Source organism: Acanthaster planci, linkage group LG01 (genome assembly GCF_054643075.1).
Source record: "Acanthaster planci isolate LZ-2023a linkage group LG01, COTS_SCS, whole genome shotgun sequence".
Taxonomy (NCBI): domain Eukaryota; kingdom Metazoa; phylum Echinodermata; class Asteroidea; order Valvatida; family Acanthasteridae; genus Acanthaster; species Acanthaster planci.
In genome coordinates, this window is record NC_141777.1 from 38,302,779 (window position 1) to 38,426,256 (window position 123,478).

Consider the following 123,478-nt stretch of genomic DNA (forward strand, 5'->3'; position numbering starts at 1 on the left):
CACCCGGCTATGACAACCCTTGAACCCTTTCCCGCATAGAAGTAGGGCAATTCAGTCGATCAGCATAATAATCTGCAGACGGAGTTCTCTAGACTAGCCTGTTTTACTGACAGTAATGACGCTAAGGGTCGTAAATGGTAGAACTAGCTTTCCAATCCCGGTAGCTCTAGCATCTTCACAGTGATATGAATCTTGCAAAGAAAGAGGAAAAGCTTAACTGTGGTATACATATATTTTTGTATTACGGAAGCTTGATTTTCAAAACAGAAAAAGGGTCCCGAAATGAAAACTTGCTGCAAAGAGGTTCACACACCATGCTTGCACTTTACTATTGATTGTGGGTTCCCCCATACAATCTACCTCAGTGAAGCCACGAAATATATAGTGTTTTCACAATGACCAGATTATTTTACCGCGCTTCTATACGTGAGAATAATGATCGTTGAAAGTTCGCTCTCCTTGACGATACCCTTGAATCTTGTTTAATGGAGATCATACACTTTCCGACAAGGCATTGCATTAGATTCTATATTTTGATTACGTGATCATTGGAATCAACGCACGGGTGATAAGGTGTCATTGGACCTTGTATTCGAGAGAAAATTTACAGCTTGAACTCTATCTTATCGGGTGCCGTCACAGTTCGACAGAGGCGTATCCAGATGGGGTGGGGGCAGCAGCATAGAAACGGTACAACATTTATCACCTTTTTTGTGGGGGGGGGATTCTTTCATAGTAAAAAAAAAATCAGTTTTGCCCCCGACTCAAGATTTAGATACACCCCTGGTGCCGTTGCTTTTTATTGTATAAGTAGTCATGTGTTAAGATATAAATCGGAACTCGACCAATAATGTCACTCATCTTGAAATGAAGTCCCACCAATGGATGTTGACTGAAGGTAGGGACAAAACCAAACTACCGAACGACTTGTCTACGTGAGGCGCGGCCCTCCTTTGCATGACACCTAGAACAGCGCCCTCTGTATTATATTGCAGTCAACTTCTGGACTAAATAATAAGCATTTCAATGAACACGTTGATTGATTATTCCACTGCCAATGCCACCCCCGCCCCTAAACAGAGAGAGTAAAAAGACAGAAAGGTGACCTTTTTCTTCTTCTGCCATAAGTATGTAAGAAACACCAAAATGTAGCCTCAAGCTTTAGGAAGACCAAAGAAAACAGATTAAACAAACATGTAGCGTTCGAAACCTTCCTCTATTTCTAGGGAATTTGTTTTCCCAAATTTGTTTTAAGCACAAAATATGTATTTTTTTGAAACTAAATAGTGCTGCATTACGAGAAGTTGAATTCCTAAGGATTCTTCAACTCCCTGGACTGGTTATAGACGCAAATTAAAACTTAAATCCAAGATCGGTTGCAGTTATTCATTCAATTCAATCAAACACCCCAAAAGCCACCGCACATTACCATTTGCTTGGAGTTTTATTAACACTTCGCTCAAATATTACAGGCAACCTTCTTATCTGCCCAAAATAGGATTCTGGGAACATACCACACGCCTACAAACGCAGTCCTCTTTATAAAAGTTCAGTTGTGATGAATGATGCAAGCAACGTCGGCACCTGTATCTCTGACAGACACCTGCGTGCATTTAAAGAAGTGTATCTGCGACCATATCTAATCAACTGAGGGACAGTTCAAATTGGATTCCTCCTCGTTGAATGCGTGATTTATCAAATCGGCAGCATATTAAAACAAGGCGTTGGTGTGTTCTGATTCACACACTACGATGTGAGACCGGGCATCGATCATCGTTAGAATGACTCACTTTAGATTCAGTGAAGAAGTACACGTCGCCCTTAAAGGCCTCACTTCCAATTTTCATAAATCGTGAACATGATATTTTGTGGGTTTTCTCCAGCAGAGTCACACTGGGGTTTTACCCTTTAAAACAGGTCGGTAGAGAAACATATGATGGTGACAGTATTTAAGATTATGATTTTCCGCTTGTAAGTACACATCATATTCGCTTCTCTATGTTGCAAACTGGACAATCTGACAAATTAAAATGCCTTTAAACCATACCATTAAGGCACGATAATAAGTACATGTACATGTATATAAGGCATTTACTTATGCATAGTTACTTACAATATTATTTACACTAAGTACGTGTATACTTAGAGGCATATACTTTGACAGGTCATTTTATCCGCATTTCTAAGAAGAAACGTAGGAAATTACTTGAAAATACACGCCGTTCAGTTGAATAAATTCTTTGGGCGTATTAATGAACGTACGAGTTGACCCCGCTATGACCACGGCTCAATATCACGGGGGTCTTTAGCCAGAGAAGACTTCTTAGCAGATTATTTTACAGAGCAAATATGTGTAGAGAACCAGTCCCAAGTCCTATATGTTGCTTTGGCTGGTAGTCTGTGTTTACTTTGCTGGAATAAACCTATAACAATAACTTCACGCTTTGTTTAAATGTGCGCTTTCTTATGGCGTTAAGGTGTTAGACACGACTCAAATAGGAAAGTGCACGTGAAAACAAAGTATGACGTCATTAGGGCTTTATGTCTCTTGGCGCTTCTACTTAGCCTGCTCTTTGGTAAATCAAGGCTGGGTACAGGATAATACGAGATGCGGAATGAAAATTAGAATGTCTCTAAACGCTTGACTTTCAGTGGCAAAATTTCAGTCACTTGACGGCTGACATTTGTGGTGATGAAAGGACGAGGCATTTTCGACACACAAGACATGTATCTTAATCAAGATTTCAAAGGCCTACATTATAGTTATTTTGTAGGAGAGCTGTATAGGACTCGTGTAAAAAGTCTGGAACTTGGGCGACAGGTGCCCAGACAACAGCCCTTAGCATCCGACTCAAATTAAGACGACATAGCATCAATTGAATCGGATGGAGTTTTATATTTCCTGTATCCAGTATGCATGTGCAAAACAAGTATTGGTTAGCAGCAATTTTGGCGATAGTGGGTGAACAATGTCATGCATGTTCCAGCAAAAGTTAAGCGAGACCAGCTCACTGAAACTTGTACGTAACACCATGTTCACGGACTATGTTTGGCTAGAAGTACTATTCATAAGAGCTTGGCGACAATTACTGCTAAAAGTTATCTAACCATGGTGACTGTCAATCGCAGTTCCATTTAACTGGGCCATAGGTTGCATAACACCACAGGCGAACCCAGGTCTTGGGTCTCGGCCAACATGTGATTCCTTTTCTGAAGACGGTTCTTCAAAAAGCGTACTCTAACCCAATGAAAGTTGGTAGTATACCGTTTCTGAAATACCCGTGAGTTCAATAAAACAACACGAGCAACATGTCTCCATGGGGATACTCCACTGCACAACATATAGGGAAATGCTGAAGAAAACTTAACAAAGGAATTATTTCAAGACCAAACCATAATAAACATCGTAATGTAGGCAAAATTCTTTATCAGAAAAAGAAAGATGAGGTTAGTCACAACTAACTCTACGATGAGTCCAAACACGGCACTAAAGTGAATATAAATGCGATTTCCTGACGTCAGATCGAATGTTGAACTTTTAAGTGCTCAAGCGAATTTTGCTGCAAATTTTTGACGTCAAAATCGCTTTGTGTTCTCGTGAATTATGAACTCGCCTTCAAAAAGTGAATTCTGAAACAACGGTTGCTTTTTGTAACACATCAACCCAATCTATACATTGATTGAGGTAACTACATGTATACCAATGACGTCATCTGCTAATAAAGGAGCCACCAAAATACGTTGGCCTGGTAATCACATAATAAACCTGTAATTTGAACATGTGGTAGAAACTAACTTATACACATTGATAGCGATATCCATTATTATCAATATTTCCATTATAAGGTCTCTTTAATATAGGCCTACCTTTAATAGTAAATTAAAATATTTAAGTAAATATCTAAAAATAGCTATCATGAAGGAAGATTTTATAAATCTGTAGCCATTCCGACTTCGTATCAAAAAGAGGAAAAGTTTTGGTTTGCACCAAATATACGAAATTCAGTATACATATAGTTTTGAGTAAAGCATCCAAGTATCAGTTATGTAAAGATTGCTACTTACGCCACATCAGTATCCGACTTCGTAACGGTCCGGAGAAAAGCAAGCAGTTTACCCTTAAGTGGGGACATGGGATTTCTTAGGCTGTCCCACGAACAAACCAGCAGCAATATATATACTGGACTGCAGAATGTGTCTTAGTAATGCAATCTCTCTTATCAGTTGTATATCACTTCTCAACACAACAAAAAATAACCACGTTATGGACGGACAGATAAATGTTTTCATCCTCTTTCAAAGCTAGAAACCATCCCCTACGCAAATATGATGTAATGAATATTGTACAATTTTGTTAAACACATTAATAAAATCCATACATTAAGTAAGCAGTTTTGACAAAGTCTGTGGACTTTTTCACAAACTGCGCTTACAATTTTTGTCTCAACGAAGACGAATGTTGATAATGAAGTCAGAATGGATACGGATAAGTTTTCAACAATTATTCAAGTGCATGATTGATACGGAACAACCTCAAGGGAAATCGCCATGCCTTTATAAAGGCCTCTGTCTTGTCCGTGTAAGATGTACGTACGTATCCATCTCATCAGGTACTTGGTCAAGCGCGCTTACCACACTAGCCTGCCGAGCGCTACACCACCATTCCCTGAGATCTGTAGTCTTGGCCCAAGACGTCAGTTATCGATAGTTGTTTTATTTCTGTTTGAAGAGCGCCCTCGCAAAACTAGTTTTTACTTACTCACTAGTGCGAGCTGGCGCATAGTCAATTATGAGTGGTGGGGCGCACTATGCACAGTGTCCGCTATCAAGCACTAACGTCTTGAAACCAAGACTATGAGATCTGTAGCTGCTTGCTGTTTTAAGGTTGGCACAAACAAAACCAATCTCTCGCTGTGATTCATCATGCAGCGAGTAGGTAGACAGCTATAGTCAAAACTGCACCATTACAAAAATCATGAGTATTAAGACTCTGGATTACAGAAAACTAATTTTTATAATAGTAAAATCATTTGAAATCGTAAATATATTTATAAAATATAATACACGTGAGTTGATTTTCTGAACTGTCTTCAAAACCGTTCTTATATATCCCATATACAAAGGCCAGTTTACGAATAAGAAATAACCCGTTTGCATAGCTTATTTACATTACATATGCCAAAAAATTCCACCTTTAAAAAGATTAGCAAAATTAGCAATACTCGTTGATGGTTTCTTTCTCCTTTCAAATACACTTTCTCTTTGCATGTCTCATAACAGAGTAAACAAAGTACTTCTGTGTGTTAGCTTTCGACACTAATTGATCTCTGTTGATATAACTTGAGGAATGTTTATTTTTAAGAAGAGGCAACTGTGTACCATTCAACAAATTTTGAACAATGCTCACACGAGACCCGTTCATCTAAACAATCACCTGGGATTTTAACTCTTTTGACTGAATTCTCTACATTCCACTTTGTGAAACATCTGAGTATGATTCACTCTTGAAAAATAGCTGGCATCAATGTATTTCTCATGTCTGTAAACTCAGACAAAGTATCAAGACATACTTTTACCCACATGTTCAAATGACGAATTGTATCGAGAAAAATGTCTCGTACATGTCTTCAGGCACTGATGTACTGATAAAGTTAGACTGAGGGAGAAAAGAGAGCTAACTTTGCTTGGCTATGTACCATCACCAGAATAGCCTAAATTATTTCTTAACAGAACGTTGCCGTTTTCGTGGTCTCGCCTCGAGTCGGACTTCCCCATATCAATGACTATTCCCTCCTGCATATCACTCCACGAGAGGCTACGCCTCAGGACGCCGCTCTGCGATGACGTAATAATAATTGAGTTCCCAGTCTTCTTTATGCTAGTCTTCACGTTAGACTCAACTGAGCTCGTATTCGTCTGCGTGCTGGCGTCTTTTAGACACCTTCCAAACTCGTCAATGGAGATAGTAAACGTCTCTCCAGACTCACTATCGCATCTACCGTACTTTGCTGTCCGTAGGTTAACCGTCACCCGGTTCTCTTTGTCTTGTTTCTCTTTCTCGAAGCTGGCATTTCGACGTTTGCTGAGCACCCTCCTTGCCACGCCCCTCGTTACTGATTGCATGCGCGATGCATTCTTCCTTTGGTAATGCTGGGTCACCTTGAAAGTCAGCGTCAGTACAGCTAAACCTAAGATCAGATACAGCACCAGACCAATTTTATACAGTGTCCGCGTCACTGCATGAAGGTTGGTTCCGTTGCCTGCAACGTAATCTCCAAACCCTATGGTGCTGAGGGATATAAAAGTATAATAGTGTGCCACGCCCCACGACCATCCCTCCACAAAGTGGATGACGGTAGAGGGCAGCAGAATGATTACAAGATATAAGAGCAGTGCAAGGCTGGTGTACACAGCGACCTTCTGGGCAGTGGCGAACTTTAGGAAGGCCACCGTCTTATCGAACTTGTCGGTGAAACTCTTCCAATGACGCTCTGAGCACTGACCGAATACAGCTAGAAACCAGCCCGTCAGGGGTATGCCGAAGAAAGCAAAGACTACGCAGAATGCCATCCCTTCGCTGGTACGCGGCGACATGTTGCCATAACCTGTAACGAAAGGAAAACAGAATGAGGCACAACAATGTCTTAATGCAAACCAGTACAATTTCACGAAGCCATCTCATGAAAGAGATTCCTACTCCTGTACGTTTGCAGTATACACTACTTGAATGTAAAAATGGATAAAGTAAGGCCACACTGGCGAGAAACTTAGAATATGATGGTGAAGGGAAACAGGGGTGAACTTTTTCAATGAACATCATTGCCACACTCTCAGACGCCCGCTTTTTCTTTACCAGTATCAATATTCCTAAAGTGCTCAATGAGACAGACTCTTTCAAAGATACGTTATTTTAGGCCTACAATTTCCCAAGATCACAAACACCAAATGAAACGTTTATTCCCTTCCCATTATACAAGTCTACATGGTTTCAGGCTCTGTTGATGATTATTTCCGATGTCCCTCCCGTGTTACATACGACAGTAAATGAGCTGTAAATAGACCTTTTTGCAAGTCACAACATCATTTCCCAGAGGGTATTATTTCACTACTGCAAATTCAAAGCCCGGCAGGTGTAAGGTATAGTAAAAGAAACAACAACCACGTAGTGGCTCGACATTTGCATTTTTTTTTACAGAGCCTGGTGAAAAATTTCACCTTTCTTAAAATACACTATTGAGATCGTAGGGCGACTGAAAGATAATGAATAAAGCAAAGTCGCTCGTTTGACATTTACGATTTTCTTGCATAACACCTTGTGTTTCTATATAGAGGGCTACACAATCAAGAGTTGTCATCAGAGATCGATCATAAAAATGAGGAATATGAAGACAAGTGTACTGTAGGGGACCTTCGTAATGGCAAAAACCAATACAGCAGCTCTAGCTGATTTCACTGGAATATCTGGAATAATGGTAGGTATTTTCGGAACACTGTACATTTTTGTAGCCAAGAACCTATTCTAACCCCAAATCCAAAACTAATGCGGATTTTGAAGAATTTCAAGACTTCCTACTAAAATGCATGCAGTACATGTCTCTCAAAAAAGAGAAACAATTTAAAGAACCACACATGCCATCCTGATTGCATAATTACAGACATACATCAATATCGTGAACAGCGACCTCTTTATAGAGTCATATGGCGTCATTCCCCCTCCCTCGCTTTTCAATTTCCATGGTCGGGAAACTCATACCCCCACCTTTCCCCACCCCACCCCCCAATTATCAGCACAAATTTACGTCACTGACTGTGATCTCTATACGACAGTTATCCATGTACCATTGTTAGCTTTTCTGAAAAATTGCCTCTCAAACTGTTTCTGTCGTTACCATACAGGCCTCTTTATTAAAGGAGGGTAGCACGCTCGGATTCGTGTAGTAAATCCATGAGCCCATGTCGCAGGTGTTACGGAGACAAAAACCTCAAAACAACAAACCAAACTATAGGACTACAAACTCTCACAAAGCAATTAAGATAAAACAAAACGAACAAAAGTAATAAAATGGAGCGAAATGCTACCGTATACTAATCATCGAAATACAGACTAGATGTTATGAAGTTGTCTAAACGCCAACTTTTGAAATGCATCAGTTGTTATTTTTTGACCAATATAGTCCTTGTCGCAACGTGAAAAACAAGCCACAGACAGAGGAACAACAACAAGGCACAGCTGACCAAGTCTGAACAGCTGAACATACACTGAAGCTGCATCCGAATCACTTGGCTGCGGCTTGAAATCACACACGACTCAATGAGAACCGGCTACAGCCACTACTATAGTAGTAGTCTAGCCGCAACCAAGTAATTCGGACACGTCCTAACATTCAGATTCAAGAAGAATCAATGAATACGTCGAATCAACAGTACATGTATCTCTCTCCATGGGCATCGACTACTTCTAAAAAGCACTGGGCGATGGCCAAAGCAATAACATGAAAAGGTTACCCTATCTTTTCCTGTCGAAAATTTATGTAAAAGGGTGACCTCCCTTTTTCCCCACAACGAAAGGTATTCAAAAGTAAGCCCAATTCCCAATGTCTGTTTCCCCCAAATTACCAAGTTTTCCCTCCCCAGGGAAAATATCTCTAAAATGTACGCAGCTGGGGACTGCTTTTAATTCTGCCTGGTTCAAGAATTGAACAAATACACATGTAACTACAAATTTCAATGCGATGCCACGTAAAAGACCATAAGTGACAATTCGACATGACAGAAATCTACAAAGACAAAAATGTAAATTGTAAACTGTGGGTATACCGAAGGTTACAGGCTCCAATCCAGTATATTTCTTTGTTCAAGCATGCGTTTCACCAATTTGCGGGTCGGGACCGACTCATTTTCTCTGAATGGTTTGCTTACTGGAATGGAAGAAAACGACGGGGTTTGCAACATTTCCCTTCCTTTGTTTCCCAGGCTATCCCGATTGGGGGGGGGGGTCTTGCCATGTGTCAGCGAAGCCTTTTTGATTAAAAGCTGTCATGACTCTGTTTTATCGTAAACATACTTGTCTTCAACAACAAAATAGACGGTATGCTCAATCTCGTTTAATTTCAGTGTATATACATGTAGACGTGTCCGCCAAAAAGAATAACCAGCCGTTACAAGCCACTAACCTGTTGGCGAGGCACGTGATACGCGCGTGTTACATTCCTCTCCGACCAATGTGTCGTGACCACAGACATGACCACCTCCTTCGCGCGTATAACTGTGATTTTGAAAAGTAGTCGGCAAATAGTGGGCTAAACGATGGATGTCAGCGCGTTCAGTGCTGCACTTAGATCGCAAGTATACATGTATGTTAAGGCCTACATGTGCTCTAAAAATACGTTCCCTTTTTACTTTTTTGGTACTGCTATCTCTTATTTTCATACGTCGCATCTACATTGTTTTGAATCTGCACAGGCCAGAGAAAGTAATCAGGGGATTTTTTTCACAATCGAAAACAATTTCATAGAATTTTATGGCTGGAATTCTTCCACTGTGCTCAAATTCCCTATACCAAGACTGAATTTGTCTATGCTTTTGGATTTAGTCGGGTGCCGTCTCGGCTACGGTACCCCGCAGTTGTTTTGAATGGGAGCTGCCTGTCTATACTGGCCAATGCGCGCCCATGCGTACGCTCAAGTTAAGACATGCGCATGAGTTTAATGACCCCACAGGAGGCACCGTTCCAAGTTCCAAAATGACGCACTGCTCCAGTTCCTTAGGCTACGTCAGATGACGCTTACCGCGCAGGATGCAGGAAAGCGTCATCCGATGTACAGCGTAAGGAACTGGAGCAGCGCGTCATTGTCGAACCTGGAACGGTGCCTCCAGGGGGAATGAACGTGGATTTGTCTGTGTTCATTCAGAACTGAATCTGCTTGCCCTAAAGAAGGTACTCAGTTACCGAAAGCTCGGCAATCATATATTTCAGAGCACTGATTTGATATTATATTCTTGTCGATATTCTGATCACGGTGCTACGCAGCCCTTCCATATTTCACAAATTTAACCTTCTTTGGGCAGGAGGTTTCTACCGAGGCCAAAGACAGGAAAGGGTGTTGGTCGAAAAGACGCAATTTGCTGGCTCATTTCTGGGTAATGAGATTGCCAAAGCGAGCGGGAATAACTGATGACGGCCTGCCGACACCTGCGTCAAAAAACAGCTAAGCTTCGTTATTTGGAATGCCAAGTACGCTTACACCTAGAAATTAATAAACTAATGAAAACACTTATTACGTGCGTGTAAGCTTGTTATTCGGCGTAAATGGGATGCAGATTATGACGCTTTTAACTCAGATTACAACAGACAGTAACTCTCGGCTGCAAATTGGTCTCCACGGTTGCAACTCTCCCGTCCGTCATTGTCCGCAACATCTCGTACAATTATTTTCTTTCTATTGGTAAATGCACGACAAACGCTACTGACAACCAGCAATGCAACCGTGTCCAAGTGTTTGTTCCCAAATGGTCGACTGCATAGTAATAGTGTACCATCCATCGTTTGGGTGACTTTTGTCAAGAAAGGTAATCACTTGTAGTCAGTGTTTGAACTTGCCTCTTTCAGGGTTAAGATTCACTTAACGCATCGGTACAGCCTGCTCTTTCTTAAGGTGGTTAGGTGCAAAACATAACAAGGAAACTTGTGAATATGGTCACGAGATCCAGAAATCTCGTGCGATCACGTTCCCAAAATACAGTGTATTCGCGGAGCTATAAAGTCATCAGATTAGTTATTCAGCGCCCATCTTAATGGTTTTGAAAATGCAAATGATATGCACAATGAAAAACGGTCCTTTTACCTTTACGAATAATGCGTTTCCTTCCTGAATCCAGGTTTTCTCAACAGGAAAACAACAAAGTTCACCACGTTGGAAAAGTGTATTACCTACATATCAGGAATGGTTTAGCTTAAAAAAATTACTTCGAAATATCTTGAGCATCTGTCTTCCTAAAATGGATAACAGACCATGGCAAACGAGCCAAAAGTCCAACTGAGACCGGAAAAGTGATTTCAAGTTCCAGTTCATCATCTAAGAATTGGCGTCTAAGGGCCAACTGAACGAGGACAGGAGATCGGCAACCATAGCCCCCAAATAATTGAAACAGGTGTCAACACATTTGACATAATTTCATAGTTGAATTTTTATCAAGCTGATAAAAGAAAAGCCAATGTTAACCAAAAGAAGAGTTGGCTGGTTCCCCACACAGTGGCATTAATTGTAAGCAGATTTAATCAGAGGATCCAGTCTAAGACAAAACAGAATAGAAAGAAAAATAAAAACACGCAATGCTACGCCAAATATAAAGGCACCTCAGCGGGTCGCCCATTACCCGGTTTTGACATTTAAACAATTATGGGCCTGTGTGTCACCATGACAACAGCGGGAGGAAGACCACGAACGTAGAAGCAATGCACCGAAACATGACCGCCTTTACCCATTACTTGTCGTTTGTAATCACGTCCGACGGTGTAAATGTTTTCCTTTTTTTTTTAGAAACAAACGTATAGGTAATGTGATTTTCACATGAATAAAGAGAGGTATGCGTGAAAGTATTAAAACCCACTAGACAGTTTCTAAATCCACGAAAATTAACGCAAATGAAAAAATATATATAATCCCCTTCATGTTAACAGTTATATTAAAAGTCTTCTTTGACTTTTACCTTTGAAGATATCACATTAATTTTTTTACGGTACTTTATTGTAATTTCAATAGAATCCCTTTCGTATAGTCACTGAATGCTGGTGAAGTTTACTTATTTTTGCAGTTATTTCACAATGTATTATTTCAGTTATATTGCCCTTAAAGGGAAAATTACAAATTTTATACGAAGTGCTTCAAGCAAGCACCATAACGAAACATTAATATTTTATTTTTTTGGTAAACATAACAAACTGCTGCATAGGCTTATTTATATAATTCTGTTTTCACATTTATTCCCGGCGTTTGTCCAGCGATCAAAGAACGTCGCCTCCATTCTATCTTTTCAACCTGCCTCAACCCTCCAGGATCACTATTGCGGATATATAGTCTGCTCTGCTTAATGATTAATTTGTTATCGAGCATTTCATTGAAAGAGGGCGGCGATTCATTTATTCATTCATACATAAACCATTATTAGTGTCATTATAGCTAAGAACTTGCAAAGTCTGTTATTTCATATACATTGGACGCGGTGTACATGTTCATGTTTCAGGTTGAAATGACGTTGGCGTGCTGAGAAAAAAAATTGGGGCGATGTATTTCTCATCTGTACGTGCACATAGTTTTTTCAAGTAGACATGAAAACAGACGACTTTTACTGGTCCTGCGCAATTTTACCATATTCAATAATTTTTGATCTCTGCGAAATTGAGCAGTCTAAATTTCGCGGGAAATGTCGGTCCTATAATGTTCATATTGATTGACAACATCAACAAAATAGTCTGGTGCTCTTACAGCATTGATTCTTTTTTCGTTTTCATTATGTTGTCGTCACTCGCTTATATGTGCTACATGAATGTCCTTTGACTTTTCAAATCAATCAAATTTAAACATTTTAAACACGATTCTCAAAGAAAGTTCACCCATACCCCTCGATTATGGCTTTTTGGGGATAGCTAACAAGGCATGTAATTGTATGAAACATATTCAAGACGTCCAACGATGAGCTAACAAGGAAATAAATATCCACATCAGCCGTGCACGTATACTTTCTAGGTATACTTTTAACTTAAACCTTAGGCCACGTTCATATCGTTCAATTTAGCCAAGAGCCTCTAGCGCAATAATTAGATTCGACAGCCAACAAGTGGCTTGGATATCAAGGAACGAAACCAGAAAATACCGATGAGTGGATTCTAAATCAAATAGCACGCCCTCTAGCAATCTACATTGACCTTTTGATATTACTATACAATTTGTACCATCTCCCCATGCAGCATCTATATACGAATCATACTAGCTGAAACGCGGTATTTCCGTCTTGCAGCAATAATGTGGTCGTCCGGAGACATGTTGCAGTCTGCAGTGCACAATTTTCAATCTCAAGACTTACTTCCGTCGTTAAACACAGGAGGTTTTTAGCTGAGGAAACGAGACGGACTTTACTCCCTACCTGAGAGCTTTCGGGGCTTGCTTAAACAAAATAAACGCAGAATGGGTTTGCTCAGCTTCGGCGATTGGCAGCTCATCAGCAGCACTCGAGATTAAATTGATTCACTCACGCTTAAGAATCAAATATATAGACTATTGGCTATAGATTAGCAAAAACTAAAAGATGAGAAATATTTAACAAAATAAAAATAATTGAATAAATGAACAGATAGAGGAAAATAACAACAAACAAAAACAACCAAACAAGAGATCAAACAAACAAAAGAGAACTAAACTTCTTCCCTGAAATTCAAAACGAAACAAGGATCCTCACCAAAAAAAAAAGCCACAACATTCATCAAAGGCACTCTGTGACTGGATTTTCCTATGTAGGATCTTGGTTTGGTGTTTGGTTGATGTTTATAGTATGTCTGAAGTGTCAATTTGTTTGTGGTAATGAATTCATGTTGAAAGGCAAGCGGTGCTTGTAGAGGTGTTTATAGTTGGAGTACAAAAGGAGTAGATGTACTCCCTTTCATTAGCGTGGGTTTTGGAACAGTTGCTCCATTTCATATCAATGTTAACTTCGTAGCTCGTTTTATCAGATGCACCTGTAACATTTTTCCCCTAAATAAAACAGTCTTGAGGCATTTGCAGCAAGCCAGCAAGATTTTCCCCTCTTTTTCCTTTAGACAAAGCCTTGGATTTGAGACAGGAAATGGGGCTACATTGTGCCTAAAACAGCTTTATTTCTGGCGTTTTCACAATGCTCAATTATTACTGCTAATCTATTGGCATCCGACTGTAATCCTCTCCGTTCCCGAAATATAGCAAATTGCACTCTGATTATTCACAATATTACACATGCATCGCAATCCTCCGGGATTAGAGACGAGGAAAGGGGCACGGTCAAGCTAGACAGATTGACGCTTCTGGTATTAGACCCAAGGAGAGGATTTGTTTCACTCTATCGCTGGACCTATCGGGAATACATTCGACGTGGCTAATTTAGAAAGTCTTGGACCCCAACGTCAATTATGTGTTCAATGGAGGAGAGGAAAAACGAAGGGGACAATCTGAGCGATGAAGCACAGACTTGTGCAGTTTCTGGGGACGATGTATCCCAGTCTCACATCCTCCGCTTTCAACATGATTTTACATACGCCCTACGGGATTAGGGTTAAAAAATTAAAAGGCTTAAAAATTTTCAAGAGGGCAAGAAATATTGTTCGTCTCTTAATCTTGCTAAATCGCGGCTGGATACTCCTAGAGAAGCCTTTATAGTGAGTATGATGTACAATTATTGTGTGTGTTATTGCAACTGTTTTACGTATATGGTTTAATCATCAACAATCTATCGGTAGGTATAAGATTGAATATTTGGATATTTGATCGAATACGTTTGCAACGCGTTGACCAATCACAACGCGAGAAATCAGTTGACCCTTTCCAAACGCGCATTGGGTCGACATCACTGTTGTGATTGGTCAACGCTTTGCAAACTCTTGGAGGCGCACTATTGTGAATCGCCCGTATTGAAGGTCGAATATTCGAATATTGAATTATTCGAATTAACTCAACCCTACTACATGTACGGACAGCGGATGAAGTCACTAGCTGTTAATAATTGCAAGCCGAAGCCAAAGTTTTCATGCGGCCCCTGTGACCCCTTCATATCTTAAAGGTTAGCCGTTCAATTCAGCGATAAGCGAAGAACCATGGATAACGTGTACACATTGGCTATGTTTCACTATACGACGCCTGTCACATGTGAAACTCGCAGAGAACATCGATAACACTACGAGCAAACGTACAGTTTGTCTTACGAAGGAAAACAAAGCAGGGATAAACTGAACACAACGTTATGCACCCTAAAGCGACTTGCTCCCTCAACAGAGTCCTCCATTTATACTGATCGCTCAGAAATCTCTCCGCAGACCTGCTGTGTGGATGCTAATTACCACTGGATTGTCTGGGTGCAAGAAATGGCTGGGATGTTTTCAACGCCTTGACGACCTACTAAAGGGATATGAACAAAGATTCCTCATGCCCCTTCCATTCTACTCACAGCCTTCATGCACGCCAGGGAAATCAAATTTGAAGATACGCGTGCTTTTCTCCCGTTGTCCGGGTAAGACAGTGCATCTGTTTGGACAGCCAGACTTCCCGTGAAATCTTGGAATGGTGGTATAGGTACTGTGTATACCACACGAGCCTAGCTTCAATTCACGCAAAACGTCCTTGCAGTCAGCGATTTATTAAATATTTTAGGGACAGAATTATCTACCAGGCATCCTTCAATATTGTTAGAGATCGCTCAAACCTCACCACAAGCCCTCAAATTGACTTTAATATTCATTACGTACTTTGAATCACCTCTTCAAGATGGATAATTTTTGACTTTCTGAAACTGACATCTTAAAGGTAGTGTAAAATCCCCCAAATTGCACTCTAAAAACGTCCGGGTCAGATTGACCCAGAATTGGGTTCCATTCGGTATGACTCTTTTCTGGGTCAAAATATGACCCCCTTTCGGGTCATGTTTGACCCTTTCTGGGTCATAATTTGACCCGGAAAACGGTTGTACCCAATGGGACTCAATTCTGGGTCAATCTGACCCGGACCTTTTTGGAGTGTGGACTACCGTATAATCCTGAAATATCTTACTTAAAAGAAAGTGCACAACAGTCTCAACCAGTCTGTCAAATATTTCCGCCTAGAATGCTCTACTTTTCGAGAAAACAGACGTTTTGTTCTCTTTTCCTTTTTTTTTACAATGGTTGGCCAACCATCGTATAAGGAGTTCATTTCACTATCACATATCACATATCACATTCTTTAACAGCCTCCTATTTTTTCGTGTGTAGTGTTTGTAGATGTTGTGAACGGGTAAACCTAAAAGCAGCTAAACATATACCGACAGAAATTCACCAAAAGCATTGCAAACTTAAATCATAGGAACCTGAGTGTACGGTGTAAAGTACAAAATAAATTGGATCAGTGTGAAGTTAAATTTTATTCTAGGATAGGAAAGGATTTTCTTAGCGCGAAATCTTTGCGAATTCAAAATCAACCCTAGAGTATAATGGTATGATCCAAATATGGTGGCCGTTTCCGAGCAGAAAAAAAGTACGATTTCCACACGTTAAGCCTCCCGTGTTTCAAGACATGATTTCTTCTTTGCTTATAATTATTACTGAATCAACTAAGAATGGAGCTTTTAGACTTTCATCGACATGTAAACTTACGTAAAAGTGCAGTCTTTAAGCACGATCGCGCGAGCACGTACATTATCATATAGGCCTACTCTTTTCGGTGTCACGGACACGAGTTGACTGCGCTCCCGGATAAAGTTTTTTCATAAATCCGCAATGCTACATTATCGAGGAGGCGCATAATACTTAGAGGTAAATTCACTGACGAGTCCTAACCAGAGAAAACTGCTTTTAATTGAATGAGAACCTCTCATGCCTACTTCCCACCCTGACCCAGCGGAAGTTGTTCGCTTACTATAAACGCCCTGTAAATCAAGATTTTACGCAAGATAAATTACAAGATCTTCGATTTAAGCGTTGAAAATGCCGCGTTGTTTTTCTCGATTTTTCACAAAGCAGTTGACTCAAACATGAAACAAGTAGGTGGAATTAAGTTGCAGTGAATATGATACACCGTAATCAGCCAATCTTGTGAATTACGACTAAAACCAATGGTGTTCACTGTACATTTAAAGAAAACCTCATTCTTGATGCTACAGCTATTCACCATTTTTTCTACAGGTAATGCGGTTGGTTTAGGACAATGAAATCATGCATCTGTGATACTCTGACCAAATTCGTTTAGAACAATTACTTATAGACCCTACCCTTTGAAAAATGTGGCAGTTTATATATGGTTAAAACAATGAACTGGACTGACGATCAACCCAGGCACACACAAACTAGTACTTCCTTGCACAAGCTCGTCTGGGCAACGATCTAGGCTTTTGGTTGTCAATTCTATGGTCTTTTGACTGTAGATGTTACTTGAATTCGGAATGGGTAATAATTTTGGGCTTAACTGTAAATTATAGTGACGATGTATCCTTCGTGCGCTACTGTGCTCGTTAAGTATGCTGGACATACGCTTGCGCATTTCGGACATAACTCCACATTGAGGTCAATAATGTGTTGCTAATCAAGTCCAATTATTTCTCGTGGCGTTTCATTTCATTCGAATGTAATACCTTGGCTACATCAGAATATAAGGACATCTATCCATTTGCTGAAGGCCCCTCAGATCAAACCGCATTCAAGCAATTAGGCTCCGCAAGGTGAACACAGCAAGATCACCCCACGTATTCGGCCACGTCCATGCATCAATCGTATTAATTTGGTGCACACGTCTGATGTTGAGTTCCCTGGAAAGAGACTATTCTCAAATGTCACTTTTCGATGGAACTGTTCATTCTTTTGTTTGCCTTCTACTCTCTCAACTGAGGCATCACCGCCCCCGATGTAAGAGTGTGAGCTAAAGGAGGAGAAGAAATTTCATTGCCGGAATAGCTCGATTGTCAGGATTGAATGCTTCGGAGCGACTCTTGTCAAAAGATACAAACATATTTCTGTTGCTTAAAGTACCCAAATTTCCCAAACCGTCAACAAACATACACATGAAGCTTTACCTAAATGTTTATAGTTTGTCAAATGGGACTATCCTGACATGTAGCGGGCATATGTAAATGCGTTTTGACATATTGTTTCTCCTCGCATATGTTCTCTTAATTTTCATTTTTGTTTACGTCAAACGCTTTCAGTGAGCACTGAACAGTGTCTGGTGTATCTTTTACGACACACCTCTTCGCCTCTTTCATAGGCGATGCAACTGTACGACGCGACGGCACGATGGCTCCTTTGGATAGTGTAGTCGCGTCGTGCCGTCGCGGCATTTTCTTTTGTATACCCACGATGCAAAGCCCTTCACGTCGTCCCGTCGCCCACCGCGTTGTGTTGTCTTATTTTCCTTTCTATTTTGCATTTTTTCTGCCTTAACGTCACTCCTTCCGTACATCGTCGTGTCGGAACGTCTAGCGTCGCGTATTACATCGTCTGAAACACGACGCAACGCAAGACAAGATGCTTCGAGTGTGTACAAAGATAATTACAACGAAGCGACCCAAGGGAGCCGTCGATGTCTCGCGTCATACAGTTACGTCGCCGATGGAGAAATAATGAGGTGTCGTAAATAATACACCATAGAACTGGACTAGTAACCTTTTCAGTGTTTCAGCATCAGGCAAATGCACAAAGCATGGTTACCCAGTTCATGACAGTTCCTATGTTCCAAAAAGCAAATAAAGTCCACGCGTCTGAGGGCTGAGGGAAAAGATGTTATTATTGTCTTGGTGTGTTGTCATATGGTAAATTTCACTTTCTATAAATGAATATTTTGACCAATCCATGATTTGGGGCAAGTTGCATTTGTAACGACAGAACTATAAATACCAGCTGAAAGTGTTTACTATCGCCGAGCAGAATACATCCAAAAGTCTCAACTGTTGGTTTAGTCATAGGTAAATACTCGAACCTCATCTCAACAGTGCTTCATACGTGGAGCTGCGCAATGGTGCGAGACTTGTGTGTACACCCATGGGCTGTCCGCTCTGCGGTCAATTTAAGATCTTCCCCCGTCAAAATGTGAAAGCCTCGGATTAAGAAACAAACATGACTGAGAGGATTTTCCATCATAGTTTCTAACCTACTTCAGGGACGTATCCTCAGCTGTAAACTAACTGGTCTTGTTTCTACCTTGCACTTTCAAATTACAGATCAATACTATTACTGTTTAACCGTTGAATTTTCGGTGATGTTGGAAATGTCATAACAACCTCCTCATTCACATGATATTAAAATGAGTTTGATTAACAAACATGTTTTATAACTAATCGCTGGCAGCAATTTTGTTTATTTTGGGCGAAGATTGATGCCCGTTTCTGACCATAAACTACCGTGTTGATTGCGAGTGTTTGTCTTGCAAAGCAAACGAACAAACAAAGAGTGCCTCATAAAAGTCTGTTTATTTATTAACAAAATACATCTGCAAATAAGAATGATTTGGAATATCCTTCTTTTCTTTCTACATGAAAATCTGTAATTTTTATCTCACACTTGGACTGGCAACAGTAACCACTGTTCCATGGGTACCAGTTAAAAATCAAAAGGCAAAAGCTTTTAAAATATTTCACGCAGCTGTCAAAACGGTCAATAATGAATCCATCTACTTAATACTAAAGGAAAATAAGGCCTTCTCGAAAAGGCAATGGGGCAAATGTAAATTTCAAGACAGCACCTGACTCTACTATTTCTGCCAATTTTGACTGTCCATAGGCATATACGAGACAGGTGTATCTTGGCTGACATCCACCTCTTTAATATTAAAGGAAAATCTATTGCCATATTCAGAAGCCGTTTTGCTCTACTTGAAACCTGTAAACATGGAGCATTTTCCCACTGGATTCTTTGCTCTTCCATCAATCGCTTTTTTGGCCCTTGGGACTGCTCCATGAAATTCATGAATAGGCCAAATAGAATCGTAAATGCATTTATATGACACGGATTTTTTTTTCTGACTGCAGAAAACAAAGTTTTAGAAATTCACTTTATTTAGAGAGAGTTTTCTCGAGCTAATCACTGGATAAACAAATTCCAGCATTATGGTGACATTTCCAAAGCTTATGAAAGAGTGAAGTCAGTTCTTTCTACAGAAAAGTAATTACTTTTAGTGTATAATTCATCATCCAATATTGACTTCTGATTTCTAGTTGCGTGGTTGCAGTTTGTGCACAAACCCATGGCACACTCAATTTAAACTAAAAAGTGAAATATACATGTATACGCGTTATCTGGAACAACGTTGCAAAGGTGTTCTAGCAGCGTATACATTATTGTGCATTATTCAAAATATTTGATATCATTGGCGGGCATGTCCATTGCGAACACAGTGGTACTGGTCTGACAAAATCATAATGCTGGGAATACAGCATTTGCCTCCGTATGTTCAGGGTGCTAGATTTAATTTTCAACTAGTTCTTCGTATAAAGTCAAAATGTAGTTAATTTTCAAAGTTATGTAAAACATTATATCGCGTCCGCAGAAGTAGAATTTTTTTTCGGTATGCCCGACAGCATTATGAAAAGCACCAGCTTAACAGAATTTTAAATTAGGAGGTTTTAGTGAAAGGTTTTATGAGTCCCCCTATAAACATTCACCGACAAAATCAAGTACCTGAGCCAAAACAGAAATTACCAGATATAGTAACGGGGGTCTGTTATTATCAGACCGAGGCTGATGTTGACCGCAGGAACACCTCCAGCACTCATGGTATGCTGTCCTGTCGTTTACTCAAACTTTTCCCATGCATTGTGTCGAGGCAATGTAACAAATGTTTGCTGAACCCCTGTTGACACTCAGTACAGCATAAAGCTTTCAGAATTTGCTTGGAACTGGGCAAGCACTTTTCTGTGGTCACTTGGTGATGGGCGTTAACGGTATTGATTTTCAGTGACGTTAACAGCTCTCGATACTCTAATGCGCGTGGCTTGTATGCGTGGATCAAGGCAGTCGTGTGATTCCGATAGGACCTGATCGGGGTGTATGCTTGCAAATGTACTTGCAGGAAGCTTAGAACTTTATGAAGTCAAGACTGGTGACGAGCACTATGAACTGACGTCTAGCGTTTGTTTTGATTTACATGTCCTGTATTTATATTACATGTCATGTTCCCACTTCAGCAAAACACTTACAACGTGTTTATCTAATCCCAAAATACTCCAGTGCGACTTCAATTTTTTTCCTTTCTGCAGGTTGCTGCTCTGTTGAAGACTTATTTTGTACTTGGTGATATTCACAAACTTTTTGAATCCTCGAGTAGAGTGGGGTTTTGTATCATCCATTCACGTCACCCGTAAAAAAATAGACGGGAACTGTATGCTGATGATCCAGTCCGCGCTTTCCTATATACAGCTCGCAAATAAAATCGCGCAATGCAAAATACATCATCAATCCTGATCAAATAGCCAAGGTACTGAAATATCATGCCGATACAAACGCACTACCCTGTTGAACCTATTTAGCAATCGAGAATTGAAAGGCATAACAAAACAGAACCAAACAGAACAGCATGTGTCATGACAACCAAAGCAAAAAGTATAAATCGTAAGGCCCGGTTTATACTGTGGGCAAATCTGAAAGTGAAGCGAATTTGACGTCACGAAAAATTTGCGGCGAAAATTCACTGAGTTGAGAACTTTTACAAATCGGCAACTCGAATACTTCATCTGGCCTCATTTTCGCTTTCGCACGAAGTATGAACCGGCCTTAACATTTGCATAATATATCTACCAAATGAGATCATGGTTATGGGTATGGTTACGTTTTCACAAGGCAAGATTTCACACCTTAAATCTGACTACTTTAATGACGGCGATACTTTACTTTACGAATCGGCTGCGGTCTAGGTTGAACTTTACGACAGACACCTAGGTTATGAACGAGATTATACATGTACATAAGCCTTATCGCTTATGGCTGATTTATCACAACTGTGGAAAGGCATTGTGGGAAGGGAAAAGGGCAACATTTGCCCCTTTTCCTTTCCATGATGCTTTTATACTATTGTGCAAAACCACTCTTGCAGCATAAGCGATAAAGCTTAGAGGCCACTAGATATTTTTTAAGTGACTTACTCCTAAACCTTACCGATTGTGGTGATGACAGTAGTAGCAAAGAACAGCGAGTTTGGGAAGTCCCAGAGATGATGGCCGTAATAATCTAAGGTGTCATCTCCCACAGCGGGCTTGAGCCCGTTGTCTATAGAATGCACCAGCTCGTCTACGAGTGTAACTAGCTCAGAAGAGTTAATGCAGGAATTGTTGGCCAGGAACTCCGCCACGAAGTCCCGAATTCTGTCCTGAAGGTTCTCCTCGTTCCCCCCTTCAAGGTACCGGAAGACTAGGGCGCCTGTGACGATGTAGATGACATAGACCACGAGAAGCAGCACCAGGCGCTTGACCGAAGCCCCCTGGTGCCGGCGGGAGAAGCCAGTCAGGGCAGCGACGGACGAGGTGCTTCGTATGGACGCTGTGGTATCCAGCTGAGCGCGGAACATCTTGTCGACTTGCCCACTTTTGTCTTAAACCCTTCAGTGATATGTCTGTGGTAATATATTTCGATAAACCCGCTCTCTCAGACGATATGCCAAGGTCCGACTAGTATTCCATGATAAGTACTGTTGCTTTAATCTCTCGGGGGGACTTCGGCTTGGTTCATCTCACCATGGTCTCAAAGGTGTTTCCTAATATCCATCCGACAAACAGATAATTCCAAGCAGAATTTCTTTGTGCTCGCAATGCAGGTTAATCGAAACAATACTCAGGCTGATTTCTGACCACACAAATGTCAGTTTCCACCTCTCTGGATTATTGCTGCTATCATTGTCCAATCAAAACATGAAGCTACCGTGACTACAGAGCTGCGTGGCACTGTGACGATTGACAGAAGCGAAACCATTTTGACTAAAGCCAATTAGGTAAGACCGCTAGATCGATACATAATCACGACGAACAACGTGATCATGAAAACATATCGGTAATCAAAGCTTACACTTAACTTAATGGATGTGTATAGATCCGCAAGCATAGTGACACACAAGACGCGACAGTCGTTTGTGGCTGGTGGCATAACATTGTTACCCACCTTGTTAGTATATCGAAATCTTATATCCCTCTCGTACATGTGGGGCGCTACGGTAGACACTGCTGTCAGCTAATGACCTCAGTATATACAGTCATTGCGTCACCAAAGACGCACCAAATCCATTGGTGCCTTCATGATGGTCAAGCGGTCAATCCATCCACGAATTTATATACATGAACTGACTTCACCAAAACACAGACCGCTATTTTGTTCCGATGTGACCCTGAAACACAACTGCAGCCCTAAAAGCTCGTGACCACAAAAGAACCAGTCATTGCTTACCAAACAAATAACATTATGCAGGCCTGACGAGCGTGTGGTCTTTCCGCCCCACTGAATTCCTCAGCCTGGTGTGCCAGTGGATAAATGGAAGGGCGCGTTACGCTGTGTAATACGACCCTTACACGTCTACACTACAAGGGGGACTCCACCGACTTTGTAACTGTGCTACTCGGTCCTGGAAGCGTACGAACAAAACCCACTGGTGCGTTGACAGCGTTCATCTCCCTAACAGCTGGTGTGACTTACATGGCTTACTGTACGTCTTGCTGCAAAAAATTTCCATGCTCGAGAGCACACGAATCCCTACTCAGAGTCTTTAGCGGATCAAAGTTCTGCGCTCCGCATAGGGGCCTTACTCCTTCAACTTTCAACGCCCGTCAGATGGCGCGCTCGCTCTTTGTTCTCAAGGAAATAATCGTTGAAAAGTGACCAAAGTTGCCGTCAGTTTGAACGTATTTAATTGATGAAGTATAGGAGGCTTGTTAAAGTAGGTTTATGCAGTTTTACCTCTGTGGCACACGATTTCACGTGAATATTATGTGTAATCTGACGCATAGTCTTGCAATGAATATGTTGTCTCTTGTACCATGGAACTGTCACCCCGACTAGGTCCAAGAGAGGGCGCAGTTTTCCTTACAATGCAACGTCGGCCACTGCGGTGGAAATTTGCTTGTCACCGAGCGCTCAATCTGAACAGGACGCTGGCTGGTTCGGTTTCGATTATGTACATGCCTTGCGCAACACCTGTCGCTACCAACAAGGTGGAACTTGAACACTCCCACTAAAAATGCCTCTTTTCAACCGACGACGGGGGTGCCTCCACTCAAAGCGAATTGGGAAGAACCTTGAAGTACATATGCATGTAGAGAATTATAAGATGTCTTTTGTGTGGATAGCAGGAGAACTCTCTTCACACTCCACTTCCCAGCATGCCTTACAACGTCTGCAACTTGAAAAAATCCTTTCAACATTCTCACTGCATTACGTGTCTGGATGACAAAATTTACATTTTATGCACAAAGCTATTAACGATCAAGTGTACCAGTCCAACATTTTCTTCATAGTTCAACCCACAAATAGATACAGTTTGAAAGAAATTCTGAAACCTGGAAAGCAGAAGAAATCACCCTCAAAATTCTGATTCTGGCAGGTCAGTGCAGTCTGGTGACAGGTAATGGGGAAATTTTCAGCAAAGAGCTGGTAACCCCAATAATAGTTTATAAAAGGGGTCAAGTTCAAGCAAATTGCTTATATTCATCCCTTTCATCATTTTTTCCATTTCTTTCGCACAGTTTTCTTTCCTCCTTTTATTTGGATTTTTTCCGGGGGAGGAGCAAGTATCCCATTTTCTCTGTGCCTTGCGACGCCCACAGGGAGCCCGAGCTAGTCTTGAAAATCCAGTGTGTGCAGATCCGTGTGTCAGTGAAGAACATGTACTGGCTTTGTTTTCGCTCGGAGGGGAAGGCCTTGCACAGATTTTAGTGAAGGAAATACGTCACATGGGTCACAGCTAACACCGAGCAGAGCATTGTGGGTATATTCCTGCCAGGCGCGCGAGCTCCGCGCTCAATGCGTTACACAAGTGGCGGTTATCGATTCGATATTTTTATTTTTCATCCTAATTGCTGAAAATATTCTCACTACACTTTATTCGTTCATCCAAATTGATCAAGATAACCAATGATTTGAAATATATCGCCAAAAGACACGTGATCAGTGATACTAAGTGAGAAGACAAATTACCACACTGTGATTACACCAAGGTCATGTTTTTATCATTTAGTCGGCCCTTTGCCCGTGCCAAGGCATTGTCATCGGCAAACAAAAAAAATTTAGATAACACTTCGCTAACAGGAAGTGATAACCTCGCGGTTACAGGTTGTACTCAATGTAGCCAATAACAGTGTAAAGCCATCGGCCCTCCCCAGCGCCTTGTTTGGGCGCTAGGCGACGAGCGACTGGCTTTTTGACATAGCGCCCTCTTGGCTCCATTCCGTCAATTTCAAACGAGCACCTTTTGTTCAGGCTGTATACCTACTTTCGTTCACTTCACTTATTCGCGCCGTCGTTTGGCAGAGAATAAGGCAAACACAGGGCTGAGGTAAGTATCCGGTCTCTCGCAGAAACCCTGGGATATTCCAAAAATGATGCGCATAATCACAGATGTCATTATCAAATAGGCAATAACGAGGTTACAAGAGACAGAACGAATGATGTTATTTTAATTAGCATTTGAAATTCAGTGGATATTTTGCCGTCGCTGGCAAAGAGTACAAAACGACATTTTACTGGTAGCCCTGTTCTGATTGGTCCATATTTATGACGTCACTGTTGCCGACAATACCTGTCGACAGCTATTTATCCAGTCTGGTAATAACGACGACACTAGTGGAGCTCTCTGTCAGAAAAGACAGTGACTGACACTGGTGCCCGATTCACGGTGTATTCTCACGATATGAACTTGATCGTGGCTCACCACGATGCCAAAATTTTGTGTTGAAAATTTTCAAATTTCCTGACATCTTTTCCCGCGCCTTTCAAAATGATTTCAGAAAATCTAACATTGACATTTACGAAGTTCTTAAAAGTCGATAAATTCTAGATAAATCATTATTTTCACTCGCATACCTAACTTCAGGTATAAAGAAAAAGATTCTGTTTCGTAAATGGGGACATTTTAAGAGACTTCATTTCGAAAAAAAGGAAAAAATGAGAAGTGGGGCTGGAGTAATATTTCATAGGAACTTTGAAAGAGAAACAGAAAGATTTATTCTCAGGAATATTGGAGCTTGTCAAATTTCACTTATTGGGAAACTAATTGAGGCAAACATATTCTTCTTACTACAGGCGAAAAATAAAAATGGACCACGTTGGAGGCCGCGCAAGGTTAGGGCCATGGATCTCCATTATATAGACTGGATAGGACATCGCGTCCAAAACGTGTCCCGTGTATGCGTATTTTCAGGAGTGTAAATAACAATGGAGCTTTTCAAAAAACGGTTTAGGTTTTTGTGCTTCAATCGTCAGATTTCGAAGAAAAACTGAATTCTGCACCAAGAATGGATAAATTTGGAAAGAATAATGGTTGAGGTTTAAGCAGCAGTGAATTACTGGAGATCAACGTCAAGTTTGGAAGAAGGAACAGAAGGAAATGTGAGTCGCACTTTTTTTAGTTTCAGAAAGTTTCTCAATCTGTACTTTATTTAGCTTAACTTTAAGCCTATATAGGCCTAGTAAGAAATGTATGACAGTCTATCTAGCCTATCAGGCTTTGTATATGAAACTTCACAATCTCGAAGCTGGCACCGTGTAAAATGTTACTTATTGGCAAAAGTGGTTTCAAAAACTGAATGACTTATTTGTGGGTTATTCTCCCCAGATTTCACTGGAAAAGTTTCCAAGACAGCCATGATTCGTGTTTGTTGGATCTAAAGACGCACTGAACCCAAATCGTGGGTTCAGACGATGTGATATGAGTGACAGAATTCTTCTTTGGGACAGAGATGAAACCAAAGTGACAAGCAGAGTGCTGACGTTTCTGTCGAATGAAGTTACAAACAAGGCAATTCAAAGTCAACGCAATGAAAGAAACTTAGTTTATGTAACAAAATTATTTGTTCTCAGTTAAAACTGACTTTTTTATGCCGAAAAGTAGTAGCATTTTTAAGTCAGGTTGGGAACTCAACTTTTTAAGATGATTAATAAGTGTTTGTTTTAAAAACGGTAGGAAGTTAGTTTAGTCGCTTATTTAAGGCTGCGCTCACTTTGTGCTCACAAAAAAGATTCTCACACTTCCGTATGCTGCATGTCGGCTTTCAATCAAATTTACTCAATATATGAATGAATTTTATTCAGTCCCATTTTTCCTGAGAGTGTAACTAATTTAGAATCCTTTTATTCATTAATTTTCTGTGTTGGCTCATCGAAACCAGACGGAAAAAACACATAGACAGTTTAGACATCATATTTACCGACAAAACCTACTGCATGTCCTGGTGGAATTCTCAAAGTTTACACACTGAACAAATTACGATTGAACCGACCCAAAGTGAAAATATTGCTAAAGCGAGACCGCAGACAAAAGGTGTAAAAAATAAATTAAAAATAAACACACACAGAAACAAGTTAACATTATCGCTTTCGAGTGGGTTAGTTAATAAGAAAATGGTCAGTTATTTCCGGAAAGGATATTCTTGCATGTTCTGTTTATTTTCGGCTTGTTTTCGGGAGGGAGGCTGAGGACTTAGTCGTGCATCATCCCATGAGAAAAAGGTTATGATGACCAGAAATGCACAGCATACAGCAACACACTGTCCTCCTGAAGCGCCACCATTGTTCGGCCGCACATTTTGTACACAATGCGCGATTGGTCGATCCTGCTTGAAATCTCCAACTGAACTTCCCTTTCTTTGAAACAATCTTTCTCAACAGTAAATTAGAAAGGAATTTTAGGAATTATCGACAAATAGTGCAACAAGATCGAGCAGAGATTTCTTGTGGAATTTGTGTGCGTGTGGAGGGTGTTGCATGTATGATACATACCCAATCTACGTGTATCAGATCTGTGTGCAGAAGTGGCATACAAAGTGTGGACCTCTGCACAAAAGAAGTCCACAAAATGTAGGGTATGATGGCGTTGTGTGGACTCGCACACGTCACACACAATGTTTCCCCCCTCTGAAGAATAGTTTCAGTGGCATTTCGGGGTCAATGTTATGTGTAGCAAAATGAAGAGGAACAGTCCTGGAAATCATCATCAAAATTCCCTCACGAAGGAGTTATCCTAATTGGAGGAAAGGAGCATTTTCCTCAAGTTTCCTTAACCACAGGAGAACAAAGTAATGTCCACACTTTGTAAGTGAAACAGGTATGGGTGTATGACCCGCGTTTGAACCAGGCCACAGTGAATGACCGCATTGTAGTCCAGACTAGCGGTACGTTCTGGAAGTTTCTTGTAAGATTAAGTAATACTAAAGAAGTCTATTTTAAGAAACTTCCGTAATGAAAAGAAATTTCTGGAAGAGTTGTAGGCTATAAGGGGTGGGCTCTGGAGAGACAGAGGGAGAGAGGGGGAGAGAAAGGGAGACATACACGCACACACACACATATACATGTAGACACTGCAGATGGAGGGTATATTTCCCAAATTATCAGACGGAGGACTTTTCGTCCATGTGAGTGCAGTCTATAACACCAAAGTCATCACACACAAGTTCCTGGTTGTTTGAGCCAGCAAAATTAGGTTGCATTATTGGCGTACAAGAGAATGGCTGGTGCGGCATGTCACAGCTTATCTACAGCTTCATTGTGTTACGACAAAGTCTGTGCTATTCCTCCAAGTTCGGGTCTGCAGTGCCACGGTGCAAGCTGCTTCGATGTCTGGCCTGCTTGCCAGAAACTTTCCCCATCTGGAAAAATCTGCGCAGGCCCTCTTGGGCGTTTGTCTTCTCTGCTGTAGTCCAGGGACGGCTCTTCACTCGTCTCGATGGCGGAGAGGGCTCCCTTCTGCGTGAAGCAACATCACCAGGAAGCTGTCTATTGAATGTAGAGGCACAAAAAGGGCATTAGAAATGTAGGTGACAGCTCAGCAGACAGCCCGCTCGTGTGACAGACAGAGACAGACAGCCTGACAGCCCGCCCGACAGAGAGATTTGCCAAATCTTATTCTTTTCGACGGATTCATCGCAGGAGTCTTCACTGGCTGTAGGCCTAACTGCTTTCCCCACTGTCGCTGCTGTCCTCTTCACTGGTGAAGCCTTCTGCTAGTAAACAAAAAACACTGCAATCAATTAGTACACATACATGTAGGGGTATCTGGCAGTCTCTGCTTGGCGTTGGGGTGGGAGAATGAGGGGGGGAGGTGGATGGCAAAAATGGAACATTATTTTTGGAGTTCTTTGGGCCCGATACATTTATTAGGGTGATTTTTGGTCTCTCCTTTCTTTGTACTGGTCTGTCCTTCCTTTTATGGGGGGGGGGAGGTGTGACTAGGAAGAAAATGTTTCCGGCAAGGTATGATGCCCTACAAAGTGTGAGTCTGAGTTTGGTTGACTTGGTTTGAAGTCAAGCGTTGGGTAGATGGAACATGGGAAACATTGTTTAAGTATAGGGTGCCCTTACCTCCAGTTACATGCATGTCATCCAAGGATTTACCCTGCTGTGAAGGCAGGTTGCCCCTCTCCAAACTCGGGAAAAGTCTTTAATGCAAGAATTTGAGATGCAGTTGCTACATGTTTACGAAGTTTGGTGGACCAGATGCTGGATGCATTGTCAAGGCCAGCCTTATCTGCATATGCCCTTAAACAGTCACTCCTTCGTATGTGGCCTCTCCCGCCATAACAACACCGTGCGAACAAGAAGTTGTTGTCTTGGGCTACTCCAGCTTCATGTCTCTTGGCGACCAGAGGCCCACAGGCATGATGGCAAGGTGACGCTGTGATGCTTTTGGACAGTTTTGGGGGCTTTTATATATGTTGGAGTTATGCGTTCCCAGCACTTGGCAACGTTTATTGTGCTCACCGATCCGGACCAGCCCATCGGCCTGCCGGACACCAGGCCAGCGGAGCAAGAGAGCTAAAGAGGGCGCTATTCCACCCAGGGATGCGCCGGAACTGTCCATTTACAGCGGGTGTTTTTAAACACCCGGCGTGTTGAATGAGTACATCGAGAACGGATTCCAAACGCCTTGAAATTTAGCTGACCATCATAACTGCTGACTGTGGCCTCAAATTTCACCTTATTGCGAACTGAGGACGTCCTCGATTTACAATCTCACCTCTATTCGTTTGCTGTGTTAATACATAGAAGAGCTCCGTCTGCATCTTTCAGAAGTACATGTACACATACAAAGACAGATTTTGGAAGGCAATTCTACTGTATGCGGGCTGTAGGAAGTCTTTTACTTGTTGACCTACTTCACCATTTCAACCTGTGGTGGCGGGTCGTCTGTGGAGCGACACTTGTAAGAAAGGTTCGTCTAGACCAAGTGAAGTGAAGAGCTGAATTTTATTCCGGAGTGTGTGAACTGAATCCAGTTCCTGTTTGTAGGATCACTAAGTCCCGTATTTGCGACGGTCATCACACCCTCGCCGTTTCGTCTTGAGCCCGGTAATTCTTATTGGACGTAGTCTTCGTCCCCGTTGCAGCTCATTTTTGCACTTCCAAGGACTGAACTGTTTTTCGCCATCTTAGGAGTCTAGCATTCTTCACCGTTGTTGACTGCCAAGCTCTCGCCAGTAAGATCATCTTGTTTATGTAAAATATTTTCTCGATTCTGTATCCTTATTGTAAACTATCAGCATTTTCTTTGTTATTTTGCTAAGTGCAACATTCTCATTAATCATAATTGTTTATTTGTTCCTTATATCAGTGTGATCTTGTTTGATTTCTTTGTTGAATCGGATAAAATTCAAGCTTTAGAGTAATTGCCACTCTTAAATAGTTTGGAGTTTTTGGATCGGAACAAGGGGTGGTTTCTGAAAGGTCATCCTTGTGTGGAGCGTGACAGCGCAGGGTCCAACGTCCCATATCAGTCAGGGGCACGGACGTATACAAAAAACCTGGACTCGCAAAGCTTGGTGCGCATAAAATTAGTGACTTGAAAAGTGGGGAGGATGGTTATATTTGGTAATCCCACCCCCCCCCAAAAGAAAACCAGTGTGGGGGATATACCCCCGACCCCGGGATCTCCTGCCGTGGATTTATCCCACAATAAATACTAGCTCCAAGTGTATGTGATGAGTTTAAAGGATATTAGAATAATTGTTATTTATTTTTTCATACCCAGTGCCACGATTTGTGGCAGTTTGCCCTTACACACCGCGATATCCAACGGAAATCATCACAGTCCCTTTCAGATGAAAACTATTTTGAAAGGTCAGCATTGCATTGTGGGTAAGATATGGCCCTGATCCTGTGCGCATGAGTCTTGTGCACGTATCAGTGCTCCTGGTTACCACAAACACAACAATCTATCCAATGGAACTCCAATAAAGGGACCACAAGCGGCCTTGAATAGTACGGCGGGCAGATTGTGACAGATATGTAGGAGGTTATCTCAAATCCTCAAGAGGGCGCACTTACATACGCGTCGTTGTCTAGAATGGAATCTTTGATTATTATCTTTGCCAGGTCTCCACCTGTGCGTCATTAATTTAACTGTGTGTATGTATGCATTGTAACTGGTTTCTCTGCCATTGGTGGTGTGCTACACGCAGCCAGCCCTTTCCACTAAAAATACCAGCATCATGATGATTAAAGCCTTCAGAGATAAATTAATGTATCCCTAAAAAATACATATTAAATATAAAGAAAACCGAATTGGCGTACAGTTAACTTGAAGTAAGAGGGATTGGACCAGATGCGGTTTTACGGGGGAGGGGAGTAAAAGGGCTTTAGCCCCCGAACATTTGTCTAGCCCCCATGCAAAAAAAAAAAAAAAAAAATAGACGTAGCGAAGCTTAAAAGGTGACGTAGCATGTGAAGGGTCTTGTCCCCCAGCTCTACAACTGCGCCTGGATTGGTCTGTTTTTGACGCTGAGAGCCACAGTAAGACAGTTTCTCTGAGGTTTTACCCCTCAAAATAACTGCTTGGGGGTGGATCAACTGACAACATGGAGTTAATCTCTTAATCACGTAGGAGGGGAGGGAATGGACCGAAGCGATGCATCTGTGCCGTCGATGTGAACATGCTCCCTCAATTTTCCAATTAAAAAAAAATAAACGCTTCAAAGTAGCTATATAAATCTTGTTGAAGAAAAAAATAAATGAAATGACTGCTGGGCCAATGGACGACTCAAGTTTCCATTTTCTGATAAATTAATCAGTTTGCATAAGGCCTGTAATTCAGTATAATTTCACCATTGGCTTGTTGCTAATGCGTTTTACGTTATACGATACACTGATGCGGGGTTGATGGTGATTTATGGTGGTAAAATGGCCAGTTCCATTATTCACGACAATGAATAATTTATCTCAGCATTAACTCCGACCGGACAAAACGGTGGAGGCATGGCTTGTTTAAATTCTGACACTTGCTGTCAAGCCTCAGATGTGGACGGACGCTGCTCACGGAAAAAAGGGGCGCTGATTGTCGCTGAGAGAACGGACAGCGGATTCGCTAGTAGCTGTTGTCGGGGAAAGCCACCGCGCAAGATTGTGTTTGTTGAGGAGTCGAATTTGGCATTGCCGAGACTTGGCTGCTTTCTCTACCGCCGCGAGACCCGAGTTGAGCGCATAATGCGCGAAGCGGACTGATCGGCCCGGTGAGTGGGTGTGCAGATTTCGTCGGTGTGAGGGTTGCCAGGGCTGGGTTTGAAGCAACCTTGGCTCGATGCGCCGTCCAGCTTCGCTCCAGACAGCTCAGAGGATGCACCCGTCAATAACAGACAGGTGATTACAGTCCTCCCCCCAAAAATCATGATCGCACACGGGGAGACAACTCACACACAAGGCTCGGTATTTGCTGCGGGCATTCAACGCTAAGATGACGAGGCATAGACCGGCGATGCAATGACGAACAATGAGCAGACTGCCTCCTCGCCTCTCGAGGTAAGACCACCATTTACTGCCCTACTAAACGCTTCCTTTTTCTCCCCCTAAAAGCCTGTATTCCCATTTTGCAATTCCCCACACGTTTCGGCGCCAGGCGGCTTTCTGATCAAAATGATACTGTCATTTCGATTAAAATACTGCCACGCACGCACGTGTGTTTATCGTACGCTCTGTTATTTCATGCCAACAGTAGTCGGTATTCAATAAAGGCGCATATTGCATCACTGATGTTGGAACGTTGTCATTCTGATTGTACTTGCACTTCAAACTGTAACCTCGTTTTCAGGAGCACTAAAATATAATCTTAATGTATTCGTGGATGTTGGCAAGTACATCCTTTTTATAGATTCCAAATTTTAGGCTTAAAATAACCACATGGATTTCTTGTGGTCTTTTTCTGGAGCTGGCCGATCTAACAGTTCACTCATTCTCTGTTGTCGTAACCTACACAGTAAACTGCGGACAGCGAAATGCATAATGGAGACTTATTAGGCAGGTAAACAGTTTGTGTTTCATGAAAAAGTGGCCTTAAAGCTCATCTGCTCAAAATTGTACAAGCCTCATTTAAGTTTATTGATCTTTTAAAAATTGGCGAAATGCAAAACCGAGCGTCCCCATAAACAACATTCGAAGCCGACTGTCGAAGTCATTTTGTCAGTGAATAGTTCCTCTGCTGTGCAATTTAGCTGTTTGTCTAAGTGTCATGCACTGTGCAAATTTTCTAGGTCTACTCCTTTCGCTATTCCCTACTGGCTGGATTCAGCCGTGCCCGTCGTCAACACACGAGACAAACTGGGACTTCTCGAAACGTGTTAGTAATCATGTACCAGGGAGTCATTTATTTCAAACAAACAGCATCAGACAGCAGGACGTTTACCAGACAAGAAAAGAATTCACACTTTGCAACTGAGGAGGCATCTGATGATTTTGGTGAATAGAGCAGGGAGGCTAAACTCGTTGAATAATAAAAAGATAACATTAGAAATTGAAGATCTCGCGTGATATTAATTAGGTCATTTTTCTGTTGTAGGCACAAAGAGTGATCTTAAAACGTCAATTATCTTGTCTTTATTGTAATCTCCTATTTTCCCCACAAGTTTTTAATGTGAAAGTGTTTCCTTGAAGTCTTATACTGTATCACATAATATATTGAATTCCAAATTTCCAAAAACCTTAAGCGAGTGGTGGATTTGAGCCGCATGTTAATTAAATCATGCATTTAATCTTGACCCTGAAGGTTGCCTCACACCTTTGTGAAAAATCTGGGATTCGTTCTATCCTTAAAAGCGACCTGCAAGTTTTACACATTGTTACCTTAATTATTTTATTGCAAGAGCATATGTGTGCTGGGATGATGGTGATTACGATGTAGTACAATTATCCAAAACCTATTCGATCGATACTGAGGCCCATCTCCCCTTCCAAAAGTGGATGGATTTATACATCACACCCCTTGTGATCCGTGGTCTGGTGCTGCAGTGCTGTAAATTTCCACAGTTTTTGTTCCTAAACGTTCAGCTCTTTGTTTACATTTTGTCTTCTTATCCATTAGCGGGATTAAAAGTTTTCCATAATCTGCTTGCCCCTTTCCGCTGAGAAACTTCATCCCAGCTGAAAGCTTAATCTTTCTGCAAAAGTGTTGCAATCTCATCAACAGATCTTTCTGGAGGGCCCTTTTGATTTAGCGTTGTCTTTGTTTTTAAGACAGTGCGATATTGCAATCCTCTGCAACTTGTTTTTGCCACTTCATGTTCAAAGTGCCATTTTACGGGGCGGTACATTTTCGGTTTGAAGAACCAAGACGCAGTAAACCGCCAGTGTATTTTTGAGGAGGTGCAAGGCCCACATGCATAAGGACATTCATAAGGGCATTCATAAGGAGAGACGGAATTTGTCGGTGATTCGGCCAGGTGGAACCAAAATCTTCAGGCGGACTTCTCATCAAATGTGACGTGAAATTGTCTGGATTAGTTATGAGTTGTTTGCCCAGGGGACCATTTGTTTTACGTTGTAAACCAGACAATTGTCAGCTACTGAGTTTTCGAGTATGAAACTGCATTGTGGAATGCCTTGAGAATGAGCTTGTGTGAGAATTTCAAATGCAAGTTGAGACTTTTTACCGTTGTATTGGGTGTACATGTTGTGGTTTTTCAGCGCCGTACATACATGGTGATTTAAGTCACGAAGGCTTATTATTGGTTAACGTTTAGTTTCACGAGGGGCACATTTCCCGGAGGTGGAGAAGATATATCCCCACATCCTCACATACATCCTTGTGCGGTTCCTCTTTTGTTCTCACTTTTTTGGCCGAACTCCTAAACCCCTTGCGGGGCAGAGACTTGCTCCTTTTGGGGTCTCTTGTTTTTACCCGGGCGCTGGGTCCCTTATAAGATGTTCTTATCTCTGTAAATATTTTCATTCTGCCGTTTAACTTTTTGACTTAAACTTTTTTGTGAGAGTTCGCACAAAAAATTGGTACCGAAGTTTTATAATCATTGACGCTGGCCTGACATGGACCACAAAATTATTGTCCTTATTCTTTAACGTCCACGATGGAATACGAATCCAAGTACATTTTGGCCCTGTAGACTGCAGAATTGTACTTACATATCCCCAGAGTTATTTGTGTGTGTTGACCAAAAGGTTAACGGCAGACTGAAAAGAAGTTGCTATTAAACATAAATTCCGACCCTTAAAATCTGTGAAGCACAAGTATCCTTGGATTGTTTTTTAAATGTGCAAAGGCAGGAATATTCTTTTTGCTGGAGGTCCTTAAAATTAAAGATTAAACATCTCCAAAAAGAGCAGCCAGTTGGGGGCTGAAATGTTTTTGCCTAGATCTCAATGACAGAACTCTGCAATGGTAGAATAAATTTGTGAAGGCGATAATGCGCTCTGATAGGGAGGGATACAACCTGGAATGAAACATAATGAGATCGGCAGGGCTCAAAATTCTTCCCCTAATTCTCGTGCAAAGAGTGCTGACATTGCAAGCGCTTAATGTTTTTTCTTCAAGTTCAGTATTGGCAGGCTCCACATACCGAAAATAAATAATGGCGCGATCGGCTAACCTCAAAGGCTGGAAAGATCTTTCTACTCCATAACAAACACACCACCCCCCCTCTCGAAACTTTATACAATGTATATCTTTTTGCTGATAAGAAGCAAAGTATTACTTTGTGGAATGCAGCGTTTAAGTACTCTACATCAGAGAATTAAAAAGAAATGTCTTAAGCAGAAGAGTGACACAACATTTAATTTTCCCCGCCGTTCACTGTTCACCGAGAATTTTATTTCCTATCCATGGACGGTTGTTAGAACACCATTCTTGTTTCGGGGACTTCACATTTTCTTCGCATAGGTTTTATGCCACCATGGGGGCCACAACATCTTGCTGTGTGCACAGACCGTGACAGGTCTTTTGTTGTAGAGGAACGCAAGGGAACGGGAGGGCCATTCTCACGCGTGCCAAGTGGAGAAGCTTGAACAAAAGAATGCGTTCCTGGCGTTCATACGCGTGCGAACGGTCTCTGTATTTTTGATGCCGTCCTACTGCGACTGGACGAACAGCTTTCTTGAAGTTATGAATTTAATACTATAACAAAGGGGAAAAAAGCAACAGGTTGCTGAATTCAGCTCTAGAAGTAGTGACAGTAAATGACGTCTAGACAACCGGTTAATTTAGTAACATCACCATAGGGTTTGCCAAACGATCAATTCCTTTGCATAGGATTAATACGAATTCAGCCAATTTAAAGTGACATTATTCAAACAAGGCAGGGAAAAAAAGCATAAAAAACGACAGCAAAACAGAACAACGCTAAATAAAATTGAGGGCCGGTAAAGTAGTGATCAGATATCGTTACATTGATTTGATTTCGACTTTCCAAGGGAGTTTAGATGGTCATTTTACTGGCCGGAGTGGACATCGAGTTTAATGGTTACTTCTAGTCTGTATGGCGAAGCAGGGATTCTCTAGGGCTGGCTGGCGACGGGAAGAGTTGACTACAGCTTAATGAGTGCTATATTAAATGACAGTCCGGCCGACTTGTGCCCATTGGAAAAAAAGAGCTGCTGTAAGCGGTAGACATGTTTCAGTCACATGATTCAAAAGATATTTTTGTCTCTGAAGACTTGATATGGAGAAAGCATGTTGTGAACAGGCTGCCTTGGAGTTCGGCCCATTATTTGTCTTTGTCTACACGACGAAACTGTTAATCTTTTTTAAGTCACTTAAACCCTCATCACACTCAAACACGATCTTACCACGTTCTAAACAACCCGGGAGAGTGGCGAGTCGTAGTGAGAACTTGTACATCAAGAACTCAGTGTGAATCGATAGCAATGTGGTTGGGTCTTCATGGACGGTGAGGTCATGCCAAAATTTTGAGTAGGCCTATGCCCCAAATGGCAGCATATTGACAACCTACCGAAGACGGCATACATTTAGTCTTAGCGTATCAACATTCTTGGAGGATCTTTATAGGCGTGATACAAGCGCAGCTATATCGGGAAGAATTTTATGCCGTTTCTACCAGAGAACTGCTGGGGGTACAGTGTTTCAGCCATTGTAAATAGGAAATACTCAGAAAGAGTGATGGCTGCTCGCTACAAGCGTGGCGCACACGTGACACACGCAGCAACAACATATTACCATCGTATCGTAATGTTTTAGGTCATAGTACAATCGTATCGAAGTTTTTTACATGGTTGAACGATCCTATTGCATCTAAGCAGAGTCGGGACTCACGTTCCCTTTAATCGTGCCGAGAACGTAATGCGAACTTCAGACTAACCGGCAGCGCATTAACAAGCGTGATCTTGAAAGAACAATTTACCCGCCCAATTTTCCTAGTTTGATCCAGTCCTTGCCATGTTGTAATGAAATTTTAAACGTAGCGACGTCTTCCTGGTCGTCGTCAGAGTGTGATGGCGCATCAAACAAAGAGGGAAATTTGCGAAATTCTGACACTGTCACTTTAAGGAAAGCGAGTGATGGCGTCTGATTTCCCTCGATGATATATACATTGGCCGCCCGCTCACGCAATGTGAGTATTTCTAATGATACTTAAGCCGGACCGGACGGAGTTGTTCCCACATGCATGGGCACGTGCGTACTTATCCGTGTGGACTAACGCATCTGACATGTGTTGGGAACGAGGTTCCAGTTACACCTCTCATCCACTCACGTACGTGAGCACTGTCCAACCTAGAGTGATTCAGCAACACGTTGTGCAGATCACTTGCAGTGATTTTTTTACCCAAACGAATTCACACTATCATACCATGGAGGAGGAATCGTTTTTAATGTTTTCATCATTAAGACAGGTCTGGGGGAGTTGATAGATCGAATGTATTGGTGGCCACAGACGGTGTTTGGTTTTGAAAACCATGATTCTTCCGTTGACCTTCTTCTTGTACTGTCCTGAAATAAACCTCGTTCTAACAATTACTGCAGCTGCCATTTTCCCCCAAAAGCCTTGGTCTTATCTCTGATTTTAGACAATTACCAATAGATACTGGAAGCACAGTTCCACTTTTTTCCATTGAATGACAAGAACACGACAGAAAATGCTTCGATTTGACTCCCAATAAGACACACCGTCTGCTTATATCCCCTACCTGTATTTCTCACTAGTGCTTCGCTCACCACTGACTCAGCGAGCATGGCGCCAGCCCCTAGGCCAGTAACTCTCTGCCATCAAACGCAATTTGCTTTAATTCAGATCGAGTCCTGCGTGCGATTTTCATTTTCATTATGCTGGCGGTGAGCTATAGCGCGGCTCTTTTCTAGTGCCTGTGCCGCCCGCCGGATGCGAGTAGAACTCGGGTGGAACGAAGCGAGCATGCCGCCCTGCCGCGGCTGAGCACCATGGACCGATAGCGCGCTACAATCGATAGACCGTACCTCTATCAACACACCGGTAGCTCCTCAGCAAATATATCAGATTTATCCCAGCTTTATTAGTCCCCTCTTTGCGCCCTGATGGACGCTGAGGCCCAGACGAGCTCGCCAGATTTAGGACACCAATCACAAGTTGCCCTGAACCACTGGCCGAATTATTGGCTTTTTTTCCGTCTAAGTCCAAAGCCACAGCAATGGCTCGTTTGAGGGTTAACTGGTGGGTACAAAAGTGACAGAAGGCATTGCGCATGCGCCACGAAATGCCCTCTTCCTGTCCAGACGTCCTCGCTTCATCAGTTCAGCAATAGCATTAAATGTGATCGAGATTTATTGCAATGAGTTTTTACAGAAGTCGCGAATTTTAAGAAATATGTTGATTTGTTAATGTCCCGGGATGACACTGACACAGGAAAAGCCCATGAAGACTTCGATATTAATTTAGAGAAGCCACTTGATCAAAACGTGGCATGGAGCAGCCGCAAATTAACACAGTTTGCAAGTCGTAGTATTCAATTCCGCATAATTTTCACCGGTCATATTAATTTGGTTCCATACAAAAGGGGAATATTTGAAGGGCCCCCTTTCTTGCCGCAGAAAATGAATTCTCTTTACTGTGTCGACCCTGAAACAGGGGTTACAAGAATACTCTTGTCGGCTTCCAAACAGTATATTTATTAGATGTTTAACCTATCTCTGAAGATATCGGTCATTTCACGTCGTTTATAATTTGAAAACTGTCCGAGTTTGCTGTTTTACATAATGTTCTTTTATAGCTTGACACCGGCCCTTATTAACAAAGCAAAACTTTGCAGAAAATTGCACAATTATTTTGGATGGGTTCTGGCTGGCAGCAAGTACACAACGTTGTGGTGCACAGTTTTAGGGAATATCGAATAATCTACGGCGAGCATCGCGGCAATGAACAGACAAACAGACAAGCGACCTCTTTACCGTCATACGATTTCTCGCAGGCATGTTACCCATGATGCATAGCACTGTGATTGCTGGAAGATAACCGAGTTCAGTTCCCTCAGCTTGAGGGCAGGATGGGACAAGATACCAAGTCAAGCCGAATAATCCAATAATTCTTGAGAGTACCGATATTGTTGTTTTTGACATCCATTCAATATTATTTACAGGAGCTTGACAGGATGAACTGTGGATATATACCATTCTGATCCCCACCCCCCGAATGCAAACTGTACAAATTGGATGTAGCTTTTGGTTTGCACAACGCTGCTGATTCAAGGAAGACATACCCTAAACTAGATAAATTAACGCAGAGGCTTGTATCACTTTTTGGTCATGGCTATGAAAGTTATAGTAACGTAAAGACAAGATATCTTGAAACATCAGTGATAAAACGAGGATTTACTATAAAAGTGCATGAAACATTAAGGTAAAGGAAAAATAAATAATACTGAAACGTTTTATTTCATGGTTATTTTTTTACAAAATTGCTGTGTGAACTCAATTATAGCAAAGTTTGTCTCAGTAACGTGATATGGCCCAGGAATTCTGCCGCCAAATTTCGCTTTGTTTTCGGGTCAACCGAATGCTATATTGCTATAAATAGCCCTTCAAAACAGTTCCCTCACGAGTTTACTTCAGGTCGCCACAGAATAGTTCAGTTAATATTTAATTTCATGCATTATCGCTGCATGTTATAAGCCCGTGTCTTCTCTATTTCTTTGATGGATGACGATTCATTGATTCTCATGCATGACTTGAGGCGAGACTACACACGCGGTGTAACCCCGTCGAGTACGGCAGTAAAACACAGTATTGAACTTGTTGCAAAAGAGATGGAGACTGCAATAACTTCGTGCGCGGTGCATTAAATGCGTTTTAATTGCATGACGAACGTGCGTACACTGAAAGAACAGACGGTTCCTGTCTCGTCTGACGTCGTCAAGGTCTGCTGGATTGAATTTTTTTCAGGCAGCAGATTTTTGGCCCGAAAGAATATCAAAACTATGCAGTTGAAGCATTATAGAAACAGAAAATCCCGTCACTGGGTTGTCAACATTAGAGTTACGCAAAAAGAAACTTGTTTTTTCGGTCTGACTGAGTGGTTCATACCTGTATGTTAAAAGAATTACCTAATTTCAGTTGATTTCTGTGTTTTAGTAGCGGTCATTTTTAAACGGGATTATTAGCAAAATGTTTATAATAAGACTCGAAATAAAAAAATGGACCTAATGTTAAAATGAGAAAGAATCGTAAAGGAAAACAAACCACGCTGTTATGAAATGTGGGATTCCTAGTTCCTTTTTCAAATGAAAAAAAGTTTCATTATTATGTTCGACATCCGAAGATTCCAATATATTATTGTAGGGATCTGGGAATTCCCCATTTAATTTAGCGAATTGTGTGATCTTTGAACCTTGTGCACGTCTTCAAGGCGTGATTGGCCCACGTGGGTGCACAGAATGTACAGTACAAGTATTTTCTGTAAGTCTTGCCTGTCGGCCGGAAGTGGCCTACAATGTGATACTTTTTGGCGGCACTGAAGTTGGGCGAGTTTCCAAGTTTTTTTCGGGAAAGCTGTGTGCTGTGTGAGTCGACTGGGTGGATGGACGTTGTTATGGCTCGGCCGGGAATCACATAGATTAGCACCGGTTTAATTATCCAAGCAGTTGTGATTATAATAGAAATCCAGTCCGCTTGAACACCCAAGTCTTTCAGTGTCTGCTGAACTTTCTTTTTGCCTGCCTGGCCTCCAATTCCCCCTTCAGTGGCGGACGGACCGCCGCCCCCGAGCGATCGGCCAGGGGGCCGGACCGCTACAAAAATGGCGTCGTAGACAGGATGGAGGCTACTGTTTTGGCAGGCATGTGTGCTTCATGTCCGACCCTGCCTGATGTCTTGGACAGTTACGGTGGCTTCGTAGTGAGGTTACACGATTTTGACCATGGAGGTTCTTCCGAATCATCAGTCCGGACAGTCCCCGATGTCCATGTTACGGCTGCTTTGGTGATGCATAGCTGTGGACGGAAAGGAGACACAAGGCTGTAGTTTTTCCGGTCTTTGCCGTTTGTAGTTGGCGGTGATCAAGCCCAGCTAAGTTGAACTTCAAGCTAAATATTGGACTTGAACACCCCGGGAAGCCGGAGTCTACAGCAAGGGTCAGGAACCAGGTGATTCCCCTTCTGATGGAGTTGTTGTCTATAACACTCAAGTTCGAACTCATAAATATTGTAGTTCTTGTTAAGCTGTGCACGAGTACTTATTTAGCCTACAACTGTTATTAGTTTAAAGGAAAATTCCGTCTTACTTGTTATTTGTGAATTTCAAGATAAGCTTTGTGACAATGTCATGATTTATTCCTTGTATTTTGGGGAAGATTTGTGAAGTTTTTCAATGTGCTATCCATGTAGGTCTAGGGCTTTTGCTTTAGGCTGTTTTTTGTATTTGCCATATGTTTAATGGCATACAGTATGTTGAGCACATTTTTTAGAAGTGCCTGAATGTTAGATTTGCACTTAATTTCCCCATTTCTTGTCATGGCGGTTTGCATTTTACACTCCAGTACTGTGCTTGCCTTATCAGTTTATATTTATAGATTAAGGTCCATGTGTGAGTAGCCTATGTACATGTACATCATGTATTACCATTGTGTGCAGTATGTTATCATGTATCCCCTTATTGACGGCCTTCTTGGTTGCGTCATTGTACCCTGCATGTGAAGTTTGACTTCACCTTTGTAATTATGGCTGCACTTACAGTGCTTAAAGATGCACTTGCCATTCGTAATGAAAGGCTTGTGGCAACTGTGGTCCATGCAGTCAAAGATTTTGCTGTAGAAGCCACAGTTGGGAATTTGTCAACTCATTCTGAAGTTGATTTTGATAAGGTCATGGGGGACATTTTAGGCATATTTGCTGATACAAATAAGTTAATTATTGAGAACATGAGCCCCCTATTTGAGCAAGAAGTTGCAACTGTTATACCCACTCTGGCTCTCAGTGATCCATGTAATAACCATGGTGTTTTGGAGTGCAACGTTGATCTGCCCACTGTAGAGTTTTTTAGAGATGATGATTTTGAGAATGTGTCTTTTGAGGGAGATTGTTCTGAGGACGAATTTGAAGATTCTCCTGTGTCTCGTAATATTTCAGAGGAGGGGTGTAGTGTTGTATCTCCCTGTCCTCGTTCTGTTGTTGAAGAGGGAAACAGTAGTACTGAAGACCCTCATTGTTCCAAGAAAGAGAGTACAGTCATTGTTGAATGTCCTCAGATTGTTGTTACTCCCATTGTTTCTGAATTTGATGGTGTCGTTTTTCAGAGTGCACCCTGTGAGTTGCAAAATAGTACACCTTCTTGTGAAGACACAAAATGTTTCGCATCTCTAGAGCTTACTGCAGATGGGCATAAGTGTTGCAGTGAGGTTTCACCTGTCAAGTTGGTGAACCAATCGTGTTGGCCACAGTTTTCAGTAGGATCAGTGGATCCCAGTTATGTTCTGTCATGTACAGACACTAAGGTATGGATACCTTCCCTTGAGGATAGGACACAGGAAAAAGCAGGGAAGTGGTATCGTGGGTGGCCAAATGCTATAACTTAATCACTAGCCTGACAAGGGCTGCCTGTATAGCAGGACATGGTGATGACCTCCCTTTGTCAGTGCTGTATAGAGTTGTGATTGAAAACCGAGTTGTGTTGTACTATCACTTCACTTGTTTGAACTTTAATATGTGTAGCAAATATCCATCTGTTTGAAAATTGTGTGGGTTTGAAGTATTTATCTCCCATAAGTCAATTTTGAACAACTTTTGTGGTTACCACACGTAATATACAGTGTGATGGAGAAATGTTGCTAAATACTTTCAAGTCCTTACTGTCACTGTTATTAGGAATGGGAATCACTTGACATTTTCCTCTTTTGACCCTACGTACTGTAAGTGACGGGTTTTTGCATTGAGGTGAATTGTATGCCATTGTTTGGGCAGTTGGTAAATTCCAGCTCACTTTCCTCACTTTTAAATAAGGGGTTGTTTACATTCCCTAGTCTGATGTGAGACTTTGTTTGGCTTGTCACCATCTTTTTATAATGCCAGTTAAGGAAATGTCTTATTTCCCTATTCCATTTGTCCATTATTTAACCCTGTGTACTATTAGTGGCAGGTGTTCCAGGAGTGCCTCAGTGCAAAGGGTAAAATTGTGTTTTATCTGAACAGTTGATGAGTTCAGCTTGCTTCTTATTATTGAGCAAGATTTGCAATGTTCTCCTTGTATGAGAGACTGCCACACAGTACCGTTGGTTGAACATTTTTGGGGTGAGCGGGATTGTTTGCTAGTTTCTCCATCTCATTGTTTGTCATGTGTATTAAAGCACTTTTCATAACCCTGTATTTACTAGGATTGGGACCACTCGGGTCGCGTGGTCTTCAAGCAGGGAACATGTAGGGATCTGGGAATTCCCCATTTAATTTAGCGAATTGTGTGATCTTTGAACCTTGTGCACGTCTTCAAGGCGTGATTGGCCCACGTGGGTGCACAGAATGTACAGTACAAGTATTTTCTGTAAGTCTTGCCTGTCGGCCGGAAGTGGCCTACAATGTGATACTTTTTGGCGGCACTGAAGTTGGGCGAGTTTCCAAGTTTTTTTCGGGAAAGCTGTGTGCTGTGTGAGTCGACTGGGTGGATGGACGTTGTTATGGCTCGGCCGGGAATCACATAGATTAGCACCGGTTTAATTATCCAAGCAGTTGTGATTATAATAGAAATCCAGTCCGCTTGAACACCCAAGTCTTTCAGTGTCTGCTGAACTTTTCTTTTTGCCTGCCTGGCCTCCAATTCCCCCTTCAGTGGCGGACGGACCGCCGCCCCCGAGCGATCGGCCAGGGGGCCGGACCGCTACATTATGTCCACTCTGCTGAATCGTTTCGCATGAGGAGCGACACTGTCCAAGTACGAGGTTTATTAACTGCAATGATTACACTATTATACGGTCTGCTGCATGTTAACCGTTCAGACAAACGAAGCTTGTCTGCTTTTACGAGAGTACCACTTTTCTCCAACCTGTGTGGATCTATATACCGAAGTTTTATGTTAAAACTGGTACGGATATACAGCTAATGGGAAAAAGAAACTGTTTTGTTGATTACACCACAAGAAAGAAGATTGTTAAGTCTTCAACATTTTGGAGAGGGATTTGACCGATCTCAGGGGGATTCTCACCCAAACGAAATCATATCAAAATATCTAAATAATAATTATGTAGCAAATTATGGCCACGTCTGTAACTTCATATTCGAATTTCAGTGTCGTGAATTAAATTTCCTTTCTGCTACAATACATCAAATTGTATCTGAGGCCCAAATGTGGTGTAATTCGTTTGAGTTCAACATTAAACACTTGAAAGTGACCATAGAGCTTGAAGTGAAGCCAAGTCCGAAGAGGAGGCCGGGATTTAGAAAAAGGCCCTCGCGAAAATGATATAACACCTTTCCAACATGACAGTCACCTGTGTACTGTCGACCTTGTTGCCGACATAGAAAATGCACAAGACGGGCTCATGAAAATCATTAGGCTGGTTTGACCAGCTCTGGCATGCAACCGACACCTTTCGCGGATTCTTGGGCTCATCTGGTCTGCGCTATCTTCGATTTGCCGCTCATACCGTGGCGCAGTTTGCGCGGTGACAATCGCTGAGCCATGAGGAGAACATTTACCGCTTGGCCGGCTGCGCGATGCAAACAGCAGCGATGATTGTCATTAGTTTCCAGGGTGAGCCAAGATTGATGAAGTTCTTAGTCCCGTGTCGTAAATGACACGGAGAAAAAGATTATACTTCTATCAAAAGTATATTATTCGCAAGTCATACGAGTGATACGGTCTACTCAATAAGCCCAGGGTAGCTTTAACCGAACGTTTCCTTGCATTAAAAATAAAATCAAATATCGTGTCCAATGTTCACTGAACGTGAAATTTGATCCCCTGTAGAGCTGTACTCTGAGAAGCAGATGTAGAATATAATCAGTAATTTATTTAAAGTGGTCCTGCAATAAAGTAGTGGGCTTATTACACAACCCATGATGCCACAGAGTCTACCGTCCAAATATGCACGAAGCCTGTGTGTAAATCAGTTTTCCCTCTGAAATGTTCAACCAAGATTTCACATCTTTTTTGAACGACGCAACTGGTGCAATACTAACTGAATTGCCAGTCTGAAGAAAATCTGCCTGAGCACCGGAATAATACGTGAAATGTAATTGAATTTCAACGATCTGTACCGACAGCTTCACCGAAGTTTAATGACATCTGAGCTGACGATACATACCCTGGTTTGCTTGGCTTTGCTAAAGCACGGGAGATTATACTGAGAGCCAGAGCTATCATTTTGTCCAACTCTTAACAGGAGAGACTCCGACATTTCACATGTTGGTTGCAATCGATGGCCAATGGCTGCCCGAAGGGATCTATTGTACTTCCGGATACTTTGCCTGCTCGTTCCAAATGTCGAGGGAAGAGTGAGGGGAAAAAAGAAAAATGGATTGATGTCATATATTTCACCTGGTGTCTCCGATCTGAGAAAGGGAAACTCTTGGCCTGGCCGGGCATCCTCTGGCAAGGCTTGGGGTGAGCAACTCACGAGGTGGTTTCCATTTACCATCCGTCCTCTTGTCGACCTGCCATTTTAGTTGTTTCTGCCGACAGCGATATTGCAGATCGATACGTCATAACTAACACACGTCCCAAGAAGGTAGGTACTTTGCGGTCAACGCAAATAGCCCACAGAGATTAAATGGAATTGTCACAGTGAATATGTAATCTATATTACATGTGGGCTCGAGGTTGTTTCCTTGAGGTTGCATCTCGGGTCTGAGGGTTACTTGATTAACCCACTTCTGATGAAGTTGAATTGAATTAGTGTAGGTTGAACAAGACGCTCGAAGTCGAGGTTAAGAAGCGTTGCAGCTTTCAGTCTTCTAGGTTTCAAGAAAGTTGATCATTGTTAATCTATGTCAAATGAAATAACAAAACAACAAAACAAAACAACAACAACAACAACAGCAGCAGCAGCAACAACAACAGCAGCAGCAACAACAATCCTTGTTGAAATTTCCTAACTTTCTTTTGCTTTCTAAATGTAATTCCAAAAGTATTTAATTAACTTGTAGTTTCGAATGTGACGAGAAAAAAAATTACATTTCGCATGCTTATAAGGCTTTACCGGGAACAGGCAGTAAAAATACTTACTAATAATATACAAATTGTTTAAAAGACATTTTCTCGGCAAGAGTTGATACAGCAGAATTATTATTCCCTGTCCTTACTAAGCGAGGAAAACTGTGCTTAAAGCCATTTATGTAAACTGCGTATTCGTACACATAATGCGTGCAGATTCCGCGATTAACTGCAGGGCGTCTGTGTCACGAACATGGGAATGTTTCCAATCAGCGGGCACATACTTAAAGCAACAGTACCAACTGACAGCTATCAACCAATCCGTGCCTTCGGTCTTTCTGATCACCACTTCCAATTGGCTGACACGCGAGTCCACGGCGTGCAGCATCACATCATGAGATCTTGAGCTTGTTCCACTATACCACAAAACTGTGCGACACCCTTTGCGTTACGAGAGGCACGAAATAACTTCATTTCTAAATAGGAAGCTCAGTAATAAAATAAAAATGAAAATTTAAGCTAAAAAAAGCAGAACAATTTGAGGAGAGTACACGCCACCCGTAGGGTACCGTAAGATACCAAATGATTGTTTGATTTGAAAAGCTGTTTATGTTTATCTGCGTTGCTCTGTGTGAGTAAACTGTAACCACGGAAGAAAAATGAAAATGGCGGCGATTGCCTAGGCAATTTTGATGTATTAAGTTCATCGGTTCTGTTATAAATCCTGCTACTTCACCATCGAGCTAATCTCAGTGGTGCCACCATAAATTTGTATCCAAACTCAACTGCCCGACAAAAATCCACACCGTTTTCGGTCGTCATGCCTTTTAGCTAGAATTACCGACGTAATGTGACCATAAAATACCTAACCTACTGTTGATGTTAAATCTTCGCTTGCAATTTGATGATAACGCTTCACTGAAATGTAAAAGATGGGGCCAAACATTAATAAGGAAATACCACAGCTTTAATGAAAGAGGGGATTTAACAAATAACATAAAATATGTCGTAGTCACACCTTAAATACGTCTACTATCCTCCATTTGTGTTGGCAAATCCCTCACAGACATTAATGGTCTAAGATCACAACTCAGCGCCAATCAAGCAATGCAACAAGCCACAGCAGCAAACTGCTGCTCTTTACGAGAAATTTTATTCTAGGCGTGCTAAAATGAATCCAATTTTGTCCAAGCTTGGCCAAGGTAGGTCTTTCAAAAACGTTGCATTTCGTTTTTGTTTGGAAGTAATGGGAGAATTTCTTAAACAGCATATCAATAATAAAGACAAGCCAATGTCGTTTTACCCCACAGTTAATATGAAAGTACCTTACAAGTTTGAGCAAAATTTATTATGGTGGAAGAATAATTCCCAGAAAGTGTTGAACGAGAAAGTGTCACAGTTGTTCAGTTCTTTTCCATGTTTAAAATTTGTTCAAGAAATATTCCAACTGATATTGAATTGCTTTCTCAATGTTGGAACCGAAACTCCTGTACTGAAATAGCGCTCAGATCTAGTGTTGTAGTTCAGACGTATTTATGGCGTCACGGTAGTCGACCTAAATTGTCATTGCATGTATTGGAATGGTTTTGCGTTTTCAACACTCTTTGATTGTTCATGCAGTGGCACACAAACGACTGCTGAGAGGGACGAAGCCCCACCCACCTATTCTGATTGGACTCTGTAAGCCCAGATACGCTTAATGCAAAATTTTACAGACAGATGAATTTCTTGCGATTTTTGGTCCCACGTTAATTGCTATATGTTCTATCAGCAACCCCTGATCCCTTCCTTGAGTTTGCCTTGAGTTCATCACAAGTTAAGAGTTTGCAGCACATTAAGATGGTTGTTTGGTTTTTATATTCTCTGTTCATGTAACCATTCTATCAAGTTTGATAAAAGAAGAAACCAAAACAATACAGCAATTTCACGGAACTAATTGCTAAGGGATTTCAAGCCAACATTGGAAATCAAATCTCAAACAAACATTAATTGCGACCAATAACCTGATATTACTTTTTTTAACCCGAAGCAGCAATATGAACTTATTAGATGTTGTTGTGATGAAATTCTCGGGTAGAACTTACCTCGTTATATTACATTCAAAATAACAAACAGCAGCATGGTTCCGTACGGCAATATAGTTCCATCGTTTGTGTGATATGATATGAACCCGTAGTGAGTCGTCCACGGGCTATTGGAATATGTAAGGTCACTGTACTTTCTTTGCAGAGGCCGTCCAGCGTAGTACGTGTATATGCACCTGCAGGACACAATGGCCAATGAAGATAACCGCATTGAGAAAGTACATTACCACAACGAAGCGACAAACGAAGACAATACGGCACCTGTGAAGAGACTGTTTGAGAGCGTTAGGAATTTCAATTCTGAAATTCTTCCCCTGAAGATTTAAAAAGATAAGACAGGTGCAACTCCTGTTAGAATGAGGTTGGGGAAAACATAATTGTATAGAACGGTCACAGTTAAGATTCTGATTTTCTTTTGGATGATTACGAAAGCTGTATAATGCGAAGGCTTTGAGGCTGAGCGACAGTTACTTTTGAAACTGGCTTTTGTATGATGTTGTGTGAGATTCTACGAAAAAAGGAGACACACTTGTTCTGTGAAAGCTGCAAAAACAACACGTCTAAAAAAGACTAACTGGCAGCGGAATGGATCCCTGTTATCTGTGATGCAGATTAATGGGTAACTCTATATCGCTTAATTGGTCACTCTTGTTGGCTGCGAGCATTGGCGGGCGTGTGTGGTGAACCCAAGTGCGGCTCGTACCACATGTTCACCATTACAGTAATGAACACAGGCGTGCTGTCCCGTGCAATTTCGATTTAAACGCATCTTCTGGTGAAGCAAGGCCGGGAAAGAGAGAAAGAGGGAGTCGAGAGAGTGAGCTAGGAGATTGCGTATGCAGTGACCGAAGTAAAATGGGCTGGGACTCCAGAGAGATCGAGAGCGCTCTGCTGGCTGCGACTACCCCGGGGCACTTGTCTGGTACCTCGCCTCTTTAATAATGAACGTACAAAAAACCCGATTTACACACTTACATTATTTATAGATGTCACTATCAGTGTTTTCTACCGACAGAAATGATTGATAAATGAAATGTTGTTCCTCAAAACAAGACGGAGTAAATCCTCAAGTTCGTAACCGAGTAACTGATACAATGTAGCTAAATGAAACTAACACATAGGCTATCAAATGTTAGCAAAAATTCCAATTGTTTTGTTGTTGTCTTAGTGTGAAAACCTTCTGTGATCCATTTGTGTTCCCCTTCACTGACACTTTCTCAGTCCTTCTGGATCGGTACTGTCTTTGTTCTGTAAGGTAGGTGTTCACCTTCAGGTGCTGGCAATTAAGATTTGTCCCTATTTGTCCGTTATGATTTCCTAGTTTTCCTTCAGCATGTAACTATGAGGTACTTCTTGGCACACAAATCCTGGTGTAAGGTTCAGCCTGTTCAGTTGCTCCCGATTAGAATTGGTCGTTTGTTAATTTAATGAGGCCACACTGCATCAGTCATCTTCACGCCCATGGACACCAAGATGGTCGCTCTTATACCCTGAAGTGTTGTTTAATACTTATTAGTGGACTTGTCAGAACTCTGGTTCTCCTTGATAGGTTGAGATGGACGGTCACTCCGGTACTGTCAACAAGTCATCAGTTACGGTCAGTGCCTATCTCCACGGTCTGTCAGCGCACGTAACAGGTCGTGCTTGCACCTACACCACCAGCACCTATTGTACAAACTGCGAAATCTTCTCCAGCACATAAAGATTATTCCGTGCAAGGAGATTTTCTCTATTCGAAAAGATACGAGTGTCTCTGCCATGCAGAAGTAGATGTTCGTGTTGCTGCTTTTCCTGTTGTAGATCTTATAGGAACGGTTTTTTTGAAAATGGCTATCTGAAAAGATTGTTGAAGATTCGTTTATGTTAAAGCTGAGTTCAAAATACACAGAAGCGACTGTCCAAACCACATGTGTGTAAGGGAGTTTGCTGTGGGTTATCGTCGTAGCCATGAATTCAGGATCAGCCGTTTGCGTTAATTACGAGATGGCCAAGACTTCATTCAATTAATTACGCTGTCTTAAACAAAAGGCTTCTGACTATCATTTGGTGAATGGCGGGTTCGTTTCTAAAGGTAACTTTGTTTTGGGCAAAACGTGAGGTAATACCCTCAATCATAGTTTAGAAATAATCGATTCAACGTGATCAATCTTGAGTCTAAATTGTATTTATCGAACTGTCGTCGTCCGTGTTTATCAGAAGTCGTTAAAAAAATTCGGTGTTCGACTGATGAAGGCTAACTAAAAAAACAATGTGTCATTCAATTCAATACGGGCGTTTCACAATAGCACACCTCCAAGAATTTAAAAAGGCATTGGCCAATCACAATGCGCGAAATCTGTCGACCCAATGCGCGTTTGTGAAGGGTCAACAGATTTGGAAATTGTAATTGGCTAATGCGTTGCAAACTTTTGGAGGTGCGCTATTGTAAATAACCGGTACTGAATTATTCATTTATTTTCATCTACCCCAAATGGCAAAATATAAATATTAACAATGTATGAGATAATAGGCCACCAGAGGTAGCAAAACCTTGAAAGCAAAGCTTGTGTCATACAAGAAACAAGCAAAACAGAAAAAAATCCCAATAGGGGAAATATTACTATGTACAAAATGAACACCAAATAAAATGATAAATTAGAGACTCTGGCAGGGAGCTAAGCACACTTGATCACACAACAAACCTGGACACTAGAGACAATGACGCATGAAATATATTACATAAGATAAACTTTGAAATTTGCTTAAAAGTGTTATAAGACCTTGTCATCTGACAGAAAGTTATTCCATAGTTTAGGTCCGGAATATTTGATATTGTATTGAAAAGTAGATGTTCCATATTGAAGTATATGGAAATATGACTGATCAGATATATAGGAAAATACTGTTTGCATCAGGACATTTAGTAAAATTTGTTTAGTCATCATGGGGGCGATGGCAATTATCATTTAAAAGCTACCTCCACTATAAGTGTACAGTATCAATGATTATCTTATATTCCACCGTGTATTTCGAGGACAATTTTTATAACCTTCGTTCACCATCCTTTGAATATGTCAATTGCTAATTATCAGATGTTTCCACTCACAAATGCAACGGAGTATCCCAACGCATGTTGTCTAACAATTAACGTTCAAGTTCCTTACACTAAATGCTAGTGTCAATGACTCGATATTCGTATAGTAATTGCAGTGACTGCACTCTACCCAAAATACAAACCTTTCATCCACTCTGGTAAAAAAAATCACATTACAAATTCGTCTTTCTAAGATTCTCCCCTGCCAATACGTGAATGTATTTTTTTTACTCGTCCAAATTGCCCTGTAATGTAATTTTATTTCCAGCGAAAGACCAGGCAATAACAGGCCTTTCAAAACCACATTCGATAATTTAAATTTTGCGTGGGCTGGATGTACCTCGTGTTGGTGATTCTTTCATCTTGTCAACTGCGATCGGGCACTGCACCTTTTGTTTCTTCGTTCAACCCTTTCTTTTAAAGTCTATAATTTAATTTCATTTATTCACAGCACCGGATACACATGAATAGATGATAACTATTCTTGTTATTCACGTGGATACTGTAAGACAATCATATCTCAATGCAATGGTCGGCATTGTCAATGCCTTTGACTGATAGAGGGCGCTGCTCAGCTGGAACTGAAAGCCTTTTTATGTACATGTTCATGCACGAATGCTTGTACCCAGTATTTTCTATGTTCATTTCTAATTAAATTAGTGCACGATCATGCCATGAACAGGTTTTACAAAACATTTTCAGCTGACTCATTTTAAAAAAGCTGAGTAAATGCACCATGGAATCATTTAAGAAAACCGGGTCTTTTTCCAAGCGCCGGACAGTCTTGTCGACATTACACTCATTGAGAAATCTACAATTACAAAACCTAGCAAAGTCGTCTCAGACATATCTCTTATTGAGAAATGGGTGTGCATGATTGCAGCATTCGAGAGATGGCTCCGATCCACTTCAGCGTCTGTGTCTCCCTGCTCGTTCTCCGCTTCATGTTATTTGCATCTTTTCTTCAAGTCATCGCAATACCTCCTCATCAGCCACTTCAGCCTCAGTGGGGCATCGGCGTGGGTGGCGCCATCTTGCCCGTCAGCAAGACTTAAAGCTATACCAAAGAAAGGCATGCGAGCAATATGATAATGACATTTTCCTCTGTCTCGGTATTTTTTGTAAGCCTGTGCCTTGTGTTTCCCCTTTTCGAGGAGGAGTATATCTATATCTGTGTAAACTTGGTAAAAAATGTACTTAGCTTGTCGATTTGTTGTTTCTTTTCATCTTTTTTTTCCTCTCTAACCGGGGGGGGCTAATTTTTTTTATTGTACTAACGCTAATAGTATGTAAAAAAATGAAACTGGAGATTCAGGATTTTTAAGTGAAGGAAGGTTCCGACACTAGGACAAATTAAACTAATCTCTTTCCATGACAGGTAATGACGATATGATTTTCCGTTTTGAAAAAAAATCCCTGAAATCTTGGTCATCCACAGTCGTGTTGAATGGTCTGTATAGGGGGTTTTAACAGCTTCCTCAAGAGGAAACGTGCGGATACAAAGCTGAAAAGTTGTTGCAAATTGCTTAATCGTTGGAGTTTTGTAATTTCCATGTCTAAAAATGTATGAATAAATCCCATTGCGCCCTTTAGCGGACCTGCTAGTAAATGGGCCACCCAAAAGAAGATGAATTTTTTTGCTATTTTAAATCAATGAACAGGATGATTCTGAAGACATTTCTGTTACATTCTCTTCCTCCCCAAAGCGTGTAAAATGCCCTAAAATACAGTCTTACCCGAAGAACGCCCATTAAAAAACATACATTCTTTGCCCCCCCAAATTGTTTTGGATCAACTTTAAGTTGTCCCCTGACAGTAGTCGGGTATTAACTTTACCGATTTCCCCAGGTACATGAATATGTATGCCACGGTGTCCTACTTTGCTTTTAAAAAGCCTTTAACTGTTCACGTGTACTTCACTTGCTATTTACTATTGTGCTTTGGCTCAAATTTTCGCTGCCTCTGCCGTGGTTTCCAGATGAACGGCAATGGAGATTGAAGATTCCTTTTTCCCCAACCGGTCATGCATTTCCTTTTGTAAGATGCAACTTATTCCTTTTGGTCAAATTCTTTGTAATTTACATTTTCATTGGGTGGATTTGATCAGATGAATATGACTGAACCACGTCCCCCGTGGACTTAGATCACCTTAAATGTATACTCCATTCCCGGCGGAAGTAACCGGCTAGAGTTCATCTACAACTTGGCTCTCACAACCCAATACACCTGGTTCGCCTAAAGAAAGGCCTCTGGGAATGAGAGCAGTGCGGAATGATATATGTGCACGAGATACGGTATAGCGGCTATGATGATGTATCATTCCGCTTGGCGAGCTGCATAACAGAGTGCACATAGTTGCCGAGATCCATTGTAATTAGTTCCCTCAGGCGCTACGAGTAAAGTAGCCCTTTTTGAGGGAGAAACCTCATGTGTTATTGGAGCAGACAAGCAGTATTGCACGGTCTTTCAGCCATCATGCATGCATCAAGGGCTTGTGTCGTTGTCAGGAACTGCCAAGCTGTGTGGCACAAATACCCAAGAGCAACCCTGGAACCCATCCCTATCAACTCCTGACAGGGGCTGGCAAGTTCCGCTCACCCTCTCACCATTTCTATAGCTGCACGCAAATGTCCATCGTCTTGTCAGTGGACAGTGATCGATTGAAACCCACGTCTCTTGTACTCGTGCCGTGTCGCGAATCACCTGTCATTTACTGCATCGGCCGGGTATGGGGCCAGCATAGAGCTCTTGGCCTGGCCGAGATCCAAGGCACTCTCCACGATACAGAGTAAAAAAAACCAATCAGCAGCTTTCTGACTTGGTAATAATTACATTAATCAAGCACCGGATTGGTTAGCCCTTGTGAAAATTCCACTACAGCTACTAATGATATAAACTAAATTCACGGTCACTTGTGGATAAGTTCGGTTCAGATTATTCAAATACGAGCTGTAAATGTTTGGTTTTCAATTTAGACAAATTCTTTGCTCGTTCTCCTTGACCGTGCAGCTTATCTTTTTGTCCAAATACCAAACCTTCACCAGTAAGCCTACTTCTAAGTTGACATCGACAAGAAAGCAATACATATCTAAAAAAAAAATGTCTAGGTCTGGTATTTCCCCATGATCTCAACTTCAAACATAAGCATTTCAGGTCAAGAACCGACCCGACCTGATCAAACCGAACGGAGCCGAACTGAATCATACAATTTTATAGTCAAAACTGAAATGAAAGTTAACGTAAAAAAAGGAGAAAATAACTTGCAAACAGCACAACGACGAACCTCTAGTCGTTTTGTAACATGCGTCCTAAACCTGACACAATGACTGTACAGTTCACCTTTAAAAGTAATCAAGTTTCTCCTTTTTTACATAATCATTCATGGCACACAGAAGCTGCGCATCCCTCAAATTTGACAGCAATGTGGAGAAACCTGGACGCAGTCCGCTACTTAATATAATTGCTTTTGAGTCGTCGATGCTGTGAACAAGGGGGAGGAGACTCAGGGGAGTATCATGAAATGCACTCAGGCAAATGAGGTGGCCTTCATCGCTAGAGGGGGCACTTGGTTCTGGCAACTTGGAGCGCTTGCAGGCACTTTGTGCAGTGCAAGCAATGTGTTTATGTAACTTACTGGGAATGTTATAATACAACCTGATAACACGAGCATCTCATTTTCCTGTAGGGATTTTGGCGTCGTGTCTTCCTTTTAATCTTAAATCAAATCCTCAACTGTTGAGTTTATGTGAGAAAATTGGATATACTATGGTTTCTTTGTGGCGGTTGTTATTACCCATCAGGCACTCTTTGTGGCCCGTGGCTTGTAAAAGGATTGGCTAGAATACTCTAAAAGAACAACGGCAAATTTTGAAATAAAATCTTCGATTATCAGGTGATGGTGATTCAGGCAAGATTGGTTGACGAGTAACAGGAACGCACAGTCCCAGACTTCAAACGGGACAGGAAAGCAGCCACATGTTTAGTCATAAACTGACACCATTTAAACCCCATGAAACCAGACTGGGATTCTTGGGTTGGGTGTTCGAACCAGCTACTACGACAGAGTGTAAAATGTTTCACCGAGCATCCTAAACTTCACCAATAACGAATGGAATTCTGTAGTTGGAACATGTTTTCTGTCTTGTTTTTCGTAAGACAATTATAATTGTATTGCCCAGGTTATGACTGCACACCGTGTTATACTTATCGACCCTCATAAACCATGTCACATTGGCATAACAATCTACACAGTGATTTTGAGCCCCCCCCCAGGAAATTGAAAAAAAAAAAACATTCTACCTCTGGCCAAACTCCTTTCACTTCTGGGCAATGTTGCGCAATGAAGCCTTAATTCATAGAAGAGAAATTACATCTGTCAATGTTTTGTCGAGTTTTGAAAATTGCACGAAAAAGTCTCAGCGTGATACAGTGAAAGTACCCGCTGCGTATACTAAACAAGCGGCTGATAACGAGAAAGTCTCATGAGACCATCCGCACTGCAAAAATGGAGTAAAATGTTATGATGAATGAGCAATATGAAGAATAGCACACGCCAGGGCCATTTTGTAATAAGCCTCATGATATGCACGCACGTACTTGTGCCGCTTTGGCCGTACAGGATTATCAAATGTGCCTCAAGCGTCAATGACGTCATTATGACTCAGAACAGACAGCTGACAGCAGCCAGGCAGAGGTTGGCAAATCGATACCATACTCATTTGTACCGGTTTTCGAGCTAATCGATGCCCATGCTCATTCTTACCGGTTTCTCTCCATATACAAGAACGACGTGAGTGTCATTCAAGATATATACGCACAACAGTAAAGTTCAAAGCTTCCCCGTGACAAAAGCCAAACTAGTCGGCCTAATTCGGTCGATTCGAGATTAGACAACTTTTTTGTAACGGTTCGTTCACACTGACCTTTATCTCATGGATCTAGAAGTCCACCCGGTGGGAGGTAGTTTCTATCATACATGTAGTAGCTCTTTTCACCGATAATGAACTTTGCCTTCGGCATGGTCCATTATCGTCACCAAAGCTGACTAGAAAGTGAAAAGCCAAAAATGTAATCGAGTACTTAAGTGCGGTGTAAAAACAGTGTCAGGAGTAGGTGTGCTTGTTGTGCTGAGCAACTTTAAACACTTTTAATGCATTGTTATGATAAACTTTTCCGTCATCCTCCTTGTATCATTGTTTTGGATGACAAACAAATCAACCATTTGATGCATGAACCAATGGGGATGTAACTCAGTACATGCCCATCAAGTCACATTGAAAGATAAATGCATAGTAACAAGAAACCTTTTTCGAGTTTTTGAAAGCTTATAAAAACAAAATATCGCTTCCAAAGTTTTAAATGATTTTAAAGGGCAATAGTCACTGTAGGCTAGAAACAAACATGAATTGTTCAAGGTGGATGAATGAACTTCAAGTCCTGAGTCTGTGTATGGGTAACACTACATTATTGAAATTCACGATCTTCAGGGAAGAGATTCCTCCGATTTTTCTCTCTTTGGTAAGCTTTAAAACGCAATAAAAAAACTTCAACGAAACTCGCTGTGAATGATGATTTGATCTCGATAATTTACTAATGTGGAAACTGGTTCTTGTTGTGTTGGTACACTTCTTTCATAGAATTGTGTATATTGAACATGCACTGCATGTTTGATATCCAGTACCGTGATGCATCGCGAATGTCAAAACGGTTTATTGCGTTCGTAACCTTTTTAAAATTCTTATAATGCTCGTGTGATTTATGATCGAATTTCTACGTCGTAGCGAACGATATGCCCCCCAACAATTTAAATGCCTAAATCTCAATTCAAGAGATTATATTCTTGTACGATTACAGCATTTAATTCACACCTCCACGGTGTCCGAGACATGCCAAGAAGATTAAACCTACTCCAGAGAACAATCATAATGTCAAAACAAAGTTTGGCCGGGACGCTGGGAATGATTTCCACGAAGAGGTACCAGCTCCCTATCCTTCCTCTGCCGACGCATCCGTGGGAACACCGGTGAAAGATTAAATGAAGGATTCGTAAGAGTACATAACCGGATGAGTTGGATAATCCCACATGATCGGGGGTTTATCAACACCCTGGCAGAGCCATATTAAACCGTCATTTCAGACTCGTGCAGGCGGGTATATGTCCCTGACAAGATACTGGCTAGAACACAGGAAAGGCTCATGGGAAAAAATGTGGAAAAAATTCTTTCCCCGAGCTGTCACTCACGTCTATGTCATTTTTGGGATACTTACACGTTGTCAAAAGAAATACAGGATTCATGGTGCATTTAATCAAGTGTTATGATAAGAAATGTAATTATTTACGGAATAAATACTCAGCCACAAGATTTTCTCTCCATCTCTGAAAAGTGCGTCCAGATGCAAAAGTTCAGTGACCACCTTGCTTTGTGATGTCATCGTTTGAGCTCGATAGTTGCTTGTTTCGACTGAACATTGGAGATATCACGTTTTTGTGTAATGCATTCAGTTTTCTTGGACTACTGCCATTTTGTTAGCACAAGTCGGTTTTCTGAGTTTGACTTTTTCCAGACATGAAAACCGAAATCCCCATTTCTTATACATGTTCATGCTCGAGCCACATACTCGTTGGTACATTCACCATCACGCAAACATCGCCCTGTATGGAAGCACGCGTGAATAGATGTCGGCACACGTAATCAGTAGTATCCTAAACTCAGAGTTTCATCCCCAAATGCTCTGTCGACACTTTTTACAAAATGTGAGTCTAGACGACCGATATATTGTTCATGAAAAGACCTGCTAATTGACACCTTGTCTGTTGAGTTCCGATTTGCATCATATCGTACCTCAAAGTTCCTTTTTCTTTTATTTACTTTAGAAGACAATAATCGTTTATTATCTCAAAATCAGTCAGTGGAATTGCAACATTATAGCCTCCTTGGTGATGCATGGAGAATTCTGATTTTGCCAAGGCACAGTAAAATTCGCCAAGAGAGACTTCTACTGTGTGACAAGATATAGCAGAATATATTTGTTTCCAACTTTACAACAACTAAACATCCCATAATAATTCGTTGTGGTCACTCGCTCAGTCTTTGTATCTCTTTGTAGTAAATTAAGTAAATGTTCATGTTGTATCTAATACTTTTCTTGGTGTCCTTTGAAGTAGCTGAATAAATGAGTGCTTAAAATTCGTTGTCCGTTTGGAGAGAAAATCAGTATTTTGTGCACTCATTTTGTCATCCATTTGTAGGAATGTAGCAAGAGTAATGTACTTGTGCGTAACGTTGTTCAACGGGTGTGTGATTGCTGAACCAGGGTTTTAAGCGAAGGATCAAAATACAAGTCTGGGTTGCAATCATGATTGAATAGTTCACTGTTTCCTAATTCTGTGGCTACGGGTGTTTTTGTACTTTTTTGAACGAGGCTTCATGTATATTCCTCTGAATCTTTGGGTGAGATCTTACTTTTGTGCTTGCAAGTTTTGTAAACACAGGCCTGACCCATTAGTAACCCTTATGCTTGAAGAAGCGACAAATCCTCTAGATTATTGTATTCTTCATGCTAATCCAGCGACTAGGGGCCTCTATATGCAATCTGGTTTTCTCTGCCGTTCCTCGGAAATATTAAGGCGCGAGCAACTCCCCCTGCGATCAATCAACGCACATTCATTTATTAGCCACGCGACATCAGGCGAAGATTGCAGCGGAGTTGCTCGAAGAAAGGCCGCGATTGAGTGCATGGTAATGGCAATCAAACGTATATCAATCAACCGGTGGAAAACTGGGCCTTCCTCTCGCTCGTCTTGCCACACGCAATCACACGAAATTGCCCAACTGTAAAAGTAAAAAGAGAAATATTCTCATGTTTCCCTCTTTTCCTGCTCTTCGGTTACACCACCAAGCCAAAGGACGAATTAAAAGGACGTATTTTCGTGGATGAATGAGCCAGGGAAGGCTGGCATTTGTGAAACGTGAGATCAGCGTGATTTCAAGTTTGTTTTGAAGAGTTCCAGCTTTGGTTGGTTTTATTTAGTTGGACGCTTGTCTCTCTATTACCAAGATTCAAGAGAGAGAAGAGAACATGTGGCTGTGGCGCCTTACATCTGAGGAGTTATTGTCTTCAAAATTTCTCTCTCAGCTACTCACACCTGCAATCCATATTGTACACTTTTCTGAATGCGGCCATTTTCCTTAAATACGTAGAGGAACTTTGTTTTCACGAAATGCAAACCTATGAAATTTGTAATTAAAAACGCTCCTGAAAACGTTGACTTTGAAAGTTCGAGTTTTACCTTTGCATGTGAACGATTACATTTCACTGACAAAATTTCTGCACTTCAATACCACGGAAGAAAAAGAGTTTGTTTACAGGCATGTTGATACAGCGACAAACTGATACTGAGGAACATTCTCTTATGAAATGAACTAGCGCGACAGTGTGGTAGGAACTCCATAACAGAGAAGGCTCACTGCACATGCGTGGTAGAGCCAGCCAATTTAAAGTTTCTGCAACGACCAGCTGCATCTTGCGCGTCAAAAATAAGCGGCCGGACTGGCAGCCCAAACGAAATTACGCTCGCCTTTGTCAAAATAATAGCGTTAATATCGACGATGTGCTCGGTAAGTGTTCACGTCATGTACGGCCCTCGATCATGCTAATCAGGTGAAACTAGCTCAGGGTACTTTACGCATGCTGCAATATTTCTCGCTTTCTGGTCGTAATCCTGACGTGACATGCGTTGGCAAGGATTTTTTTTTTTACTTTCACCGAGATGGTTTTCGGAGATAGGATAAAACGACTTGGCAGCACAACCTGCGAGCATATTGTCAGTGGAGAATCAGACACATCCTTCCTGACAGCTCACCTGTACCTGTACAATTGTTGGCCTCGGCTTGTCGGCATATGCTGTGCATTAAGTACAGCCATGGCAGACGAAGACGGGCGGTCATCCCTGGCCCACGAGCTCAACACTCTCAGAACAGACATAAATAATCTTCTTTCTTCGATTGCTTTGCTTACGCAACAGATTTCACAGGTTGGAACGATGCCGTTTTAGAATCTTTGAAATATGAAATCTGTCTTAAGCCGGAGTATTGTTTTACTTAATTCATGAAACTGTAAAAGTTCCCGCAAATTACCATATTCTACAATGCTGTCAAAGGGCTCAGAGCTCGTCTGTTTATCTCTTTGGATTGATTACTGATAACTATTCTCTATCTTTTCTTTTCAGCAAAGACCCATTCAGAGGTCCTTCTGTACGACTCTGCGAGACGAGACTCACTGGAAATGTCTAATCCTCTCCTTGCTTATGTACGGTAGCCTGACGGTCATTCTGTGGTGTGAGCTGACCACCGTGGAAGTGGTAGCCTACACATACCGAGGCAGTCCGGTTCCTATGCACGATAGCCCCTGCGAAGATGGCTACATGTACATTCCAGTGGCCTTCCTGGTTCTTCTCTATCTCGTCTACCTCTTGGAGTGCTGGTACAGCGAAATCAGAATCGAGATCTTCTATAAGGAGGACACCAGGACGGTCTATGACCGAATCCGCCGGATACGTGAGTCTTTTCCCGTGGTATGGTGGAGGGCGATTTCCTACCACTACAACAGACACACTCGACAAGTGACTCGCTATCGCCATGGGGATACCTACACCACCACACAAGAGTACTTCGAGAGGATCAACACTCACTCCGCGGCCAGTGCGTTTGACTTCACAGAGTGTGGGGTCAAGGACGTGTCCAAGCACCTGATTGACCTGGAGGAGTTCCCTATCACTCGCGTCAGCTTCAGCAAGAACTTCATGTTCTTGAACGAGGAGTCAGAGTACGACTACCTGTCGCAGCGGGCCCGATTCTTCGGCGAGAATGACGGCCGTGACGAGAACATGGAGACGCGTGAGGGTCTGACGCTGACGGACGTTGAATTCACGGACGATATGATTTCCTATGCCTACACACCAGATAAGCTTCCTTGGTATTACTCCATGTCCGTCTTCTGGGCCATGTCTTTCATAATGCTCTCCTGGCCGTACAGGCTGATAGTGTCTTACAAAACAGCCGTGGTGGACTACCAAATCGAGAAGCTGTTTGGTACCAACTACTCCACCGGCATGCTGTCAATGGAGCACTGGAACGGGGAGACTATGCATCTAACACGGGTAAGCAATGTTGGCAGCAACTGCAGCCTGGAATCTATGATACGAGGAAACCGCCACGTCGTTCCTAGCTACTCGGAGGCGGTTCTCATGGACCTTGCTAACGGGAACGTCCCCCGGGCTGGTCAGACTCCTAACGGTAACACACCTTTGGCTGCGTCGAGAACAAGGAGCGTCGGTGGAAGTGATGGATTCCTTGCTAACGGAGTGCATGGCGCCGTTACCAATAACAGTGGTTCAAGGAGGAGTAATGTTCGACGACTGTTTTCGTTCGCTAATGCAAAGAGATCAGCCACGGCTCCTCTTCACGGCAGTGGTGTTCTCAGTGGTCGCAGCAGCCCTTCGCTTCGTGCCATTGGCGCGTCGGCTCATTTATTGATAACTAAAGACCGTTTGAAGGGGGCATCAAACGGTCATGCATCACCCATAAGCATCCAGCTAACTCCTACCATCAATGGCATCGGAGGGATACACCTGAGCGGGACAAGCATAACTCCCAAAACACAAATACCCAACGTCAAAGCCGAACAGATGAACAGAGCAGCCGCTAGTGCAGTGTCTCCTAGACAAGAGACATCCTTCGCTGCAAAAGCTGCTACTACGTCTTCTTCCACCGAAGTGCAGACAAACAACACGAAGAAGCGACCGACTTCCTTGCCGCTGTGTGTCAGCAACGCCGAGACCGTCATTGAGAATTGCGTTAACCAGCAATGTTTGCCGTCTTGGGTTGTGGTTGATGAGCACCAGGGAGTACGGACCGTCATCCAGCAACCTCAGGCCACCCAGGCTCCTACGGAGAACCACCTAGTGTCCCACCACCAACCTGCCATGCCAGAGGATCCCCCTCCGGCATACGAAGTAGCACTGGAGATGGAGGTACCACCAATGAGCGCGGATCATGAACGTCCAGTAGAGCCGGAAAATCAGCCACAGCAGTCAAGAATTAACATGGAAACCTCACTCTGACGAACTTTGACTCTATTTTGTACACGTGTTGTAAAACACATTGATTTAAGACGTCTTAATGTGCTTCCATTTTTGCAGCTAAAATGGAACTCCTTTGAGACTGGTCAACACATTTGTATTCTTGTTGAAATAGCAAAGCAGATCATATTCTTCGATAGGTTGTGAACAAGTTCGCATTGTATATGGGGAGAGGGGCTTGACCCTTGACGGCAGCATCTGTCAAGATGCTTTTTCAAGTGTTCTCCACATGATTGTGCCAGACAGAAGATGCAGGAAGATGAGGCGGCCAAAAGGTCTGAGATGTTGGAATAGGGGAACTACTTGCTCAGTGTACCCATAAAAGAGCTCTGTCAAATATTTTTTTATTATTGTTTTTATCGCCAAATTTAGCCCAAGAACAATAGAGCCCCAGAAAAGCTGGATACGAAAAGTGAGTAGCCCAAACAAAACAAGCACAGCGGCGAAACAAAACGAATACTACTAAGAAAATTTTGACGAATAAACGTAAGATTGTAAACTTCGTACAGCCCTGCTATTGCATTCCGCTCTTCAAACCAAAAGTGTCAAATGAGCAGAAGTTCTGACGCTATCAACACTTCAAATTGTGTTGTCGTTTATTTTAAAATAACAAAATGTTGAACTTAAAATATGTGAATTATCTTTATAGAGGATAAAGGGTAAACTATCCTAGGAAATGGACACATTTTAGCTATGTTATATTTGACATTTGTGAGAGTACAGCCGCAGTCACTCACTGCGCGCTTAATAATATGTTTAGATCTACATGTAATAGTTTTAGCGTGCTAAAGATATATTTTAAATTAACAATCAGCATGAAAGTCTATCACATAATTTACTCTGTAAAATAAAGAAGTCACCATCAGTCTTTCGTATAGTTGATATCAAGATTCACGCCTACAACTATTGCGACATTCAGTTTAATGTTCCACTCTTATAAACAAACACCAACATAGATACAACATATATTTCCTATATATTTCTAAGGGTTTGATATCCGTTTAAATGAAGGACACGTTTTTACAGACATACACATAGACAGTTTGTTTTGTACGCAGAAAGGACTTTTCAAATGCCAGGCCACTGGCCTATTCTCGTGCAATGAGTGTTATTTCTCAGTTTTAAGCTGCATCACTTTTGTTCATTAAATTACGTAGTGGGACTGTTCGTCTTAAGACACGTCTTGTTTTTTATATATGATCAAGTAAAAATTATTAAAAACGCTAACTTGTCAGTCATTCTAGGGAAATTAAGCAGCTCTTGGAAACTTGGCAAATATTACAAACTTGCATGAAGTTCTCGATCACTTGTTGCATGTATTTAAACACAATGCTGACACACAAAAACACAGGAAGAATTTCAGGAAAAGGAGTTCTTCACCATCAATATTGAAGTTGGATTGTTGTTGTCGAGCGGCACAAGCAAATTTCTAAAAGCAAAGCCAAGTCGATAGTATCGGCATGCTCAACATCACTACAATATATAATTGCATTCCAATAGTTCTAAAATTAATACAATTGTCATTGAAATTATCGTGTAAGTTCTCTTGCCATGGTGAAGTAGTCGAATGAATTAAATCAGTCACTATAGTTAGGAATCTTTTAAACTTTATTATGAATGGCCACACTCACAAGGTAGCTGACATTTCAGGAGAGGTGTCTGAATGCAAAGCCTGAAAATGACGGAAGTAGAACAAAGTTACCGTAGGTTTTGATAAACACTCCGTGAATAGTATCTCTTAGGTCTATTGGACATATGTTCGGTTATAGGAATCTATGCAAGTCAGGGAGCAAGACCGGCAATAACGGGAATTAAGAATGACGTTAGCTTACTTTGGTATGGAAAAAACAGGCTTCTACAAAAAGGGAATTAAGTACGCCGTTGTTGTTTTGATTGTAATTGATTTTTTTAATGAATTAAATGTTCCTGATAGGGTGCAAGAGACCAGACGTAGTTGTACGTGTATTTTTGATTAATAGGCCTATGTGTTTATTTTTACAATTTTATTGCAAGTTGTATGGTAACATTCAGTCTGCGTTTGCACTCCATTGTGCGGCTTTCATCTTCCTCTTAAAAATGAGTTTAAGAAAATCAGTAGAAACATTTTCTAATAAACTGGTCCAAAACAGTTTATTACCAACATCAATTGCGTTGCCTATGCAGAGATTCACTGTTTGCTACTTCACTATTTTGTGTTATTTCTTTATTCTTTTCAAATGTTTATACTTGGAGTTTGAGGAGACACTAATTAATGACAAGAAGAGTTTAAAAGGCGTTTTTTTACCTACGTCTTACCAAGAGACCTGAGGAAAAAAATTGTTTGAATGGATAGATTTCATTATTATCGAGCCCATGTAGCTCAACACAAACCTCGAACCATCCTATATGCAAACTACGGAGGCCTTGTACCCTTGTCTGGCTCCGCCGCCTTTCTAAAATTAAGTTCACATGCAGCTCGCTGTGTTTCTTCTGGCTTATAATTAGCTGTTTTTCCCTTGTCCATACAATCGCTTCAAATGTTAGCCCCAGGCAAAACCCACCTTGGAAAAGAACGAGTGTTTTCATACTCTAGGCAGTTATATTCTTTTCTATCGTATCAATCTGCTTGCAGCATCCGCTGTCAAGCGAACCAAGTGGAAAGGGGAAAATAAGAAAGTCTAGAGTATCAACGCCTTTGCCTCAAGATCAAATTAGCGCAAATCTTCGGCGGGGAAAACTTGTCACAATATTTTTGGAAGGTGTGCAGGGAAGTTTTGTTCTAGAGTACTGCCTGGAGATCTCTATATGGGTCCTCGAAAAAGCGCTGCAGCACAGGCAAGCTGTACGAGAGGGTAACATCGTAATTAAATCAGTCGTGCTGGGAAAGCGGACGAAGAGAGCTAACAAAATTGAAGAAGACGGATCGGCCATCTTGAATCGGATGGCGGATGCCTCGCAGAAGGAAACCACACTGTCGTGGAGAAACAGGAACGCATTTGCCCTCGTCCCACCTCAAAAGTACCATTGATGCTCTTCTTTTACAGCTATAAGTTTTGTCCAAATAATGGAGGGGGGGAGGGAAGACATCAAATAGTTAGAAAAAATGCATAATTACATACATTTATTTATATATCGTATGCATAAATTATATTATTCAGATATATAACAGTAAACAAGAAAGATTATTCTTGTGCACATTTTCTCGAATGAATGAGGTGAAAGAGCTGAAATTTCAAAGTTTATACAAGTCGAGTAAGAGTTTGTCTCGATATTGGCATTTTCTAGCGCTGCGTTACTATTAAAACACGGTCTCGATTCTCACTGCTTCCCTGTGGGTCCACTCGGTCAAGGTCGCGGAGTGCTTGATTAGATGGGGAAAGCTGAAGCAAACAGCAGTTTCGTGGACTAAATCCCGCGGTCGAGGTTAATTTCCAGTGACACTTGGCTTTGCTCAGATCGATTCTACCTTTCCCCCATCTTTTCGCAGCCACTGGAGCGGGAAAATAAACTAATTCCTTTGGCCTTGCAGCATGCTGCATGGACACTTCTGACGGGGCAGAAGAAAAAATGGCATGCCGCCTGACAGACGAATTCAGGCAATTTTTGCGAGGCAGAAATGGATAGTTGCCCGCCAACTACCACAGGAATGTACATGTATTGATTTTTGTGTCGAGGTTCCTTCGCATTCCCCAACCTCCTCTAATCTTTTTATAAGATTTGATAGCTGAGACGAAAGAAAAATCAGTGCATTTATACCAGATTCGTAATATTCAGAACCGAACCTTTGCGTTTATATTGTTTGTAGTTTTATAATTTTTTTTCAGTTTACTTGTGTGTGGGAACACTTAAATTAAAATAATTTTGATAACCATTGCCAGTTTTGTCTTTGTTTTGTATAACTTCGGTACTTTTGGAGAGATGGCGAACGTTCCTTCCCCCTCACAAACGACCTCATAAGAAAGCAGAATTCTTGAAACCTTGAAAAACGGTAATGTATCTGCTCAAAAGGTGCGTTTTTGGTGCACTACGGTATCCCATTTTGTGACACATATTAGGATGCGCTTAGGCAGAGTTTGAGCGGCTTGTTCTCGTACGTTCACGAACAGCTCGTTTATTGCTCTTTGGTCAGCCGCTCGAACGCCAGGAACGTACCATCATTTGTCAATAAAGCAACATGAGGCTTGGAGGCATCCATGTTCTGTTTCAAAGTTAATATTTGAATTTTTAGGCTGCCCCCTCTCCTATTTAAAAGGAACATTTATTTCTGTGTGATGGAAAATTACTAACATTATGTTTACAAACCTTCCGCATCGTCTTCAGATTTGTCGGCCATCTTGCTATTTTGCAACTCGCTATTAAATCGAAATGCTGTATGTTTTTCCCTGCGTTCGTGCAAAACCCTGACGAAGAGACGATGTGTGATCCTGTTCCGAGAATAGTGTTCTTGAGTCGGGTTTCCCCCGTTGAATTCGTGCTCGAGAAAAAGAAACCCACGTCAAGAACAGCTACCGTCTGAACTCGACCTTAGAGTAAGGTTTGAACATGAGCTTCAGGAACGAACGAGAGAGTGTGTACTCTTAACTAACATCTCCCTTTGGGCTAATCATTTTCAATGTTCTGTTTTTAATGCACGCGTACAAGGTTGGCAGGCGTAGACTGTCCCCGGTCCGCCATCATTGCCGATTGGCACATATTTTCTGCTGTTCACTGTACAGTTTGAAATACGGAGATGACATTACATACAGCAATTGGCCGCGTGAATGATTGACAAAGAAAATTTAAAATAGGAAATTGCTGTTAGGAATGTAAGGAGAGTTGGACGTGCCGTCGCAGGATAAGGGATGCCTTTGCGGTTGTTTCTCTCTTTACCAGTGCTACAGAAAACTGCATTAGACTATCCTATTACAAATGTACCGGTATCTAATTTCCGATGGACTGCAAGTTAAAAGCACATCAAGTCAGAAAAATCGATATTCTTGAGCCTGATATGGCGAAAAGGCTTTTGAATAATGAATTAATGATTTTAGGCCTATATGGCTTCTTACATTCATTAGGCACGAAAACTACTTGTGAGGTACACACGTAATGATTTTGTTGGATTTTAAAAATACATGCATAAGTTACAAGTTTGCTGATGACATTAAAAAAAAGCATAAAAATAAGTGTTGAAACTGAAATTCATTTGTCAAAGTCATTTTATTAAATGTTCTCCATCATGCAATCATGTATGCACCCTGTATCCTACTGCGAGGCATCGGAGATTGCAATAAAGATAAAGGGAACCGCAGTAGTTTAACCTGAGGGTGGTGCAACAGAAACGCATGATGACGAATAGATCTGATAGCTAGGACTAAAACGCCCGCGCCAAGGACTCAACTTTATTGGCAAGCAGAAGCGTTACTATCTGCCTGCAAGACGGCAGGTAGTGTTATCCTGGGGTGACAATGTCACCTTCTCCTCCTGTTGCTCCAAGAAGTGAACTGATGATGGTGCCTGGATCATCCATTAACGTGCCCAGTGTCCCCCCCTCCCATTTTCTCTCCGTTCACGCCAGCTCGATTCATCGAGCCGTGCATGCTGGTCATGTATGTGTTCCAGGAAGTATCTAATAGACCACCCAAGCGTACCCCCGACCCATCGAGTATTATTGCCAAGACCCTCACTTCTGAACTACCGCGCCAACAATTATAGCTATGGCTATCGCGAACAGCTTGGTAAATAATGGTACGCCCAACGGAGCATTAGGCACACACCACGTCCTCACATCGAAGGCTCACGTTTCACATTTTGAACCATTCAGGGACATTTATTATGAAATTGCTTGTATTTGGGCGTGCACTGAATTTAATCTGACCTGCGGTATGACGGCATCCCACAAAACTATTACACTAGCGCAAACACGAACGCACAAAAGTAGTGATCAAACTGAAATATGAATTAACTGGCATATAATGCATCCATTAATCATGCAATTACTTTACTGATAATGGTTTAATATCTACGTTTTGTGAACAAGCTGTGAGGAGAAACTTAATATGTGAACTTGTTTGCGATGCGCCAGTGGGTTTCGAAAAAAAAACAATACATGGGTGGATCTAGGATTCAGGGTACCGTACATTGTGGTCCTCCATCCCGTTCCATTTTCTGGAGGCTCTTTGAATAACACAAGGAGAACCCTTCGATGTAAATTATTGTTCTTTAATGAATTAAGTGTCCTTGGTAGAGTATAACAGACCGGACGTAATTGTACGTGTATTCATTATTGATAACAAAACGTTGCAAGTCGTATGATACACTCAGTCTAAATTTGCATTCCACATACGACTGTGCGGCTTTCATTTTCCTTTAAAAATCTTGTCAAGAAACTTTTCCAGTAGAAACATTTCCCAATAAACTGGCCCAAAACAATGGAATAAAAATAGACAATGAATTGCGTTGTCTAAACAGAAGTTTCACTGTTTGTAACTTCAAGTCAAAGCTGTCCCTTTTGATTATGTCAAGATATTTTCAATATATTTTGGAATATGTCTAATTATTTAAAGATATCTTGTAAAACCTTGGACATTTTAGAAGCCTTTGATTGATGAGTTTAAGATATCGTAAAATCCATCTGGAGGCCACGCTGATGTTCAGCTTCAAGCAATAGAGCCTGAAAGTTGACCCCTGATCGCACGCTTCCTGAACCTTTCGATAGGAAATATAACATGCAGAGATTTAGAATTTGTAATATTTTTTCGTTCAGTTAGTTCCAACTTGGAAAAGGGACTTTGGAATATAATTGCTAGTATATCAATACACGAAGAACAGTGAAATGCGGCAGTCTCGTACGCAGATGAACATTTTCGGTTTGAAATTTCATGGTAGTCCGGCGGTAAAAGCCGAAATAAAAACAGATCAAAATATAAAAATACACAATCTTACAATTTATAAGCAATAAACTTAAAGCAGCATTCTACTTCATTTACGAAAGACTCTAATATTTTATCTAACCTTTGCTGACAACAACTGCGTGATGTCAACTCAACGGAATCTAGAACCTATCGACTACAAGTAGGTAAATCTTTGCAATGTTGTACAATCTCGTTTTCACGCAAGTGCAGGAAGTGAAAACAAACGTGCACGAACACGGAGACCTAGGTACGATATCGCCGGAAGTAAAAGGTCGTTAAAAATCATTTTTACCTATCTCCATGTGACTTTTCCTAAATATTACTCGAGGAAGACAAAGGTAAAATACCAACATGAGGGTTTTATAAAATGGTTTCAGTAAGGAATTATTTTTCCCAAATTATCGAAGGTAATAGGATGGCACAATGTGAAATTCCCATAGGCAGACCGCGCAAGGGTTCCGGAAGCTCGCTGCGTAACCTTTTACTGTCAGTCTCTATTTTGTTTTAGTTGAAATTAAATTCTGTTTAGTTGTGCTCTTTGGTCTAACGTATCGCTTGATTGGACATCCTTATGAAAGTGAAAGTTACGTGGGGGTAAAATGTTATGAGGGTAAAATGTATTCCATGTAAAATTCTTCCAAAGACCCTTAACTAAAAACGACTGTGGTAACTTGCGACTCATATTGTTAAGTCTGGTCGTGAACACCTATACACAATTTTCAATTCTAATTATAAGCTTTTACCCTTGTCCTGGTCTAACAGTGCAATTCTAATAAAACCCGACACAAAACTAAACAACAAAATTAAATGGACATCACTTTGTCTTCTAACAAAATTTGCCTTTCTTCTCCAGCGCCTGATATAGAAAGAATACACCTTAACCCGCACTTGTGAGTTTCATCGTTGAAATGAACTTTTTCAAATGATTATTTTTTAACGCCCATAACTCGAGTTACACTTGCGTGCAGCTCTGAACGCCATATTTGCTTTGTCAATTTGAGACTGGTGACAAATTCACCGCAACCCTGGATGCCGAGCAATCATTTGTCAACAAGCGCGACTCTTGTAGACGCAAAAATTATTATGTAAAACACGTACTATTTGATTAAACTTTGGGGGCAGCCCCACCTTGAGTGCCTGTGACTTGGAACCAATTTATCTTCCTGTCTAACATGTCTGCTTTGTTAATGTCGGGTCGTGGGGCAATTAATTCATTCAGCCACAGCCCGGGGAGTAATGAACTGAGTAATTATAGGTGCGTCCATCTGATAGCTTTGCTCTTTTGCCCGGGACAGATCCGATGAAATTCTTCAGTGATCAATTACCACAGGGAGTTTTTGTCCTTCGTAAAGTGCATTTGGTGACCGCACGAACAAACAAACCTGTGAAGACAGTGTCTATGTTGAGTGAGACGCCATCCACTTCTATTTGGTAATAAACTTATGAAACAGTTTGCGTGAGAAAAAATAGGTGTCACACTGGCTTGAAGAAAGCTGCAAAACGCCCGTGTAAGCATCATGCTTGTACGGATAGCCATTTAATGACATAACTCGGCATAACTTACTGCACTTCTTAACATTGAATCTTTATCCTGACTGGTCATTTCTTAGCAACAGCAAAGCTCATTGTTGTGATGCAGGATTTTCCCCCCCGTAACTTCTCCTTGGGTGTCTTGTAAGTAGGTGTTGAAACAGCATGTCCCAAACTACAGCAGTGGTGCTGCAAACCAGCCTGATTGTCTTAGTATTGCAGGTAGCCTACACTTGACTACCTAATCGGCCAACGAAGTGTAGCCAGATTGTCCCTGTCAGTCCACCGTTCCTAAATTGTGAAAGATGTTGGCGGGATTTCAAAGAAACCTAGCCCGGGGACGTCCAGTGGGACGGATAAGAAACTGAGAAAAAATGAAAATGAATCCCCTTCTGCTCCAGGTGGTGAGCTTTCATGTATACCGCGGAGTCCCAGGGGGAAAGGAAAGCATGATAACGTGAGGCTAGGCGTTGTGCAACAGCATGCTCTCTGGAGGAGAACGGGGGCATTTCATTTTCATGAACTACCCGCTGACGACAAATTATGATTGCGCAAGGTTTAATGCAATTATGTCGAACACTAGAGACCGTTTTGGCACGTGTAACAATATGCGCATCGTCGTCGGTTTCAGTGACTTAACAAGAATATAAATTGACTCATGTATACTTAATTTGAAGAAAATAATGAAAGAATCTGGACTTCCTTTGCCTCTAATCTTTGACTTGCAAGAAACTATGTAGCTACTTGATGGCTATTTTAAAACCTCACCTTTGGTGATGATACAACTTAAGCCTTCTCCTTTGAATCTGTACATACGATACTGATCTTGGCAAGTGGTGGCGTAGGCTGAGGAGTGGACCGCTCAAAATGAGGAGACATCGTCGGTCACGGCCGGATAGCATTTTCCGTTCTCCAAAAGCACCTTCCTGCTTCCGTCGAGACCTCAATCAACGGCTTATTAAAAAGTAATCTTTCATTAAGTCTGAAGCCGGGAAGAGGTGAAACATACTAACACAAAGCACTTGCAAACTAAATTTTGCCAATTTTGAGTCATAGATGTACCAGTCAAGTTTTTTGACATATATCATGTATATATATCATGACTAGCGACTCGACTTGGACTCGAGTCGCTATTTTTGTGGCTCGTGACTTAACTTATAAGTATTAGTTGTTGGCTTGTGACTTGACTTGGAGTTGCACTTTATGACTTATTACCAACGCAAGTTACAAAACTACTCAATCAGACCCACTGAAGTTTTAAATTACGCCTATCAACTTACGCCTTGGGTTCTTAAAATAATCAGGGTAAGACTTCGTTCGGCTTTCTATTTTGGTCTTGTCTGCCCAAGGCCACGTCTAAATCACTTGGCTGTGGCTTGAAATCATACATCGCGCGATTTGACTCGTATTTGGACAAAAAGACTTTTGACCTGCTTGTGTATAAACCAAATTGACTTGTGACTTGATTTGACCTGTGATCAAAGGACTTGTGACTTGATTGGTGACTTGGCTTGGACTTGCAAAAATTGACTTGCTACCACATCTTAGTATTACAACTTCCATCTTGAGTTCAGATAAGCAGCTTATGAAATTAATTGGTTTTGTCATGATGTAAACAAAATGCAGTCATTTTAATAGCAAACACAGTTCGTATGTACAACTTGCTTTTGATATCCCCCATGTGCCCCAGTCTATGCTTTGAGTGATTAACCCTATGCCAAACAAGATTCGATTGGAACAGTACACGTGAAATCGCATACAAGATTTCCCCACGAGATAATTCATTATGAACGATTTTTATGAAGCCCACCCCCATTTTTTGCAGCGTCGAATTTGGAGCGTCGTATTCCCAATTCCAGTCGTCTGCGTCGGACGTTTGGTGTCGTTCTGTCGGCGTGTCATCTGACACGTCTCCCTAATATCCTATCGATCCAACTGTCAGGCAGAATGCCAAACTGCTCAACATTTTTCTCGCAGGCGGAAACACCCTGAGGGTTACTGGCCGCATCAGTGAAGTAACATCGACAGGCGGTTAGCCCTTTATATCTGCACCAGAATTTGAAGCCCTAGCCTGAAGACGTTAATTACCTCGGTGTACACAGTTTAAAACGATTACCATTTTTAATGTGTCCGATTTATCCAATTAAAGATTTCAGAAAATCTCAGACACTAATTTTAATTACCGGTGTGTAGTCAATAAAAGGTGTCTATTCTTCTGACAAATAGGTTTTGGTTTCTTCAATTTGGAAACCTTCAAGAATTCTAGTATTGAGATCAGTTATATTGCGTGTCTGTAATCATTCTTACTTATCTTTAAATTTTCGATTATCAAAGAATACGCAAAGTGAGAGATAACAAATTTATACAAATTGTGTATAATTTGGTGATAACAGTGTCATATTTTGTTCAATGCAAGAAGAAAATATTGAAATTATATTCAGTCGCGTTGACTGTATTCTTATCACGGTACATCCCAGCTACATAACCCGTTATAACAGACAAACGTCTCCTTCATCTGCGTGGTCTTAAGTAACGTCAATAAGAAAAACCACACAAAGCCACAACTTTCAAAATCAATTCAGCTGTGCGATGCGATTTGGATACTGACATTAATAGCCTGCGAAGTTTCTGCCAAGGGAGTACGTGTGGATGTTTTCATTGCAAGTTATACGAGGTATTTAAGTACAGCGCCATTGACATTCAATCAGAATGGAGGATGGCTATTTATGAACTGAGACAGGTGAACAACCTTCCGAGAGAAGTCTCGAAACCTCCCGGAGAGATAACTAGTGGCAGCTGATCAGGTTGAACCAAACTGAAGCTAGCCCCAGACTGTTCAAGTGTGTTGCTATGGGAATTTCTGCCGTCCAACCGATGCACTTGACATTTTATGGGTGTCATCAGCAATCATTGAATTCCTTGCGTCCAGGAGATCAAGGAAGATAAGAGAGGTGTGCTAACGCAGCGTCACGCACTTAATCTCTGGGCTCAGTTTGCCCTCAAATGCAATGCACATGTTTCTTACTTTGCCTTCAGTGCAATGCTCAAGAACCCTCTAACAGTCTGTATGCGTGCGAGGATTACTCATGTGAATATTTCTCGTTATGTGCATAGTTAGGTGGACTGGGGTCGAGGTAAGTCTAGAGCTTCACTTTGCACATTGACCAGCGCAAGGCCAGGCTACTCAAGACTGACTCAGACCGTGCTCAAATGTTTTATTGCAGTTGCCATGCTCCACGGCGCCGGAGTGTTTTAAGGGATCTCTTTACTAGCTCCAAGTGGCAGACAAGAGGAGGGTATTTGCCTTGTCTGCCTGACCTCTCTTGCTGCTATCGTCTAACCCAGTGAGAGATGGACAAACATGACACTGGTGCCAAAGAATATGTAGATGCTATCGTAGCAGCACGTTTTCCGATAATCCATTCAGCTTCTACTGAGAGTGTACTTTTAAGGTTGAGACACCGGATGAGAGAGAAATTCCTGAAATTAAACGGAATTCTTAATCGTACGACAAATTGAAGTTCCAGTTCAAAATATCCTTCTGATTGTAACAATTATTTGGATCGCTGGTGTTTATAAATTGGCAGATCATCGGCCGAAACCGCCGAAAGATCGAGCGAGTTGCCCCCTGGGAATGAAGCAGCGATTCGCTTCACTATCAGAAGCAGCAGTGTAGTGCATTGCCAATTATGGAAGCGGAGAGCATATGAATTGCAACATGCAGAAAACATATCACAGCCTCAAGGGTAACGAATGCGATTACCATGCAACAAGGCAGATGAATGATAATAGATACACACGTCTTATTCGTTTGACACAGGGTTACCCCGACAGACCAACGGTGGACTGCATTTAAAGGAAGACTTCCGGTGCGTACCGACAGGGTTTTGAGTGCCCGTTGGCAGATGAAATTTTCTTCTCGTTTTAACATGTTCAGATAATTACAAAATAGGAGATGAAGAAAGTAGTAGGATAGCTGGAGTGGATCCATAAGGGGTGCACCGGAGGCCCCCATTCAGAGCTGTATAAAGAGAGAACTTTTAGACTTTGGAATCCAAATGGCCGGTCATTAAGTGTGCAGTACAGCATGCAGTTAATGTGTGCTAACTGTCCGTCTCACTGCCGCATAATCTACCATTTTTGTTCCAACAATTGAGACACTCATGTCGCAACTTTCTCTATAAACTTGTTACATACTCAGTGCTCGCGGGCCAACACACATCCGGCCATAACAAACTTAAACTATGATTTTGAGACGAAGATCTTGGGACCCAAGTGGTCTGAAAAAGCATATTACTTTATACTGTAACTCTAGAGACAGAATAATCAGTATTAACAATGCGCAGCTTATATTTTCGGGTTCACCTCCATTTTGCACCTTCTTTCTTCTGTAAATGACGCGCGCCCCGCATTTTTGTAAAGGATGGATTCGCCATAATAGTGTATTATGTTTGGAAGTATTTTGTGTCCGACAGTATTCAGTGCTTTCACATCTGTTAAACCATCTCGGTTGTGCATTTATGATGCACATGGACCTTCATCATGATTTTACATTACAGTGCCCGTTCAGTTCCACTTCCTTGCAGCGTTTTGATTTTACCCTTAAAATCTCCAGTCCGTTACATTCCTACAGCTATGCTCCCCATCTCTTGGCCGAGCAACACTGGAACATCTTAAATGAATGTTCTCGGATCACACACCTGCTGTTACGGTATGCATATTACTCTCTAATAAAACAGGTGCCGTATTTCTATCAGGTTAGAGTTTCTGTTAGCCTAATTTGCTATTTTGGGGTTTTGAGACCTTCCACATGGTGAAAAAAGTGGTATGGCAACGACTGCAGCAGAGGAATGCTCCTTCACCATTTTTTTTTTTTTTTTTTTTTACACAGGAATGCGTCGAAGTGGGTTGGGGGGTGTATCAAATGACTTTGTAAATATCACACCCCTCCCCGCCAAGCTCAGAATTCTCCTTGTCAAAGGTACCAGTTTGCCACATAAAAACAGACGTCACAAAAACTAAACTTCCGGTACCAACGTGAAATTACATAGCGAATACACTAAACGCTATCAGAATACTACATCTCAGAAAGTTGACCCATGTATGCGTATCGTATTATATTGGACTGAGTTGAACAGGTTGCCGGTTTCTAAGATAGTTTGTGACTCTTTCCAGTTGTTTGCAACTGTCTGTAATCCACAGAAATCAGTCTGAGATCCGCAGGTGTTATCTCACTCTAATTCTCATTAAGATGAGAAAGTCTGTGCGGTGAAATGAGCAATATGAATAAGTTTGCGGTAGCGCACGCGACTGCGGCCATTCTAAAGCTCTCTCTAGACACTTACGTACCCTAAAAGAGCATTGTTCACATGATGCAACCACATACCCTTTCAAATTGGTTATAACTACTACTTTTTCATTATTGGTGGATTCACTGATCGATCAATCCTTGACTGCCCGAAGAAGGGCTTACGGAATGTCCCAAAGCTGTAAACGCCTCAGAAACTGCGTCATGCAGTCTTTACAGAGGTTGTTTTATTTTTCTATTTCGTTTTCAATCCCTTGTCTCTATTTCCATTTTGTAAATGATAATATGAACTGATTCTGTATATTTAGCTGGGACAGAATTAGTCTTTTTTCTTTTACAAGACAACTCCAACAAAACAAGCAGGATAACTAAAAAACTCAGACCCCAAGTTATTTTTTAATTTACATACGTTTGCAGCTTTTTAACATAATTATCGTTAAGAGGGTGAAACTGCGTGGAAAAGTACATGCAATTTATCGGAGTCTTCGTCTCAAATTCTTAGCCACATGTCACAAGGTTCTAAAGTGGGCCATTATGTGGCGATATTTAGATATCCATCAGGGGAGATAACAGGAAAATCTCTTATAACAGTTTTAAAAAGTAATTCCTCGTGTCTGCACCGTATCCTGACACCCTCCCTTTGTTGTGTTTTCGACGTAAGGGGCAACGTTCAGAACGTCTCTGTCACATTTGCCTCAGTCTCAACTCATGACCTTAAAACACTTTTATGATGGCAGTGAAAAGGCAGGAAATGTTCGACTGGACGTATTTTTTATATACTGCTGTTCAGAAAAGATGATTCAGAATGACGCACCCTTGAGAACTGAAAACCTACATGGCGGATGGGGGGGGTGGTTAAAAATGAGAGCAAGGAGTTTTTTGTCTGTATCATTTCCCATTCGTCCAAAAGTGTGAAAAGCTCCCAAATGTAGCCCCAAACCCTACAAAGGCCATAAAAGGTTACGCCATGAACCACTTTTCTTGCCCTCCCCAAACCAGGTTTGGTCTCCCCGAACTTCGGTTCTAAGCCTGCCCTTGTTAACTTGTTCAATCTGAGTGCCTTGATCGGCATCTTTCCTCTAACAGTGCTGACCCTGTTACCCTGAGTAAAAGTATCCTTTCAAGGACCGCCATTAACTCAATACGTGACTCCATCAGCGGGTATGAAGGAAGCATACCGATGAGAGTCCGTGCTACAGATGCCTCGTAGCGCGTTAGCCTGGGTAATTTGCCTGTGACGAGTAGACAACAACACGAAGATAGGTAATTAGCCTACGAGAATCATGGAAATCGTGGGTTTCCCTCGGATTTTTACAACCTCCATCTTTGAATGTTCCCTTCCACCGAATGACTCTATATACAATGTCCTCTTCGCGTTTCGTTTTTCGAGATGAGTCTCAGGTGACGCATAATGCTCTCTTGAAGGATAAATTACAGTCGTAAAGAGAGACAGCGGTCGAGCAGGGAATTATTATCCATGCTCAATCTCACAGATGAAAAACGTATAATAGCTGTGGAGATGGGTCTTTCGATAGAGGGCGCGTATGCTGTGCTATCCAAGGAAAGTTCGAGGGCAAACTACAGTTCAAACACGGTTTTATAGCTCCTTATAAAATGCGCATGTGCAACAGTGCCACGCTGGCACCAATCTTGTTATCCAGCCAATGGTTGTATCTCTTGCTGGTGTCCATGCGTTCGAGATCTCTCGATCCTCCTTAAAGGAACAAGCCCTGCAAGAGGGCTACCGCCCAAAAGTCTCATAGTGCCCCCCACGCCTGGTTTTGAATTGTCGATTAACTATTAGATCGAAGTTAGTCGGACTATGGCAACATAGTCGTCTCTCAAACTTGTCCTGTGTAAGCACCCACCTCCGAGAACACGATCATTGTAAAGCTAGACCACGAGGAGATTCTCCGCAGCCCAAAATTGACGGTTGTTGCGTTGTTTTGGGATTTTCCTGAAAGTGCCTTCTCTTGTGCTACAGATTTGTCTGTATAGAAAAAGATCTCTTCCTGTTTACCAAGACAAAGAATTTGTTGACTGGGAACCAAACTTTGAGAACCCTTACTGTAATGTAAATTGGAGATACTGAATTTGCTCATCTATACCATTCGTACAGGCATCTGGAAAGGGTGATTTCTGCATAACAGTTTCTTCGAGTCCGGATGGAATTCTATGAGATAACGCGGGTCGATGTCTACGGGGCGAACACTGTAACATATGCGCGCAGAATTTACAGGTAGGTGTATCGAATGTTTTGCAAAGCTTGATCTTAATCCAATACTTTGCATTGGCCCGTCCCAGCGCCCTGTAAGAGTTGTGGAGACGAGCATAATTGTGGAGGCGCAAGTACAGGTAATTCCACAAGACTAGTTTGAGGCTCAATTTGTTTCGCGTCCCTGTAACATCTGATATATGATTCTATAAGTTCAGAACATTCTTTAATTTCCAAGAGTGATTAAAGAATGCAAATATAACTGTATAGGCAATAAATTATTGATTTGTGTAGGTCTGCTGACGTTGAGCAAAAATCACAGTCCATCCCTAGTGTGGGCTGTTGAAAATAACAATCACACGTACACCCATAATGTGTTTTCTCGAATAAGTGCATGCATTCAGGGAAAGCTCGACAATTTTGAAACTGTCGGTGGCGTACACGTTTCTATTTGTCTTTACAGTGCAGCTGTACATGAGATGGATCTGATTAACGATGAATATTCTCCTGCACCATTGCCGTGTACATTGCCATCAGTTTCCAGAGGGGTCAAGTGGACTCCGCTCCATCACTTACCTGTGATTTAATTTGTCTTCTCTAACTCCAGGCGACTGTCTCGAATCTGATCGGGACACGCCGTGTTTACCGTTCATCCGACCGCCAACAATTTACCGTTGAAACGGCATTTCGTGCCATCCATTGAAATAGCCTAATCCAGTTCTTAGCAAGTCAACAAAACGGGAAGTGTAAGTTTTAAATATCGAATTCAGCAAAATTTATCTCTTCAAGGGTCAAACCGTTGATGTCCTCCACGTCTTGCGTAGCCCTATACAGGAGAAAGACAGAATAATGATTTTGTCTGCGGGAGCGGGGCCTCACGAACAATTCCCTGAGTGGCAATCATCCTCTGGCATTCTTGAAGTAAAACCTACCACAGGTCCTGGATAGAAAGAACTCCACGATAATTCAAAATTAATTCTAATATCATGCAACTTTGGATCATCAAAAGTTGATCTCAGTTGATACATCATGCTCGTATAAGCAGGTTCAAGATGAATCGAGGAAAGCCTTATTTAATCGGTGCGGCTCTCATCAACCATTTTTGTCGACCTAACAGTGAGACCAACTTCAATATTTGTCCCCAAATTCTGGTTGTCACACAGTTACCCCCTAAATCTCCCTTCAGCAATGCTGCGACACATGCCTGTTACACGGTTACATCAGTGTCCCGTGGTCACGTATATAGCATGATATCAGCTCTGCAAAGATACACACACTTTAAAGATGTCATCTACTTAAGAAGGCGGAGCTGGCTGTGTCCACTTTGTAGGCGTTTACTCCGAACCCCAGAGGGATCGAACCGATTCACCAACTCATCAGTGAGTGTATATGGCACACTGCTTTTGCATGGCCAAGCCAGCAGGCACAGACCATTCCACTTATGTATTAACACAGACTGAATAATCGATGACATCAGACGGAAATATATAGAAAGGTTTGAAGCTCTTAAAAGTAGGCTTGGTAATTTAAACATTTTCAAATTAGTGACTGCATGTTTGTTTCATGCTTAACGAACCCAATGAATTTTTCTATATTACTTGATTGTGGCTCATTAACATCGTCGAGTGATTTTGCACTCATTTGTAACTTTAATGTATCCGGCCATGTTAATTGCAAATCTAAATGGTTAGAGTTTATTCAACATTTTAACTAACGTTGGGTCAAATATCATTTGGTCCAAAAATTGGCAAAACGGTTACCAACATTGTTGAGCAACATGATTGTGCAATTATTGGGTAGAAATTTGACAAATTAGTTGGTAAACTCTTGCTCAAAAATTGGGTTATAAACATTAACCAAATGTGTTGGGCCAATTTTTGTTCAAAGTATAGGTTCAAAATTACTCAACAATGTAGACACTTGATATTTGACCCAATATTGGGTAACAATGTTGGTTAAAAGCCTTTACCCAACAAATTCACCAACTCCCGGTCAATCACATATTAAACGGAATTGTCAAAAACCTTTATCATTTTTGGTTTCATTTCTATTCATATATAGCACATATTATACATATAGCATACATATAGCATACATTGGTAAATGACTTCACTGAAAAGCTCTTGATTTTAAGTTACATGAATGTTCTCAATTGAAGTACAGGTATCAAGGCGGGATAAAATCTTTTAATCTACATTGTTTCAGCTTTACTTAATAAGCCCCTATTTTTTTTACCTCAGACCAGCTAAGAGTTAATGTAATGGGCCCATCAATGTAAAGACGGGCTTTATTTAAATTTGGATTAGTATCTTTGCAGATAGAGACTGTACCAGAATACATTCAATTAATAACTTTAGTAAAACATACCAGCATTTTGCTACTTTACCAACAATGAGCCCATGATAAAAATAGCACAGCTTAGTAAACCTAAAATTGGCTTGTTTAAGATTGCCAAAGATCATTTGGATCTTGCACAAACGTTTATACAGTGCTCAAACGGATATACATCCAACATGTCAATCACACTAGTTTTAAAACACTCGAGAACAAAGGAGATACTCAAGTCTTTAGAAACTTCTTTAGTAATTACTTGTATTTCTCAGTTGTCGGCAACTTCGTATGGACCATGCCTAACAAAAGATCTTTACTCTTCAATAGGAACATAACTTACACCAAAACTAGGTATCCCATTAGGGTTGGTGTCAAGCATTTTGATATTGAGGTGTAATTATTCCTCCAAGGGTTAATCACGTGCATGCTCCATAAACATTCAAACAACTATGTATGAATTGAGTTAGATAATTGACAAAATTACGTTTACACATGTCCAGTGCAGGTGAGATACGCTGGCACAGCCCCTCTCTCCTCTGTCACAAAAATGAGCTCCAATTTCGATACAATGTACAAACAGATGTGTATCATCTCCGGAAACAAATACCCACAAGATAAGGCATAATTTGCAACAAATGGGTTCATTTTAAGTAACCTTCATGATATTTAATTGCGACATTTATGCACACATATTTTGATGATGGTGATGTTGCCCCATGTTATGTCAGTCAATGTTTTCCTGATGATAACAGCATCACAGACATTAAATGGAGTTTCACATATACACATTACGGCCTGTAAGGATCTCTGCGCCAACATCTCCAAATGAGTGTTGAACACCCTCAAGCCTTCAGCATGTCTTGCATACAGCAGACGATTAGATAAAAAAGCTCAAAATGAACTTGACCATCATAGTAAGCACCATTTTTACATGCTAACTCTGCACACTGCAAAATCTGTGGTGTTAAATTTTTAACACAAGTCTTTATTTTATTGTGTTACAGAGGGGTAAAAAATTCCTTAGGCATTGAAATTGAAAGAAAAACCAGTGTTGCATGATATTGGTTTTAAAGGTGTCTTACAGCGCATGTGTCTTTGAAAAGAAGCCTTCTGATTGGTCGATATAAAATTATGGGCGCTATCTGCTTTAGATATTTCTCATTGAACGTTACGTGCCTGTGTGCTAAATATCCCGTCTTTATTGTTTATTCAACCTTACTATCTGACAAATGTGTGACCAAATAGTGTGCTAAGATGCCCATTGTGGAAGCGGGAGAAATCTTAGGAAGTTTAGGGCGATTTTGCAGAAGTTGTGGAACTTAGTTAGTGTTTAAAATGATTAATGTTCTTCAGACTTGAACTGTCATTCAAAAAGTTCACCCCGTCGAAGGACATGTCTGATAATGTCCCGCACAAGATATACGTTGATGCGCACGTGAGTATAGCTGAAACACGATAGGCACACAGCCTATGGGAAAAGAACGCCTGTAAAAAGACTCCATCCGAGCTAAAACTAAAAAACAATTATCTAAAGACCCAAACACAAGTTACATTTTACCACAGTCAGTAGACTTAATATTGGCATGCCATGTATCCAGTGTTTCCTCGTGAGGGCCAACTGCATGCATGTACGTAAACCTGGTTTATGTTTGTAAAAGCATATTTGAATGATGCGCTTCACTTTCGGAAAAAAAACACACCGTACATGTAAATTTCCGTGCCTACTCTTTTTTTTTTTAGACGGGAACATTGAAAGTAAATCGTTCATACATTTCTTACATAGTTGCCAAATAATAGCCTTTTATGGGACTCTTTTCAGAAAAATACAAAGGCTTCATAATTTCTTGCCTCTTTAACAAAGGCCTACGGTGCATAGGGCCAGGCCCCCACACACTGTGGTAAATGTACATGCAATACATGTAACTGGTCTGTATTGGTCTGTTCTTTTAAAGTAGGTATCAAAACAGTTTGAAGATTACAAACCTCTCTGACTCATTCATTTATTTGCAATTCCCAGCGCCATAGGTTTCGACCGAAGAATTGTAAACGACGTTACCCTGGCAATAAACTCCAGTGAATCAGACAATACAAGCAGCCTTCCTCACCCCAATAAAGCAACAGTTGATTCTACTCAGTATGTCTCTCCAAAACATGTTCTTTGAAGTAGGTCCAATGGAGAGTTGTTGTGTGATATGTTTGAATGAGAGCATTGCCAAAGTTACTTTATAATTCAGATTTGTTTAATTCCTTTTTTCTTCTTTATGGCAGAAGTAAAACAGAGTATCTGGTTGATTTGTAGGGTCAATGCAGCATATAGCCACACAATGGATGGTTCTCATTCTAATTCTTGGCTAATGTACTGCAGGTGTAAGGTCAAGTACTATTTTAATATTTGATACCAAACCACTTGAAGGTACCCTAAAAATAAAGAAACAGTTTTAAACAGCGAATTGAGGAAATTACTGTTGTACTTTTCCTGTAGAAAATAAAGGTTATTAAGTTGTTGTCAGCACACGAAGTGACCTTATTAACAATTTCTCATCGTTAATTACTGATAATACCCAGTGGATCTCTTCAAAACATGTTCTGTTAGGTAGTTCTAGAGGAGAGTGGTTATATAATGTGTTTTCATCGAGAGTATTACCTAAGTTTTTAAATTCTATAATGAATAGTTCTTTTATCCTATTTAAGTACATGCAGAACAGAAGTAAACCAGAACGGTTGATTGATTGGTATCTTTCTTTACAATATTGCCTATAAATTGTCATTACCTGGACGAAAACCAAACAATTACTCTTCGTTGAATACGACATGTTCCATGTTGCAATTTTAAACAGAAGCTTCCCATTACCGATTCATTGTTCAATTTATAAGCATCAAGTCTAAGGTCAAGCACTATTTTCAGTGGCTTTTGATACTGTGCCAAATTTTGCGAAGTTGCCAAGTAGTACCAAATCACTGTAATATACATGTATATTCAACAAATATAGCACTAATAATGAACAGTGTACTTTAGTAATCACAGCATTGCAGAAAAGGATAAAAAGTTCCTTCCAATTTGTCGTCAGCACACAAAGTGTTTTGTTGATGGTCAACCATTATCTTTAATTTGAAGTTTTTCAAAGTGTGATTCTACCCCGTATTTAACTCGTTGACATGTTCTTTTGCATTGAGCTACAATATCACTGAAGATGCTACTTGTATCACTCATCTTTTGGGGTACATTTAAAACATAACGTTGCTGATTAAGTTGTGCTAGTACGGTATGGACATGAGTGATTTACTATTGCTGTGTTCTATTTTAAAGTTTTTCCTAATGCTCTGTGTTTCATTGCATTTTCTGCAGCAGTGAATCTAAAAATTCTAGTGATATTATTCGGCATTATGATTTTGTTCTAAAATTTGTTTATATTTCAAATCATACTTAGCACAAAATATGATCAAGTTAAATGTCCTGTTGTCAATGGTTTTGTTATTTGAAATTCAAGCTCTTCTTGTAATGCCAAATAACAGTATTACTTAACACCAAATTCCTTGCCCAAAATAAACACCATTTTTGAATTGCCTTACTCCCGTATTTCAGTTGTTGTTAAAATCAAACATCAAAAACTGGTGTTATTTAACACCAAAAGCCTTGCCAAAAATGAATACCAATTTGGAATAAGTGCATTCCCCCTTTGGTGATAAAATTGTAAAGAATTTTCCTCTGTTGTTCTGTTTTGGAAGATCAATGGACTTTAGCTACATGTAGTGCTAAATACCCCGTTTCCTTTCTCCCGGTAGGGAAGATTAAAGACGTGTATTCTCTGGCTCTAATTCTACAAGATGCAATCTAAACATGCCTCCTCAAGGGGTCTGTGTTCTTGGAGTATTAGAGGTTAAAAACATCTTGAGAAGTTTTTCAATCATGCCTATCATCATAAGCTCACAATTTTGCTCAATCTGGAAACTTCAGCAAAGATTGTGATATTTACGCTTGAGAATGACAAATTAGAAAATACACACCTTTTCATGCAGCATTAGAAGTTGGATACCGAGTGAGGGGAAGATAAAACAAGATTCCTGTTAGTCAGAAATGCTGAGGCAGTGCAAGTCTATTTTCAGTTGCTCATCAGTGTCCACATTAAATTAACCATAATCCCTGAACAAACAAAAGGTCTATTTGAAGGTTCATAGCATGACTCGGAAAAGATACCTTGTCTTTAATGGCAATGTGATTCTTGTTTATGTTGCGATTTCCAAGCTTTGCACTTGCGACTGCCATATGTAGCCCTGCCCTAGCCTGTACGTGCATATTGGTTTATGCAATTTATATGGCGATGAGTTCTGTAAGCCTATCCAGTGTATTAGAAAATATTTCCCATGCTTCTACTTTTTATACGAGGCACAGCCTATATGAAGCGAAAAGACAAAATGCATTTATGAGACTTATACGTATCGATTGTCCTGCAATGAATCAAAACTTTGTCACACAAACCAGTAAAGTAGTCGGCCAATACCATGTGATTATGATGTGCAGCACACACAATGAATGCATCATCATGCAATGAGGTGACGCAATGTGCTTACGGTTTTCATGAAGAACAATAACACTGAAAAAACTTGCTCAGACAGTTCTTTGGCTACTTGAAACCTCATTTGGAGTAAACACATTACCTGAGAATGTTTTCCAGATTTCATCTTCGATACGTTTGGAGAGTCTTGTCGACTCTGTGACTGTCATCGTGCAAAAAAAAAACAATAGCACTGCAGACGCCGGCGGGAGTTTTGCTTGGCTGCACTGGTCAAAAATTACTAGACTTGATCCAAGTCACGCGGGTAGTGATGCAAGCGCCGACTTTCACCAATATATGCAATAGCAATTTAATCAATTATCACTCCTAAAATAAGAGCAATATCAACAGTACCATGGATTATTTTTTGAAGGTTTTGTGTGTAGGAAAACTGTGTTTAAATTCCCTTGTGAAACGAGACCTGAGGGCAAGTTTCTTCCCAACACTTGCATTTGCAATGACCAATTATTGGGTAATATCACAGAGAACTATTCTTTGACCAATATTTGGGCAAAAAAGATTAGCACGTGCCAATCCGTATTGGCTAATAAATAAATTGACTAACTGATAAGTATGATTTGCCCAACATCACCATTGACCAATAAGTTTGCAGTATACGAACTCACAATTCCACTTTTAAATACACCAGCAAAAGAAATACTGATTTTATTACATACATAAAAGACTCATGAAAACTTATCATGCTTGCTTGATTCCTTTATGAAACTCCTTGTTATACATACAAATAGCTGTGTCAAAGACTTATTCTATTCTGGAGACTTTGCTGTGGTCTGATTGCTTGCTGTTCCTTTTCTTTCCTCTCAATTTATTGTATTAAATGTTTTTCTCATTGTCTTTTTGTCACTTTTGTCACTTGTCTTTTTACCCTTACATGATCTTATAGTGTAACGGTATCGGGCTATAAACGAATTTGGGGCAGGGAAGTAATAAAAGTCTTCGATTTCTCCAGAACCCTATGCTGTCAGGTCAAATAATTTTACCGACTGTAATATAACACTCGTTTTTCTCGCCTTTAGTTGCTCGTTAATTTTCTATTCACTACATGTGTCAATGCACATTTAAATGTTTGTTATATTGTCCATGATATGTCAACTATTGTTAATGTCAGCACGAATAAATTAAAAAAGGTGACAATCTCCTAAAGAAAGAGGAGGATCAGTCACAAAATAAAAAGTTGGCAACTTGAACCTTTTCAAAAAGCGGACACTGATTGAAGCAAAATGCCAACATTTGGAAGGTGGACGTAATTTGTTATCGTATTACGTGAGATAGGAGCCGCGATAAGCACGTACGGCTTTAGTCGATAGCGCGTTGTAATGCGTGTTTTTTCTCTTTGATAAAACAAACTTAAAGGTTTCAATTTTGGGCAGGGAATTAAGTAACCGTTAAAACTTATCTTTTCCGTCAGGGAACACACTGCGAGGAAAACGTTGAAACGCACTTTCCAGGAATCGACCATCGGACCCCTTCCACTCCATTCAATTTCTCTTCCCCACTGCTCGACTCAGCTTAACTGACATCCTCTTTTTTTTTGTTCTTTTGTGGGCCTACCCATGAGCCAACATAATGCTGCAGAAAATGTTAAATAATTCACGTGCTTATGATAATTTATTACAGGCGTGCCTCGTACGGTGGCATTTTGTTATAGAAGCCACGTTTGTGAAATCAGATCGAGTGGCGTGAAAGACATGCTGGGCAATTATCATTGTCACTTACCTGCGACGGCAATTTCAGTGACAAGGACTACCACCACAGCGAAAAAAAAATAGTAAAGACAGGAACGACAGCATAGCAATAGCAAGAACACTGTAGACAGAAGAACCTCAGCATTTCACTGGTTCGCCTGATGCTGTCATTTCTCAGAACGGCTTGTTCCTGTTTATCAATGTCGATACAAGGACAAAAAGAACACGAAGAGCGGAGATACATAAGAGAAATGTCCGAAGCACTTAGGAAGGAACCATATTTCACATGGTTAATAATAACGACGTTGATATATGTTGTCCATTTCGTTTCATGATTTCGTCTCTTTATGCTGAATGACTCAGTCAAATGATGGATGTGTGTCCGGTTCAACAAGTCGCGCCATTTCCTCTTATTAAGAAGCTACTCGATTGTCTATAAGCCGGCGGAGGACTCATCCTAAACTTCGTATAACATCATTATCTTCCAATTTAGGGGATCTGCGAAGACTGCAACTTGAGGTCGAGGAGAATTTTCGTTAAGGGGATGACCCTGGAGATACCCCCATTCAACCGAATCAGCGAGGAAATAACCGTGGATACTGGCAGTTTGACGGGGGGAACGTTTGTGTTGTATGCTGCAGTAAAAGATGGAGGTTGTTATCGTAAATGTTTTACTAAAATCCTTGAAATTGCACATTTGTATTGCAATTAACCCGGTTGTCATTTTTTGTTTTGCTAGTCTATGTATTTGAGGGCCTTTTCAGTTTTTATGCATACTCATGAGCAAAACTATTATGTAATCCCAGGCAGCCTCAATTTTGCACAAATCTGCTCGACTTTTTATACTTTGCCATCAAAAGTTTGCATTTCCTTTGACAATTTATTGTTATATAAGAATGCAGCAATAAGCAAGTGTGTAACCTTTTATTAGAATTTTTTTCAACGAGCAAATTTGAGGTTCAACATTTGAACGTGAAAACATGCAAAATAAATTGAGTCTTTCTGGATGACATTACACAAACAGCACTTCATTTCTCTGGAGAAGCCTGGTCAGTTTTGAAAGTTTACAAAGTGCTCTGCACATTTCACTTAACTCAAAAAGTTTTATGTTCCATGCAAAAAGAGTTTAAACATGCACAGAAACGATTCTTAGAAAAGATCACCGCATTTTTTCTTTTAAGATCTCAGTGTCAAAGCAGCGCATTGTCGCAATGATGGTGACAAAGGCCACAGAAATTTCTCCATGAAATTCACCGTCCATGGGAGAAATCGGAAAGTAGGTTGACCAGGGTCTGGACTTCAGTGATATTTCAGGCGATACAACTTTTTGATTCATTGCGCCCCCTCTTGGCACTGTGTGTGATTAAATTGTTAGCAAATTAACTGCAAAATATTTCGTTCAATCCTCATGTATATTTTTCCCTTTATCCATATACTTTTTGACGGGGGACTGATTTCGATGTTGGTCAGTGGTCTTTGAATTCTCCAAACCATCCAATTGCTACTCCCATGTGCAATATAATTTTCAAAATTGGAACACACAGAAAAGACTTTCACTTTTGGATAAAAAGAAAATTCCTTCACAGATCGCGGCCTCATTTCTGTTTATGCTTGCCCAGTTGATTTACTTCGAATTACAAGCGCAAAGAATCTGCGCGTCTCATGGGAATGGTTCTAGTGGTGATAAAAGTGACCGTTGCACCTGCTCCTAGCCCGAAGCACCCCGCTGTAGACAAGGCACATCCACAGTTCATAAACAGGTTGGAACATAGGTATTGAGTCGATGTTGAAAGGACGGCACGTTTCAATGATTTTACCCTCAAAAGAATAAAATCAAAAGCATTATAGTACTTATTTTGTTGGGAAAAAATATGCGACCTGCTCGGATCCGCAAAAAGGGTATTAAGGGACGCTGTACTATTTCATGGCTTTTCTATGCTGATATGGGGATTTTTTTACTTGTTGATTTATTGGTGTCTGTGATAAACCTAACAGTTACAGTGGATATTCAGGCGACTTTCTTCTTGGCTGATTTCTTTTTCCACTTCCTGCGTTTAAAGGGCTTTATCTCTGAAAGTACTTCTGTTGATATTGTGTATGATTCAGTGCATCTCAAGATTGCGAAATGCCACAGGGTTCAAAACTTATACACTAAGTTTAAGCTTATAATGTAATTAATTCAATTGTGTACATAATTCGTTTTGAAAAAAAATATCCCTTAAGACCCATTTTTGTGGACCCGTCACTTATTTGCTGCAGCGTAGCATTATGCCCGAGGAGGACATTCTGTCCGAGGAATTTTCATCAGCTGGGGTAATTCAACAATGTGCTCACCGGCTCAGAGCCAACGACTGACTGATGAATCACATGCATGACCTAATAATGTAAAGTCTGACGCTGTCCTCCATCATCGGCGCACTCCCGCAACAGGATGGGGGCCTGTGATTAAAATCTTGCCCACTCATGGCCCCGCGTTGTCTCCACTCTCCTTCGTGTCAACACTCTGCTTAGGACTGAGAATAACAAATGACCTACAAGGCTCCGAGTTCTTTATCTCGTTTCAGCCATCATCTTTCAGAGGAGTCGAGCTCTGAAAATGTAATTCTGTCCGTAAAATTGACTTTGGGTGGTTTAATCCTTTTATCTTTGCGCTAAGATCGTGTTCTGTCGTCACCATCACTTACGGGTGTACGCTAATCATCCTTTGCTATCGCAATAACCTAGATTGTCATTCCCAGAAACGTGGTAACAAACAAGTTGAAGGGAGAAGACAAAACGCAAGTGTACGCATATATAGACAGACGAGAGTTTATTAGTCTTTTGTTACCGGGAACACAAGACGAACGTGCATAAAAGGTTTTTTCTGTCAAAACGAACTAGTGTAAATATAAATTGTTCTAAAGATATCCCAAACGCACAAAAAGGGCACTGAAATGTATTTAAAACAGCCATGCATAATAAGGTTAAAACGTTTCGTCTATGATTCGTTGCATCCAGTCTCGTCTCTTCACCCTGTTCTCTCGTACGTCTTATTTTGGCAATCGCCGTTTCATTGTCTCGTCTGGTTTCTTGTCTTATCTTTCCTCGTTTTCAGGTGCATACCCTGTCTTGTCTCCTCTGGGCTCTCCTCGTCTGACTTGGTCTAGTATCATGCTGTCTTAAGTCATTCACCACTGGCCTTGTCCTTGCTTTCGCTGTTAGATTCGGCCTCTTGATATATCTTCCATATCCGTTTCCTCTCACGCACGTTTCCTTTCTTGGATAGTGTTTTTTTTCTGTCTTATCCATTGTTGCAATGTCATGTTCGTTCTTTCATTACGTCTGCCTTTATTGGTGTGAATTATTTCATACACGTATATTACAGTAATTTTTCTATTTATAGTGTTCATTAATTATATTTTCCCATTTTTACATTTCCCGAAGTTAAGATACCATTTTAATGACTAATTTTCACTGTTGGTCCACTTCCCTTGACAGCCCCTACTCAATTATTTATATCAGAATTATACTTAGCTTGAAAGAAATTAAAGAAAATAAAGTGAGAAAAATTTGTTCGATTTTATCGTCTTCTGCAGTGGGAATTTCACGTTCTAAACAGAATAGGAAATGCCACCTACCCAAGACGAAATTTACGGGCCTACTCCATCCCCGAATTAATAACGCCTCGAAACTAGTACACGTCCTCAAACCTTCAATTGTTTAGTAACGTGTTCCTTTATAATTACATATACAAGTTTCTTCACAAGGCACTATCAAAAGGCTTCAGGGCTGTGGAATCTTTAGGAAGTGTGTTAAAATCCTGTGAAAGCCTCGGTAAGTTGAAGTCCAATGTGACACCGAACAGTCAGGAATCCGAGAGGTTACGATACATAGGGCGCCCTCTTGTAACTCATGGCGTCCAAAGCGCAATGCCTTACACTGGTACTGTGTGCTGTGATGTGGGGTACTTATTTAAAGAGCACCTCCAAGGAAAACATATTTTTTCTTATTTTATCTGTTTAAATAAATATGGAAGCATTCAAATCGAACACGGTGTCATTTGTCTTCAGAGCTCAACTGTAACAAACTAAAATGGGCTTTTTTCCTGTTCATGCCAAGATGCAAATTCTGAATGTAGAATAGATCGCGTCATTCGGAGAACACTGGCGAGGGGAACCCTCGGCCTGTGCTCGTTATACCCAGCAAGAAATGAGACCGAGGGGTACCCCCAACATGTCCAATCCCTATACACAGTCCAGACTTTTGTTACTTAACACATCCCCCCAAGATGTCTGAAAGGAATTCCCCAGATTCCTTTGAGATGATGACCAACACAAAGCAGATGGGGGGGGGGTTCCTCTCCGTCTCATACCTTGCTGCATATGGTGCTCGTAGTGGATAAACTCTTGCGCATGCCAAACTTGGCTACATGCACTGTCAAACAATGGTTACATGCATTGTTTGGCATGCACAAGGTTTATCCACTCCGAACACAGAGCGGGTTCCCCTCGTTTTCTCTGAATGACGCAATCTTCATTCAGAATTTGCATCTTGGCATGAACACAAAAAACCCCCTTTTCAGCTTGTTATAGTTGAGCTCTGAAGACATTGTGACATATTTATTTGAACAGATAAAACCGGAGAAAACATGTTTTTCTTAGAGGTGCTCTTTAATGGCTAAAACTCCTACTCCATACAGGTGCACTGCGGTGGCGTATTCCAGTTTTGTGTAAGGGGATAATTTTTCTCTAAAACCAATTGACCAACTGTCCAATTCATGCCCCAACCGAACGGTGCTTACAAAGTATTGATGTTTTCAATTTCAAACTAATATGTTCCAGAAGGGTAACTTCCTCCCCTCGGGCTGGATACGTGGACCATTAGAAAAACACATACCTCATTTACATGTAACACATCAACTATGCAGGGAGTATCCGGAGAGGAGGGATCAAGTCTGCCCCGCCTCCAGTCACAGAATTTAGCGTGGTTCCAGATATAAATGGTCGAGTACCGGGTAAGCGAATACAATGCACAGCCCAAAGACACCCATACTGAAGCCCAAAAACAAAGCAAACACCAATGGTTTGAATATTCAAATTGTTGTACTAGCGTCTGTATACGAAAATGAGACGCGCTGAAACTGTCCAGTGCATAAAATGCAGAGAGAGAGAGAGAGAGTCGGACGCGAAACCAACACGAATAGGCCAATGCAAGACGTCATCTTTACTCATTAGTCGGAACCAAGGAAAGATTGATGTGGCTTTGGTGCAACGATGCCGCAGGTATTGCACGGTACAGCTGCATATTGTGATCAATTTTAAAACTCGTTTCTTCGTTTTCATGCAGGACAAAACACAAAATTATTGGAGGAAACGCACCTGTTCGGGCGGCAATGCAAACATAAAAATTACTAATTTCAACTGGCTTGATGTAATATTCCCACATGCATTTCATATTTTGTGTCAAGCTCTGCGTTAAAACACACACATCCTCACACATAAACAGCAGACAGCAAAATAATGACGTGGTGCTTGGCCGATCGATTGCTGATGTACCATCTTACACACACACTTTGGGAGAAGGAAAATCATTCAATTACACCTTACGTTTAGGGGTTAGTCATGGCATGTTTTTTTTCAGAAAATAAACAGGACGTATGATGGAAAGGCAATGAGTACAACAAACTCCATAATATGAACAAACTCATTTTCAGACAGCGAACAGCACTTGGCTACAGCGTTCCACATTACTGATGAAAGCGTTGGCCGTGCATATTGACAGACCACTTACTGTTAATGAAGGAGAGAAGATGGTATTTAATATACGATGGGGCCATTAGCTCTCAACTCAATGCAGTTACATTCTGAATGGTTGATGGTTCATGTATAGAGTCTCATCCCATTGGGTGTCATTGGAAGGATATTTACACCGCCATCTGTGGTAAGTGGCACCGTACCGCGCATCCACCGAGGATGATGCCTAACTTATGCCAACTGCAATGTATACACACTGGGATTCCAAGCCAGACGAGAGTCCGTGTTGGGAGGTAACGGTAGAGGGAGCTGTGCAGTATAACCACTAACCACTTCAAAAAATCACCAGGGTTTCTTAGCGGGGTCTGCTCGACAGTCCAAAGTAGCATTGTTAGTCCGAAAGTTCGGTAGTCCGGTAGTTCATTATAGCCTGAAAATAGAAGAACTGTTGACCGGTATACCCTTACCGACACAATCGTCAACTCGCGCGAAATCATGAACTGCAATAATAAGTAAGCCGATGGACGGAATCTCCTGTTAGCGGCGAGTCTTTTCAGTACTCGTGAAGTGCTTCCGTATGACCAATTGCCACCGTCTGGTTAAACACTGCTTAATAGCTTAGAAAAGAAAATAAAACTTGACGATGTCCCTCCACAAGCAAACAACTCTCCTCGGGTTGGTAGATAATCCGTAACTTATTAACAGGGCACCTCAAGTTTGAACCAAAGGCGGATCTTAAAAACACCAAGAACGACCACGCCGATAGCTTACACCTTTGTAACTGAACAAAATTCTCTTTGCAATACTCCTTTGAAGGGAGATTTATTAAGAACATGGTAGAGTACTGGTACATTAAATCGTTTAATTACTTTCTGAATAAGTTTGTTCCCAGAACAGTTGATTAAAATTCCTATTGACGGTGAGAAAAGTTCAAGCTGTTGGCCAAATTTTGTCTCATAAACTATGAAAGATTGCTTACATTTAAAAATGTCCTTTCAAGACGGTACAATTTTAATCCGCCGGTAACACAGCGCTTGCAAACAGCTGGTGCGCGCGTTACATGCCACTACGTCCAAAAGGGTGTCCTGATTTGCCAATGCACGGGCGCGTCAAGTCCAAGAATGGAAGTAGCGGTGAGACGCACTGATTTCACTATTTTTCCCCTTCCTTCTAGCAGCGTTAGACTGGCGCTTTGTATTAACGACTGTAAAATGTGTGTTAGTTTCACTACTACAAAACAACAAACATCACGGACTGATTTCTGGCTCTGCCTTTTACAGACCTCTCAATTAACAGGGAAGTCTTTTTTTATTATAGCTAAATGGAATTCTGCTGACCTTCAGGGGTTGCAGGCTACCAGTGAAGGTCTGTGCCGTTATATCTACCAAATAAGTCTGGGGCTTTGTAAGCAGCAGGTCATTTTTTGGCATGAGCTCCATAAGTGTTCGTCCTAGGATGACAACACTTTATTCCAGTGTCGATCTGGGCAAGGAACTTCATTTACATAGTCCGATATTTTGTTAGCAAGTTATGTTGCTACGACTTCCCGCAAAGCATGCATACCGAAGGAGAACCAGGCAAGAAATGACCTGTTCAAGTCAAGGTAACCCACGGTTGTTTGGTTTAAGTTCCTATCAAGCTTCTATAGCCGCCAAAACCGGCTTCAAGTTAACTCTGCAAGGAAACAAGACCGTGTCCGAAACGGGCTTCCAGAGCTACGGCTAGGTCTATTGTCTGTGCGTCTCCACGCATTTCCAATGGAGCGACGACCTAGACCTGGCAGACAACAGATTCGGATGCAGCCCAAATCTCCAGTGGGAAAAACCCTCAAAACAAATCGAAACCCAAAACACTGTAAACCCCACTGCAGCCCGGCAGTTCACAACACGTCCTCGTCTGTCGCAATGCTCCATTGTCACCTGTTGTTTTCCCTCTTGATCTTGACTGGCTCTTCGCAGTAGGGGCATTTCCCAAATATGGTATTGAATCCAAATTTGGACATTGTCTGGTGACTGGTTGGAAGACAGCACAGCCACTGCCAAAAAAGACATAAGAATGTTCGGTCAAGGTTCGTACATTTTGCAACTGTCTTCTGAAAAAAAAGGAAACATCTGTTTCAAAATTCAAAAGAATGGGACATGCAAACAATTTAAACACAAGTAACTCTGGTAGGCAGGCCAACACTGGTGACGGAATTCCGGGCAAAAAAAAGGGTTTCCATTTACCGTACTCTATACCTCAGTTAATGTAGTATAATATACCATGCTTTCTGGTAACTACAAGTTCAATAAGTATGTGTGCGTATACCCTACACACACGCGTATGATTTGTCACCATCACATCATGAACACTCTCAAAGCAACGTGAAAATGCCAACACTAAAAAGAATATTTACACAAAAATATCTTACATTATTGCCCGTTCGTTTTGTAAGCGTCCGCTGATTTCCAAGAAACTCCCGGAGGGACGGGAAACAAGTCTAGTGATCAGCGCACTTCCAACTAATGGTGGCGCTTTCTACTTTTTCCCAATTAATTTTAGTGTTTCTTGAAAAAAAAAACAATACGGTACCAACCGGACTGGGAGGCTGGATGTCAACTTGTGCAGAAAAAATGCCGAAGAACATGCTCCCAACAACTATTTGTGAGATTTTAATAGCGTTGGTGAAGGACAATCCAACACTGTATGACGTCAGAGATAAGGATCACAAAAATGCTGCCCAAATTGCACGCATATGGAAGAGAATTGCTGACCAAATTAACTACCAGGAAAGGGATGGTGAGTGTTTTCTTTGGAAAATTGTTTTTAAATGGGCTACCACCACCGGGATAGAATTAACAGTGTGTGGTCTCTGGCAAGTCCTAACGTTAAAGTTAGTGATGATTGTGTAACTTATAGTACTTCTGATTTCAGGACTGGTCCATCATGGCTATCCTGTACTACAATCATGACAGTGAACAGGTGTTGTCGAACCCCGTTGTAACTTCAGTACATGTACATGTAGCATTATTGTCATTTTTAGTTTATCATGTTAATACAATATTCTGTTTAACAGGTTCAAACTTAAAGCCAGCATTTTAATATCCCATTCCTTTGTTCTTCACTTTTGTTTCAATTCTGATGATACCAGGTAAACTGCAAAGTCCCAATGTGGTTTGACTGTAGTTTTATCTCATCAGAGATGTTAGGTCACTGCATGTCTACCGTACCACAGCACATCTTTACATTTAATTAAAGTCCTGTTACTCCCCAACTATAGCGTCTGTCCCAACTGTAGTCCTAGTTGCAGTGCTGCAGTCTGGCAGTTGGGCTGACCCAACTACAGTTGACCAATTTCTATGGAAAAGTTCTCAACCTTTAATTTCCAAGTTAATGCACCTCTCACTTGACACAATTCCTCTAAAATGTAGCATTTCATCTATGACATGACATTGTAAACAATACATGTCGTCCTATGACTTTGGCACATACTGGGCACATGCACACTGGACCGCTGTAGTTGGGCCAGCCTGGGACTGATGCTATAGTTGGGGCCTAGCAGTACTATCACAGCGCTACCGGCATGACCGGTATGCACTGCCTTCCAGTTGAAGTTCCACGGATTTGTGTATGCTTTTTGCCTACATGTACATGTAAATAGCCAAGTGACAAACAGGTTTTAACCACTTTCAAATAAATCAAGATACATGTACATGTATGTACCGGATTCCTGTTAGAATTTAAGGTCCTTTTTAAGGATGTAGTAACATGTAGTTAGGTACATGTACATGCATATTTTAACTGCTAAAAATTGGTGAGAATTTCACATTTTCCTACAATGCTCCATCCCCCCCAAAAAAAGAGTCCTCAGTCGTGGAAAAGGAAGACTTCCCAAGGCTGCAAAGGTACATGTTTTGCAACAACTATTTTAAATTAAAACTTTCTACTCATAACCTGAGTACAAACAGGCAAGACTGTTAACGATCAACCCAGGTTATATGTACCTAAAAGTCCCTGATTTTTTTCCTAAACTTTCCATTTTACAGGCGATTACTGGAAAAAGCGCTGGAGAATGCTCCGTGACACCTACGTTCGCAAACGGAGAACTATCAAGACAAAGAAAAGCAGGCGAGATGCCTCACGTGCTGCCATGTGGAGGTTTTATGAGATGATGGATTTCTTAGCATCTCACACAGACCAGAATGTGTATGTCGATGAACTGATCTTTGAGTCTTTGTTGAGCAAACTAAGTTTTGGCTTGCCTAGTGCATGGCCTTTTTTTTTTCTAAACCTCTCTTGGCAAGGCCATTTATGCCACAAATGTTCCTGAATCGTCCATAGTACTCCAATGTACATGTACACTAAACCACTAGCACAGTCTTCGGTCTTTTCAGAAATTCAGAAGTATCTAGCCTCATAGTGGATGGGTTGTACATGTACTGTACTTTTGAGTGTGGTCACCACGTCAACCACACATCTCTTGCAAGTCCCTCACAAGTTCTGCATAAGTCATTCTGTCTTTAAGCCCAGCCACAAGCCATTCAAATGAACTGAGACAAAGCATTCCTTCTGCAGTGTTTATACTTGTGAATATTTTTTTCCTGGGCTTGTGAAAGGATTTGTGGAGACTACAATGCTGCCCCAGTCCTTCGACTTCGACTAAGCACATGAGATTTTGAAGGATTTGGGAAGGTTGAGCTCAAAGGCAGATCCAGAAAAACATTGGGAGGGGGTATGGCCAAAATATTTTGGCAGGGGCTGAAAATTGAGACTTTTAAGTTCAACTTAACCCTCCTTTGGTTTTACAGCACAAATATGCAAGGCCCAAGGCCACTCTCTTGCATGTAGGTGCAGTGCACAACACAACACAGCTGTGCCTCTTTGAGGTGTTTTCCAAGTGACCCAAAGAGTGACTTCAGCACAGGAGGGTTTTAATTGCCCTTTCAGATACATGTAGGTGTGGCTATATACAGGGCTTTTTATAAGCTTTGGGGAATATTGGTAGTAAATTTTAAAAAAATAGAAAAATCCGGTTTTCGCTATAATAAATTGCCTTTGGGGGGAGGGCTGTAGACCCCTTCCCTGATACCCCAGTGGTCAATGTTAAGCAAATTATAAAAAGTATCTAAGTCTTACTGCTTCAAAAATAAAGTACAAAGAGCAAGTATTAAAGTGACAAGTTTCAGTAGTGTGAATTGTACATGTATGTCTCTTTTCCTTTTTTTCATTTTTCAAATGAACAGGCACCTCTAGAGTTATAAGAGTTAAAACAGAAAAAGGCACAAATTTGTTTTCAGAATCACTCGCAGTAAAACAAACATTTGGTTGCAGAAATCAAGTGATGGTGTATGTGATTTTTTTCAATCCAATTCAGAGCTGGCGGCACCATCAGTGGCCAGAATGACACCGTGGTGACTCTGGAAGTTGAAGAAATCAATGACGAGGATGCTCTAGACTTAGCAAGCATTGGGTAAAAACAAACTTTCCAATCAGCCATGACACGAATGCGTCTTGTTCTTCTTTGCCCATCTGTTCAGTTGGGTATGCTTTGCCTAAAGATTCCAACCAAAAACTACTGACCAGCACCTGTAGAATGGAGAAAGAAAACCCCTGCTATGTTGTGGGTACTCTATCTGGAGCTAAATCAAAATACCTTTGGATAAGTGACTTCCATAGATAAGAAAGAAAACAAAACCAAAAAGCCGAGCCCCATTCTGTGGTACATCCTTGCAAGGTGGCATCCATGTCAAGCGAGGGCTAGTAAGAGAAAAGAAAATGATTCTTTGGAGTATCAGAATAACGTTGTAGTTAAGTGTCATCGCAGCCATGTGTTCCAACAATGAAACTAATGCAGTGTTTTTTGGAAAATTCTTCAATGGAATTGTTTACTAGCTGGATGCTATTTTTGGTATGTCCTTGTCAAGTTACAGGCATGTAACTTTGACGAAAAACGAGGAAATTTCAATCTTTGCAGACTTTGTAAAGTGTTTTTCAAGTTTCAATTGCGTGAGTGTGAAGTGAAAAATGAGGAAATCAGCTGATCTGAGAAAAAGTTGCCAGCCTGAAATTAGGAGACACTTCCAGCTTCCTGAACCTTTTATAAAATGTCATCCACCATTTTAACCCTGTCCGTAGTCCCTAGGGACACCCCTTCACCACCAAAGAAGTGATGGGCTGGTCAGTGGTGGGAAAACGTTTATTTTCGCTTGTGGCAAACATGTTAATGCTATTTCAACAGGAGTTGGTCAGGTGTACACTGTACACAGCACCTGTGTCGAGTACTCATAAACATCGAGTAAACGAGGCAATACCCTATCATGTATGCCATTTTATTCCAGCTTGGGTGGCTACGGCAGGAAGTGAGAAATTGAATTACTTGGTTCTAGTACTTCGTTGATGATCCAAATTTAGTAAAAAACCAAATTATTACTTTTATGTGCAAAACATCATATCTTTGTATTTCAGAGAAGGAAGCGACAGGATTGATCTTGTTGAGAAGTCTTCATGCACCATCCCGTTTCTGGTAAATGCTCCCTTGTCTCACAGCAAGAGGCCGTCCAGAAAAAGAAACAAAGATAGACAGGACCTTGTCGGTGCATTCCCTGACCCGTGTGGGGCAAACACAGGTGGATTAAGAGCGAGTTCACCACCCGCCAAGGATGAAGACGAAATGTTCTTTGAGATTTATGCGCGACGGTTGAAACAACTCCCACCGCACCTGAAGAGCGTTGTGCAATTCCAGATTGCGCAGCTCTTTTTCAATGCAGAAAATCCACACCTCCCCCAGCAAGCCATCATGCCCCTCCCATGAAGGAAGCTTAGCAAGACGAACAGTGGTGTAACAATGCTTCACTTGGCAAGGGGGGCTCTTTTAAGGTTTGGTGGTCTGATGTCTCCCTCCCCGGTACACAGTTGTTCATTTCTTCACAGTGCGACTTTTGAAGGACTTCATTTGGAAAGTGTGGAGGTTGAAAGTCAACTCCAGAAATACATAAACAATGTCAGAGACAATTCCTTGTTGCTATCATGTATATGTGCAGTGAACAATGACTTTCTCAGAGCTTGGAATTTGCATGTTTTCCTAATTTGGGGCATGTGTAGGTTTTACTGTAAATTTGTCTGCATGAATGTTATAACTTTGGGCTAAATTCACTACAAAAATTATTTATTGTAAATTTGGCAAAGAGTCTTTTTGCCAGTATGTCATTTTTACACTTGGGCCTGCCTCAGGCTTTAGACTGGTTTAACATATAATGTTAAAGAGCACAGATATATGATTCAGCAACTTGAGTACGAGCACACCACTGTAAGCATCTTATTGCAATTTTTGTAAATCCAAACACTTGCCAAAGACAACTTGCTCCATGCATTGTCGGACAACCTGCTCCATGCATTGTGGAACAACCTCAATGTAATTTATTGCTTCACACTCAACAACTGAGTAGATCTGTTGGTTCATATAATGCACATTCCTCCTACCTGCAGTTTTTTATTTACGGAAAGTATTTCATTCATTGGACACAAACCTCATGATTTCCAAAGAGCAACTCATAAACTAGGGTACGTTGTAAACTTTTACCACTCTTAACGTACGTGTAACTCAAAGGTGTTGGTGTCCTACTTAAATTCATAGTTTTATGGATAAAATGAATATATGTACATGTATTGCTCTGGACAACCTGCAGGTTTCTAAATAATGTTTTACTAAATTTGGTTCTTTTCATAAAACTGTACTTACCAAATCTCATTGTTTTGACGTATTATCATGTAGCTTTATAGCTTAGATCCATGGAGAATTCCAAAATACATTCTTGGACAGAACTGCATTTTATACTCGGCATTAGCTTTTGTCTGATTTACTGCTGTGCACCACTTGTATCATCATTGTTGATAAAGACCTGTCCTGTATGCTTCCAGTACAGATTAGATTAACGTCACTGCTCTTCAATAAGACAGATTCAGGATATGGTCAACTTCAACACTTATTCCCCCCCCCAAAAAAAAACTGGCTCATTGGTAACAATGATTTGCCTTCTCATCTAATGGTAATATGTGTTGTACTTTAAAGATACATGTAGTTGGAATCAAGTGAGCATGATTGAAGTGAGTTGGTGAACTGAAGAAATTGTGCGTGATCACAGCATCCTAAGTAATGACAAAAAGGAAGTTACAAGATTGAGTTGGAAAGCATGGACAACTTAATGATTTAGAGCTGTGTGTGTTTTGCCATGACACGGATTTGCCGTATGTGTACCATTTCTCATAATGCAGAATGTGCCTCCCTTGATATGCACCATTTTAATGACGGTTTTAAATCCTATCGTGTTTGTTTGAAGAACTTACTGTGAGCAGTCTAAATAAGACTTGAGAAAATTGTGCAGAAAATTTGAGTGGGGACATGACATGCATGTAGCTACATATACATTTTACACATCCATATGCAAAACCAATTTGGGCAATACATGTAGATGTTGGACCAAAATGGGTTTGAATTCCCTGGCCATGGGTATCAGGGGTGGGACAAGGGCTCCCCCAAACTTATATTGGAAATAGGAAGAAAAAAAGAAATGATAAAAGAAGCAAAGGGAATGAAGGTCACTCATTTGCTTCAAAATGCCTCAGTATTGGCTCATAACTTATTAGTGCTTTTCCCCCCAGCCCAGGTTATACATGCACCTCCCTTGAAAAAAACTGGTTAGGTCACCCCACCAAAAAAAGTCCTGGCAACGCCCATCTCTCTTCCTCAAATACACAATACCAAGAACAAAGACCTCGGGCCAATGTCATAGAGCTGCTTAAGCACCAAATTTGCTGAAATGCGAGAAAACCTTGCATGATAAATCAGGTTACCAGCCAAAACTCCATGTGATGTATATTATTTCGGGATTGTATTTAGCTGTCTTTTGGTTAGCATGACAATCAGAGTGTGACCTGCTAACCTTTGTTTTTTTTAGCGAGATTTTTTCACACTTCAGCAAATTTTGTGCTTGAGCAGTTCTATGAAATTGGCCCTTGGATCTACGCCTTTGCTCTTGACCTTACCTCATACAGGCAGCTGTAATGGAATGGTTTGTTGCACTGTGGATTGTCGCAGGCACGGTCTGGTATAGCGCCCTCAAGTCGGTACGAGTAGCAGATGCCACATTCTTCATTGAAATCCTGAGACAAAGCAAAATGCCTTACTATCCAATGGCACCTCATCGGGTGACATCCTTTCGAAAAATTCAGTTGCAGTCATGGTTTTTGCAGCAGCTCGTGAATCTCATTAAGTTTACGTCAGTTATCCTTTGAATGGTGCATTGTAGAACTGTGCAGTTCCAGTTGTGAATAAATTAAAGCATTTACTGAATTGGATGTGACCAACACTGCTTACCACTGGGAAGGGACCTGACAAATTGAAATGACTGGCTTCACTTCAATCTGTTGTCTGGAGCTAGATAGGCCACTGAAAATTGCAAGGATGTCGGCACGTGTGCAGACAATAAGGTCAAATCAAAAGGCAGCAAAGTACGTGTACACATACCATGTGACTGAATAGTTTCTTTGAGTTCAGGGACAACTGCAGTAGGCAACCATTTGGTTGACAACCACATATTGTACTTTTTATACCAGACAACAAGGCTTTTCATGTAAAATAACTCTGAATTCTTGTCAGATGGCACAATGATCATAACTTGTGCCATGCACGGTTGTGGTTAATCATGTCGATCCAGCACTATCAGCTGGCTTAGTGATTTGGTCATGATTTTGTTGTCTATTAAGCTTTGAAGGTTAGCCTACTGTCTGAGGACTGTACAGTGCTGTGGTCTTCGCCTACAACAATGGCGGATGCATGTTGTGTCACTTGGGTCAGTGACAGCACCCCATGGACAGACATGTAGCTCTGGAAGCCTGTTTTGGACATGAACTTACTCTGCAGAGAACATATCTGCCAGACTTGTTGCTATGCTACAGAACTGGAGTACATGGAGTGTGTTTAACAAATGACAAAGGGCACAGAGAACCAACCTCTCTTCTGCTGGACTGAGGTGATGGGAAGTGGATGTCTAGGAGAGCCTTTAGGTTACTAAGGAGACTCCTGCCAGGATCCCAAGCCTTGAGGTTAGCATTCAACTTCTCTCGCATAGGATTGATGACTGCTCAACAAAACAGAGATGCCAATGATGTTGTACATGCAGTACAGAGCACGATGGTAACTTACAGTATTTATCAACATAAAGATTAAATGATCACTACAAAGTTAGTAATTACAAGTACATAAAATGAGCCATGGCAATTTTTTTTAGAAGGATACATGTTACTTGCTGTGAAACATTGGCAACATGCACATTTTTCAAGATGTACTTTGCATCAAGGATATGTTTTATTTATTTCTGATGACCAACAGCGGTTACCCGCCACTTACAGGCATCCATGAGAAATAGATAAATCTCTGAAATGAATAATGTACAAATAAATAAACTTTACACATAACCATAAAAATAACAAAAATTGAAACACGTCCTAAACTTGGCAAAGTCTTAAAACACTAGTATTGAAGAAAAGTGGGATATGCATGGACAGACAAACAGGGCTCCATAGAGAGACACAAAAGGAAGGGGATGGGGGCGATAGAGAGGGAAGGAGGGAAAGGCAAAAGGATGAACAGCACATGTACATGGAACATGGGGTGTGTGAACAAAGAATGGAGGCAAGGGGGATAAAACACAAGGGATAAATATTGGGGAGACTAGAGAGGGCAAAGATCAAAGGAAAGAGAATTCAAAGTTGAATAGTGGAGTTGTGAGAGCCCAATAAAGGATTAAAGGGGTGGAAAAAAAGCTGGAGTAATGGAATCACTCTAGAAAAGAATCATAGGGCTGAATAAACAAAGTAAAGTAAAAAAAATAACTAAATGAATATAAATACATGTACTGTACATACAATCTGGTAACTCCTACATACACATGACAGTTTCAGGAATGCCATACAGGTATGTACAGGTTTACTCAAGTGGCTTACTAAACTACCGGTAGTAAGCAGGAGATCGTGGGTTCGAGTCCCACCCGAGTATGCTTGTGAATTTTTTCACAAGTTCTCGGCCAAGCACCGAGTATACAGTGTTTATAATGTACATGCATCAGGTACCGGTAAGGGCAAAACCTGTAATCAAAATTAACAGGCACATTCACGATTCATCATCAACGTTGTACAAATGTGAACGACAAGCTTAAGCTTATAATTGCCAAATTCAATGGAAATCACAATTGTTTCTTCCTCTGCTAACACTGAGCAAGCTCTAAACATCCTTTAAAACTCCAAACTTATAATGAAATTGTAACTAATTCTGGTCAATCACACAATACTCACACGTCGAAACACAAAAACACAAATCACATGAGCTAAAGAATGACAAAACGAATGCCTTTGGAGCAGTTCATTTCAGTAGTCAATGATATTAATTTCGTGTTGGGGATGTTACTATTATCACAGGTTTTGCCTACACTGTATTCTCAGTGTGGTCTGAGAGTAGCAATAATCAATGGAAGCTTACTTGGGTTGGGATTAGAAGCCACGACATCATGCTCATTAGTGCAGATGTCTTAATATCTGGATGGCTCGTCAGTTCTGAATGTGCACATTGGCAATGGTTCAATCCTTAACCCTAACAGTCCCAAATCCACGAATTTCAATACAATTTTACATACACCCTAGGGGGTTAGGGTTAAAACTTTTTTATGGGTAGAAGATGCCAAAGAAATGTTCTAATATACATCGACTGGACAAAAATTGAACAATACTTATTTGGTGGGAGAGGGGAGTAAGCCTTTGATGCTTACCATAATATAGACAAATTAAAACTGAAAGCAAGTCGGGAATATCAGTATTGCGGATAAGGCCACCACAAGTCTCTTAACAAGTCCCTTCATGAGACCATAGCTGGGTGGACAATGACCTGGGAATGCTTTTGTTTCTAGATGACTTGGGATGTGATGGCATTGCAGGGATTTGTTATGGACTCAACTAAAACAGTAATGATTACCATGATCAGCTCCAAGGAATTTAAATTCTGGAAGCATTCTTGGATAGAGAGGATCCACTGTGACTTGAATAGAAGAATTGTTGCCTGTAGAAGGAAAGTAATAACATCCAAGGCAGATTGGTAAAGTTTGACATTCTCAAACCTTTGATCTCGAGTCTGAGTAAAGTTTTTTTTTTAAATTTTGAACCTTTTGAAGCTAGGGATATCATCAAAATGAATCCTCAAAGTCGAGATCACATAGACACAAGACCCCAAAGTTGAGTCTAATTTGAGTAATGAGTCAACAAACTGAGTATGAGCATCAAGAAAAAATGTACTGCAGTTTTGGTCAAGCAAAACATAATTGGTGCTTTAGAAAAGTCCATCATTCATGAAACTATTAGATTTTTTCCATATTCTTTGACAACATTTAGGATTTCATACATGCAAGTAACCTATCCTACATGGTTGGCACAAGACAAACTACTGTTGTCGTTTCCCCAAAGGTCGTTCTATTATGCATGGTACTTCAAAGCAAAATTTCCTTTATATCAACAAGACAGACTTTTACTTCAGAATAAAAGTTGCTAGTACCTAGGGCAATTCTTCTGGATGTATCTGATGGCTTTGGCCTCTCCGGTTCCAGCACCCACGTCTGGTTGTCAATTTCTGCTACGGTGTCCCAGAATTCTCGGTACTTGGCCAAGCTCCCCTCAAACTGTCTGTAGATGTCGGCCAGCGTGCTCTGATGGATTGAGTGTTAAAGTAGCTGCTTCAGTGGCAGGTAGTTTGCCAAAATCTCAGGGGCCAACTTTACCGAGCAATAATATTTCTAAACAAATTAATGTGCCAAGAGAAGACAAGATTGAAACCAGAAAAAGTTGCATAGAAAAAAATCTCAGTTGTATGCAAAGGTTTCTGCTGCACTTCATCAAATTTGTAGTCTCTTTAGCAGCAACATGACAATGCCACTCAACTCAGAACCATTCCAATCATTTGACAGTGAACCAAATGTTCCCCTTCAAATGCTAGCTGGGCAAGGAGTCAAGAAATCTTAATCATAGTTGACACGGATACCTTTTTTTCAAGGAAAAGTGTGCTTAAATGTTTTCATTCCAGTTGCCTGTTCATTTCTACAACCTGACTTCTTAAACCTGGATCCCGTATAACCCTCTGGAGTCAGAACCCCACGGTTTGACACAACTACGTCCAGTATGTATGGTGCAATGGATTTCGGAGGTCCAACAATCTGCAAAACGTCTTCATTGATGCATGTGTATGCGGTGCTGGTCCCCATTAGGTCCAATGCACAATATAAATGTGTAGTTGGTACTTTGTCTGTGACCACATCAGTCATAAAATAAATCTGTGATTGGTACTCTGTCAGCAATGGAATTGCATTCTTTCTCATTCGTGTGCATGACCACGTCATCTTGACAATTTGACAACTCCGTAAAATATTACAAATTATCTCTAGCTTTAAGGTGGTTTCAGATTTGTGTTTTTGTTTGTTTAGTTGGGTCTGTGTTTCTTTTAAAGTTTACGGTTCATCAGTTCTGAGTCTTAATAAAGCAAAATACACTCTGAAAGGTTTACCAAGGTCAGTGTTCCAAGTCATCGCGTTTGATAAGGGTAGTAAAACCAAACCATTTAACAGACAGGTTATCGTAGAGCAATATTGAACACTAAGCATTCATGGAGAGTTGGGCTCCACATTGACAAGAAAGTAAAGCATGGGCATGGCAATCAACCATTTCTATGTACCATAACAGTTTCATGAGAATGGAATTGCAAAAGGATCATAAACAAAGAAGGGTAGGTTTTCCACTGACATTCCCCTCGAGCAGATGCACCCCCTCATCATCGGTTGAAAAGAGCTGCGTTGGTTGGGAGTGCTCAATTTGTTAGTAGTGATGTGACCATGGCGCATGGATTTCCTAGTCATTCGTGAACCAGCAAAGTTCAGTTCTGACCAAAGAAGCCTCAGCTGCTAAGAAAATAGCGCCCTCTGTTGGTCCAGCTCAAGGCCCGAAATGCACACAAAAATAGTCCCAAGTGCGTTAATATTGCATATCAGTGATCTTCCTTCCATTGTTCAAAGCAGGATTGGGATCCAGTGCAAATTTGGTATAAAGAGGTGGCACAGACCTTGTTGATATACTTGAAATTTGAACCAAATTTAAGAGTAAATGACTCTTTTTGTTCGCAAGTACCTGATGTGTCCAGAGTAATTCAAAGGTCTCTCCTGGTAAGTCTGTTGAACATGTTGGTGCAACAATTGGATGCTGCAATAGAGATTAAGCAACAAAGGAAGGAAACACACGTATTGGCTCATACAAGTAACATTTCAAAGACAAGCTATTTTAACAAAGCGCCCAACTTGACAGTTTTGTTACTTTCAAAATATAAGCAGAGATAGGGTCAGTTGTAAGGTCACATAGTGTCACTATGCCATTATAATCACACGAATATTCTGAACTTAGCAGTACATATTCAGGAGTAGATTTGTAAAGGTGTTGCAGAAAGCAAACAGTGAATGTGCTGAATTCATGTAATGGAAACTATGATTTTATCAGAAACGGGTGCAATGATTGATTCCATTCAGTTTCACCTCATGGAATGGAACATTCCATCTGTCTCCAAACAGAATTAGTACCATCACACTCATAAGGGGTCTTTAATTGTATGGCCTACCTGGGCATCTAGGTGTACTGTGATGTAATGCTTACTGCCTCCAGGCCCTTGACAGATCAACTGAAGACTGCTGAAAGATGAGTCAATGGAAGAGAGCTTCTCCCAACCCAGACGCGCCACATCGTGAATCACCTGGGAGCATCGTGTTGCCATGGTAACGCCGGGCTGGGCTTTGCTGGCTTCGCTGTGATGTTCCATTGTATGTTCCTGTTCATGGAAAGGTAATGCTTAATTAACCCTGACCCCCCCAAGGGTTGCTGGCCCTAACCTTCCCCATTCACACAAAGTTAAACACCCATATGGGACTTTGTGCACCGAGGCTCTTGGGCTTTCTTTTTCTGAGGTATGCCAAACCCAATGCAAAAGCCAGTTGTTATGGGCCTACCAGACCTATCCCCACAGAATTAAACACTTTACTACTGTTTAATTCTGTGTGGTTGGGGAAGGTTAGGGTTAAGCTACTACCAGTTAACACAGGCTTAATGCCCCTTTAACCAACCTCACACTGGATGACGTGTAGATACAGGGATTTCCTGTGTCTATAAGCATGAGGACATGTCATCATAACAGATTGTGGATGCAGCTCTGGGTGATGTCAGGAGTACACACTTGTCCCTACGCTTGACTGATTCCCATTTCCACACGAGGGCTTAAACTAGTCAGTGGAGGTGGCGCATGTGTGCAGTTGTGCAACAATGTGCCATGGCTTGGATTTGGGATAAATCCTATTTAACGAAATTGTGTTGGTGTTGGAAATCATGAACATGTAGAATGCTGCGAAAAATTTTGCATAAAGCTTAAACAAATGCATCACATTTACTTCGGTAAAATGAAATAACCAACATCAGGAAGTACTATTACTAGTACTATCTCCACCGAACAAGAATTTACTGTGAGAAACGGGACAGTTCATGCTTCTTTCAAAGTATTTATTTACGAAATAAATTTACGAAATCGGTTTGCTTGATTTTCCCTGTAATATGTGCTGTCTCAACCCACTTACTAGGATATTCTTGAGCTCGCTTAAAAAAGTGGCCAGGTCTGGCGTGTTCAATAATCGTTGGCCAATGAGGTGACGGTAACTACGGAGATGCTGATTCAGCGACCAATCACCAAACAATCTTGCTTTCCGGTGGTCTCCATCTTTGGGCAATTCAATCCTGAGATGAAGCTCGTTTCCCTTCAAATGGACAAAATCAATCAACATGAAATTTCAAGCACAATATCAATTTACAAAGGTTAAGATTAGATTGGAAACATTACCTCAGGAATTTGTGCAAGGGTGAGTTCCACCATCTATATGCTCTATATACCTAAAACAATCTACCTACGCAATTGCCATTGCCTCTTTGCCTGCATAAATATGAGAAGTGGCTGAGAATGCCAGCCAGTCAGGTGGTCATGCCATTTTTTTTCATGGGCACTGTTTGTAATTTACAGATCCAGCCACAACAGTCACCCAGTCAAACTTTTTAATGTTCAGTTTTTAAAGTTTTTTTGAAGTTCCACGAAACTAGTAAGGATAGAGCCCACATGAATGAAAGGCTATCAATCACACTGAGAAAGACTTGAATAAGGGATTTTTGCGGGCCATGCTACATGTATTTAGTGTCAACTTGCATCAAAAAGCGTCAACAAGGCGTCAACAAGCTATTCAAGCATATTTATGCAAAAAAATTATATGAACAAAATTAACTGGACATGTTGCATTCACTATATCACATATATCTAAAATGATATTTGAGTTTGGAAATTGAGTAACAAAGTCGGTTGTGCTCATGCACCCAAACTGGCCACCATCTTGTTTTTGAGTGGACGCGTTGACAGCAGAGAAAAGAAAGATGGCGGCCGTCTGACATTGCGAAAAATGTTCTTTTTCCTGTGTGAATCTGGAATAAAATTCCCTGTTTTCAGTGGAACATGTTAGAGTCTGTAAAATATGATAAAACCACTTTGAAACCTTTTGAGGATATTTTTAAGTTGCTGACACTTTGTTGACACTACTTACATGGATATGTATTGGCATTTGTTGACAACAAATTCGCTAAATAGCACGACTTGCAGCCTGAAATACCCATATACATGGACATTACAAAGCATTAACAGAAGCCACATCCCATGAATGTGACTATAAAAGTCAGCCAGAGCCAAGACTTGTAAGTTGTGTGGATCCACACTTTGTGCCAGACTCTGCAAATTTAAATTTGCCACAAAACTCCATAAGGCATTCCGTTACTTTCATCCTCACCTTGACACAAATCAATCCTTCCCAGCATGTCTGTTGTTGGTTGAGGGGTACCAACCTGGGACAGATTTCAAACACTTCTCGGCTCTGTTTTTGTGCTGCCATAATGCACTTTGCTGCTTCACCTAGGCCTACTTGGGAAAAGAAAACAGCTACATTGTACATGTAAGTATGAGTCTAGTACTAGTAGGCCTAACTATCATTAGCGGTAGTTCTCTATTATCACGGTATCGCCGTCGGAAATATTGAATTTTGCGTTGTTAGTGAGATCCCAATCGGCAATATTCGCCTAGGTAATCAATAAATTATGGCGCAACGATAGTTTTTACGAAAACAGAGCACTTGAAAGATGGGAGTTTTCCAAATTTGTAAATTTTCTTTTACCTCTTTACCGTGTCTGTCATTACCTACCGTCTCTCTCTTTAATACTAATATCTAAAGCAACCCTGCCCCTGGATATCTGTTGCTGGGTTCCCCGAGACGTCCACCAGGCCACAGGTGTCTAAAGGCACTTTTTAGGTCGGAGTCAAAATTAAAGATTATGTAGCGCTGCGTAGCGGCGCCAGATGAGTAATTCGGCCATACAGGTGTTATCACCATAGGCGCCATTCGAGTGTGAACGTTCATGTGGTACATACGACATTTTACGCGTATTCATGGTGAAGTTCCCCATGTTGCGCCGCTAGGCGGCGCTATACGATCTTTGGTCAAAATAAGCGGTCATGCTATATTTAGTGTCAACAAGCGTCAACACACAAGTAGCATCAACCACGGAGGAATAAAACACCAACAAAGTATCAACAACTTGACAATACCCTCTACAGATATAAAAGTAGTTTTATCATACTTCGAAGTCTCTAACACTTGCCACCGTGTGAGAGAAACATCGAATTTGCTTGCAAATTCTCGCAGGAAATCGAAAATGTTTGGCGCTTGATGGGGCCGCCATCTTTCTTTCCTCTGCTATGCATCAACGCGAAAACAAGATGACGGCCGGTACACACGGGCCCGACTTTATCACTCAAATTTCAACACTCAGATATCAATTTAGATAGATATGGAACAGTGAATTTAATATGTATGAGCCTTATCAAGATTGTAAATAAAAATCCTAGCTTAAACATGCTAAGTAGCATGCGCTGAAACCTCTTGCGTGCGTAAAGTGCGCCCCCAATCCCATTACAATAGACTTGTGTCAATCGTACTTTTACCCTTCGGGGCAATTGATAACGAATAATAATACGTCGGCATTATTGTCTCATTTTTTTTCTCTTCCTACACAACTTGAAGAATTTTTTAATGGATGTTTAGATTTTTTCCATTAAATAGCCCAGGTCCAATGATGTCGTTATAACTCCCAGAGAATTATAACTTAGAAAGCTGACACTCATAACGATAGTTTCAGATATCCATAAAAGAATGAGTTCACCAAAAAAAATTGAAATTTGTGACACCCAAATATTTATTTTTCCTTCGGCAAACACCAATTTAAGCAATAATTTGAATGTCAAAGTTGTTGCTGCAGTTAAAATTGGAGTAAAAAAATTCTGGTGAACAAAACTGAAGTTATTTCATGCCAGATAAATAAGTGTGAGGTGACACACTGCAGTTATTCCCATCGCGGTCTTTCCGTGAAGGGCATCTTTAAGGAGATAACTGAAAAATGGAGTAAATTACAGGTAAAATGGAACTTTATTACAAGGTAAGGTTATTTGGTTTCCTCTGAAAACGAAACCATTCTGTTTACCCTCATCAACCTTTTTAAATTTAAGGCTCTGTGTGTACTTTGTTGTATTTATATAATTGTAGCCTCTCTTTGGTCATGGCCATACGTGTGTAGGGGCCAGAACAGGACATGGCAGACAAATCGTTGTGTCTCCACTGAAGTCACGCTCCCCTTTGCAAGACCAGGACGATCTTGCAGGTCATAGTTCGCGCTTTCCCTTAGATTGGGACAGCGATTCAGGGCCAGATTCACGCCTCCCGTTATGGGGCAGTGATTAGCCACAGCTCAGGCAACAGGAAAGGGAGCCTCTCCAAACAGCGCACTCTAGATCCCAGCAGGAGGCAACACGGGGATTTTCACTCCAACAGATGACAATTCTGAATAAGATGCAGCAGAACCAGACATTCAAGGGCTTGCTGGAGAAAGCTTTCGATAATATAGATAAACTGGGTTTTCTAGGTCTCTATATAAAAGGGGTTCCTAAAGCCCGCAGAGAAAGGCTGAGGTCCAGGGGTATCCTTACTTCAAATCTTCCTCCAGTAGACGAAGTTCGTCTGGCTGGTCTTCAAGGTCATCGGGTTCGGCGTCTCCCGCATCTACACTGACAAAGAAGACGGGTTAGCGCAAGTGGTACAGTGAAAGATGATGCAGTCTCTATGTACGCTGAGAGCATTCATAGCTCTGACCATGAGGAAGCTGACAGTACAAAGGCCCATAAGAGGGCACGGGTACCAAAGATCAAGATGAGGCTTGTCCTCTTCTGAGCTACTCTGTTCCTTGCAATCGGCTGGCTGCTTAGAGTACTGCAGTGCTGGTTGTAGCTGTACCCGTAAGTGAAACGACTTACCGGGAGACATTAAGTTAGTAGTCGGCTTACGTTTACGAGGAACTCCATCCAAGGGGCGGCAACATTGTTTGGGATTATTTGGTGGATGTAAAATAAGTAGTGCCCGTAATTTGCACCTATATAGGAGTCCCGACCTGTATAGGGGATATCAAGAGCCTTTTGAGGTTACTTTATTGTAACACCTGGTGATGTCGTCAATAACACAGAGTCAAATAACTAGACGTGTCAGTCCCTGCTTGTGGTGCCCCCTGAGCCCGACCTTTTCCCCTCCCTGGTGCGCGCTTGTGCTGTTCTCCCGCTGCGTCTGGCGGTAGACTACCAAAAAACGGGCCTGCTCCGTCCCTTGGCTGCCTCAGAGAATTGACTGCTTGCTGACGTCGGTAGAGGACGACTCGGGGGTTGTTTCGGCACAAACGCCACAGTGTAGTGTACATTTAGAGTACGTGTACACGCATGTGCCAAGCGCCGGTGCGGCATAACTCGTTATCCATTTTTTCGTAGTGCTTGCTTTGTTATCAAGTTTTCTTGCGTGCATTCAGTGCGCTATCAGTGCCATGCCATATTAAGGCCAAACATCGCAACCGACCAGTTTGGTTCGGTTCAGTTTGAAAGTGCCATGTTCGATGATGTTTGGTTCGGTTCGGCAGTTCAGCTGCAGCACTAGGTACATCATGTGTAAGGTATCAAACATTAGGATAAAAAGACAAACATTTAGTCAGAGCCAACGTCGGACACCCAATGACCTTGCCCCCATCTCAGTTCGAGTAACTGAGACCCCGAGATAAGAATTGCCTCTTTTGACATTTGGACATGGTAAGGCAATACATCTAACCAACATGACCAAGTGCATGGCCAAATTCGCTTTGCCTCTTCTATGCCCATCATGTATGTAATGCATTATTGCATCTGATGAAGTAGCTGTAGCTACGAAAGCTTATGCAGAGATTTACTTTAATAGTTAGTCATTGAAGTGCTACTGATCCTTTATATTTGTAATGAAAATTAAAGAAAAGACATGAATAAATACTACTACTACCACTACTACTATTAATAAGAATAATAAATAGTGAAATTCAGAGGCAATTCGTAGTACTTCTAGTAGTAGTACGCCCGACTCTGATATATCCAAATGGACTAGCTGCCTACCTCTTTCAAATAGTAAAAGAGGCAATTTGAAGTGGGCCTATCGCTCGACCGTGTCCAAATGTTACACGCATGACATATGGGGAGATTCGTAGGTCCGTAGGTCCGTCCGTAGTCCGTAACATCCACGAACTTATTAGGCCTTTGTCTCATGTTGATGACGCGGGGTGGGGCGATCGACGGCTTGGTCATGATGGTGTTTAGAATAGAGATGCACTTGTAGACACTGAATGCTCTCTTGTAGACTACCAGAAACCGAGGAAGCGTCCAACCAGGCTTGTAGAACTGTACTAAAGTGACGTAAAAAGCGGATCAGTCAAACGTTAGTACTAGGCCTACATGTGTTTTGTACAGCTGTTGTTTTTATAAAACGAGGTGCCATCGCGAAATTTACGTTCTTTCGTTTACGTGTTTTCGTCTAACAGTTCTTTTGCGGTTTGTCAGCGTTCTTGCCGATCAGCCTGTCGTTGTCAAGGAGCGCGAGAATCCGCGGATTGCATCCGCAGAGTGCGCTCACGCGTGGCATAGTTAATGCGGGGCTGGCTGTGCGCCTCTGTCATGGCAACAATGGATGCAATAAAACACGACCAACCTTATGAATGCGGACGGAAGGACGCAGAATGTCCGTCCCTTCATTAAATACAGAATGGAAAAAGTTTGGATACATTGGTCGTGCATTTTATTCAGGAATAGGCATTCTTTGATCAAGATGTGTCAATTTTCGTTCGTTTTGCAAAGTGTGCATGAAAACAATAAACCATTCATGAGCAAATCGTGTTGAGTTGAGCTCCTGTAACGACGTAGAAGGTACGAACGCATGCATGAGAATTCCACCAATGACCCTTTTCATGGTACGATACTTCCTACCTTGATATAAAATTTTGATATCCAAAAGTAAAAATTTATACTTGCAGTTTATTTCCTCTGTAGGCCCGTCCCTTGATTTGTTTTACCCTTTAATTTAAAATAATCGCCTTAATCTTAGGCGTCCACATTGTTTTGCCAGTAATTGAACATAAATAAAGATGAAATCTTTCGAAGAAATATGGAAAAAGAAAGCCATTCACAGACACCCAATCTAACAGTTGTTGGCACGGTAGTGCTGTTGCTAAGCGATGTGGCTCCCAAATCAGCACCTTGCTTGGTCCACGAGAATGTGGGGACGCTCCAGACATCAAAACTGGCCAATTTGTTGGTCGCCCTTTGGAAGATTTCGTGACTTCATCGATCATCGCTTAGTCTTTCCACGAAACCGCAGTGCTTGATGTCGCATCGTGCAGAACGCGCCCTCGTTATGGCCAGCGTTCTGTTAGGGAGTCTAAAACACTACAATGGCGACAGTAGTTACCGACGCCTGGAACTGAGACCACACATGATCCGCGTGCCCGCATGAAGTTACATCGCTTATTCCTTGGCAATGGCCCAAATCTGCTACTAACGACTGCTTGGTGAGTAGCTTGAAAATATAAAGGGCAAAATGGAACCCAAAAAACCGGGTACTTAAAAAGCTTCACGTTACGAAGTCTTGTCATACTCCTCAATAAATGCAGCCGAACGGCCGAACCGAATAACAAATAATTGAACATGGCACTTTTGAAGCAAACCAAACTGGTCGCTTCGGATGTTCGGCTAAGGCATGACATTAATAGCAAACGGAATGCACGCGAGAAAACTTGATGAAAAAGCAAACACAAGGAATAATAGATAACGAGTTTGATACCGCAAACCTCGGCACAAGTGCGTGTTCAGCTAGAAGTCAGTCAGGTGGCGCCTGGTACTTCCGAGGAAGCTACGAGAAGAGGTCCCTCGTGAGCTTCATGGTGATTGGACGAGCGGTCACTTGGGCAGGACCTCTGAAGTGAGGTCTTTCACAGATAGTGTGATTTGTATGCGAGGAGGAAGTGCCCTGCAAAGAGAAGGTTTTCTTCCTTACAACAATGTCAGGTCGGCGAGCCTATGGAAAGAGTGGCTGTGGACTTGCCAGGGTCACTGCCCGGAGTGATAGTGGCAATTCTTGGATCATGATGGTCGGAGACTACTGCTCCAAATGGATGGAGGCGTATCCTCTTCCCGATGCAAAAGCTGAGACCGTGGCAAATACGTTTGTCACTGACTTTGTCTGTAGATTTCGGATTCCTTTGGAATTGCACTCAGACCATGGGAAAAACTTTGAGTCAGCCGTGTTTGGGTTTTGGGCATATCCAAAACTCGAAATATAGCGTACAACCCAAAGTTCGACGGACTGGTTGAACGGTTCAATAAGACTTTGATCAACATGGTCGTGGTGATGATTAAACCGGTGAGGAAACAGCGTGACTAGGACGAGTGTCTGCCATATGCACGTGTGGCAATCGGTGCACTTCCCAGGAATCAACTGGTGAGTCCCCGAATACGATGATGCTGGGGAGGGAGACAACGTTACCAGTGGACTTGGTAATTGAAGGTCCTACAGTGGAAGATTCGGTGAACTCAGATTTTGTGCAAGGATTGAGGCAGAATTTACAAGAGGCCTGTGACAGAGCCAAAGAGTATCTCAGGCAAAGTGCCAGGCACCGGCCAGAAGCGGAACTATGAAATCAGGGTGCACAGAGAAGGACTTAAGAAAGGTCAGTTTGTCTGGCTCTTCGATAAGTGGAAGAAGAAGGGGAGGTCCCCGAAGTAGGAGCTTCTTTGGGAAGGACCATTTTTACTGGTCAAAAGACTGGCCGACGTGACATGCAGGATTCAACGGAAGCCTGATAGTCAGGCTTTTGTGATTCATGGGGGTAGGCTCAAGCCGTACACTGGCCAAACCCTAAAACTACGGAAGTATTAGTCATAGATAGTTGAGGATTCCTTGATGGAGGAGACGGTAGATGGACCTCCATCTGTTGATGAAAATGCTGTGGATGAGGGAGTGAGTAAGATTCAGGGAGGAAGTGTGGAGCCCCCTGAGGCTCTAACAGTTAGTCCTGCAGGAAAGGAGGACATGGGTGTAAATAGTATAGAGAAGGCCTCTAGGAGGTACCCTAAGCGGGAATACAGATTCCCTGCACGGTTCCGGTAGACCAACTGCTTCAGGGTCAACCCCAAACCAACATTAAGACATCCCGATGGAGGACGTCAGATTGCATGTCAAATAGATTGGAGTAGCTACCATGGAGATGTTACGAAACAATTTCACGGGGAGTGGATCAGTCGGACGTGGTCAGCCGCCAGACGTACTGGACGCCTTTGGATGGAAGCCAGTAGGCCTTCGATGAGTCCGGAAGGAGCTTGACGTCGTGATCTGCCTGTATACTTGTTTAAATGACCGATAAATCAGGTGTAGTATACGTATTGATTACTTCTAATTGATTTTGTGTTACGTGTTATTTCAAAGTGCTATAATTTTTAGTAGTGCTTGAAATGTTGATGATTACCAATATTTTGTTACTAGTTAAGTAATTATCATTATTTCAGAACAACAAGGATATTTTTAATTGTGAAAGTGCGAAATTAGTCTGAGATAAACTGATCTTAGAAAGTGTGAAAACAGAATACTCATCATGTACGTATTTTCATTTTGTATGAAAGGAGCCAGTGAACTTAAAAGAAAAAAAAATCGTGTAAATTTCGAGGAATAGTATAAAAGTAATGCTAAATAGGCTTACAGATTATGCTTATTCACAAGGTTTATCCGGTAAACCTCAGATTTGCTTTGTATAATATGAGTGCATGTCCACATTGTATCTGTATTTAACTGGTGGGAGGTTTGTTGAGCCTCATAATAGGGATTATAATTGCTTAAGGTATAGTGAGTGGGGTTTAAGTAGACCTTATGTTGTTATAATTGTATTGTATTATAGAGCCCAGTGTCTTATAGTTTTGGATTAAGCAATTTGGCCTGGGTCGGACCAAGCTTAACTGGGGCCTGTGTGGCGAAACCGGGGTAGGCGTGGAAGCCAATCGAAGTCATTAACTATTGATGCACGCGTTGACCAATTAGCAGTGCGTATATCACTAGGTTTGGGCACTTGCGGCGTGCTTAGTGCATGCACTGTTAGTTAGCTGCTGAGTGACAAGATCGACACTGAACGCTGTGTGCTGCTCGTGCCGACTGTGATGTAGAGCGTGACGGTGCACTGGGGAGCGCTGCGTATCGACTGGTAAGTGGAATAGAACTGTTCATTGGGTCTTGGTGTAGGAGCTGTACTCTAGAGCGCAGGTCTTTACCCTTAGCTGAGAGCTACAGTGGTACGGTGATTCTTGGATTGCTTGCCGTCTGTGAACACTGTAGGTGGGGTGACAGCTGGGTTGAGATCCGAGTATCATTGAACTGACTTGCCTTGACCGAGGGTTAATACTGGGAACCCTCTGGTTCCTGCAAGGGTTATTATCCCTTGGATTAATCGAGGGTATTGAGGATCATATCCCATGATCTGTTAATAACTGCTTACTAGTAGTGTGTATCGTTGGTAATAGTCTAGCTTATGGTAAAGTTGCCTGGTGGTAGGCTTACCACGTGAAGATTATTGAATTGCCTTTTGAGTTGTACTGAATAAATAGACTTTGTGTTTTGATATACCTCATTGATTTATTATATGTAATAAACCTATTGCACTGGTTCATTGTGCTTGAAACCCTGTGTCACTGTGAGGTTTATGAAAGTTTCCCTGTTTTTCCATGCTCTGATACCAGTATTGATCTTGTCTTTCCTAAGTAGAGGTAAATTTCCAACAAACGACCTGCTTCCAGGCTTAGTCCGCCGTCCCTTAGCTGATATCCCTCCCTTGTATGATATAGCGGCTCATCATTGCAAAAAGTTAATTAATATATTTCTGGGGTTAGGCCGGGTCAGTTCCGTCTCTGATAAAGCCGGTTTACTGGGTCCGCCACAAGAGGTGTCAGATTTCCCGCCATACTACGAAAGTGTATCCAAACAAAAACACGAACTTAATTCAGATGTTTACACAATAAATTATGTTCTGAAATGTCAGTAATAATTGTAAAACTTCACGAAGCATGGATTGAATTCTTCGCCCAGGTCGTGCCTGCTGTTCGGCAAAATTGTTGGTCTCTTTATTGGTGGGATACGCTCGCTGACAGTTTACAGATGTCTTATCTAAGGTCATCTAGTGGCAGCGCTAATAAGATATTTTGCATGCTTGTACCAGCACGTAACTGTGTCCAGGATCAAGGATCAATGACTTTTATCAAAATAACCGAATCGTCCAAAAAGGTTCGGAACTTCTGGCTTAACTCCGTCAAAAGGATTTGATGCTTTTTAAACGTGAATGCTTTAGAAATTTGGATACTTTCTCATTTCGGATGCTTTTTCATCTCGGATGAAATGAGACTTCGGGTAAAATGCGTGTGCCGACTGACAGCTTTACGTTAGGAAAGTGTTCCAATTTCAAAAATATATTTGGAGTCAACAATGTTACTCCATTTTGAACTTTCAAAGATCGTTCCAATCTTGGAAAAAAATGTTGGATTTGGAAACTCTTATTCGAATTTTGAAAACGTGTCCACCCGATACAAATTATTCCTATCTAGAAAATATGTTCAAGCTATACAAATTCATCCACTGTTAAAAAATTCATTCAAATCTGAGAAAGTATTCCATTTTTAACATTTCGTTCGGTTTTTAAAAAATGCATTCCAAAAGTCAAAAATACTATCTATTTAAAATGACATCTGTTGTAAAAATACATTGGATTTTTAAAAACAAGTCCGATTTTGCTTCGTGCTTTGCATATTCTGTTCCGTTCGTGGGCGCTCCCGGTTATCAACGGGTCTTTTGGCAGGGACAGGCGTGCTCTCCGTGATCCCGCAGGATGTCCGCGGCGCGGAACAGTTGGTCAATTTCGCGACGCCGCCTGAAGGGTGCATTCCATCAAATCGTTATGTTTCTGCACGTGACCCCATTAATATTTTGTGGTCCCCGGGCGGATTCAAGATTTTTCGAAAGGGGGGTCCAACGAAGGACTTACAATTATTTTGTTACATACGGCATGAATTTCAAGGGTTTTTACCCTTTCTCCATACCTTTAATATTTTTATCAAGAGTACTTATAATTAATCATAACAGCTTTACTACTTCGGTGAATTTATTTGATGACTCCCAAAGCAAAAGAAATCAAAACCGTACTTTCACTTCGAGCGCCAAAGTTAAAAGAATTTAACAAGGCACCCTCCCATAAGTGTGAACACGAGTTTTTTGTGATTCAAGGTACCATATGCACTGGCTTCATCACTTACTGACAAAACCCTTATAGCACATTGCCTAATACCCTGGCCGTAGCTCTGGAAGTGCATTTCGGCCACGGTAGTCAAGCCACCGCCTTTTCTCTGGATTCTGGTTACTTAAGAGTGATGGGGACGGCAACCATACCAACAGACGGCTGGCCTCTTGGCGATTCGGTTATTGAAGTAAGTCGAATAGATAAGATGGGCATCACCACTGCATTTTGATGATCTGGTCCAAACACCTTAATTATTATGATGTTTGGACAATGGCAAGTCTTTTGGGCAAATTGAAAGGGTAATAACCGTAATATAACCGGAATATAACCGGTAATAGCCGTTGTGAATTTCCTGTTTTTCCGTTAGGGCCTACTTTCTTGAACACATCAGGGGAAAAAAGGTCTCCCAAAAGGGGGGGGGGCTGGATCCCCCCTCTGTATCCAGCTATATGCTATGACCCCTCAGTGGTTTTACAGTAAGACATGTCATAATCAGGAGGGATCATAGAAATATTTCTATAAATCCCGAATTTGGGACTGACCGTTTCCAATTCGGGGCATCAGTCTTTCACAAGAGCCCCAATTGCGGGCACATTTTGGATGGAGGCGGGCGCACAGTTTTACTACAATTTGGGGGGTATCTTTAGGGAAAGGCGAATAAATTTTTTGTGTGGCTAATCCCCTTGCAATTGAAACAAAAATTGATCTTTTGGCCCTTATCTTGATTTTTCAGCGGAAAAAACAAAACAACCAAAAAAAAAAAAAAAAAAACGGAACGGAAGCCAACCTCTTCCCAAGAGCCATCAACAGGCGGCTCTATTTCGGTCTGATTTTGCACCGTTTTCTATGAGCGCGTATTTGGTGTAGTGCAACTTCAAAGGTTTTGGAGTGCAGTAGCATTAAATGTAACCCCCCAGTATCTTTTGAAAAAGGAGATTGTTTTGGGCCCCTCGAAATTGAGAGGTTGTGTAAATCGTTGCAAGGATCAACTCCCTTGGTCTTCGAGCTTTCATATGAGAGGAGAATGGCTGAAAACTACGGTTGAAAAATGGTCCTAAGTGTCCGAGAGAGTTGAGGGTTGCCACTTGAAAAATGGCTGAAAATCACTTTCAAGGGGGTGATTTTGTTTTGTGAGAATAATTAAAATGTAATTGGTTTACCTTCAAAAAATTGAAATGACTGAATTGAAAGATTAGGAACCAGACAATAATTTAATTTGTGTTTCAGAAATCTCAGGGATCTTAGTATGCATGTTATTGGGCCCTGAACAGTGCTGATTTTACACAGTTTTCATTGGGGCTTGAATTAGTGGACTGTCACGGTTACCGTATCCTTTGGGGTACAGTGTACCAATTCAAGGAAAATTCTCCGCCAGGACGAGGCGCACACAAAGTACCCCTTACAAATTCTTTCGAAAGGAGGGGCCTGTTTGGGCCAAGAAATGGTAGGATTGTGTCAATATGGCCCAGAATCATCTCTGTAGATTCAGGGGCACCCATCTGGGGACAAAAATGTGATTAAAAATTTGTCAGAAGAGCCTCCGGAAGGTGAGGGACATCATTTGAAAATGACCGCTGAGAAAACTCGGGAACTTTCACTTTTTGGGGGGTGAGTTTGTTTTTGGCGGATAATTAAAAAAATCATTAATTTACCCACAAAATTGAAAGTCAAATGAAATCTGAAGGACCAAATAACAAATTGTTTTTGTCTGAGAGGCCTCAGGGAGTTCAGTTGCCTACCATGGGGCTCCAAACTTGGTTGATTTTACACTATTTTCAATGGAGCTTTAATTGGTTAAGTGCATGCACCCTTTGACCGTTTGGAGCACCGGCACGATTTAGCACGCCCTCAAGAGTCAAACTAGTTGCAAGCGCATTACGCAAACCGCGCAGTACCGGTAGATTTCTCTCCGCAACTTGACGACGAGACCGCAGCAGTTTTTTAATGTTATGGGGCGGGCCGGTCCGGTCACATTTCACTGTTTTGTCAATTACATGCACATGTATGACGCTGCAGGTGAACTTTTTTTTACTGAGAATTATTTTAACTGACGAAAGACCAACACTGGACTTTTGTAAGGGTAAGTGATTTGATTGTACAGTACATGTATGTTCGGCACCAGCACAGACTGTGTCCGGTGATGATGGGCGTATTAACGTTCGTTTGGTCCACTGGAAGTTGAAGAACGGGACCAAGTCACGTCCATGACGTCACATGGCCTACTCCGTCACGTCCGGGTACCGGGTGTAGTGAATAAAGGCACTGGAGCGTGACTGGACTTGGCGTCAAGCCAGGCTGCCCCGCCGACCGCAAGTTAGTCTTGTGAACAGCACCATACAGTGATGCATTTTATCATCATCAGTCTAACAGTCCATTACTCAGATCGGCCACTAATTGTCAGGATTTCCAGGATTCCCGGTAAGATAGAATAGGGCCTACATGTGTATTGGTGATGAGGAAATTTTCTTATAATATAATACTGGTAGTGGTACATGGACGTGTACAATATCCACAAGTCGCCATACCGTAATTTGCGTACTAGCATGCTTAGGCCTACATGCAGTAGGCCTAGTAGTACTTTGACCAATAAACAAAATTTTATGGCTTCATTCTCACTAGTTAAAAGATAGTACTACATGGACTTGATTGATGGAATAATGTCATGAAGAATATTGGATGTCACTGAAGCAACAAAAACAAGGTCGTCTGCAAACAAGTCGGATTGGCTGAATAGTAAATCTTGCATGTTGGACAGAGTGTGCATGTGCTTCGAGAACTCAAAGTCACTACTCCGTGCGTCGTACTCAGATGGAGTATGATCATTGATGGAGACTTTGATGACTTTGAGTTCTTGAAGTAGGAAAGAGCACATGTATGTACATGTACGGACAACACTAATTTTCCCTTAGAATGTTATAACTCTAACGTAATGGACAGCTGTCAGAAAGTGATAACATTTTCAAAAAGCTAAATTCACTATTTACACACCTGTAGCTGAGAAACTTCCGAAGCATTTACCAACACTTGTGAAGAGTTCCATACATGTACAAATGCCAGTTATTTTTCCGTACCATGCCTATTGTGATTAGCCATCAGAAAGTAACGACGTGTCCAGAAAAGTTCAATTTAGGGGAGAAAAAACCAAATCATTAGCCCACATGTACCATGCACATTGTACTTAGAAAACACTTTAAATTTTTCTGAAGTCTCTTACATGTAGGTTTGTGCACAGGGGCATCAAGTGTTGTCCATATGGAACTCTTTCCCTAATACCAGTACATGTACATGTATGTCACCATAATTTGTGCATGTACATGTACCTTGCAAACGTCATTTTATGCAGGCATACAAGTTTTCCTCGGATCAGCTGATTTC

At 41.3% G+C, this 123,478-nt stretch overlaps 4 protein-coding genes and 1 long non-coding RNA gene across 14 annotated transcripts; 2 read left to right on the forward strand and 3 right to left on the reverse strand.

The window, feature by feature from the left end:
- Nucleotides 1-1,425: 1,425 nt before the first annotated feature.
- Nucleotides 1,426-23,483, reverse strand: LOC110980492 (potassium channel, subfamily K, member 16-like). The gene is made up of 2 exons (XM_022237204.2): nt 21,854-23,483; nt 1,426-6,605 (listed from the first exon to the last, which is right to left on the reverse strand). The coding sequence occupies exons 1-2, from the start codon at nt 22,260-22,262 to the stop codon at nt 5,689-5,691; spliced, it is 1,326 nt and encodes a 441-aa protein (XP_022092896.1). The 5' UTR covers nt 22,263-23,483; the 3' UTR covers nt 1,426-5,688.
- An 8,658-nt stretch (nt 23,484-32,141) lies between these two features.
- Nucleotides 32,142-66,204, forward strand: LOC110980623 (transmembrane protein 151B-like). 2 transcript variants are annotated; one of them, XM_022237478.2, is made up of 2 exons: nt 32,142-32,680; nt 61,108-66,204. In XM_022237478.2, the coding sequence occupies exons 1-2, from the start codon at nt 32,642-32,644 to the stop codon at nt 62,998-63,000; spliced, it is 1,932 nt and encodes a 643-aa protein (XP_022093170.1). In that variant the 5' UTR covers nt 32,142-32,641; the 3' UTR covers nt 63,001-66,204. The 2 variants fall into 2 exon arrangements, with proteins under 2 accessions (XP_022093170.1, XP_087000331.1); XM_087144205.1 differs by lacking the exon at nt 32,142-32,680 and adding an exon at nt 60,654-60,912.
- A 10,832-nt stretch (nt 66,205-77,036) lies between these two features.
- On the reverse strand, nt 77,037-87,680 carry LOC110980608 (uncharacterized). Its single transcript, XR_002598331.2, has 3 exons — nt 87,562-87,680; nt 79,517-79,766; nt 77,037-78,715 (listed from the first exon to the last, which is right to left on the reverse strand). It is a non-coding gene; the product is annotated as an uncharacterized LOC110980608 (long non-coding RNA).
- A 6,373-nt stretch (nt 87,681-94,053) lies between these two features.
- Nucleotides 94,054-111,215, reverse strand: LOC110980564 (E3 ubiquitin-protein ligase FANCL-like). Of its 9 annotated transcripts, none has more exons than XM_022237376.2 (10): nt 111,029-111,215; nt 110,185-110,312; nt 108,940-109,116; nt 107,937-108,143; nt 107,456-107,527; nt 105,837-105,987; nt 105,264-105,347; nt 103,250-103,377; nt 102,284-102,400; nt 94,054-95,297 (listed from the first exon to the last, which is right to left on the reverse strand). In XM_022237376.2, exons 2-10 carry the CDS (start codon nt 110,284-110,286, stop codon nt 95,178-95,180), a joined length of 1,158 nt encoding a protein of 385 aa, XP_022093068.1. In that variant the 5' UTR covers nt 110,287-110,312; nt 111,029-111,215; the 3' UTR covers nt 94,054-95,177. The 9 variants fall into 9 exon arrangements, with proteins under 9 accessions (XP_022093068.1, XP_022093067.1, XP_022093066.1 ...); XM_022237375.2 differs by having other exon boundaries at nt 110,185-110,315; XM_022237374.2 differs by lacking the exon at nt 111,029-111,215 and adding an exon at nt 110,593-110,844.
- LOC110980566 (uncharacterized) lies at nt 95,789-101,072 on the forward strand. Its single transcript, XM_022237380.2, has 4 exons — nt 95,789-96,040; nt 97,288-97,447; nt 98,616-98,711; nt 99,707-101,072. The coding sequence occupies exons 1-4, from the start codon at nt 95,854-95,856 to the stop codon at nt 100,050-100,052; spliced, it is 789 nt and encodes a 262-aa protein (XP_022093072.2). The 5' UTR covers nt 95,789-95,853; the 3' UTR covers nt 100,053-101,072.
- Nucleotides 111,216-123,478: the final 12,263 nt, after the last annotated feature.

Excerpts from the sequence above, each read along its gene's own strand:
- LOC110980566 (XM_022237380.2), top strand. The coding sequence starts at position 95,854 with ATGTCAACTTGTGCAGAAAAAATGCCGAAGAACATGCTCCCAACAACT. Across the intron at positions 96,041-97,287 it reads TAACTACCAGGAAAGGGATG|GCGATTACTGGAAAAAGCGC; the intron begins GTGAGTGTTTTC and ends TCCATTTTACAG. Across the intron at positions 97,448-98,615 it reads TCTCACACAGACCAGAATGT|AGCTGGCGGCACCATCAGTG; the intron begins GTATGTCGATGA and ends AATCCAATTCAG.
- LOC110980623 (XM_087144205.1), top strand. The coding sequence starts at position 60,802 with ATGGCAGACGAAGACGGGCGGTCATCCCTGGCCCACGAGCTCAACACT. Across the intron at positions 60,913-61,107 it reads TTACGCAACAGATTTCACAG|CAAAGACCCATTCAGAGGTC; the intron begins GTTGGAACGATG and ends TTTTCTTTTCAG.
- LOC110980492 (XM_022237204.2), bottom strand. The coding sequence starts at position 22,262 with ATGTTCCGCGCTCAGCTGGATACCACAGCGTCCATACGAAGCACCTCG. Across the intron at positions 6,606-21,853 it reads TACTGTCATCACCACAATCG|GTTATGGCAACATGTCGCCG; the intron begins GTAAGGTTTAGG and ends CTTTCGTTACAG.
- LOC110980564 (XM_022237376.2), bottom strand. The coding sequence starts at position 110,286 with ATGGCAGCACAAAAACAGAGCCGAGAAGTGTTTGAAATCTGTCCCAGG. Across the intron at positions 105,988-107,455 it reads AATTACTCTGGACACATCAG|AGCACGCTGGCCGACATCTA; the intron begins GTACTTGCGAAC and ends TCAATCCATCAG. Across the intron at positions 95,298-102,283 it reads ATTACAGCTGCCTGTATGAG|TGGCTGTGCTGTCTTCCAAC; the intron begins GTAAGGTCAAGA and ends CTTTTTTGGCAG.